This window comes from Apium graveolens, chromosome 4 (genome assembly GCF_009905375.1).
Source record: "Apium graveolens cultivar Ventura chromosome 4, ASM990537v1, whole genome shotgun sequence".
Taxonomy (NCBI): domain Eukaryota; kingdom Viridiplantae; phylum Streptophyta; class Magnoliopsida; order Apiales; family Apiaceae; genus Apium; species Apium graveolens.
The window spans coordinates 18,474,163-18,618,341 of NC_133650.1; positions in this window are offsets into that span (position 1 = coordinate 18,474,163).

Below are 144,179 nucleotides of genomic sequence, written 5' to 3' on the forward strand. Positions count from 1 at the left end.
TATTCTGGTCCTTACACTGAGAGAGACTCTGAATCTTCAGATGATGAAGTGGCCCCAAGAAGGAGGCGTCCTGGCAAAGAGCCAATGGCCGATGGAAGGCAACGCCCTCAAAGCACCCAATGGGCAAATCCCCAAGAAGTGCAGGAAAGGATCAGGGCTCATGAGGCTGAGATCCAAAGGCTGAGGCGTGATTTGGAGGCTCACCAGGCCACCAGACCCCAGATACCTCCTAGGGGGAGAAATCCTCCTCCTGTCATAGACCTGGTAGGTCCGGTACGAAGAAGGGCTGTCGTCCCAAGAACTGATCCAAGCAATCTCCTTCCCCTTGGAGATCCTGATGATCCAACTCCACCCTTCACAGAAGAGATAATGAATGCCCATATCTCAAGGAAATTCAAGATGCCCACTATCAAAGCCTATGATGGCATGGGAGACCCCGCTAATCATGTTAGGACATTCTCTAATGCACTGCTGCTACAACCCGTGAATGATGCTATAAAGTGTCGGGCCTTCCCTCAAACCCTGTCGGGTATGGCTCAAAGATGGTACAGTCGCTTGCCCCCAAACTCTATTGGATCGTTCAGAGAATTAAGTCAGGCTTTTATTAAGCAGTTCATCAGTAGGAGAGTCCATGAGAAAAGTTCAGCATCTCTTATGAGTATTGTGCAGGGAGCTAAGGAGTCTTTGAGAGATTACCTGAATCGTTTTACAAAGGAGGCTTTAAAAGTCCCAGACCTTGATGATAAGGTAGCCATGATAGCACTGCAACAAGGAACTAGGGATGAGATTTTCAAGATGTCCTTGGCCAAACGTCCCCCTGAAAGCATGTTGCAGCTCTAAGAGAGGGCAGGGAAGTATATCAAGGTTGAAGAAAGCATGAAGAAGACCGTAGTAAGTAATGAGTCCACTGGAGGCAAGAAGCGAAAAACTGATCTGGAGTATATCGCCAAGGACAAGTATCCTAGAACCGAACAAAACCCTGATTCAACCCCCAAGAAGGGAGGACCTGGGCAAAAGTTCACCGAATACGCTAAGGTGAATGCTCCTAGAAGCCAGATCTTGATGGAAATCGAGAAAGATCGAGATATTCGTTGGCCTAAGCCCTTGAAGGCTGATCCCGCCAAGCTAGATAAAAGCAAGTATTGCAGATTCCACAAAGATGTTGGCCATGACACCGATGAGTGTAGGCAATTGAAAGACGAAATTGAGTTTTTGATTCGAAAAGGAAGATTGAACAAGTATACTGGAGAAGGAGGGGACATGAATAATAATGGAAGGAAGAACTTTGAAGATCGTAGGAGGGACCAAGACGATCAGGGGCGGAATCCCCAACCTAGAAGGCCGGTTATAAATGCAATTTTTGGAGGGCCGCGACCTTGAGGACCTGTGATAAACACGATCTTTGGAGGTCCAACTGCTGCTGGATTGTCCAAAAATTCCAGAAAGGCATATACTAGAGAGGTTATGCATATTGTTGGAGAAGCCCCGAAGAGGGCCAGGACAGAAGTAACATTGGCTTTTGATGATTCTGACCTAGAGGGTGTAAAGTTTCCTCATGACGACCCGCTGGTCATAACACCAATAATAGGAAATAGCCCGGTTAAGAGGGTTCTTGTGGATAATGGTGCTTCTATGGATATATTGCTCTACGACGCCTTTCTAAGGATGGGGTATAACGATTCCCAGTTGACACCAACCGACATGCCGATATATGGATTTGCTGGAGTAGAATGTCATGTGGAAGGGATAATCAAATTGCCAACCACCATAGGTACGGAACCAAGACAAGCAACGTAGATGTTGGATTTCGTGGTAGTAAAGGCTAGTTCAACTTATAATGCTATCATGGGGAGAACAGGGATACATGCCTTTAAGGCAGTCCCCTCTTCCTACCATTCAGTTATGAAGTTTCCCACCCGAAACGGGATTGGAGAAGAGAGAGGAGATCAAAAAATGGCTAGAAGCTGTTATGTGGCCTCTTTGAGGGCAGACGGAGTCGGGGGGCAGGTTCTTCCTATTGAAGATATGGATGTCCGAGAAAATGACGAGAAGAGAGGAAATCCAGTAGAAGACTTGGTTTCGGTTCCTTTAGACCCCGAGAATCCTGAGAGGATGACTTTCATTGGAGCCACACTTGAGAAGCCCCTTAGAGGGAAGTTGGTGAAATTTTTGCAAGAAAATAGTGATGTATTTGCATGGTCAGCAGCTGATATGCCAGGCATAGACCCGGAGCTGATTACTCACAAGCTAAACGTGGATCCAAGCCGGAAGACAGTGAAACAAAAGAAAAGAAATTTTGCCCCGGAAAGACAAGAGACTATAAAATAGGAAGTAGAAAAGCTCTTAGAGGCTGGTTTCATTGAGGATATTCAATTTCCGGAGTGGTTAGCAAACCCTGTAATGGTGAAGAAGGCTAATAGAAAGTGGAGGATGTGTATAGACTTCACTGATCTGAATGATGCATGCCCTAAAGACTATTTTCCATTGCCAAGGATTGATACTTTGATTGATGCCACTGTTGGGCATGAGATGCTGAGTTTCATGGATGGATTTAGCGGATATAATCAGATTAAGATGCACAAGGATGACATTCCAAAGGTATCATTTATCACTGACTTTGGTGTTTATTGTTATCTTGTTATGGCGTTTGGTCTTAAGAATGCGGGAGCCACCTATCAAAGGTTGGTAAATAAAATTTTTAAGGATCTTATTGGTAAGACTATGGAAGTCTATGTTGATGACATGCTAGTCAAGAGTCTAGTAAAGACTGATTATATAACCCATTTGAGGGAAACTTTTGAGGTCTTGAGGTACCGCAAGATGATGTTGAATCCTACGAAGTGTGCTTTCAGAGTAGGATCTGGAAAATTCTTGGGATTGATGGTCTCAAAGAGAGGAATTGAGGCTAACCCCGATAAAATAAAGGCAATCCTGGACATGGAACCACCAAAAACTATCAAGGATGTTCTGAAGCTCACAGGAAGGGTCGCTGCGCTAGGACGATTCGTCTCCAAGTCAGGAGACAAGTGTTTGTCATTCTTCAAGTCACTAAAGAACATCAAAGACTTTGTATGGAATGAGGAAAACCAGAAGGCATTCGAAGAGTTAAAGAAGTATATGGCTCAGGCCCCGTTGTTGGCCAAACCATCTTTGAATGAAGTTTTATTCTTGTACTTGGCTGTTTCAGAGAGCGCCTTGAGCGCGGTGTTGGTTAAGGAGGAACTGAAAGTCCAGAAACTCGTATACTATGTCAGCAAAATTTTGCATGGTGCTGAGTTGAATTATTCAACTATTGAGAAATTCGCTTTAGCCTTGGTAATGGCTTCGAGAAAGCTGCGTCCTTATTTTCAGGCTCACCAGATTGAGGTGCTAACAAATCAGCCCCTGAGAAATATCATTCACAGTCCCAAGGCAAGTGGGAGATTGATTAAGTGGGCAATAGAGCTGGGAGAGTTTGATCTCAAGTATAAGCCACGTACGGCAATAAAAGCCCAGGCACTAGCTGACTTCATGGTGGAATGTACCATACCCAACCAAGAAGTCGGGGGGCAGGAAGATGCCATACCTCAAGACAAGGGAGTCAATAATGGGGGCAAAGAGAAGGATGATAAAGAATATTGGGTTCTCTATTTTGATGGAGCATCAAAAACAAACTCCAGTGGAGCAGGATTGGTTTTGCAAAGCCCTGATGGGTTCTTAATTGAGTATGCTATGAAGCTAGACTTCCCAGCTAGACCAAGGCCAGCTATCAGGGCTTCATATTTTGCCTCATTGTTTGTGGTTGGGAAGTCTAGCTTCATAGCATACTCAATTAAGAACCCATTAGGGCTTTGCAAAACCAATCCTGCTCCACTGGAGTTTGTTTTTGATGCTCCATCAAAATAGAGAACCCAATATTCTTTATCATCCTTCTCTTTGCCCCCATTATCGACTCCCTTGTCTTGAGGTATGGCATCTTCCTGCCCCCCGACTTCTTGGTTGGGTATGGTACATTCCACCACGAAGTCAGCTAGTGCCTGGGCTTTTATTGCCGTACGTGGCTTATACTTGAGATCAAACTCTCCCAGCTCTATTGCCCACTTAATCAATCTCCCACTTGCCTTGGGACTGTGAATGATATTTCTCAGGGGTTGATTTGTTAGCACCTCAATCTGGTGAGCCTGAAAATAAGGACGCAGCTTTCTCGAAGCCATTACCAAGGCTAAAGCGAATTTCTCAATAGTTGAATAATTCAACTCAGCACCATGCAAAATTTTGCTGACATAGTATACGGGTTTCTGGACTTTTAGTTCCTCCTTAACCAACACCGCGCTCAAGGCGCTCTCTGAAACAACCAAGTACAAGAATAAAACTTCATTCAAAGATGGTTTGGCCAACAACGGGGCCTGAGCCATATACTTCTTTAACTCTTCAAATGCCTTCTGGTTTTCCTCATTCCATACAAAGTCTTTGATGTTCTTTAGTGACTTGAAGAATGACAAGCACTTGTCTCCTGACTTGGAGATGAATCGACCTAGCGCAGCGACCCTTCCTGTGAGCTTTTGAACATACTTGATAGTTTTTGGTGGTTCCATGTCCAGGATTGCCTTTATTTTATCGGGGTTAGCCTCAATTCCTCTCTTTGAGACCATCAATCCCAAGAATTTTCCAGATCCTACTCCGAAAGCACACTTCGTAAGATTCAACATCATCTTGTGGTACCTCAAGACCTCAAAAGTTTCCCTCAAATGGGTTATATGATCAGTCTTTACTAGACTCTTGACTACCATGTCATCAACATAGACTTCCATAGTCTTACCAATAAGATTCATAAAAATTTTATTTACCAACCTTTGATAGGTGGCTCCCGCATTCTTAAGACCAAACGCCATAAGAAGATAACAATAAATACCAAAGTCAGTGATAAATGATACCTTTGGAATGTCATCCTTGTACATCTTAATCTGATTATATCCGCTAAATCCATCCATGAAACTCAGCATCTCATGCCCAGCAGTGGCATCAATCAAAGTATCAATCCTTGGCAATGGAAAACAGTCTTTAGGGCATGCATCATTCAGATCAGTGAAGTCTATACACATCCTCCACTTTCCATTAGCCTTCTTCACCATTACAGGGTTTGCTAACCACTCCGGAAATTGAATCTCCTCAATGAAACCAGCCTCTAAGAGCTTTTCTACTTCCTGTTTTATAGCCTCTTGTCTTTCCGGGGCAAAATTTCTTTTCTTTTGTTTCACTGTCTTCCGGCTTGGATCCACGTTTAGCTTGTGAGTAATCAGCTCCGGGTCTATGCCTGGCATATCAGCTGCTGACCATGCAAATACATCACTATTTTCTTGCAAAAATTTCACCAACTTCCCTCTAAGGGGCTCCTCTAGTGTGGCTCAAATGAAAGTCATCCTCTCAGGATTCTCGGGGTCTAAAGGAACCGAAACCAAGTCTTCTGCTGGCTTTCCTCTCTTCTCGTCATTTTCTCGGACATCCATATCTTCAATAGGAAGAACCTGCCCCCTGACTCCATCTGCCCTCAAAGAGGCCACGTAACAGCTTCTAGCCATTTTTTGATCTCCTCTCTCTTCTCCAATCCCGTTTCGGGTGGGAAACTTCATAACTGAATGGTAGGAAGAGGGGACTGCCTTAAAGGCATGTATCCCTGTTCTCCCCATGATAGCATTATAAGTTGAACTAGCCTTTACTACCACGAAATCCAATATCTGCGTTTCTTGTCTTGGTTCCGTACCTATGGTGGTTGGCAATTTGATTATCCCTTCCACAGGACATTCTACTCCAGCAAATCCATATATCAAAAACAAACTCCAGTGGAGCAGGATTGGTTTTGCAAAGCCCTGATGGGTTCTTAATTGAGTATGCTATGAAGCTAGACTTCCCAACCACAAAAAATGAGGCAGAATATGAAGCCCTGATAGCTGGCCTTGGTCTAGCTGGGACACTTAGAGTCAAAAAATTAAAGGTCCGTGGAGACTCGAAGCTGATCATATCCCAGGTAAAGGGAGAATTTGAGGCAAGGGATGATACGATGGCTAAGTATGTCCGCCTAGTAAGGGTTGTGATGACCCAATTTAATGAATGCCATGTTAAACACATTCCAAGGGAAGAAAATGCTAAGGCAGATGCGCTATCAAAGTTTGCTTCATCTGAGATAGAAGAAAGTTCGGGAAGTGTGTACTTCCGTGTTTTGAAGACACGAAGCATAGATGTTAAGCTTGTGGCTCCCATAGGCCTGGGGACGTCATGGATTGATCCTATCAAGGCTCACATTCAAACCGGTTGGTTGCCAAGTGATGCAACTGAAGCACGGAAGTTAACTGTTCGAGCACTAAGGTACTCTTTGATAGATGGGATTCTTTACAAAAGATCTTTCATGGTTCCCTACTTGAGGTGTCTCAGGCCCGATGAGGCACGCTTGGCTCTTGAAGAAGTGCATGAAGGTATTTGTGGACAACACTTGGGGGGAAGGGCCTTGGCTTATAAGATAACTCGTCTAGGCTTTTATTGGCCAGAAATGATGGCTGATGCCAAAGAATATGTGAAGAAGTGTGATCGCTGTCAGAAGCATGCACCTGTTGTTAGACAACCTCCTGAGATGCTGACATCTATCAACTCGCCCATTCCCTTTGCTATGTGGGGGATGGATATTTTGGGGCCTTTCCCTATGTCCACGGCACAAAGGAAGTTTCTGATTGTAGGCATTGATTATTTCACCAAGTGGATTGAAGCCAAACCCTTGGCCAGAATCACAACTAAGCAGGTTGCACAATTCCTGGGGGAAAATATTATGTGCCGATATGGAATTCCCCGTATCCTCGTCACTGACAATGGAACACAATTCAACAACGAGGAATTCAAGAAGTATTGTGAGGAAAATGAAATTGAGTTACGGTTCACCTCTGTGGCTCACCCACAAGCCAATGGCAAGCGGAAGTAGCAAATCGAATAATCCTGGATGGACTAAAGAAGAGGATCGAGAAGTCAAGAAATAATTGGGTGGATGAGATACTTCCCTTATTATGGGCCTATAGGACTACTTGTAGAGTCACGACAGGAGCAACTCCCTTCATGTTGGCATATGGGGCAGAAGCAGTAGTTCCAGTGGAGATATCACATTCCTCTCTAAGGATTCAGGCTTTCAATGCAGAAGAAAATGAAGAAGGGCAGAGGTTAGCCCTGGATCTAATTGATGAAGTGCGAGATAAGGCACATGCAAAGATAGTAGAATATCAGAAGAAGGCCTCATTCTACTACAACCTAAGGGTTAAAGAAAGATTTTTCAAACAAGGTGACCTAGTCTTGAGGAAGACGAAAGCTTCTGGTGTAGGACAGAAAGGGAAGCTTGCCCCGAATTGGGAAGGGCCGTACAGAGTCAAGAGTGTTCAAGGTAGAGGAACCTGCAAGCTAGAGACTATGGATGGTTTTGAAGTCCCGAGAACTTGGCATGCACAAAACCTGAAGGTTTACTATGTGTAGGGCAGCTGGATACGATTCTCACTCATCAGGATGGCGAGTAGGTTGAAAAGCACCTTGAAGCTTTGCTTGCTTAGGATTTATATGTTTTAGTTTTATTACGAAGTTTATTAAGACTTGTGTAAGGGACGAATCCCAGACAATTTTATAAAATTCATTAGCTCTTCAAAGAATGTTTATGGCCTAACAAGTAAAAACCAAATACATGGATGCAAGCATAAAAGGTGATAAATAAAATAGATCTAATAAATATTACAAGAAGTTCGATAAATAAAGTCTAAAAAATAAGACAAGCCACGCAGGGCTGAAAAAGCTCTAAGGAGTTGAGGTGCCCTCGGCATCCATATCATCATCCTCTCCGCTCTCGCTGGATGTCTCTGTCGTCTCGGAGGAGGAGGAAGAGCTATCGTCCTCAGCAGGTCTGGAAGAAGACTCTGGAGGAGGAAGGAGTGGATCCTGAGGAACATGATCCGAGACAACTACTCGGGTATGAAACCTCTGTAGTAAAGCCTCGTCATCAGGGCAGACATAGTCCGCCGGGTTAATATCAGGACAAGCCTCGTTCACGGTCCCAAGGGCCGTGTCCCAACCAGTCCTAAAAAACCCGGGAAAGACTGAATCATCCCTAATCCTCATGGATTTGGCAAACTCCTCCGAGTCCAGATAGTTGTCTATAGCTTTATCCTTCTCCGCCCGAAGTACCACTAGCTCGGCATTGGACTCTCCGATTTCTTCCTCCTTGCACTTGAGCTTCTTCTCCAGGGTAGCATACTTCTTCTGTTGCCTCCTAAGGGCATTATCGGCCTTATCAGAAGCCCGCTTCCATGACTCGGCTTGCCTCATAGCGCCTTGGAAATAGGCGTTAGACTGAAATAAATCAATCAACAAAGTATAAGGCAAGAAAATGCTACAAGAATGAAAGATAAGTTCAAAAGAGAGAAGGCATACCGAAGCTAGAGATTGGGCTCCCATGAGCTTAATCCTCTCAAGGTCAGGGGTGGCCACCACGTCAGTAAAGTCCTTGGGAGTCACGCTATGGTAGGACCAATCCCAAGCATGTTTCGTGGAACCAACCACGATATTCCCTCGGCGGAATCCCCAGAGAGGCTGGAAGGCGCCTGTGGCAGCAGCAGCAGGGGCAGCAGCAGTAATAGGAGCACTATGGCCCTCAACTCCTTCAGTTGAAGCCTCCCACATAGGCTCTTTGTGCTTTCTCAAGAAGATAGGCTCTGTCGCCTTTCCCCGGGTGTCTAGGCCTGCGAGCCGAGCTTTCTTCATCCTAGCAGTCTCTTCAACCAGAGGAACATTGTCCTCGTTAATCTCCTTAGCAGCTGCGAAACAAAGCAAAAGACAAAATAAGTGATGTTAATAATGCATGAAATGAAATAAAGTTGAGAAGGAAAGAAAAATACCCTGTTGAGAAACAGAGGATAGTCCCACGTGAATGAGGGAGAACTCCTCTAAGAGAGTCCAGCTGGTAGTAGTGCCATCGTCCCGAGTAAGCCCATTATAAATAATAGTTTCCTCAGGAGTTAAGTGAATGGATTTGAGGCTACCATCACTGACCTTCCCGAAGGAAGATCGGAAAGTGTGCCCCAGTCACCATTCTCCCAACGTAACCCAACAAAACTATTCCTCCAATTTTGGTTGTTATCAGGAATGGAGGCGCTGTTAAAGATATGTTTACTTTTGGGCCTTTGCTTAATATAGACCCAACCACAAATACTGGAAGAGCTATTATAGCACTGAAAGACCTTCCTAAAAACAGCTACGGAAAGGGGAAAACCCTCCCTAAGGCAGCAGACCATAAAACATAAAATATTCCTCCAAGCGTTTGGAGGAAGCTGACACAGGTTGATTTGTAAATCAGCTAAAAGATGAGGAATAAAAGGGTGGAAAGGAAACCTAAGCCCAGCATTAAGGGCATCTGTGTAAATGAAGAGAGTGTCGGGTCTCCAATGGCAAGTACAGTCACTACCAGAGACTGGAACTAATCTAAGAGGAGGAAGGACATTATAACGTGTATTTAGTTTATCGAAATCTATATTGTGCCAAGTATTACAATGATTAAAAGAATCGAGATGTGCAGTAGATGGATATTCATCCCCCCTAGTGTTAATCATATCGATTAGAGACATATACGAAGAACGGATCTCGATATCCTTACCTCGTTTTGAAGCCGAGGCTATCTTGGCCGCCCTCTAGGAACTCTTGTCAACCATTAGTAAAGCTGGAAAAGCCTGGAAACTTTGAAGGAAAGAGGGCTGGAAGCTAAGGGAGGAAAGTTGAGAGAGGAGAAAGCTGGAGAATTTGAGAAGTGTATGAAATAAGGAGTGAAGAGTGTGAGTGATACATTCCCCCCCCACCTTTATATAGGAGGAAAAGAGGGGAAAATGGGCCTAGGAAAGCCCATTTGGGCCCAGGTTCAGGAACCTTCTGGAATGACCTACAGAATATTGAAAGAATTTAGAAGATTTTCTAGAAAAATCCAGAGAATTCTAGTAAAAATCAAAAGAAAAACTTGAGTTTTTCAAGATTCTGGAAGAATCCAGAAAGATATTAGAAGAGTTTGGAATTTGGGCTTAGAAATGAGGCCCAATTCTAGAAAAACCTTGAAAAAATCAAGCCCAGTTAAGGGCCCAAGTGTTTAAAAAGCCCAGGTAAAAAGGCCTTTGTATTAGGCCCAAATGATTTTAGGGGTGAAAAAAAACCCAGTTAAAAACAAAAGTTAGCCCAATAAGGGAGGGGCCCAATTAGCTAAAAACCCATTGAAGGGTTGGTCCCAGAAAATTCAGCCCAAATTAAGGGCCCAGGTCAAATGGATCAAGGTCAAAATAAATATATTCTGAACTCTTGACCCCATTTGATCAGGACTTGCACCAAGATCCTAGCCGAATGCATTGAGGTCGAATTTCCTTCGACCAAGGCTGAAAAAAGGGGCTAATTCGGTCAAGAAAAGAATTCTGACCAAAATTCTTGGTCGAAAATACCGGAATAGTTTTTAACCCTGCTTCCTGACCTAGCTCGACCAGAAAATCATAAGAATTCCTGATCGAAATGCTTGAGGTCGAATAGAATTCGATCAAGGCTCAAAACCAGACTTAATTCGATTAGGATTTAAATCCATTCGACCAAGAAACACGAAGGAATCCTGGCCAAACCAATCCTGCTCGAAATAGCTTCGACCAAGGCAAGAAAGATGGTTAGTTCGGTCAGAAACACAAGAATCCTGACCGAAAGAGACGAAAATTCCTAGTCGACAAAAAAAAAAGAAAAAAAAAAGAAAAGGGGTGAAAATCCTGGCCGAAATTCGACCAGGAATTGAGGTCGAAAGCATCCTGCTCGAAACCCTGTCGACCAGGGCAATCTGAAGGTTAATTCGACCAGGATCCTGGTCGAATGGATTCCTGGTCGAAATCTGTATAAAAAAAAGAGAGAGAGAGAAGAAAAAAAGGAAAAAGAAAGAAGAAAAAGAAGAAAAAAGAAGGAAAAATTCCTGGAAAATTACAGAAAAATAAGGAAATTACTTAAAATATTTTCTGAAAAATACTAATATTTTCAGAAATAAGGAATAAATCCAGGAAATTAAGGATAATTCCCAGAAATTAAGGGAAAAATCCAGGAAATTAAGGATAAATCCCAGAAATTAAGGGAAATATCCTGAAAATTAAGGATAAATCCCAGAAATTAAGGGAAAAATCCAGGAAAATAATGATAAATCCCAAAAATTAAGGGAAAATCCAGATAAATAAGGATAAATCCCATAAATTAAGGGAAAAATCCATAAAAATAAGGATAACTCCTAGAAATTAAGGGAAAAATCCAGAAAGTTAGAGAAAAATCCCGGAATTAAGGGAAAAGTTCCTGGGAACTAAGATAATTCCTGAACAAAAGGAACAATCATTGTAAACGTGTAGGTCGCTCCACACTTTACGCAAAAACGAATCCCTGTAAGGGAATGAATAGACTTAACTTCTGCGAAACCTAATCAATGTTTCCCAAAAGTTGGGGGGCAAATGATAGGGATAAATAAATCCTGATTACATAATAGTTTGGGCTGCAAGGCCCAATAAGAAGATGTATGACATTCAAGACCAGAAAGGTTAACATGTCGATCAGGCCTGATGGACCAGATCAGGCCTGATGGAACAAAGAAGGCCCAAAAACCCTGATTATTTATTAATTTCGTAATTAATAAATAAGGGAGAAAAACAGCTATTAAGATAAGTCCTAGTGAAGATATAAATCCTTGTAGATTGGCCTCCAAGGAACCTCATGGGATAAGGAATCAGCTTCCTACTCCCTAGGACTCCTAAGTCTATCCTAATTCAGAGACTTGACCACCAAGTCTCCTATACCAAGTCCAATTCAAGGACTCCCAACATCTATATAAGGGGCCTCACCCCACAGATCAGAACTACGTTTTTTGACTTGATCATTGGCAATCAGCAAGGTACGTAGGCATCTAGTTAAGGCAGATTGAGTCACGAAACACAAGAGCAGTCAAAATCGAGCCTTGAAGCTCACGTTCCTTATTATTAGATATAGCAATTATATATATTAGTTTTAATCCATAACACCATGTAATCACAAAGACCACTATTGATTAGTTTTAAGGACCCAGACTTGCTTGGATCCTTTGGCCTTGTTAAGTTTGTTAGCATTTGCAGCGGATTTAGTTTCAGAGTTTATGCTAACATGCTTTTTATCAGACTTTATATCAGACTTTGCATTGGAATTTATACTAGAAGAAATTACACTAACTTTCTTTAAAGAAGGTTTTATTTCATAATAATCATAGTACAAATTATGATATTCCTTATAAGTATAAATAGAATGCCATAAAATACCACAATGAAAACAAGGATTTTGTGGTTTAAACCTAACAGACTGGCTCTTAACTTCTGATCTAGGAGGTAAAGAGTTTATATTTTTATTTTTCCTGTAAAAAGAAGCAAGATGGTTAGAGTTTCCATAATTATAGCATTTCTTTCTAGGAGCATTAAGAACATATAACGACTCGTGTATTTTTGAATAATTTAAATATGTGATTATGGAAATTATTAAATAAATAAAATATGTGTATTGGTTTTGACCGCTATGTATTGTTTGATTATTATCTAGGTGTGATTTATGGTGTACCGGGTTGTCCGCGGGATTAATTATGGAGTCGTATTAATTATTTCTAATTTCAAAAGTGGATTTAGTGCAAATTTATTTGCATAAATACTTGGAATGTCTCTAAAATTGTTTTTATGAGTTTATAATTACAATAATTATTTTTAGGATTTTATAAAATTGAGAAATTAATATTTTATTAATTATTTATCTTTAAATGATTTTCTGATTACTTTTATTTGTAAAATCCATATCTAATCATAGAATTCTTCAAAAAGTATGAAACTCATATTTATTTAAGTTTAAAATATTCCGAGAATTTTAAAATTATTTTAGAAATTTTCGGGATTAATTTCACCCGCGCGTTATTTCGTTTAATTGATAAAAGCGGGTACAAATTGTGTTTCAGGAATTATCTTAAAATTTCAAAATTTATGTTTTTATAAACTTCGGGATATTCGTAACATTTCAAGACTATTTTCATAATTTTCGGAATTTGTTTTAAGTGCAGCTCGGCTCATTAATTGTGAAATGCGGGTACGAGTTACATTTCGAAAATACTTTAAAAATTATGAAAAAAAATATATTTTAACAACTTAGAATTATTCGTGACATTTTAAAAATTCATTTGGAATTTTTGGGATAATTTTTATTCGCGCGATGTTCGTTAAATTTATAAAACCGGGCTTGTGAAACAGTTGGGGGACATGTGGCTTGAATTTGAGCTGCGTGGCACCTATTTCCGTACACATGTTGTATGCAGGATTATAACACAGTTCTTTTATTTTTTTTAAATGTATAAAAAAAAGAAGAAACAAACATCACTCTCCTCTTCTCTATCTCAGTTTACTCGGCTATTCCCATTTCTTGTTATGTTCCCTGTTCCTTCTTTTTCCGTCCGTGTCGCCGCTGTGCTCCGGTATTTTGCCGCCGCCATGTTCTGCTGTTGTCGCCTGGTAGTTTCCGCTGCCTGCGGCTCTCGGTCGACTCCGGTGACTGCTCCATTTTGTCTTTACTCGATTAGTGTATATATATACGTATGTATATATGTATACGCGATTGAGTTATGTGTATTTGTTGTATTCCATGTTCCTTTCTTTTCACCTCCTATATCCTCTACTGTTGGTTGCCGCCGCCGCCGGCTTTTTCCAGCACGGCGACCCCTGTGCGGTCGTTCCTAGTTATGCGTGTGCGTTCCATTGATGTCCTGTGCTATGGTTCAATTGCTATGTGGAAATTATTGTTTTATTAATTTATTTCATTTATTTTCTGTAGAATTAATTGACTTTAATTCATGAAATAAAAATGATTTCGGTGCGGGAAATTATAAAAGCTAATCGGTGGAATTTACTTGGAAACCCGACATGTATCGGGCACCGATAAATTTTACCGCCGTCGACGGTTAACTTCGGTGAGTCGACGGTGGACGGTGATGATTTAATTCTGAGTCCTAATATCTTAAGATAATTAAATAAATAAAATACGATTAATAATTATATTTAATTGGTATTGGTGAATTTGTGAATTAACATTGTTAACTAAAATTGGTGGTTGGGAATTGGATTGTAGTTGGTTTGGATTTGGATTGTGATTGTGTTATTGACGTCGATGTTGTTCCGACGGGTAGTCCGATAAACAAAGGGGACGCTGTCCGATTTTCGGGAAATCGAACTACGGAAATACGGGAGCATATCCGAGGATTATCGGACGTCGAGCGAGTATAAGTAAATACATATACGTATGTTTTATGCAAAACCTGATTGTAGGTTGTAGTAAAACATTTTGCCAAAACCAATAACCCTAATTTTATACAATGACGAGTATATGAATTTTCTGAAAACGAACACTGAACCGATTTCGAGAACGTGAACCCTAATTGTTGCTAGCGTTATTATAATATAAATGATTACGAATCAGAATATACTATCGTATAGGTAGGTGGTTAGCGAGGATATGTCAAGCATAACTGAGTGTCTAACATAGGGTATTTCGCCCCTGTAGGTTCTAGTCGGGAAACCGAAAGTGGACGTTGGACTAAAGATGACCTAGTAGTCAGCCAAAGAGCTCAGTAGAGTTTCAAAAAAAAAAAACTGAGTGTCGAAGTCGAATGCGAATGCAATGGGATCTAGTGGATATACAATAAAGCCTGAGCGGCAGACTCGGCTCAAAGTCGATCAGTAATAGTTGTAAAGCCCTGTAAGGCAAGTACTTCTAAACTTTTTTCTGATATACAATGCAAATATTTTTAGTTCTCTCATGACATATTGTTAAGTATTCAAAATAGTTCTGTTTTATATTAAAAGTACCTTGAACCATACAATCTTGAACCCGAATCACATCATTTGAACTTTGGGCCATAAGCCTTATTCTTTGTAAACCATCCTTTGTTGATTTTCAGATACCAAACCTCCCAAATATGATACTACTCCCCAAATGTATAACTACCAAACACCAAACACTGGAAGAGAATTGTTTGAAAACACAGAAACTTTTATACTCCAACCATTCTTTATAACCTCAAAGCACTATACCTTGAAAAATCATTACTGGTCTAATACCTGATCCTTTTACAAACTGAAAACCGTTTCTTATACTATCCTGATATACCCTTGTGATACTCATGAATCGCATTACGCTTTTATACCAATGCTTTATCGCTGTTAATTATGATCTTGCATATTGAATTACATTGTTTATTACACTAAATTGTTTTGAAATTGGATAATTTTCTTTATGTGGACCAGATTCATGGTCAGACCAGATTCGTGGTTGAATTAGGCCAATATGTGCCTTGGATCCAGTTCGTAGAGAAGAGCTGTGTGCTTCGCTCGGGGTTAGTGCATGACTGATCAGCAGCCTAACCTTGGTTTTTAAAACTTAAAATGAATATCCAATTCTAATGATTAGTTAAAAAGAAATTTGATTCCTCTGAATTATCTCATTTGATCATTGTTTAACCTCAGTTATCGTTATTATGACTTGCTGAGCTAGTTAGCTCACTCTTGCGAATCTTTTTATATATGTTACAGTTGAAAAGGATATGGATGATAGTGAAGTTCCTCAGTCCCAAGTGCGAGCTAGGATTCCAGTTTGAGTTGGATCGAGCTAGCAGAAGCTTCATATGGTAGTGAGATAATAAGATTGTAAGAATAATTTCATTATCAGTTGTAAGTTAAATTAGTTGGGATTTGGTACGTTGTAATAAAAGTTAAGGTTGTGGCTTGTTTTCATACTTTAACCTGTTGCGATCCGTGATTATGTAAAACAGGGTCATTGGGGAGAATATTTAGTATACAGGTTTATATATTGTGTATGTGTTGTGGACCCTAAACTTCTGACCCGGGTTTGGAGGGCGCCACAGGTTGGTATCAGAGCTACAGGTTATAAGTCACTGAAACAAGCCTAGATTGTAGGGATTGGGTAGAGGGTTAGGATTAGGAATAGAAAGTGGAAAGATAAGGCATCGTGAGGTTGAGTGCGACTGTATAGTAGGTCTCCGGCACGGTTCGTGCGCAACTCGGGATTCTTAGCTTGTGACTTGATTTCCAGACAACGGCAATGGCATATCTTGTTTTCCCTGTATCATCTGATCATTTGGAGCTTTCCGTTCGAGGATCGTCATCTTCTCACAGATTTGGTTTGCACCTTGTTCCTCCATCAGTATTAATGGCACTACCTTCCGTTATGACAGTTGCCCCTCTTCAAGCTATTCTACGCTATTTTACCACCTCTTGTTATGAGACGACCTATTTAAGAACCTCCATTTGTTTATTCTTGTTTTACTGGACATTCGGTTGTGAGTGTCTCTTTAGTTTACCCTACATCATGTTTTATACCCTCGGTTTAAAACTTGTCCTATGAAGCAATTGTACCTATGAGGATGGATGCGGGAGTTGCAGTAAATGGTGAGTATTGAGATACAAATAAAGGTGATAAGAAGTTTAGAAAAAAGATTTAAGTGTTCCGGAGGATAGATGTTACCAGGTTACAAGAAACTATTAGTGATTAGGCCACCCATGACTAGCTTGTGGAATGGAGTAGATAACTGTTAAAGAGAGAGAGTTAGAGGAGATTATGGATCTGGAGATTTCTTGAAGTTAGATAATGGTGTTATGATGATGTGATATATATTTTAACAAGATGGTGTGACATTAGCCGACTTGTTGACTATTGGATAGTTTGTTCCACTTAACGATTGTATAGTTGATAACGGAAGCATTACAAGTATGAAAGCTTGATGTGAAGCTACGAATAAGATAGCATGCAATGACAACTGAAGTCTTCGTTGATTAAGGAAGGCAAATGGACCCAATAAAGGAGAGAGGGTATATTGAAGTAAGTGGACCTTTATGTGATCATTTCTTTGATTTGGTACCTTGTTATAAGAAGGAAACACAACAACCAACTCATATAGTAAGGACAACCAGATTTGTGATTCTCAAAATTTTTAAACAAGTTTTCGGAAAAGATTTTTCCTTACAAAATTCCTAAAAGCCTTTTTGAATAAATGAGTTTTAAATATTGGTTGTCAAGTTACTACTTGAGTTTCTTGTTTGTTAAAAGACCCGGATTACCTGAAAGGATACTTGTTTCAGACTTAGTATTTTTAATTCAGAAAACAAAGTAACCCGCGATTATGAAAAAGTTGATTATTCCTAATGGTAAAGTGCAAATATTGTTTGACAAGGTTAATAACGGAATCCGCGTACGGAGTAATTGTTCATCCAGTTGCAGAAATCATTAAAGTTTAAAAAATTCATTGATTTAAAAGGAGCCTGGGTGTGATCGAAGAAGATTGGGAAGATTTCCAGACTTTTCTAAAAGAAGAATATTATTAACAAAAGGATCGTTATGTTGAATGATTCGTGGTTATTTTAACTTAAAAAGAGGAAACTCAAAGTTATTTGGTAAGAACGCCATTATGATCGAATTGTTAAAGTATTATACGTGTAGGTGCAATGTTAAAGATGCAAGACTTAACAAGTAAGAATCTACCATAATGCTTAGTTTGCGAAGGCATTTCAGTGTACTTTTTAAAGTGGTTAAATGACACAATTGGGATATGATCGAACAAGCTCGAAAGATGAACACAAGTGGAATGTGGATGGTGACCAATGGTATCATTCTTGTCTTCAATATTACAGCATATATTCCTATTTAATTCCTAAAAATGTATGAACTTCTTTTCTTAATAAACTCCTTGTGATGATATCAAAAAGGAGGACATTGCATTCCTTTCAAATTTAATTGTTTCCCTCAAGTTTTGCTTTCTGATTGGGATAAACAGTGTTATGATGAGACGCTTTTTCGGGATGACGAAGAGTCGGGTGGGACGCCATCTAATTATGTGCTATATGCCATATGGTACGAAAGATAAGTACCAATGTGGTTGTTTCATTCATATTCAAATCCTTACTTCTTCTTTCTTTTCAACTCTAATATTTGTTGAATTTTGAATCCTTCTAGTCGTTTCGTTGTACTGTCGTTCTTTGCAAGAGGTTTTCAAACAGAAATCAACGTATCCTGAATCAAGCAGACGGAGTTCCATCTACATCTTATGCATGGGAAGGAAATAAGGGCACCTGGCGAGGATTGCAAATCACTAGCCCCGGTGAAGGATCCACTAAGAGTCAAGGGAATCTACTCCAATAAGGAATATGTTTTTGAGAACGAGAATATGCGATTTTCCTGTGAAATATGTTATTCAGAATACGGACGTCATGACATGGATGATTATGGTGAATACCTTATGCGTTAAAGTATTAAAAGATATGAGAGAAACTTAATTGTTTATCTCTCAAGGTTTTGTTGATAAGATAAATTACCCTGTTGAATTGATAAGATTAGGATCAAAGGACTAACAAGTCAAGAACGTGAAATTATTGAACAAGTGAGTACCAATGGTGGAATTGAGATTCCTGGCAATAAGTTGTGAAAAATTAATATTATGGAAGATAAGAGGATTTGACATTATTCTAAGGAATGGATTAACTATTAAAGCATGATGTACAGACAAACCGTCGCGAAGAAAAGATAATTCTGAGGACGTCAAATGAGAAGGTGATGAGGTTCAGAAGATGAAAGAAAGTAAATAATTTGTTAATGATGATTACGGTGATCGAGATATGATCATTATGGTGATTATGGGATACATAAAAGTCATAAGCAAACAAAAATTTAAAGATTTTATAGCGATTAAGGAGTTTTAAGATATATTCCAGAAGGGTTATCCACATTTCCTCCATATAGGAAAATGAGGTTCGCGATTGACTTAGCACCTGAGACGAAGCCAGTGACCAAGGCTTTATACAAAATAGCACCAGTTAAAATGAGGAAGTTAGCAAAGCAGATGCAAGAAATGCTAGAAGAAGAAGTGATTAGACCCAGTGTATCCCATAAGGTGCACCGATACTAACTAAAAAAAAAGATGGGAGTATGGGATTATGTGTCGACTAGCAAAAGCTCAACAAGCTTACTATCAAGAGCAAGTATATGTTACCTCGACCCAATGATTTGTTTGATCAAACGAAAGAAGCAAAGTAATTTTATAAGATTGATTTAAGACTTGGTATTTCACAAATTGAAGATTAAACCTATGGACATATCAAAGATAATTTTCAGAACTAAGTACTGTGGTTATAAAATTCTAGTATTGTTATTTGGATTAACCAATATACTAGTAATATTTAAACTTGATGAACAGAATCGTGAAGATCCGAATAAGTTATATTTATGTTACTTAAAGTCCAAGGAGGACCATGCAAGGTATTTAATGATAACTGGGAAGTCGAAGAAGAAAGAAATTGTATGTAAAGTTTACAAGGTGAAAGCTTTGATGGTAGGAAGCATAATTCTTAGCATAAACAGTCAGTGAGGAGGAGGCAAAAAGGGGATCCAACAGGGATTAAAGTTACTATAAATGAAGAAAGACCAAAAGCTCCAACAAAAGTAAGAAATTTTACCATAGGATGGTTATTATTGAAAATTTGTGCAAAATTTGTGCAAAATTTCTTGAAAGTTGCAATACCTTTGATGAAGCTAATCAGGAAAAACAAGGAGATTTTGTGAAGTGGGGAAGGGTGAAGGAAAGTTTTGCGGAGTTAAATGAAAGAATGGTTACAACACCTGTTTTATCAATTTGAAAATGTCAAGGAGATTTGGTAGTTTATAGTGATGCTTCTCATAAGGAAGTAGGAAGTGTGTTGATGCAGCACAATAAAATTATTGTATATGCACCCAGACAACCGAAACCTTATGAGCAGAAGTATCGTACTCGTAATTGGGACTAACAGTAATAATATTTGTTTTGAAAGATGGGGAAACATGATATGTATGGAGAAAGGTGTAAAATCTATACGGACCATAAGAGTTTGAAGTATATATTTACAAGGAAAAGCAAATGTAGTGGCAAATGATAAGTAAAAAGAAGAAAGTAAACATAGAAACTGTACCAGAAGAATTATCTATGGAATTTCAAAAGTTGGAATTGGAAGTCAGAGTTTATAATCCAAAAGGAATAAGGATAGATAGTATGACCTTTCAGTTAAAGTTGTTAAGGGAAAGATAAGGAGATGTTAAGAGAAGATAATGGATCACGATGTTAGCAGTTAGTAAGATAAAATTTATGCGCCCAGGAGAACGATCATGATATCCTCAGGTTTTCTTCCAGCACCTGGATGCTATAAGTAGAAGGATTAAGAAATGAGATCCCACAGGGAATTCATAATGTAAAGTATTTAATTTACCGAAGAAATGTCAAGATATATGGAAATATAAAGAAAATAGTGATAACCAGGTATAAGAAGGAAATTTCAAGATGGATTAGGAAGTGTGGACATGTCAAAGGATTAAAGCGAAATATTGAAGGCCTAGTAGATAAGGCAGACCCATGAAGTGGTTTTACAAGAAGCGAATCGTGAAGTGTACTAGTGATGTTAAGGGGGAAAAAGGAATGAAAGTACAAAAGTATGTACTGATTATCGGAAGTTTAACAAAACAACGAATAAGAAGAAGTGAGACCCTATAAGGAATTGACTACTTATGAGACCTAATTCAAGAAGTATGTTATATCTCGGGGATTAACTTAAGATCTGACCTGAGAACATATCAGACATTACGATTAAAGTGAGTTAAGAGCATTGCAAGCTCTGGTGATATTATGTGAAATAACAAGTATATCAGGTGATTATAAGGAATTAAGGATCATGGTGTATAAGGAGTACTTAGATAAGCAAACTGTATTTATTGATAACATCCTCAGCCACTCAAAGAATAAGAAAGCCTGCGTGGAATGCCCAAGGATTTTTCTCTAAAGATCAGAAGGAAATCAACTATACGTTGAGTCTTCAAGAATGAAATTTTGACTAAGGTTAACAAAAGATCCTGAATTGATCCATTTACAACTACCTAAGCAAAGCCGTATGGTAATAAATGACTTATGCCGACAGAAAGGATTGGATGTAATTAAGACCACCGAGGAATTAATAAACAAATTGGAAAGAGTGGAATCTGAAGTTCAAATACTTAAAGATGATAATACGTGAATATATGAGATTACTTTTCAGCCTTAACTGATGGAAAAGAGTAAGAAATGTTTAAATGTTTGGAAACCAAGTTGAAAACGAGTACCGCCTATCATCCTTAAACGGAGAGTCAAAGTACGGAAGTGATTCAGGAAATGTAAGATATGTTGAGAGGTTGAGTTTTAAGGAAACACTAGAATGATCATTTATCAGCGATGTCAGCTTTGGAATACCGCTTTACCAAGCTTCACATGAACGCAAGTGTAGGTCCCCATTTTTATTGAGATAAAGTGGGAGAAAGAAACTTGTCAAATTCTAAGTTAATTCAGCACACCAAGAGCATAGTAATATTGATTGAAGCAGCTCGGAGTAGACAAAGAAAGAAGGCGAGATTGTATCGAGAGAGAATATGAGTATAGAAATAGGACCAGTAGTGTTAGTAAAAGTGTCATCTTGAAAGAGACCGGATAAGTCTAAGTAGAAGGGACATGTCAAGTCCTAAAATTAGTGAACCATTCGAGGTATTGATAAATATAGATAAAGTTGTTCATGAGTTGATGTTACCGTCATGACAGTGTGTACATATAATGTGTTCTACGTGTCAATATTAAGGCGATAAGTATTTGATTTGAATCGAGTGATTGATTAGGAGCCAAGGGGCTCTTGTCCAAGTTTGTAAAGCATATAGTGATCGATCCAAATTCTTGATCGTTAAAGGCAAGTCCTTAGAAATGAGGATATATCTATAATAAGTACGTTTGAAATCCTCGAGTAGAAGAGTCTACCTGGAAACTAAAATCAGATATGCTTGAAAAATATCCTCACTTATTTAGTTAGACCAGATTCTGAGGACATAATCTTTTTAAGGGGGAAGGATATAACGACTCGTGTATTTTTGAATAATTTAAATATGTGATTATGGAAATTATTAAATAAATAAAATATGTGTATTGGTTTTGACCGCTATGTGTTGTTTGATTATTATCTAGGTATGATTTATGGTGTACCGGGTTGTCCGCGGGATTAATTATGGAGTCGTATTGAATTATTTCTAATTTCAAAAGTGGATTTAGTGCAAATTTATTTGCATAAATACTTGGAATGTCTCTAAAATTGTTTTTATGAGTTTAAAATTACAATAATTATTTTTAGGATTTTATAAAATTGAGAAATTAATATTTTATTAATTATTTATCTTTAAATGATTTTCTGATTACTTTTATTTGTAAAATCCATATTTAATCATAGAATTCTTCAAAAATTATGAAACTCGTATTTATTTAAGTTTAGAATATTCCGAGAATTTTAAAATTATTTTGGAAATTTTCGGGATTAATTTCACTCGCGCGTTGTTTCGTTTAATTGATAAAAGCAGGTACAAATTGTGTTTCAAAAATTATCTTAAAATTTCAAAATTTATGTTTTTATAAACTTCGGGATATTCTTAACATTTTAAGACTATTTTCGTAATTTTTTGAATTTGTTTTAAGTGCAGCTCGGCTCTTTAATTGTGAAATGCGGGTACGAGTTACATTTTGAAAATACTTTAAGAATTATGAAAAAAATATATTTTAACAACTTTGAATTATTCGTGACATTTTAAAAATTTATTTGGAATTTTTGGGATCATTTTTATTCACGCGATGTTCGTTAAATTTATAAAACCGGGCCTGTGAAACAGTTGGGGGACACGTGGCTTGAATTAGAGCTGCGTGGCACCTATTTCTGTACACGTGTTGTATGCAGGATTAGAGCACAGTTCTTTTATTTTCTTTACATGTATAAAAAAAAGAAGAAACAAACATCACTCTCCTCTTCTCTATCTCAGTTTACTCGGCTATTCCCATTTTCTGTTCTATTCCCTGTTCCTTCTTTTTCCGTCCGTGTCGCCGTTGTGCTCCGGTATTTTGCCGCCACCCTGTTCTGCTGTTGTCGCCTGGTAGTTTCCGCTGCCTGCGGCTCTCGGTCGACTCCGGTGACTGCTCCGTTTTGTCTTTACTCGATTAGTGTATATATATACGTATGTATATGTGTATACGCGATTGAGTTATGTGTATTTGCTGTATTCCCTATTCCTTTTTTTCACTGCCTGTATCCTCTGCTGTTGGTTGCCGCCGGCTTTTTCCGGCACGGCGACCCCTGTGCGGTCGTTCCTGGTTATGCGTGTGCTTTCCATTGATGTCCTGTGCTATGGTTCAATTGCTATGTGGAAATTATTATTTTATTAATTTATTTCATTTATTTTATGCAGAATTAATTGACTTTAATTCGTGAAATAAAAATGATTTCGGTGCGGGAAATTATTAAAGCTAATCGGTGGAATTTATTTGGAAACCCAACATGTATCGGGCACCGATAAATTTTACCGCCGTCGACGGTGAACTTCGGTGAATCGACGGTGGACGGTGATGATTTAATTCTGAGTCCTAATATCTTAAGATAATTAAATGAATAAAATACAATTAATAATTATATTTAATTGGTATTGGTGAATTTGTGAATTAACATTGTTAACTAAAATTGGTGGTTGGGAATTGGATTGTAGTTGGTTTGGATTTGGATTGTGATTGTGTTATTGACGTCGATGATGTTCCGACGGGTAGTCCGATAAACAAAGGGGACGCTGTCCGATTTTCGGGAAATCGAACTACGGAAATACGGGAGCGTATCCGAGGATTATCGGACGTCGAGCGAGTATAAGTAAATACATATACATTTGTTTTATGCAAAACCTGATTGTAGGTTGTAGTAAAACATTTTGCCAAAACCAATAACCCTAATTTCATACAATGACGAGTATACGTATTTTCTGAAAACGAACACTGAACCGATTTCGAGAACGTGAACCCTAATTGTTGCTTGTGTTATTATAATATAAATGATTACAAGTCAGAATATACTATCGTATGGGTAGGTGGTTAGCGAGGATATGTCAAGCATAACTGAGTGTCTAACATAGAGTATTTTGCCCCTGTAGGTTCTAGTCGGGAAACCGAAAGTGGACGTTGGACTAAAGATGACCTAGTAAACAGCCAACGAGCTCAGTAGAGTTTCAACAGAAAAAAAAACTGAGTATCGAAGTTGAATCCAATGGGATCTAGTGGATAGACAATAAAGCCTGAGCGGCAGAGTCAGCTCAAAGTCGATCAGTAATAGTTGTAAAGCCCTGTAAGGCAAGTACTTCTAAACTTTTTTTTGATATACAATGCAAATATTTTTAATTCTCTCATGACATATTGTTAAGTATTCAAAATAGTTATGTTTTATATTAAAAGTACCTTGAACCATACAACCTTGAACCCGAATCACATCATTTGAACTTTGGGCCATAAGCCTTATTCTTTGTAAACCATCGTTTGTTAATTTTCAGATACCAAACCTCCCAAATATGATACTACTCCCCAAATGTATAACTACCAAACACCAAACATTGGAAGAGAATTGTTTGAAAACGCAGAAACTTTTATACTCCAACCATTCTTTATAACCTCAAAGCACTATACCTTGAAAAATCATTACTGGTCTAATACCTGATCCTTTTACAAACTGAAAACCGTTTCTTATACTAACCTGATATACCCTTGTGATACTCATAAATCGCATTACGCTTTTATACCAATGCTTTATCGCTGTTAATTATGATCTTGCTTATTGAATTACATTGTTTATTACACCAAATTGTTTTAGAATTGGATAGTTTTCTTTATATGGACCAGATTCATGGTCAGACCAGATTCGTGGTCGAATTAGGCCAATGTGTGCCTTGGATCCAGTTCGTAGAGCAGAGCTGTGTGCTTCGCTCGAGGTTAGTGCGTGACTGATCAGCAGCCTGACCTTGGTTTTTAAAACTTAAAATGAATATCCAATTCTAATGATTAGTTAAAAAGAAACTTGATTCCTCTGAATTATCTCATTTGATCATTGTTTAACCTCAGTTATCGTTATTATGACTTGCTGAGCTAGTTAGCTCACCCTTGCGAATCTTTTTATATATGTTACAGTTGAAAAGGATATGGATGATAGTGAAGTTCCTCAGTCCAAAGTGCGAGCTAGGATTCCAGTTTGAGTTGGATCGAGCTAGCAGAAGCTTCATATGGTAGTGAGATAATAAGATTGTAAGAATAATTTCATTATCAGTTGTAAGTTAAATTAGTTGGCATTTGGTACGTTGTAATAAAAGTTAAGGTTGTGGCTTTTTTTCATACTTTAACCTATTGCGATCCGTGATTATGTAAAACAGGGTCATTGCGAAGAATATTTAGTATACAGGTTTATATATTGTGTATGTGTTGTGGACCCTAAACTTCTGACCCGGATTTGGAGGGCGCCACAGAACAGGCATATAATTATTACTTTTATTCACACCTTCCTTTCCATTCCTATTTTTCCTAGCTTCCTTTACCTTGTTCACATTTTTAATCTCTTTCAGCTTATACTTAAGCTGCTTCTTTGTCATTAAGCCAATGTTTACCATTGTTGGTTTATCCTGGTTTGATTTGTCAGATGTTGACTTTTCTTTGACTTCTGTTTTAGAGTCTTTCATCTCTTCAGAATCAGACATAACAGTTTTTGCAACAAATTTAACAGGATTTACCTTTGGCTTAATTGGCAAAATCCTTTTCTCACTTTTACCATCTTTATAACCTAGCCCCTCTTTCCAGTTTCCACTACTTAGAATATTCTGAGTTGTTTTGCCTGAGTTAGTCCAAGTCCTGATGATTTCTCTTTCTTTTTCTAATTCATTTTTTAAATAATCATTATGTTTAAGCAATTCATTCTTAACATACACATCATTATCTTTCTCTGTCTGAATAGTGTTCTGGTGGACTAACTCTTCTTCAAGATAACTATTTATGTTTTTGTACTTTTAGATTTTCAGATTTTAATCTTTCATTCTCTAAAGTCTGATCTCTATAGCTAATATAAATGTTTTTCAGAAATAATCTCAACTCAGTAATATCATCTGTATCAAAAGCAAGGGTTGATAGAGGTACCTTTAGTTTAGCAGCATCATAAATACTATCAACATTTGCCATTAAGGCATAGTTCACCTGTTCTTCAGATTCTGAAGTGTCTGCCCAGTTTTTCTTCTTTGTGATAAGTGCCTGGCCTTTATCACCTTTTCTTTTCTTGCAATCAGGAGAGATGTGGCCTCTTTCACCACAATTGTAGCATTTGACATTTGAGTTGTCTCCTTTGTCAGACTTTCATCCTTTGCCTTCAGACTTTCTGAACCCTTTCTTGTCAAAACTTCCACCTTTCTTGGAAAACTTCTTACCCTTTCTGAATTTCTTGTAGGCTATCTTTGTGATACCCTTCACCATAAGAGCACTCAGTTGCATCATCTCTACATCAACATCCACTTCAGATAAATTTTCAGGTTCTGAATCATCATCATCAGAATCTGTTGACTCTGAATCAGACTTTATGATGAGAGCCTTTCCTTTTGCCTTCATAGAGACAATTAGCTTTTCTTCAGCCTTTAAAGCAACTGTCTTAGACTTCCCTTCATGCCTCTTCTTTCTTTGCTCCGTCTCAAGTTCATGAGTCTTGAGCATCCCATAGATTTCATCAAGAGACATATCAGCAAGTTCATAGTTGTCTCTTATTGTAGTAGCGTTTAAATCCCCCTTTTCAGGAAGAGCTAGTAGGAATTTCAGATTTGAATCTTCTATATTATATTCCTTATCCACTAGTGACAGATCATTCAACAGATTTGTGAATCTGTCATATGTCTCAGCTAGTGACTCATCAGATTTTGAGTCAAAGTGCTCATACTCCTGTGTGAGTATTGTCTTCCTGTTCTTTTTGATGGAATTGGTTCCTTGACATCTCACTTCCAATGCATCCCATATTTATTTTGCAGTCTTGTATGCAATCACCTTGTTTGACATGACATTGTCAAGTGCACTATGAAGCAAGTGTCTTACTTTTGCATCCTTGCCTAGTGAAGAGATGTCTTCAGTGGTGTATTCTCTCTTTTCTTTGGGAATCATCCTCTGTGGCTCATTCCCAACTGCAACAAAAAGCTTTGTGGCCTTGTGTGGACCATCATAAATTCTATCTAAATATTCTGGATCTGTAGCTTCCAGAAACATGAACATCTTCACACTCCATACATGGTACTCAGACACCCTGAGCAAAGGAACCCTGATGATTTCATATCTACTGGTATTTTGAATGGGTTGAACCTTTGTAGGTTCTTGAGGGTCTGGTATTTTTGCTTGTTCAGACATGATTGATTGTTTGTTTGGATCTTAACTGTTTATAAGCTTAACATATTGGCCCTGATACCACTTGTTAGGCCTCAATGATACTATAGAAGGGGGTTGAATATAATATCTACAATCAATTCGATTCTGAACACAAGTATGTAACAAAAAACAAGTTTATTCAATATATCAAACTCTTTTACAGTAGGTTAATCTACTCTCTCAGTGATGTATGATATCACTAAGAGCTGCTAGGGTTACAAAGAATAATCTTTCTCGTGAATGATAACACATATAGTGTAAACCCTAAGCTGTGTTTATATAGTACACAGTTACAAGATATCTTCTAATTGATATGAAATATATCTCTTCCTAAAATATATCAATCAAATATTATCTTCTCTAGTCCTTTAGCTGTCTAACTCTCCATGCATATCTTTATTTGTTTAATCCAGACCCTCTCCTGTAAATCAGCCGCTTTTCATCCCTGAAGTGTATCCGCACTTAAGTTCTGATATAAGTTCTGACAACTTCCTGTCTTCAGTAAGTTCTGATTTCTAGTTAAGTTCTGATATTATGATAATAAGTTCTGAAACTAAACAAATTAGATTAGACATGACATCACAAATATATCTAACATCCTAAAAACTTATGAGCTTGAAATTGAGCAAGATGAGAGGATGGAGAAAGGAAGGAAGAAAGGAGGGTCCATAGCACTGGTTGCTGAGTTAGAAAAAGAGAAAGAGATAAAGGTAGAAGCTGTTGAGTCTACATCAAAGGTTTTTGAAAGCAAGGGTAAAGGGCTGGTAGCTGAAAATGAAGATCAGTTGAGCCAAGATGATATGAATAATATTGATGAGCATTTAGCATTCCTATCCAGAAGATTTTCCAAGCTCAAGTTCAAAAAGAGTTTTGGAGCAGCCAAGCCAAGTAGAAACATGGTGGATAAATCCAAATTTAAATGTTTTAAATGTGGCTTGGCAGGGCATTTTACCAGTGAGTGTAGAAAGTCATATTCTAGCAAGAAGAAGTTTGAGCCTGTTGATTATAAAGAAAAATATTTTGAGTTGCTTAAGCAAAAGGAAAGGGCTTTCATTACACAAGAAAATGACTGGGCAACTGATGGATTGGATGAAGATGAAGAAACAAGCTATGTCAACCTAGCTCTGATGGCCAAGTCTGATGAAACAGAAACAAGTTCTTCAAGTAATAAGGTAATCACCACTAACCTAGCACATTTATTTAAAGCTGAGTGTAATGATGCAATCAATGACATGTCCACAGAATTATATCACTTGCGTGTTATACTTAAGTCCCTCACTAAGGAAAATGCTAAAATTAAAGAAAACAATTTGTTTTTAAGTGAGAGGAATAATGTGCTAGAGTCTCAGTTTATTAAATTTGGAAAATTGAGAATTGAGTGCAAGATTGCTAAGGATGAATTAACTGAGTCCTTGAAGAAAGAAGAGATTTTAAAGAAGCAGCTTGATCAAGAACAGGAAGTGATTAAAGTATGGAAATCATCCAGAGATGTCCATGCTTAAATCACTAAAGTTCAAGGTATTGAGTCCTTTTGTGATGCAGCCTGGAAGAAGAGTAAGGAGAAGATGGAATCCAATTTGGTTGAAGGATTATTGACAGATGTGGACTTGACGGATGATGAAAATCATCCGTCGGATAATCAAAAGGATTATCTGTCGAGTGACAAAGAGCCACATCCGTCGGCTGTGAGTAAACCTGTGAGCAAAGCTAAGCTAGCCAAGTTAAATGAGAAATATGGCTCAGTTTCTAAGAACTTTATTTCAGGAGAATCAAGTCAAGTCAGGAAGGAAAAGAAAGTTAATGTTGGTCATCTGTCCATCAAGCAATTGAATGACAGATTAAAAAAGATTGAGGTTAAAACAGAAGCTAAAAAGAAAAACAATAAAAATGGCAAAGTATGAATTAACAAACATAACAACTACACACCTGATAAATATGCTCCAAGAAAAATCTGTGCTAAGTGTGGTAGTGTTAATCATTTGTCTGTTAATTGCAAACTTGCCATGCCTACTCTTATGTCTTCACCCTCTTCTTTTCCCAACATGACTGCCATGCCTACCATGCCTATAAATGCTATGTCTGCTCAGAATATGAATGCACAATATGCTAATATGCCATTTACAGCTAATCCTTATTATGTTGCATTTAGTATGCCTCTAATGCCATTTAGCATGCCTTACTGGAATAACATGTTTGCAAATAGCATGCCTTTTTCCTGTTAATCAAAATATGCATGACAATTTTTTTTTAATGACTGGTTTCAAAGGTCCAACTCAGATGACTAAGGATAAATCAGAAATTCCCAATTCAAATGAGATCAAACCTAAGAAACTAAAGAAGAAAGCTAACAAGGTAGGACCCAAGGAAACTTGGGTACCAAAATCAACTTGATTTGATTTTGATGTGTGTAGGGAAACATAAAAAATCTTTGGTATCTGGATAATGATGCTCAAGGCACATGAATGGAGATTCTACCCTGTGCACTGAGTTCAAGGAGAGAGTTGGAACCAAGTATAACTTTTGGAGATGACAGCAAGGTTTATATTGTGGGATATGGCTTGATTTCAAAAGACAATATCATCATTGAAGAGGTTGCCCTAGTGGATGGACTCAAGCATAATTTGTTGAGTATCATCCAGCTTTGTGATAAGGGAAATTCAGTAACCTTCAATTCAGAATCCTGTGTTGTGACAAACAAAAAGAGCAACAAAGTGGTTCTCACTGGAGTGAGAAAAGAGAATGTGTATCTAGCTGACTTTAACTCATCAAATACAGAATCTGTCACTTGTCTTCTCAGTAAAGCAAGTCAAGATGAAAGTTGGCTATGGCACAAGATACTGTCCCATATAAACTTCAAAATCATGAATGAACTTGTCAAGAAAGAACTGGTTATAGGTATTCCTCAAGTGGATTACTAAGGATGGATTGTGTGATGCCTGCCAAAAGGGAAAGCAGATCAAAGCATCATTCAAGAAGAAGCTTGATTCAACAATTGAAGAACCCTTGCAATTGCTACACATGGATTTGTTTGGACCAGTCAATGTGTTGTCCATCTCAAGGAAAAGATTTTGCCTAGTAATTGTGGATGATTTCTCAAAGTTCTCTTGGACATATTTCCTAAAGTCTAAAGATTAAGCTAGTGAAATCATCATCAATCACATAAGGCAAGTCAACAATCATCCTGATTTTAAAGTAAGAAGAATCAGGAGTGATAATGGAACTGAGTTCAAGAATTCTATGATGAGATCATTTTATGAAGAGAATGGGATTATGCATGATTTTTCTGTGGCAAGAACTGCACAACAAAATGGAGTAGTGGAAAGAAAGAACAGATCTCTTATTGAAGTTGCAAGGACAATGCGTGAAGAATCAAAGTTACCAACATATTTTTGGGCTGAAGTTTTGAATACTACCTGCTACACTCAGAATATTTCTTTGGTTAATCAAGCAAAGTGCATGACACCCTACCAATTGTTCAAGAATAGGAAGCCATCTCTAAATTTCCTTCATGTCTTTGGCTGCAAATTTTATATCTCAAGGAATCAAACTGACCAATATGGGAAGTTTGATGCTAAAGCAGAAGAAGGAATTTTTGTTGGTTATGTTGTGGGAAAGGCATATAGAGTCTACAATCTTAGAACCAACATTGTTATGGAATAAGTACATGTTGTGTTTGATGATAAAAAGATTGAAGGACTGCAAGATGGAGATTTCCATGAAAGCCTCAAGTTTGATAATATGGAGATGGTTAGTGATGACAGTGATGATGAAAGTGATCAAGAAACAGTGACTAAGGATAATGCAGAAAAATCTACAACTAATGAAGCACATAATTTAACATCTGTCGAGTTACAAAATGCTTCATCCTTCGGGAGACAATCTGCCTTATCCGTCGGGAGACAATCAGCTTCATCCGTCGGGATACTGAGTGCATCATCCGTCGGAACATTGAGAGAAGCTGAAAGTCAGACTAGATCACCTATAGAAAGTTTCCCTTTCTCAAATCAAAGATTCACAAACTCAGGGGGAGTTTCTTATAATCAAAACTCAGTCACACATCAAGATAACAATGAGGCCTCTTCATCTAGAGCTAATCTACCTCAATAAAGAAAATGGACTAAAGATCACCCTTTTGAGCTCATCATTGGTGATGCATCTTCTAGAGTTCAAACAAGGAGAGAAACTCAAGAAGAATGACTATATAGCATCTTCCTATCTAAGGAAGAACCAAAAAAGGTAGAAGAAGCTTTGTTGGATCCTGATTGGATTTTAACTATGTAGGAGGAGCTAAACCAATTTGAAAGGAACAAGGTATGGAAGCTGATACCTAAACCTAAAGGAAAGAATCCAATTGACACCAAGTGGGTATTCAGAAATAAGATGGATGAAAATGGCATAGTGGTCAGGAACAAAGCTAGATTGGTTGCTAAGGGCTATTGCCAATAAGAAGGAATAGATTTTGATGAAACCTTTGCTCCTGTTGCAAGACTTGAAGCCATCAGAATTTTCTTAGCCTATGCAGCCCTTGCCAATTTCAAGGTCTATCAAATAGATGTAAAAATTGCCTTTCTGAATGAAGATTTGGAGAAGGAAGTCTATGTCAGTCAACCTCCTGGTTTTGAAGATCCAAATTTTCCAGGATATGTCTACTATCTTTTGAAAGCACTTTATGGATTGAAGCAAGCACCTAGAGCCTGGTATGATACTTTATCAAAGTTTCTTTTGGAAAATCACTTCACAAGAGGTACTGTTGATATAACTTTGTTCTTTAAAAATGTTAATGGCTCTAGTATACTTGTTCAAACTTATGTAGATGATATTATATTTGGCTGTACAGATGAAAAACTTTGCAAAAAGTTTGCCAAATTGATGCAAAGTAAGTATGAAATGAGCATGATAGGAGAACTAACTTACTTTCTTGGATTACAAGTTAAGCAACTTAGTGATGGAATATTCATTAGTCAAACTAAATATATTCATGATCTTTCAAAGAAGTTTGAATTAATGGATTGCACATCTGCAAAAACTCCCATGGCCATTGTAACTAAGCTTGAATTAAATAATACTGAAAAGTCTGTGGATATTTCAAGCTATAGAGGCATGGCTGGCTCACTTCTGTACTTAACAGCTACTAGGCCAGATATAATATTTGCTACTTGTCTTTGTGCTAGATTTCAGGCTGATCCTAGAGAATCTCACTTAGTAGCTATTAAAAGAATTTTCAGATATCTCAATGGAACACCAAAACTTGGCATTTGGTACCCTAGAGATTCTGGTTTTGATCTAACCGGTTATTCAGATGCAGATTATGCAAGTTGTAAAATAGACAGAAAAAGTACAACAGGAACCTGTCAATTTCTAAGGAACAAGCTTGTGTCCTGGTTCAGTTAAAAGCAAAATTCAGTTTCTACTTCTATAGCTAAAGCTGAATATATTGCTGTTTGAAGTTGTTGTGCACATATTTTGTTGATGAAAACCAATTGTTGGACTATGGTCTATAAGTGGGTAAAATTCGCATTTTCAGTGATAACACAAGTGCAATTGCCATCACTAAAAATCCAGTATAACATTCAAGAACAAAGCACATAGACATCAAGTACCACTTCATTAGGGAACATGTGATGAATTGTACTATGGAACTTCATTTTGTTCCAAGTGAAAAGCAGCTTGCAGATATCTTTACCAAGCCACTTGATGAATCCACCTTTTCAAGGTTGGTAAGTGAGTTAGGTATGCTTAATTATTCTTGAATTATTTCAGATATTTTTGCAAGTTATAATGCAGCCAGAAACTTAATTGATTTTTCTATTTTAGATGAAATTTTGGCAAAGTCAAAATTTACATCTCGACGGATGCTTATTATCCATCGAGTTTGATCATCCGTCGGAATATTATTTGTTAATAAAATTCAATTACTTTTCTGGATTATTTAATGACCCGACGGATAATTGATTTATTCTCATCCGTCGAATTGTCCCAATCTTAGCCGTTAAAATTCTGAACGTTATCCATCGGGTATACTTACAGTTTGTAAGTATAACACGACGGATAAGTGACAGAATATTTACAGTTTATTTATTTTTAAACGGCTATTTTGGGCTATTTTGATTGGTTACTTTACTTCACTTTATTATTTTTGACAGTTTATTTCTGAGATAGTATAAAAGCATAATTCATTTTTATTCTACTCTTTTATCATTCTCAAATCAATTGCTCTAACTTCCTTTCTTCTCCAAAGAAAATATTCTCTCTGCAAATTTCTCATTCTCTAACAATGGCACCAGTAGTCAAAATCATGTCTCAATCTGGATATATCTATGAAAAGAACAACTTTGTAGCTCTTGTGAATAAGGAGATTCCACTGTCTGGAGACTTTCACAGGATGATAGAATTTGTGAAGAGTTGTAAACTCAGTTATGCTATGCTGGAATCACCCACAATCTACTGTGAAGTTGTGGAGGAGATTTCGACAACTGCCATGTACAACTTATCTGACAAAACCATAACTTTTACACTTAAAGGTAAGCAGTTTTGCATCAATAGTGACATTGTCAAAGCATGCTTTAGAATTCCAGATAAAACTGCTTCTGTTCCACACACATATACTGATATAGTTAACATGCTAAATTCTATGGGCTATGCACTTTCTACTTCTAAGTTAAATGAAATTAGGAGGCTAGGTCTTAGAAAGGAATGGAGCTATCTGTGTGATGTGGTAACTAAAGTATTTTCTTGTAAAATTAGCAATTTTGATTCTTTCAACATTTCCATGCTTAACATGCTATATATGCTAGTTACAGATAAGTACTTTAATTTCAGTGACTTGATAATATTTGAGTTAGGTTATAAGTTAGGAGAACTTAATAAGAGAGGTAAAAGTGTCTATTATGATAGATTCTTTATGATGCTTGCTAACCATCTTATTGAGAATATTGTTGTTGAGAACCCAACCAACAAACTGAATTGTTGGGTTCAAGAAAAGAGAGTCATTGCTGATCTCAACAGGGCAATTCACCACAAAGAGGTGCCCCCCCTTTACTTTCCAATCATGGAGGGACCTCAGGTAAGTGAGGTAAGCACCACTGTCTCCACTCTTCCAATCTCACACATTTCTTTTCCTTCAAGTGTAGCTATGGCATCTGTGTTATTGACCCAACAGATGCCTACCCAAGCTACCAAAACAACAATTTCAAAGTCCAATGCTAAGAAAGCCCCCTCTGGTTTCTCTCAAAAGAAACCAGTTACAAAATCTACTAAACACAAAGAGGGGAGTGTGAAGGTGGGTGATCAAGGTGAGGGACATGGTGAAAATCAAAGAAACCCTAAGGATAAGGCTGGTGAGATGAGTGTACCTAAGCCTAGCCACACCACAGTTTCCTAAAAACTTGTGGATTTTAATAAGAAAATAAGCTCACTTCTAGTTTCATCCTCCCAAAAGGATGTTATTATTGAAACAAGCTCCCAACCAGGAGCACATGTTAAGAGGGTTAGGGACACATGTTAACCATAGACTTATGCTAGAAAGAAAAGATCTAAAACCCTTGGGGATGTACAGGGAACACACATAGTGCAAACTGAAGCAATAGACTCAGTCACTAGCAAATTCAGGTTAATGTGGCTCCAGTAAATGTGGAGTCACAGCCAAAATCTTTAGTGATAGAAGCACCTGAAACACCAAATTCACGCACACACTCATTGGATGTAGACATTATTAATACATCACTCCCAAATTCTCCATCTTTAACTTTGTTGGAGAAGCCAAAAATCCAAGCAAGTGAGCATCATCTTTTAGATGATTTGTTGGCTCACTTGCCAATTCTTTCTGAGTCTATTGAGACATCTGTGCCCACATTTTCATCAATCTGCACAGAGTCTACAATAGTCTCCACTCCAAACTCATTCATTTCTTCTATCCCGGTGGATATCATTCATCTGTCGAGTAGTGATTGTATCCCGAAGAATGTGCCTAACTGCAGTTATCCGTCGGCTAGCCAAACTACTACCCCGATGGATATTCCTCATCCGTCGGGAGTCTCTGCACAACTTCAAATTTCTTCAATAATTACAAGTGCAGAGGACTTAGTAGTAGTACAATCACTCTTAGGACTGAGGGAAGGGAGTGAACCGAGTGAGAGGCTGGGTTGCTCCCAGGCAAAAGGAGAGAAAATGAGGGAACAAATGCAGACCATTTCTTCAGGTCTGGCTAAAGTGAGTGAGAGGAGTCCCACCTTAGATGGTGAAGGTGAGGGTGTAAGGGTGGGAAGCCAAGGGTAGCCCTTGGTAGAAAAGCAGAGAGAACATGAGAGAAATGTAGGTACCGGGGAGATAAGGATGGACACCATTTCTAGTGAGTCAATGAATGTCAGTGATACATAAAGGAAAAGACTATTTTAGCAAGAATATTAAGCTGTCATAGATTCTATTTCCCTAGATGCTGAGATATTTACTCATCCTGTTACATCTTATCAAAATCTAGCTGTACAGGGCAATGAGGAGGCTGAAAAGATGCTCAACTTAGTGCACCCTACTCAATCTCTACAAGGAGCAAATAATGCAATCACTGTTATGCCTTCATCTACTGGCAGTTATTTTGAACTGGCTGAAGACTCATTTGGGGATGCTGGTGGGGATGATGAGGAAGACAACATGAGCATAGGGGGAGATGCAGATATTCCTGCCTGTATGCTAACTAAAGAATGTTCCTACTCACATCTCCAATCCACACTATTCAAGCTCATTCATGACACCCAAACAGCCATTCAAGCATCTATAAATGCCAACACAAAGAGACTACTTACAACACATCTTGAAGCTCTTCAGCTGCATAAGATTCAAGCTTTCCAACACAGTCAAAGTGTGGATTAAATCAAGCAAGAAGTTTCTGAGGTAAAACAGGATTTCATAGCAAGGTTGGATGCTAGACTTCCTGGAACCACCATGACTGAGATAGCTCAGAAACTGAGGAAGAAAGCTGATTTTAATAGAAAGGTTGAGGCCATGGACTCTAGATTATCTGATGTGGAGAAGTCAATGGCCAAAATACTTGCTAACCAAGAAACTCAGTCTGCCTTGCTCCAACAGTTGCTTGCTGCTCAACTCCCTTCCACTCAACAACTTGATGCTAACAAAAAGGGGGAGAAAGGATCATCAAGTGAGGGGGAGAAACAGCTCAACATTCAATTCGGCAAAGTAATTGTGCCAACAATTGCTTTCACTAAGCCACCAACCATGGACAACATTGACATCATAAATCTGGCAGCAACAATACTGGAATCAAATGACAAACTGCTAAAGATTGATGTAGCAGCAGCTGAGAAGGAACTAAAAGAAAAATGGAGAAGAATAGATGAAGAAATTCAACAGAAATTTGGACCAATTCAGAAATTAGACAAAATCTTTAATCATCACTCTAAAGTCAATCAGATTTTTGTGAATGGGATGAGTTTGAATTATCTGGAAAAGGGTCAAACTTCTTGCATCAAATCTCCAAAGGCAAATCTGGTCCTGAAGCCTAAACGAAACTACTCAAAGTTTTCAGACAAAAATCCTATGGATACTGTGTTTAAAACACCTAGGCCAGATGAGAAGAAGCTGTTGACTAGGTCTACTGCATTTTTCAAAGATCCTACTGATTCAGCACTTAAAAGAAGAATTGCCAAAATCTACAGAAATGGTAAAGAAATTTGTGTGGTGGCTGGACACCCTCTGTTTGTAGAAGCTAAGAAAGAAGAGAAAGAAAGAATCAGGCAAGAAAAGAAGCAGGCTACCTTAGATGCTAAGAAGCTCAAATAAAAGAAGGAGCAAGCTGCTATCTTGGCCAAACTTCAAGCTGTGAAGACTATAACTGAGACTTCTGCACAACCATCTGTGATTACTGAACCTCAAGATCTGAAAATGCAACAGGGATCCCAACAGATAAAGAAACCAAGGTACAAGAAAAGAATCAAGAGAAAATTGGACTTCAGTGATGAGGAAATGGAAGACTATATTCCCAAAAAGTCTACAACTTCAACTCAGACATCAAAACCCTCAGTGGTATTTGAAGAATTCAAGGTGGTGGATCCAACTAGGAATATTCATGGTGAGCCCATAATTCCAAAGGATGAGCCAGTAGACTGGGATAATTTGCCAATTCTTGAGCTGAATTTTCCTATCTTCAACAAGCCAAAGAAGACAAAGACTAGAGCAATAAAGAAAGTGAAGCATGTGACTCTTAGTTCCAAGACCCTAACCAAATCTCAATCTACAGTCAACAAGGGAGATCTGTTATACATCTGTGATATCAAGGAGTTCTCTGACATAAACCTCTACTTAGATGAATTGGAAGAAGTAAGAGGGATTGATGCTCATAAACATCTTCCTGAAAGGCTGGTATTCAAATACAAGGGCGGGAAAGAGATCACATGGCCACTTCACAGGATTCTTCAAGAAAGCCAATATGTTCTGATAAAAGTCTTTTCATCCTTCAAGAAGAACTTTAGGTTCAATGTAACTGCAAGGAAACTAGTTTTAAAAAGGATAGAAGAGCTAAGGAGTAATAAAGCCAAAGATGCACTTCCAAAAACTCTATCAATTCCCTTCACAGGAAAGAGAGTGCATTTGAGGCCTTATTGGTTGATGGAATTCAGGGATGATAAAGATTCTTCAGATTGGAGGACCAGTTGAGTATCTCTAGCAATGAGACTCTACTGGAAATGCAAGAAATGTTGGATTTATCTGAAGCTGATGAACTTGAATTCCACAGACAACTCCAAAATCAGATAGAAGAGAACAACAGGAGGGTTGGGAAGAAATCTAGATAATCAAGGAAATAGATTTATTTGCTCAGAGTAGAGGAGCACCTTGAAAATTGATTATGACAATTCTTTGTATACTTTGCTTTGTTTAATTTTCAGTAAATATTATAGCACTTATCAGTTTTATCTACTACCTTTCAATCTGTATCTATAGAATGTTTTGTTATCATCAAGTTTCTCTTAATTTATGGCTACAATTCCAGTAGAAATAAATTAGGGGAGATTGTTAGGAATATGTTGTGAACTTGATGATAAATTAAATAAAACACCTTAGTATATTTAACTTAGTGAATTTTGTAGCACTCGACGGATGATCAATTATAGTCCCGACGGATAAACTTTATAGTCCCGACGGATGACAGATTAACATCCATCGAGTAAGTAGCTTATGTAATAATAAAAATTGTAGCACATTTCTGCAAACAACTTTGTGTAGATTCTGTAGGAGTATATGAGTCATATGGACTACTAGTGGATATGCAGAATAGGTTGATTAATGTAAATATGAGATGTCTTGTAATTTTGTATAAGTGAAATGGAGTCAATTGACAAATAGCTACCTGACGGATGATCAACAAAGCTACCCGACGGATGATCAACAAAGCTTCCCGATGGATGACAAACATGTACCCGACGGATGATTAAATTTAAATATATGTTGACAGTGACAACACAGTCACATGCGTTGGGTTTTGCAAAAGGAATATGGCATCCTGTTAAGCAGGAATTTGAGAACAAAGAAGCATTACCATTCCATGTAATTGTGAAGATATTCAAAGATGCTGGAATAGAGTAGTAAAGGAGCATGAAGTTAGACTAGATAGGTTTTGTTTTATTATCTTGTCTTATTGTCATGTAAACACGGTGATATATAAACCAAGTGTAGCTAGTAGAACATTCAACAAAGCAAACACATTTTAAAGAGAGATAGAAAAAGCTGTACTTGTCAAGAATTTCTCTATAGTTTGTTTATTCTACTTGTAAAGCAGTTGTGAGCCATTTTAAGCTACACAGAGTTCTCAAACTGATATATATATATATATATATATATATATATATATCTTTGGTGGATACATTCAAATCCACCAAAAAGTTTTAAAAGCTTGTGTTCTTATTACTTTGTGTTTTGATTTATATAATTCTTTCATTCCGCACTCTGCAAATCAAACACTTATATATATTCAGTTAGAACAGTTTTTAAAATCTTGAAAAAGTAGCCAGAATTATATTTAACGCCCTTTTGTAATTCTTGTTGTATTGTTAGGGAATAATAATATGTTTCCTTGAAAATAAGCTTGCTTAGTTAATTGTTCTACTTGCTACACTTGGTTTATATATCACCAAGTTTACATGACAACAAGACAAGATAATAAAATAAAACATATATAGTCTAACTCCATACTACTTCACTACTCTATTCCAGCATCTTTGAATATCTTCACAATTGCATGGAAATGGTAATGCTTCATTGTTCTCAAATTCCTGCTTAACAGGCTGCCACATTTCTTTTGCAAACACCCAACGCATGTGACTGTATTGTCACTGTCAACAGCTATTTGAATTTGATCATCCGTCGGGACTATGTTTGTCATCCGTCGAGAGCTTTGTTGATCATCCGTCGGGAGTCTTGTAGATCATCCGTCGGTGTCTATTTTCCACTTGATTCTATTTCACTTATGCAGAATTACAAGACATCTCATATTTAAAATTAATCAACCTATAATGCATATCAATCTAGTAGTCAACATGACTTGTAGAACCCTAAGCAATCTACTTGACTAATACATATTATTTGCAGAAATGTGCTACAGTTCTTATTTGTTACATAAGCTACTCACTCGATGGATGTCAATTTGTCATCCGTCGTGACTATAAAGTTCATCCGTTGGGACTATATTTGATCATCCGCCGAGTGCTATAAAATTCACTAAGTTAAATCTACTAAGGTGTTTTGTTTAACTCATCATCAAGTTCACAACATATTCCTAACAATCTCCCCCAAATTTATGTCTACTGGAATTGTAGCCATAAATTAAGAGGAACTTGATGATAACAAAACACCCTAAAAATATAGATTAAAAGGTAGTAGATAAAACTGATAAGTGCTACAAGATTTATTGAAAATTGAACAAATCAAAGTGTACAAAGAGTTCTCACAATTATTATCAAGGTGCTCCTCTAGTCTGAGCAGATATTTATATTTCTTGATTGTCTGAATTTCTTCATAAGCTCCTGTTGTTTTCCTCTATTTGATTCTCGAGTTGTCTGTGGAATTCAAGTTCATCAGCTTCAGATAGATCCAGCATTTCTTGCATTTCCAATAGAGTCTCATTTCTAGAGATACTCAATTGGTCATCCATTTTGAAGAATCTTTTAACTCCCTTATCATCCATAAATTCCATCAGCCAATAAGGCCTCAAATGCACTCTCTTCCCTGCGAAGGGAATCGATAGAGTTTTTGGAAGTGCATCTTTGGCTTTATTACTCCTTAGCTCTTCAATCTTCTTTAAAATCAATCTCCTTGCAGTCATATTAAAACCAAAGTTCTTTTTGAAAGATGAATAGACCTTTATCAGTACAGATTGGCTTTCTTCTAGAATCTTGTGAAGAGGCCATGCGATTTCTTTCCCTGCCTTGTACTTAAACACCAATCTTTCAGGAAGATGTCTATGAGCATCAATTCCTCTTACTTCTACCAGTTCATCCAAGTAGAGGTTTAAATCTGAAAACTCCTTGATATCACATATATATAAAAGATCTTCCTTGTTGACTGTAGATTTAGATTTTGTTAAGGTCTTGGTTCTAAGAGTTACATGCTTGCTTTTCTTGGTTGCTCTTATCTTTGTCTTCTTTGGCTTGTTGAAGATAGTTAAGTTGAATTCAGGAATTGGCAGACTTTCCCAGTCTAATGGCTCATCCTTGGGAATGATAGGCTCACCATGAAATTTTTTAGTTGAATCCACCTTGAATTCTTCATGTACCACTGAGGGCTTGGATGTCTGAGTTGAAGTTATAGACTGCTTGGGAATGTAGTCTTCCATTTCCTCATCACTAAGTCCAATTTTCTTTAGAATGAAGCTTATATCTGAATCTTCTTTTCTGTTATGGTTCCTGATGTATTTTCTGATCTTGGGGTTGAGCAATCACAGATGGTTGTGCAGAAATCTCAGTTGTAGTCTTCACAGCTTGAAGTTTGGCCAAGATAGCAGCTTGCTCCTTCTTTTGTTTGAGCTTCTTAGCCTCTAAGGCAGCCTGCTTCTTTTCTTACCTGATTCTTTCCTTCTCTTCCTTCTTAGCTTCTACAAACTAAGGGTGTCCAGCCACCACATAGATTTCCTTACCATTTATGTATATTTTGGCGATCCTTCTTTTAAGTGCTGAATCAGTTGGATCTTTGAAAAATGTAATTGACCTAGCCAACAGCTTCTTATCATCTGGCCTAGGTATCTCAAACACAAGATCTATAGGATTTTTATCTGAGAACATTGAGTAGTTTCTTTTAGGCTTCAAGACCAGATTTGCCTTTGGAGATTTGATGCAAGAACTTTGGCCTTTTTCCAAGTTGCCTAGACTCATTTCATGCACTGAGATGTGTTTGACTTGAGAATGGTGATGAAAGGTCTTGTCTGGTTTCTGTAGCTGACCAAATTTCTCCTGAATAGCTGCATCAATCTTCTTCCATTTCTCATCTAGTTCCTTCTCAACAGCTGCAACATCAAGCATCTTGGGATTTGTCTTTGACTCAAGTTTAGCAGCTGCTATTTGGATCATATCACTGTTTTCCAATATTGGTGGGTTTGGTAGAGTAATTTCTGGAACAATTACTTGACTGATTAAAATATTTACCACATGCTCCCCCTCACTGGTTGGCTCTGCTTGATTGACTTGGATCATTGATTCTTTCTCCCCCTTTTTTTATCATCAAGTATAGTGGAGGTAGAAGATTGTGCAGCCACCAGCTTTTATAGCAACTGAGTCTGATGTGCTTGATATAGCTGGATACCTATGAGAGATGCTTCTATTGCAGTTATCCTTGCATCCAGGGAGTCCACTTTAGTGACAAGATCAGAATTCTTCCTTAGCTGTCTTTTAATGTTAAGCATTATTGCATCTGGAAGTTTAGCATCCAATCTTTCAGAGACATCCTTCTTTACTTGGTCAATCTCAGTTTTGATAGAAGTGACATCCTGATTGTGTTGAAGACCTTGGATTTGATATAATTATAGAGAGTTGAGATGTGCCTGTAAGAGCTTCCTGGTGCTATCATTTGTAGTGGATTGAAGAGCATTATGTGTCTCTTGAATTTGATGGATGAGAGTGGTCTTGAAGTGTTGAACATCACATTCCTTGGAAAATGCCCAAGAAGGCAGGCCAGATCTAGATCTGGGGCCTTCTTCTCCCCCTATGTCCATGAACTCCCCACTATCATCACCATCACCTCCAAAGAAATTTGCAGATTCACCAGTACCATAGTCAACATCATCATCAGCTCTAGGTGGCATGGATGTGATGACATCCTTTGCTCTTTGCATTGATTGAGTAGTATGTATCAAGTTCAGCATCTTTTCTGCATTTTCATTGCCCTGTCCAGCCAAAAGTTGATATGCTGGAACAGGATGAGTAAATGCCTCAGCATCCAAAGAGATGGAATCTATGACAGCTTGATCATGCTGAGATAGTTTCTCTCTGTTTGCATCATTGGCATTCATTAACTCACTAACAATGATGTCCATCCTTATTTCTCATGTACATGTATTTCTCTCATTTTCTCTCTGTTTTTACATCAAGGCTCCCCTTGGCTTTCCACCCCCACACCCTCACCTTCACCATCAAAGGTAGGACTCCCCTCACTCACTTTTTCCAGATCTGAAGAAATGGTTTGCATTGCTTCACTCCTTTCGTCTCCTTTTGCCTGGGAGTAACCCAGCCTCTCACTCAATTCACTCCATGCCCTCAGTCCTAAGAGTGATTGTACTACTACTAGGTCATCTGTACTTGTGACAATTTTTGGGATTCGAAGTTGTGAAGAGAGTACCGACGGATGAGGAACATCCATCGGGATAGTAGTTTGGCTAGCCGACGGATGACTGCTGTTAGGCCCATTCGTCGGGATACAATCACTACTCGACGGATGAATAATATCCTCCGGGATAGAAGAAATGAATGAGTTTGGAGTGGAGACTATTGTAGACTCTGTGCAGATTGATGAAAATTTGGGCACTGATGTCTCAACAGACTCAGAAAGAATTGGCAAGTGAGCCAACAAATCATCTAAAAGATGATGCTCACTTGCTTGGAATTTTGGCTTCTCCAATAGAGTTAAAGATGGAGAATTTGGAAGTGATGTATGAATCATGTCTACATCCAGTGAGTGTGTGGGTGAATTTGGTGTTTCAGGTGCTTCAATTATCAATGATTTTGGCTGTGACTCCACATTTATTGGAGCCACATCAAGCTGACTTTGAGATGGTGCAGTGACTGAGTCTTTAGCTCCAGTTTGCACTGTGTGTGTTCCCTGTGCATCCCCAAGGGTTTTAGATCTTTTCTTTCTGGCATAATTCTGTGGTGAACTTGTGTCCATAGCCCTCTTGGCCTGTGCTCCTGGTTGGGAGCTTGTTTCAATAATAACATCCTTTTGGGAGGATGAAACTAGAATTGAGCTGATTTCCTTATTAACAACCACAGTTTGTTAGGAAACTGTGATGTGGCTAGGCTTGGGTACACTAATCTCACCAGCCTTATCCTTAAGGTTTCTTTGATTTTCACCCTGTCCCTCACCTAACTCACTCTCCTTCACACTCCCCTCTTTGTGTTTGGTAGTTTTTCCAACTGGTTTCTTTTGAAAGAAACCAAAGGGGCCTTTCTTTGCTTTGGATTTTGAAATTATTATTTTGGTAGCTTGGAAACCAGTTGGAATTAATAACTTGTGGAAAGTGACTTACATGGTTAATTAGAACCAAAATGTGGAACCAAATTGACTTGTATGAAAGTGGAACTAAGAGGTCGTAAAAGGATGTCAAATTGGATGTATATGATGTTAACATGTTAATTGTACAAATATATGGTGGAAAGTGACTCTTTTAGAATGCAAAGTGACTCTAATATGGTGAAAAGTGACTTACATGGTTGATTAGATCCAAAATGTGGAACAAAATTGACTTGTATAAAAGTGGAACTAAGAGGTGGTAAAATGATGTCAAATTGAATGTATATGATGTTAACATGTTAATTGTACAAATATATAGTGGAAAGTGACTCTTTTAGGGTGCAAAGTGACTCTAATATGGTGAAAAGTGACTTACATGGTTGATTAGAGACAAAATGTGAAACAAAATTGACTTGTATGAAAGTGGAACTAAGAGGTGATAAAAGAATGTCAAATTGGATGAATATGATGTTAACATGTTAATTGTACAAATAACGGGTGGAAAGTGACTCTTATAGGGTGCAAAGTGATTCTATTGAGACTCTTACTGGTGGAAAGTGACTCTTACTGGTGGCTTTGGAAGAGTAGAGACAGTGGTGCTTACCTCACTTACCTGAGGGCCCTCCATGATTGGAAAGTAGAAGAGGGGCGCCTCTTTGTGGTGACATGCTCTGTTGAGATCTGTAATGATTCTTCATAGATTAATCCAGACTGGGACATGATTTTGACTACTGGTGCCATTGTTAGAGTATGGAAATTTGCAGAGAGAGTATTTTCTTTGGAGAAGAAAGGAGTTAGAGCAATTGATTTGAGAATGATAAAAGAATAGAATAAAAATAAATTCTGCTTTTATACTATCTCAGAAATAAACTGTCAAAAATAATAAAGTGAAATAAAGTAACCAATCAAAATAGCCCAAAATAGCTGTTTAAAATAAATAAACTATCAAAATTATGTCAATTATCCATCGTGTTATACTTACAAACTGTAAGTATACCCGATGGATAATGTTCAGAGTTTTAACGGCTAAGATTGAGACAATTCGACAGATGAGAGTAAAACAATTATCCGTCGGGTTATGAAATAATCCATAAAAGTAATTGATTTTTAATAATAAATGGTATTCCGATGAATGATCAAACTCGATGGATAATGAGCATCCTTCGGGATGTAAATTTTGACTTAGCCAAAATTTCATCCAAAATAGAAAAATCAATTAAGTTTCTGGCTGCATTATAACTTGCAAAAATATCTAAAATGATTCAAGAATAATTAAGCATACCTAACTCACTTACCAACCTTGAAAATCTGGATTCATCAAGTGGCTTGGTAAAGATATCTGCAAGCTTCTTTTCACTTGGAACAAAATGAAGTTCCACAGTACCATTCATCACATGTTCCCTAATGAAGTGGTACTTGATGTCTATGTGCTTTGTTCTTGAATGCTGTACTGGATTTCCAATGGTGGCAATTGCACTTGTGTTATCACAAAAAATGGAAATTCTATCCACTTATAGACCATAGTCCAACAATTGGTTTCTCATCCACTAAATATGTGCACATCAACTACCAGCAGCAATATTCAGCTTCAGGTGTAGAAGTAGAAACTGAATTTTACTTTTTACTGAACCAGGACACAAGCATGTTGTTCCCTAGAATATAACAGGTTCCTGTTGTACTTTTTCTGTTTATTTTATAACCTGCATAATCTGCATCTGAATAACCAGTTAGATCAAAACCAGAATCTCTAGGGTACTAAATGCCAAGTTTTGGTGTTCCCTTGAGATATCCGAAAATACTCTTTATAGCTACTAAGTGAGATTCTCTAGGATCAGCTTGAAATCTAGCACAAAGACAAGTAGCAAATATTATATCTGGCTTACCAGATATTAAGTATAGAAGTGAGCCAACCATGCCCCTATAGCTTGAAATATCAACAGACTTTTAAGTAGGTTTAATTTAAGTTTAGTTGCAGTGGCCATGGGAGTTTTTGCAGATGTGCAATTTTATTAGATCAAACTTCTTTAAAAGATCATGAATATATTTAGTTTGACTAATGAATATTCAATCATTAACTTGCTTAACTGTAAACCAAGAAAGTAAGTTATGTTAGGAATATATGTGTACTAGTTTGATGATAAGCTAAACAAAACACTTAAGTAGAAAACTAGTGTTTGTAGCCTCAACGGATATGACCACTTTGGCTATCCGTTGATGGAGTAGCTTTACTTAGAAATAAGTTTAGTATTGTAACACATTTCAGTCTTTGTAAATGAGTTATAATTCTTAGAAGTTGTAGGAAATTATAAGTCATGTTGACTACTAGTGGATATGCAAATAGGAGGGCTAATTGTAAATATTTCATGCCTTATAATTTTGTATAAATGAAGTAGTATCAACTGGTAAATTAAAGACCTTCAACGGATGAGAGACAAAGCCTCAATGGATGTCTCTAAAGCTTCAACGGATAACATCCATCAACGGATGAGTGCATCAACGGATAAGAGCATCAACGGATAAAGCCACCAACGGATGAAAGCTTCAATGGATGATCAGTTCCATAGCAGTTGATAGTGACAATTCATAATCTGACAGAGGCACATGGGTTGACAGAGACAATTGGAATGTGGTAGCCTCTTGGAGGAATCAAGAAAAAGCAGCATTTCCATTCTGGTGCAAACAAGGAAGTATTCAAAGATTGACATATTATCTTAGATTGCATTGGATTGAGAAATGAAGAAGAAACATGTGAAGGACTATTTTATATTGTATTTTATCTTTGTCTTCACTTGAAAAACTTGGTGATATATAAACCAAGTTGCAGTTAATAATTAGGTATGAATTTTAAAGAGCTGTTTAGAAAAATTCAGAGAGAAAATCATCTAGTTTGTATTAGGAAGCAGCTGTGAACAATTCTTTGTATCACAGATTTTCTGAAATACACATCTCTGGTGGAACAACAAATCCACCAGAAAAGTTTTTAAAGCCTCTGTGTTCTTTACATTTATGTTTTGAATATACATCTATCTACACTTGCTTAAAGCAATTCACACACATCTGTTCATCATACACTTAGCTTTTGAAACTGCTCAAAACTTGAAAAAGTTTTGAGATTTACATTCAACCCCCCTTCTATAAATCTCATTGTTAGTTCCTTGGGAATAACAATTGGTATCAGAGCAAGCTTTTGATATACAAAGAGTTTAAAGATCTATTCTACTAACATCATGAGTAAGAAGGATATTGGAGTGAAGATTCCAATCCTGGAAAAAGATAATTATCATCACTGGAAAGTGAAGATGCATCTACATCTTCTCTCTCAAGATGAAAGCTACATAAACTGCATTGAGAATGGTCCTCACATCCCTCATAAAGTGGCCACAGCTGTTACTGCCACAGTTGCTGATGGACAGTCTATTCCCAAGCCAAGAGCAGAATGGACTCCTGAAGATATTGAAGAGGTTCACAAGGACAAGAAGGCCATGAACATTCTGTTTAATGGCCTAGACAAAGATATGTTTGATAATATCATTAACAACCTCTCTGCTAATGAAATTTGAGATACTGTACAACTTATCTGTGAAGGTACTGAGCAAGTTAGAGAAAACAAAATGCAGCTTCTCATTCAACAATATGAATATTTTCATTCTGAAGAAGGAGAATCATTGAATGATACTTTCAATAGATTTCAGAAAATGTTGAATGGATTGAAGCTGTATGGAAGAGTGTACGAAGTCAAGGATTCCAACTTAAAATTTCTAAGGTCTCTACCAAAGGAATGGAAGCCTATGACTGTTTCACTAAGGAATTCTCAATATTATAAGGACTTCACACTTGAAAGATTATATGGAATTTTGAAGACCTATGAACTTGAGATGAAGTAAGATGAGCTGTTGGAGAAGGGAAAGAGAAAAGGTGGATCAGTTGCACTTGTAGCTGAAAATGAGAGAATTGAAGCCAGGAATGAAGAAAAGACAATGCCAAGTCTCAAAATTGGCACAAGTAAATCAGAATCAAGCAAGGGAAAGGGGAAAGTGGCTGAGGTTGAAGACAATTCCAGTCAAGATGACTCTGATGATGTTGATGAACATCTGGCCTTTATGTCCAAAAGATTTGCAAAGATGAAATTCAAGAAAAACACTAGAGCCACTAAGCCAAACAAGAACATGGTGGACAAGTCTAAGTTCAAGTGTTATAACTGTGGCACAAGTGGACACTTTGCAAGTGAGTGCAGAAAGCTAACTTCTGAAAAGAAGAAATTTGAGCAAGTGGATTACAAAAAGAAATATTTCGAATTGCTCAAACAAAAGGAAAGGTCTTTTCTGACTCAGGAAAATGACTGGGCAGCTGATTGAGCCAATGAAGATGATGATATGGAGTATGTCAACTTAGCCCTGATGGCTAATTCTGATGAGAATGAAACTAGTTCATCAAGCAACCAGGTAATCACTACTGACCTCTCTCAGCTTTCTAAAGATGAATGAAATGAAGCTATAAATGACATGTCTACTGAATTATATCATTTACGTGTTTCCCTTAAATCACTGACTAAAGAGAACATGAGAATTAAAGAGAACAATCTATTTTTAAGTGATAGGAATGCTATGTTAGAGGGTAAGGTAATTAAGCTTAAAAAGATTAAAATCAAATGCTTATATGTTGAGAGTGAACTAGAAGAGTCTGTTAAGAAAGTAGAAATTCTTTCTAAACAACTAGAATGTGAGCAAGAGGTAATCAAGGCCTGGAAAACATCTAGGGATGTTAGTGCTCAAATTGCCAAAGTTCAAGGAATTGAATCTTTCTGTGAGAATGCCTGGAAGAAAAACAAAAAGGAAATGGAATTGATTGATGGACTGTCAACGGATGTGGAATCAACGGATGATGAAAGTCATCCGTTGAAGGAAGAAAAGGAGCATACGTTGAAGGCTGATCAATTGAAACTGTTATTCCTAATGAACTAACAATGAGATTTACAGAAGGGGGGTTGAATGTAAATCTCAAAACTTTTTCAAGTTTTGAGCAGTTTCAAAGGCTATGTGTTTAAGATAAACAAGTGTATGAATTGCTTTAAGCTAATACTGACAGATATATATTCAAACACTAATGTAAAGAACACAACAGACCTTAAAAACTTTTCTGGTGGATTGTTGTTCCACCAGAGATGGTATTTCAGAAAATCTGTGATTCAAGAAGTTGATCACAGCTGCGTCCTAGTACAAACTAGATAATTTTTCTCTCAAGATTTTTCTAAACAGCTCTGGAAAAATTCTTATCTAATTACTAGCTGCTACTTGGTTTATATATCACCAAGTTTACAAGTGAAGACAAAGATAAAAAGTACAATAATAAAATAAGTTCTCCACTTGTTTCTTCTCCATTTTACTCCAGTGCATTGTTGACTATTGCCTCTTTATACTAGAGTAGAACGGCTGCTTTTTCTGATGTTCCTGAAATAGGCTACCACATCTCAGTTGTCTCTGTCAACCCATGTGCCTCTGTTTGTAGGTACAACTACCACTTGTCAACTGCTATTTAACAGAACATCCGTTGAAGCCTTCATCCGTTGATGGCTTTATCCGTTGATGTGTTAGCAGTTGAAGCTCTATCCGTTGATGCACTCATCCGTTGAAGGATGTTATCCGTTGAAGCTTTAGAGACATCCGTTGAAGCTTTTTTTCTCATCCGTTGAAGGTCTTTAAGTTATCCGTTGACACCATTTCATTTATACAAAATTACAAGGCATGAAATACTTATGATTGGCCTTCCTATATGCATATCCTCTAGTAGTCAACATGACTTACAATTTCCCTCAACATTTAAGAATTTATATCTCAAATTCAGAGACTGAAATGTGCTACAACACTAGACTCATTTCTAAGTAAAGCTACACCATCAACGGATAGCCAAAATGGTCTTATCCGTTGAGGCTACAAACACTAGATTTCTACTTAAGTGTTTTGTTAAACATATCATCAAACTAATGCACATATATTCCTAACAATCTCCCCCTATTTATGTCTATAAGAATTGTAGACATAAATTCAAGGTTAACTTGATGATAACAAAACACTTAACAAATATATGAACTGAAACTAAGTAGAAATTCAAAAGTGCTGCAAAAGTGTATGTACTAGAAGGTAATTGAAGATTTACAGTATTTCCAAGGATGCTCCTCTAGCCTGAGCAAATCATCTTTTTTTTCTTTGATCCCTGGTTTTCTTTCCTAGCCCTTTGTCATTTTCCTCAATTTGGAGTTGGAGTTGTCTGAAGAATTCAGCTTCATCTTCATCACTGATATCCAACTTAGATTGCATTTCTTTGAGAGTTTCATTGCTGGCAATCTTGAGTTGGTCTTCAAGTCTGAAAAATCTTCTGACTCCTTTATCATCTCTGAATTCCATCAACCAATGAGGTGATTTGTGAATTGTAGTTCCCCTTTCTTGAATGAGTAAGGTTCTGGGCAAGGCATTGGGCTCCCTCCAAGTTTTCCTTATGTTGGCAATCTTGTTGAGAATTTCAGTCTTGGCAGTCCTGGTAAAGCCAGAATCCTTTTGTATGGCTGAAAAGACTCTGATCAAGGTAGAGTAGCCTTCATTCAGAATCCTGTAGAGAGGCCATGTTCTTTCCCCAGCTCCTTTGTATCTGAACACCAATCTCTCTGGTAGCTGTCTGTAAGCAGCAATTCCCCTTACATCCTCCAGCTCATCCAGATAGAGTTCAATGTCTGAAATTTCTTTTATGTCATAGATGTGAACATAATCATCTTTAGAAATGGGTGGCTTAGGGTTAGGTTTATGTTTTTGAGTGAATTTCTTAGAGTTTAGGGGAGGTGTAGATTTGGATTTTCTTTTCTGTTTCTTTGGTAGTGGAAGAGTGGTTAAAAAGGTAGGCAAATTGATGGTGTCCCAATCAATAGGTTCCTCTTTTGGGATGATTGGTTCACCATGGATGTTTATAGTGGGATCAGCAACAAAGGGTTCAGGTATGGAAGGTAGAGATTTAGTTTCTTCAGTGTTGCCTTCACTCCTTCTATGTGCCTTGGCCTTTCTTCTGATTCCCTTCTGCCATTCCTCTTTTTCCTCCATACTTTCACCAAATATACTCCCAAAAACCTCATCTAAGTTTGCAATCTTGTCTTCACCCCTGACTTCAATTCCTTTCTCATTTTCAACTAGACTTGACTTTAGCTTTTGTTCAAGCTTTGCTTGTGCTCTTTTTTCAGCTTCTTTCTTTAACCTTTTGGTTTCTTCCCTCTTGGCTATTGAGAATTTGGGATGTCCTTGCATCACACATATGTTCTTTCCCTCTCTAAAGATAATAGCCATGTTTCTCCTTACTGCCTCATCCATGGTCTCCTTGTGTTTTATGATGCTAGTACCCAAAACTTTGTCTTCATCAGGCTTTGGAAGAGGAAAGTCCACTTCTTTCATCTGAGCAAAGTCTAGAGGGTTCTTTGTGGAGTCCTTGCTGGATCTAGTGTTGGGCTTGAGAACCATAGGTTTTGGATTCTTGAAAGAAGTCTCTCCAACCTTATTTCTCCTTTCTGGCTTGTGCTCCATATTGATTGGTTCAACCTTTGTGCTATATTTCATAGATATTGATTTATCTTGTGTTGAGCCAAACAGCTGTTGCATCCTTTCATCAATTTTCCTCCTTTGCTCTTTCACTTGAATTTCAGCTGCTGCTAGCTGGATTAAATCAATTCCATCAGGCTTTCCTTTGATTTGAGTGATTGGAGAAGTAGTGATGGCAGGAACTAGCACTTTAGATATTTGGATTTTTGTAGATGGCTCTCCTTCCCCTTCCCTTTTACTCTCCCCCTTTTTGTTATCATCAAGGAGAGGGGTCAAGCCCTGTGCTTTTGCCAGCTGCATAAGTAGATTTGTTTGAGATTGTTGGTTGTGAAGAATGGTGGCCAAAGAATCTTCAATAACTTGAACTCTGTCTTCCAATTTGGCCAGCCTCTTTTTAGTATGTGATTCCTTTTTCAATCTCAACAAAATGTCCTGCATTGTACCATAGGGCATGACTGAATCCAATTTTTCAGAATTGTAGGATTTCAAGTCAGCAACATCCTTTCTGAGTTCATCCACACTCAGATTCTGTCTTACTTGCTGCAACTTCATGAGATGCAGTGAGTCCAAGTGAGCTGTAAGGATAGCCTTTGTACCAGCATGAGAAGTTTTCTGAATGGCCTGTTTGATAGTACTGATTTGTTTGACTAAGGAGACATTGAATTGCCCTGTTGTAGACTCCTTTGTGAAGGCCCATTCAGGTAGATTTGGAATAGAACTAGGGCCTTCATCTCCCCCTAAGTTCATGCTTCCATCAGAAGAAACAAAGTCATCATCATCAGAATTTACTCCAAATTCTTCAAATGACTCACCAGCTGTTGAAGGCATCTTGTTAATAGCAGCTTTGTCCCTTTGAAGAGATGCTGTTGTATGTACTAGATGTAGCGTCTTTTCTGCCTCCACATTGCCCTGTGCAGCCAATAATTGATAGGCTGAAACAGGATGAGTAAAAGTGTCAGCATCCAAGGAAATGTTATCAATAACAGCTTTGTAATGTTGCTGAAATTTTCTTTCCTTTTCAGCATCATTCACAATCATTGACTCACTAGCAATGGCTGGATCCATCCTTATTTCTGCTGTACCTGCCTTTCTCTCATTTGCTCTATGTTCTTGCATCAGGGGCTCCCCCTGGCTCACACAACTCACTCCCTCACCTTCACCTACTAAGGTGGTACTCCTCTCACTTACTTTTGCCATGCTGGAAAAAATAGCATGCATGTTTGAGCTCTCAATCTCTCCTTTTGCCTGGGAGCAACCCAGCCTCTCACTCAAATTGTTACTCCCTTCCCTCAGTCCTAGAAGTGATTGTACAGTAATCAAGTCTTCTACACTTGGAATTGTTTCAGTTGTGTGTGTAGAGACTATCAACGGATGAGGAATAGCCGTTGAAGGTGAAACTGATGGTATCAACGGATAACTGCTGTTAAGCTTATCCGTTGAAGAACAACCACTTATCAACAGATGAGTGATATCCGTTGAAGAAGGAAAAGAAGTAGAAATTGAAAGTGATATAACTGTTGAATCTATGTAGATTGATATGAGTTTTGGTGACACAGATCCTTCAATTACATCTGAAAGAATTTGCGGGTGATCCAACAAATCATCTAAAAGATGATGATCACCTGTATTTGAGTGGGGTTCCTCCCTGAGTTGTAAAGAGGGAGAATCAGGAATTGATGGCAATAACATATCCACATCTAGAGATGGTGAAGAAGTGTGTGGTGATTGATGTGTGTTAATTATGAGAGAATGGGGCTGTGACTCCACATTTGTTGGAGCCACATCAAACTGAGTTTGAGAAGGCATAGATACAGATGGATGTATCTGTGCAGTGTGTGCACCCTGTGTAGAAGATTGGGTTATAGCCCTCTTTCTTCTAATAAAAGCTTTTGTTGGTGAGTGTTTGGCTTCTGTGTCCCTCCCTCGTTTGATCTGTGTTCCTGGTTGGGAACTATTTTCAATAGTTACATCCTTTTGGGAGAATGCAGTTAGGGATGTGCTAGTAACCTTTTCAACCACCACAGCTTTTTGAGAAACTGTGGTTTGGCTAGCTTGGGAAACACTTATCTCTCCTTCCTTATCCTGGGGGTTTCTTTGATGTTCACCCCTCCCCTCACCACTCACACCCTGTTCACTCCCCTCAGGGTTAAGGGTAGGTATTACAACTATTGTCTTTTGAGAAATAACAGAGGTGGTTTTCTTTGTCTTTGATTTTGAAAGTTTAGTTTTGGTGACCTTGGTAGGAATCTGTTGGGGCATTGTCACAGATTCCATGGCCACACTAGAAGATAAAGAAATAGAGGGGTTGGAAGAAGTAGGAGTTGTAGAAGCAATTACCTCACTTACCTGAGGTGCATTCATGATTGGTAAATATACCAATGGCACACTGCTGTTGAGATCCATTCTCAATAAATCTGCAAGAACTCTTTTCTCTTGTGCCCAGCACTTGAGTTTATTATTCTCATTGGTTATGACCAAACCTTCAGCAACATGGTTAGCCAATAACATAAAGAATCTAGCATAATATATGTTATTAGATCTATTAGCTTTGTTACCTAATCTAGTACCCAATTCTAGCATAACATAGTTGCTAAAATTAAAATACCTATCAGAAACAAGCATATAGAGCATATTAACAAGAGATGAAGTTATGGCATCAAAATTGCTAATTTTCCCAGAGAAAACCTTGATAAAGGCATCCCCAAGAAAACTCCATTCTTTCCTAAGGCCTTTTCTTTTAATACTCCCTAAACTAGCAGAGTTAAGAGAATAACCTATGGAATCTAACATGCTGGATACATCATTATCAGTGTGTGGTGTCATGGCATTGTTCTCAGGTAATTTAAAACATGCTAGTAAATCATCACAGTTAACACAGTAATTTTTACCTTTGAGAGTGAAGGAGATAGTCATATCTATCGAGTTGAACTCAGCAGTTGTCCAAATCTCCTCAACTACTTCACAGTAAATCGTTGGGGCTTCCAGCATTGCATAGCTAAGTTTACAGTTTTTGATGAAGTCCATCATTTTGTGATAATCGGAGTGGGCTTCATTCTTTTCTACCAAAGCTATGAAATTGTTCTTCTCATAGATGAATCCGGATTGAGACATAATCTTTACTACTGGTGCCATTGTTGTGAGTAGAATTTGCAGAGAATAACTTGAAGGTTTTGCAGAGAGAAAATGGTAAAAGCTTTGAAATTTCAAGAAAGCGTAAAGTGAAAAATGAAAAATCAGAAGAGCTTATATACTTTCTCAAATTAAAAAGCATAAATAAGAGATTAAACAATAAATATATGTAAGTGAATTTCAGCCGTTTAAGAATAAACTGTAAGTATTCTAAAAACTACCTTTAAAACAAATACATACAGCTGTGTGTATGAGTATCAATGGTTAAGACAATAGAATCAACGGCTGTGAAACACTTGAATCGAATGATGTGATATTTCAACGGATAAGGTAAACTGTCATCCGTTGAAGAGCACTTCAGTTTTATCCGTTGACGGATAAAAATTCCAGAAATATATACGACTTTCAACGGATAATGAACATCCGTTGACAGAACAATTTTGACTTTCAACGGATAGGGAATATCCGTTGATGGAATAATCTGTGTTAAAAATCAAATTTGTTCTTGCAGCTAATACATTTCAGGCTTCAATTCAAATTGCAATAAGGACATGAATTTTAAGAGTAATTAAGCATACCTAGCTCACTTACCAATCTTGTGAATGTTGATTCATCAAGTGGCTTGGTAAATATGTCTGCAATTTGTTGTTCACTTGGAACAAAATGAAGTTCCACTGTACCTTTCATCACATGTTCCCTAATGAAGTGGTACTTGATATCAATGTGCTTGGTTCTTGAGTGATGCACTGGATTTTCAGTAATGGCAATGGCACTTGTGTTGTCACAAAATATTGGAATTTTGTCAACAGTCATACCATAGTCAAATAACTGGTTCCTCATCCATAGTATTTGTGCACAGCAACTACCAGCTGCAATGTACTCAGCTTCAGCTGTTGATGTGGAAACAGAATTCTGCTTCTTGCTGAACCATGATACAAGCTTGTTCCCTAGAAATTGACAGGTGCCTGTTGTGCTTTTCCTGTCTATTTTGCAACCTGCATAATCTGCATCTGAGTAGCCAATTAGATCAAAACCAGACTCTCTAGGGTACCAAATTCCTAGATTTGGAGTCCCCTTGAGATATCTGAAAATTCTTTTAATGGCCACTAAGTGAGATTCTTTAGGGTCAGCTTGAAATCTAGCACAGAGATATGTAGAAAATATTATATCAGGTCTACTAGCAGTTAAATATAAAAGTGAGCCAACCATGCCTCTATAACTTGTAATATCCACAGACTTTTCAGCCTTGTTTAATTCAAGCTTAGTGGCAGTGGCCATGGGAGTTTTTGCAGGTGAACAATCCATTAAGTCAAACTTCTTTAAAAGATCATAAATATATTTAGTTTGACTAATGAAAATTCCACTACTAACTTGTTTTACTTGTAACCCAAGAAAGTAAGTTAGCTCTCCCATCATGCTCATTTCATATTTACTTTGCATTAATTTAGCAAACTTTTTACAAAGCTTATCATCTGTAGATCCAAATATAATATCATCTACATAAATTTGTACAAGTATCTTAGAGCCATTAACATTTCTAAAGAAGAGAGTTTTGTCAACAGTACCTCTTGTGAAATGATTATCTAGAAGGAACTTTGACAAAGTCTCATACCAGGCTCTAGGTGCTTGCTTTAGTCCATAGAGTGCTTTCAACAGATAATACACATGGTCTGGAAAATTTTGATCTTCAAAACCTGGAGGTTGGCTTACATAAACTTCTTCCTCTAATTCCCCATTTAGAAATGTACTCTTGACATCCATCTGATAGACTTTGAAATTGGCATTAGCTGCATAGGCTAGAAAGATTCTGATGGCTTCAAGTCTTGCAACTGGAGCAAATGTTTCATCAAAATCTATTCCCTCTTGTTGAGAATAGCCTTTAGCAACCAATCTGGCTTTATTCCTTATGACAATGCCATTTTCATCCATCTTGTTTCTGAATACCCATTTTGTGTCAACGGAACTCTTGTTCTTTGGCTTGGGTACCAGCTTCCAAACTTTGTTTCTCTCAAATTGGTTCAGCTCTTCCTGCATAGCTAATATCCAATCTGGATCCATTAAGGCTTCTTCCACTTTCTTAGGTTCCCCCTGAGATAGAAAACTACTATACAGACATTCATTTTGAGTAACTTTTCTTGTTTGTACTTTAGATGATGCATCACCAATGATCAGTTCAAAGGGATGATTCTTGGTCCATTTCCTTTGAGGTGGAAGATGTGCTCTAGATGAGGTGGCCTCAGTATTGTCGTGATGTGAGACAGAGTGTTGATCAGTTGAAACTCCCCCTGAGTTGTTGGTCCTTTGCAGGAAACTTGGAGTTCTATCAACTGATGATGTAAATCGATTATCCGTTGATGAACTATGATCAACGGATGCTTCATTATGTACTTCAACGGATGATGCACTATGTCTTTCAACGGATACTGCATTGCCTCTTTCAACGGATGCAGAATTCTGTGCATTATCCAAGGGCATATCTTGAATCCCTTTTGAAGTGTCATCTCCATCAATCTCCTCTTCACTATCATCACAATATATCTCAATGTTGTCAAATTTGAGTCTTTCATGGTGTCCCTCATCTGTTAGTCCATCAATCTTTTTATCATCAAACACAACATGCACAGATTCCATAACAATGTTGGTTCTTAGATTGTAGACCCTATAAGATTTTCCAGCTGAGTAACCAACAAATATCCCTTCATCAGCCTTTGCATCAAACTTCCCTTTATGGTCAGATTGATTTCTCAGTATAAAGCATTTACATCCAAAGACATGAAGAAAGTTTAGAGTTGGTTTTCTTCTCTTGAACAACTGATAAGGAGTCATGCCTTTAGCTTGATTGATCAAAGAAATATTCTGAGTGTAGCAGGCACAATTAACAGCTTCAGCCCAGAAATATGTTGGTAACTTTGATTCTTCAAGCATTGTTCTAGCAGCCTCAATTAAAGATCTGTTCTTTCTTTCAACTACCCCATTTTGCTGAGGTGTTCTTGGAGCTGAGAACTCATGCATGATTCCATTATCTTCACAGAACAGCCTCATTGTCAAATTCTTGAACTCAGTTCCATTGTCACTCCTGATATTCCTAACCTTCAAGTCAGGATGATTATTGACTTGCCTGATGTGATTGATAATGATTTCACTTGCTTCATCCTTTGATCCAAGAAAATAGACCCATGAAAACTTTGAGAAATCATCTACAATCACCAAGCATTATCTTTTTCTTGCAATTGACAATACATTGACTGGTCCAAACAAATCCATATGTAGCAGCTGTAATGGTTCATCAATTGTTGTTTCAAGCTTCTTTTTGAATGATGCTTTCCTTTGTTTGCCTTTCTGACAAGCATCACACAAACCATCCCTTGAGAATTCAACAAGAGGAATTCCTCTAACTAAGTCCTTTTTGACTAGATCATTCATTGTCTTGAAATTCAAATGGGATAGCTTCTTGTGCCATAGCCAACTTTCAGCTGAACTTGCTTTGCTGAAGAGACAAGTAATAGATTCTGCATCTGTAGAGTTGAAGTCAGCTAAGTACACATTTCCTTTTCTAACTCCAGTTAGAACCACTTTGTTGTCTTTCTTACTGGTGACAACACAGGCTTCTGAATTGAAGGAAATTGTATTCCCTCTATCACATAGTTGACTGATGCTCAGTAAGTTGTGCTTGAGACCATCAACTAATGCAACTTCATCAATTATGAAATTCCTTGTTGAAATCAAGCCATATCCCATAGTAAACCCTTTGCTGTCATCTCCAAAGGTTATGCTAGGGCCAGCTCTCTCCTTAAACTCTGTGAGCAGGGAGAAATCTCCTGTCATGTGTCTTGAACAGCCACTGTCCAAGTACCATAGATTTCTTCTTTTTCCCTGCACACCATAAAATCAATCAAGTTGATTTTGGTACCCAAGTTTCCTTGGGTCCATTCTTGTTAGCCTTTCTCCTAGACTTCATTCCTCCTGCATCTTTAGACTTAGGTAACTTTGAGTCAACCTTGATCTTAGATGTAGTTGGTTGAGGTGTAGGGTTAGTCACAGAATCATTTAGCACATTTGGAATTTGATAAGGCATGGATTGTGCAAGCATGTTATTCCATATTGGCATATTGTATGGCATTTAAGGCATACTAAATGCAGCAAGATAAGGATTGTTAAAATATGGCATGTTTGCAAAATGTGCATAAGGATTCTGTTGAGACATAACAGGCATAGCATGCAGAGGTGATGCAGATATATTAGGCATGGAAGAGGGCACAGGTATGGGAGTTTTCTTAATAGATTTGCAATTAGCAGATAGATGATTAACACTACTACAATGCACACAGCTTTTTCTAGGAGCATACTTATCAGGTGTGTAATTGTTATGTTTGTTAACCCCTACCTTCCCATTTCTATTAGATTTCCTTTTAGTTTCCTTTTTATCCTCAACCACTTTGAGCCTATTCTTTAACTGTTCTAAGGTCATGTGTCCTATATTCACCTTACTGAAATCTTTGGATGTGCTTGCTTCTTCTTTGACAAAGTTCTTGGAAGTTGAACCAAACTTTTTGTTGAGTTTCTTTAGATTTTCACTTTTAGAAACATCTGCCTGTTTTAATTGAGGAACCTTCAACGGATGCTCCTTTTCTTCCTTCAACGGATAATTTTCATCATCCGTTGATTCCACATCCGTTGACAGCCCATCAATTAATTGCATTTTCTTTTTGTTTTTATCCCAGGCAGTCTCAAAAAATGATTCAATTCTTTGGACCTTGACAATTTGAGCACTAACATCCCTAGATGTCTTCCAGGCTTTAATCACCTCTTGCTCTCTCTCTAATTGATTAGAAAGTATTTCTACTTTCTTAACAGATTCAACTAGTTCATTTTCAACAGATATACAATGTAGCTTAGTTTTCTCTAGGTCAATCAACTTATCTTCTAACACAGCATTTCTATTACTTAAAAACAAATTGTTCTCTTTAATCCTACTATTTTCTTTAGCAAGAGATTTAAGAGACACACGCAAATGATACAGTTCAGTAGACATGTCATTAAAAGCATCATTGCACTCTTCTTTAGTAAGTTGTGTTAAATCAGTAGTGATTACCTAGTTGCTTGATGAACTAACTTCATTTTCCTCAGAATCAGCCATGAGAGCCAAGTTGACATATTCCACATCTTCATCCTCTTCTTCTCCATCAGCTACCCAGTCTTTTTCTTGAGTAATGAAAGCCCTCTCCTTTTGCTTGAGCAGATCAAAATATTTCTTTTTGTAATCTACTTGGTCAAATTTCTTCTTTTCAGAAGTTGGCTTTCTGCACTCACTTGCAAAGTGTCCACTTATACCACAATTGAAACACTTGAACTTGGATTTGTCCACCATGTTCTTATGAGGTTTAGTGGCTCTAGTGTTTTTCCTAAATTTCATCTTTGCAAATCTTCTGGACAGAAATGCAAGATGCTCATCAATACCATCAGAGTCATCTTGGCTGGAGTTGTCTTCATTCTCAGCAACTTGCTCCTTACCCTTGCTTGATTCTGATTTGCTTGTGCCATCTTTGGAGTTTAATGTTGATCTCACAGTTTCTTGTCTGCATTCTTTCTCATTTTCAGCTACCAAGGCAACTGAACCTCCTTTCTTTCTTCCCTTCTCCAATACCTCATCCTGTTCCAGCTCTAGTTCATAAGTCTTCAAGATTCCATATAATCTTTCAAGAGTGAAGTCCTTATAATATTGAGAGTTTCTCAAGGAGACAGTCATGGGTTTCCATTCCTTTGGCAAGGATCTTAAAAATTTAAGATTTGAATCCTTCACCTGGTACACTCTACCATACAGCTTCAGTCCATTCAACAGCTTTTGGAATCTATTGAATGTGTCATTTAAAGATTCATTTTCTTCAAAATGAAAATACTCATACTGTTGAATGAGAAGCTGCATTTTATTTTCTTTTACTTGTTCTGTACCTTCACACAGTAGCTGAATTGTGTCCCAAACCTCTTTGGCAGTTGTGCAATTTATCACATTATCAAACATATCCTTGTCAAGACCATTAAACAAAATGTTCATAGCCTTCTTATCCTTGTGGACTTCTTCTGTGTCTTCCATTGTCCATTCTGCTCTAGGTTTTGGAATGGATTGACCAACAGCAATTGTGGCTGTAGCAACTGTGGCTACTTTGTGGGGAATGTGAGGACCATTCTCAATGCAGTTTACATAACCTTCATCTTGGGAGAGTAGATGAAGGTGCATTTTCACCTTCCAATGGTGATAACTGTCTTTGTCAAGAACTGGGATTTTTACTCCAATATCCTTCTTACTCATCTTTGTTAGTTTCCAAGATCTTTAAACTCTTTGTGTGTCAAGAGCCTGCTCTGATACCAATTGTTATTCCTAATGAACTAACAATGAGATTTACAGAAGGGGGGTTGAATGTAAATCTCAAAACTTTTTCAAGTTTTGAGCAGTTTCAAAGGCTATGTGTTTAAGATAAACAAGTGTATGAATTGCTTTAAGCTAATACTGACAGATATATATTCAAACACTAATGTAAAGAACACAACAGACCTTAAAAACTTTTCTGGTGGATTGTTGTTCCACCAGAGATGGTATTTCAGAAAATCTGTGATTCAAGAAGTTGATCACAGCTGCGTCCTAGTACAAACTAGATAATTTTTCTCTCAAGATTTTTCTAAACAGCTCTGGAAAAATTCTTATCTAATTACTAGCTACTACTTGGTTTATATATCACCAAGTTTACAAGTGAAGACAAAGATAAAAAGTACAATAATAAAATAAGTTCTCCACTTATTTCTTCTCCATTTTACTCCAGTGCATTGTTGACTATTGCCTCTTTATACTAGAGTAGAACGGCTGCTTTTTCTGATGTTCCTGAAATAGGCTACCACATCTCAGTTGTCTCTGTCAACCCATGTGCCTCTGTTTGTAGGTACAACTACCACTTATCAACTGCTATTTAACAGAACATCCGTTGAAGCCTTCATCCGTTGATGGCTTTATCCGTTGATGTGTTAGCAGTTGAAGCTCTATCCGTTGATGCACTCATCCGTTGAAGGATGTTATCCGTTGAAGCTTTAGAGACATCCGTTGAAGCTTTTTTTCTCATCCGTTGAAGGTCTTTAAGTTATCCGTTGACACCATTTCATTTATACAAAATTACAAGGCATGAAATACTTACGATTGGCCTTCCTATCTGCATATCCTCTAGTAGTCAACATGACTTACAATTTCCCTCAGCATTTAAGAATTTATATCTCAAATTCAGAGACTGAAATGTGCTACAACACTAGACTCATTTCTAAGTAAAGCTACACCATCAACGGATAGCCAAAATGGTCTTATCCGTTGAGGCTACAAACACTAGATTTCTACTTAAGTGTTTTGTTAAACATATCATCAAACTAATGCACATATATTCCTAACAATCTCCACCTATTTATGTCTATAAGAATTGTAGACATAAATTCAAGGTTAACTTGATGATAACAAAACACTTAACAAATATATGAACTGAAACTAAGTAGAAATTCAAAAGTGCTGCAAAAGTGTATGTACTAGAAGGTAATTGAAGATTTACAGTATTTCCAAGGATGCTCCTCTAGCCTGAGCAAATCATCTTTTTCTTCTTTGATCCCTGGTTTTCTTTCCTAGCCCTTTGTCATTTTCCTCAATTTGGAGTTGGAGTTGTCTGAAGAATTCAGCTTCATCTTCATCACTGATATCCAACTTAGATTGCATTTCTTTGAGAGTTTCATTGCTGGCAATCTTGAGTTGGTCTTCAAGTCTGAAAAATCTTCTGACTCCTTTATCATCTCTGAATTCCATCAACCAATGAGGTGATTTGTGAATTGTAGTTCCCCTTTCTTGAATGAGTAAGGTTCTGGGCAAGGCATTGGGCTCCCTCCAAGTTTTCCTTATGTTGGCAAATCTGTTAAGAATGCTTTCATGCCTTTAACTCCTTCCATGTCTAACATGTCTATGTCACCATTGCATGCCATGCCTGTTCTGTCTCAACAGAATCCTCATGCACATTTTGCAAACATGCCATATGTTAATAATCTTTATTTTGCTGCATTTAGTATGCCTCAAATGCCATACAACATGCCTATGTGGAATAACATGTTTGCACAATCTATGCCTTATAAAATTCAACCAAATGTGCTAAATGATTCTATGACTAACCCTACACTTCAACCAACTACATCTGAGACCAAGGTTGACTCAAAGTTACCTAAGTCAAAAGGTGCAGGAAGTGTGAAGTCTAGGAAAAAGACTAACAAGGTTGGACCCAAGGAAACTTGGGTACCAAAATCAACTTGATTTGATTTTGTTGTGTGCATGGAAAAAGAAGGAATCTATGGTACTTGGACAGTGGTTGTTCAAGGCACATGACAGGAGATTTCACCCTGCTCACAGAGTTCAAGGAGAGAGCTGGCCCTAGCATAACCTTTGGAGATGACAGAAAAGGGTTCACTATGGGATATGGCTTGATTTCAAAGGAAAATGTCATCATTGATGAAGTTGCACTAGTTGATGGTCTCAAACATAATCTATTGAGCATCATTCAACTATGTGATAAAGGGAATACTGTTTCCTTCAATTCTGAAGCCTGTGTTGTTACCAGTAAGAAGGACAATAAAGTGGTTCTAACCTGAGTTAGAAAAGGGAATGTGTACTTGGTTGACTTCAACTCTACAGATGCAGAATCATTCACTTGTCTTTTCAGCAAAGCAAGTCAAGATGAAAGTTAGCTATGGCACAAGAAGCTGTCTCATTTGAATTTCAAGACAATGAATGATCTAGTCAAAAAGGACTTAGTTAGAGGAATGCCTCTAGTGGAATTCTCAAGGGATGGACCGTGTGATGCTTTTCAGAAAGGAACGCAAAAGAGAGCATCATTTAGTAAGAAGCTTGAATCAGCAATTGATGAACCATTACAACTGCTACACATGGATCTTTTTGGACCAGTCAATGTATTGTCAATTTCAAGGAAAAGATATTGCCAAGCGATTGTAGATGATTTCTCAAAGTTTTCATGGACCTATTTTCTTGGTTCAAAGGATGAAGCTAGTGAAATCATTATCAATCATATCAAGCAAGTCAACAATCATCCAGATTTCAAAGTAAAGAATATCAGGAGTGATAATGGAACTGAGTTCAGGAATTCTACCATGAGGTTGTTCTGTGAAGAAAATGGGATCATGCATGAGTTCTCAGCTCCAAGGACTCCACAACAAAATGGTGTGGTGGAAAGGAAGAACAGATCACTAATTGAAGCTGCAAGAACAATGCTTGAAGAGTCAAAACTCCCAACATATTTTTGGGTTGAGGCTGTTAACTGTGCATGTTACACTCAGAATATTTCTCTAATTAATCAGGCAAAAGGCATGACTCCCTATCAATTGTTCAAGAGAAGAAAACTGTTAGTCCCTTGACAATATAGCAAGAATTACAGAAGGGGGGTTGAATGGAATTCTTGAACCTTTATAAAAATGTTCAAACTCGAATATAAATATAAGTGTATTGATTAGCACAATGCGGAATAAAAACTTAAGTGAACCAAAACACAAGTAATTAAAAACAAGAGTCTTTAAAAACTTTTTGGTGGATTTAAAAAATTCCACCAGTGATATATATTATATCGAGAGAACTCTGTGTGCAAGAATGCTCACAGCTGCTTACAAATATGAACTACTAAGAATACAGAGAAATGCTAATAATTCTGCTTACAAATGTTTCTCACTTTTTGTATCTCAGATCTATGTTTCTATTTGCTACTTCTTGGTTTATATATTACCAAGATTACAAAGTCAAAAGACAGGATCATCATAAAAACTATCGGGTCTAATGCTTTGCTACTTTGTTCTCTATTACCCAGTTAATAGGCTTCCTCATTCCATTTGCATACACTTCGACGCATGTGATCAGTTGTCACTGTCAACTGATATTTGAATTCTTTATCCGTTGAGTACATGATCATCCGTCGACTTTATGATCATCCATTGATGGCTTCATTGATCATCCGTCGACTGCTATATTGAACATCCGTTGATAGCTATTTGGTCATCCGTCGATGGCTTTGTTAATCATCTGTCGGTAGCTATTTTGGCACTTGACTTCAATTCATTTATGCAGAATTACAAGACATCATCTATGTACAATTAATCAACCTATTCTTCATATCTAGTTAAAGTCAACATGACTTATATGCTACTACAGAATTTATACAAAGGTGTATGCATAAATGTGCTACAGACTCATTATTACATAAGCTACTCACTCGATGGATAATAAGTCATCATCCGTCGGGACTATAATGAGTTATCCGTCGGGACTATAATTCTTATCCGCCGAGTGCTACATTATTTCACTAAGTAAAATCTACTTGGGTGTTTTGTTTATGTCATCATCAAGTACACAACATATGCACAACAATCTCCCCCAATTTATGTCTACTGGAATTGTAGCCATAAATTAAGAGATACTTGATGATAACAAAACACCCTAAATATACAGCTTTAAAGAAAAGTAGATAATACTGAAAAGTGCTTCAATTAATCAAAATGTACAAAGTTTGGCTCACAGTCATTTTCCAAGATGCTCCTCTAGTCTGAGCAGATTTATCTAGTTCCTTGAAGGTCTAGATCTTCTTCCAAGCTTTCTGTTATTTTCATCAATCTGATTTTGGAGCTGTCCGTGGAATTCCAGTTCATCAGATTCTAAGAGATTTAGCTTTCCTTGCATTTCCAAGAGAGTCTCATTGCTAGAGATGCTCAATTGGTCTTCTAATCTGAAGAATCTTGTCACACCTTTGTCATCCATGAACTCCATTAGCCAGTAGGGCCTTAGATGCACTCTTCTCCCTGTGTATGGGATGATTAGAGTCTTTGGGAGTGCATCTTTAGCTCTAACACTCCTTAGCTCTTCAATCTTCTTTAATACTAGTCTTCTTGCAGTAATATTGAACCTAAAGTTCTTCTTGAAGGATGAATAGACTTTAATCAGTACAGCTTGGCTCTCTTGAAGAATCTTGTGAAGTGGCCACTGAATCTTTATTACTCCTTTGTACTTGAACACTAACCTTTCAGGTAGGTTCCTGTATGCATCAATACCTCTTACTTCATCTAGTTCATCCAGATAGAGATTTAGATCAGAAAATTCTTTGATGTCACACAAGTACAAGTAGTCTCCCCTATTGACTTTGGGCTGAGCTTTGACTATAGATTTGGATTTGAGAGGAGACAGCTTCACTTTCTTGACTACTCTTGACTTTATTCTTTTTGGCTTGCTAAGGATTGGTAGATTGAAGTCAAGAATTGGCATGTTATCCCAATCTATTGGCTCATCCTTGGGCACAATAGGTTCACCATGAATATTCCTGTAGGCATCCACCACCCTTATATCTTCAAATACCACAGAGGGCTTTGATGCTTGAGTTGTGGCTGGTGTGGATTCCTTAGGAAATTGATCTTCCAATTCCTTGTCAACAATATCCAGTTTCCTTTTAGTTCTTTTAGCCAATTCTTTCTTTCTTGGAGATTTCTTCTGTTCTTCAACTTGTTTCCTTGATTCAGTAGCTTCAGATGGTTGAGAGGGAATTTGTTGAAATGAATTCACAGCCTGTAGCTTGGGCAAGATAGCAATCTGCTCTTTCTTTTGTTTAGTCTTCTTTGCATCTAGAGCAGCTTGCTTCTTATCCTGCTTTAATCTGGCTTTTTCTTCTCTCTTTGCTTGAGCAAATTGAGGATGTCCAGCTACCACACAAATTTCCTTCCCATTTCTGAATATCTTAGCAATCCTCCTTTTAGAAGCTGAATCAGTTGGATCTTTATAGAAAACAATTGAACTTGACAGAAACTTCTTATCATCAGGCTTGGGTGTCTCATACACAGTGTCCAAGGGGTTTTTCAAGGATGATTTTGAGTAGTTTACCCTTGGTTTAAAAATCATTTCAGCCTTTGGAGACTTTGTAACACCCCCAAATCCGGGGTCGGGGATCCGGGTTGTCACGAGTTCCATTTCCCTTAATAACACCCAATATTAATAATTAATCAACTACTCTGTACTGTGACCCCACAATAAACACACACACCACACGTTATAGTCTCAGAGATGAACATCCAAAAATAATCACAAGTCATTTTATTCCACAATTATCTGCCAATACACCTTAAAAGGTTTTCTGAATAAATTTACATTTTCTTTGCCATTATTACAATTCATAAGTATACATAAATCTGGTACATCAAAAGTTGAAGCCTAGTCTATTGGTAGTTCCCACCTTAGCTACAGCGACTTCAATGCCTATAGGAAGCTGCAGAACGTTTCCTATCCGCTCGCGAATTGGGAGCTTGGTCCTGTTCATCTTGTCTATCTGATGTTGTGTGATGAAAGAAGAAAGCAAGGGTGAGCAGCAAGCCCACCAAAATAATATGTATAATAATTTACAATATATGAGCCTTCTCATATTACTCATGAAAGTCTTGGTCAAAAGAAATGAACCAAGTTTGATATCTTAATGCGATGAAGTCGCAAAATATTCAGTATATATACATATATACTTTTCAAAATCTTGGAAGTCCTCTTCCATGCATAATATACACAGAGTTCCAGTGTATAACTGTATAAAAATATCGTTGCAAGGTGATCTCATATATCTAACCTTGTCTCAACGTTTTTCTGAAAATCTTTGTCATGCATAAGATAATCATTTACTAGATATGAGTTTAAAAGATGAAGTTACAAGATACTCCAATATACTTATATCTTTTCAAAATACTACTTGAACTACCACCGTTCAAGTTATAATTAGTTTCAAAAGTTCATCACGTAGATGAGACTACAAGACCAGATTTGAATAGATTAAATCTTTAAAATACCATCAAAATAAAATGAAGTTACGAGATACTTCATTTGATGCAAACATCATTTTGAAAACTTGACCCTGCCAACACTCAACAATCGCCCAACCGTAGCCTTTCTATCGAAGTGCTCTGGGTAGTGTTGCAGAAATATCCAATTGGATGATGAACTCATTACGGGAGTTTGCCGCGCCAGGAAGACCACTTACGATGATCAGTTGTAGTAGTGCAATCCCACCATTTTCTACATGTAGAGGAGAACCTGTCGGATTTACTTGTCAACCGAACACTGAACTCCTAAGGAATGGACCGCCTTAGCGGAACTTCCAGGCCATTTGGGCCAATATAATAAGGCTGGGCCGGCGCCACTCGACCACTTACGCCACTCCTAGTTCAGATGAAATCCATGACTCTGAAACGTAAAGCTCGTTCCCCCTTTCCCCAAGTAGAAACTTGTTGATACGGCTCCACCAAGAAGTCGTATCCAGTTGGAAAGGAGAACTCACCGATATTTCCCAGGCGATGCCTGTTAATGGATTAACTTGTTCCAAGAATTTTACTTCCCAAGTGTTGGGTAAGTAATCGATTCATTTAACAAAACAGCAACCTTGTTGCGAATATAAAACACACCACAGAGCCGGATCCCTTTTGAGCGAGTATTTAAATCCCCTTCGAAAGGAGGATCTTAAATATAAAAATGAGTTTTGGGATTCGCTCTAACTTTTAAAAATCATTTTGAAGACTCGCAAAACATTTTTAAGAATGTTTGGAGTGATGTTGATTTAACAAAATAAATCAGTCCCAATATATTAGAAAATATCTTAATATTATTATTTAAATAATATTTCCATAAAGAATAATCTTTATAAAAATAATTGAAGTAGAAGTTTTGAAACTTATACTTGAAATGAATATTAAATATCCAAAGATATACCTATACGAAAGTACTATCTTTATTTGAATAATCAAAAGTGAGTTTGATTATCGACACCTTATTCTTTAATAAAATAAAGAATATATCTCAGCAAATAATCGGAGTCATAGATCCTCAAATGAATATTCAAATAATATTCAATAAATAAAATAAGCTGAGTCATAAGCCCTCGAATGAATATTCGAAATAATATTCAATAAATAAATAAGCTGAGTCATAAGCCCTCGAATGAATATTCGAAATAATATTCATTAAATAATAAGCTGAGTCATAATACCTCGAATGAATATTATAAATAATATTCATTAAATAAAATAAAGGAGTCATACATCCTCAAATGAATATCCAAGTAATATTCAATAAATAATATAAAGGAGTCATAAGTCCTCGAATGAATATTCAAGATAATATTCATTAATAAAATAAAGTTATCGAATAAACCTTATTCGATTAATAGTTTTGAAAACTATAACCATATATATATATATAAATATATATATATATATAAAATCTACTCGGGATCCTCGACTCCCGGTTTTAGAAAATGTTTTCACCTTTGGGTCCCTATACTAAGGGTATATGCAAATTACCGCTATTCTCTAACATAGGTATTATCAACTGAACCAACAGATATATATGGCAAGAATACGAAACAGGCATGCATATATATACCATATCAGCATGCTTCAATATATCACAAAATTTGCTAATTAACCAACATGCATCTATCACAAGATAATGCATATACATATATACATCACAACAACAGTATAACGGGTAGAAAACTTGCTTGAGTGACTGGGGGTGATAAAAGGCTCGGGACGAGTCTGGTAACCTATAAACAACAAGTAAGTTGGAATTAAACCAAAGTCATTTGTAAATCTATACTCTAACTACCTTAGACTATAACGCTCGCTTTGCGCTTACTGATTCTCTTAAGTCACTCGAGTACCCTCGGCTCCACCATTTTTTATAATTTAACCATTACAAGTTTTAAGGCTATTCCTTCGCGAGTGTCTTACCAACTGCCTAACACTCTTACCATAATTGTTTCATACACTAATTAACCCTTTTTGGTCTTTAACCTATGTTTCAAAGTAAGGCGAGGGGAAAAGTTTCATTCGCGAAACGCCGTTACTTAAAACGGTCGTTTCTCCTAAACCGTACATCGGAATCAAACGAACTACATATCAAAACGAAGCTCGTAACATGAACTATCTAAAAATGGAAATGGTCATAATCTAGCAGGGAATTCTCGGGTCCAAATGTTATGAACAAAAGCAGTCTAAAGTAAATCGGACATTACGACGGCTATGTTTACGCGATTACCAATGTTTAAACTACTCCAATTAACCACCAACCAACTCATAACCATCAATACAACAAAACTTCACCTAAACCATACCACATCAGTCCATAATCTCCAAGTTTTTCAACTCAAACAACCACAATCAAGACCTATGAACTATAATCAAGCTTCAATTACCAAAACACTTCCAAATCAAACCAAACTACTAATAATCACAATCCATGCTTCTCATTTCACAAAACCAACCATTAAACTTACTAACAAATAAAGTAAAGGCTAGGGTTTGAAGTTTATACCTTCCTTGGGAGGTGTTAAGTTGCTAGGAAGCCTTAGGGAGCCTCCTACAAGCTTGATCTTTCCAAAGAAATCAAGAACACAAAGTTAGGCTTTGAAGTTTCTAAAAGTCCGATTTAAAGAACTGTAAAAATTAGGATCTTAACATGATTATTTGGACGAGACTTGTGAACAAGAGTTGTAGTCCATCTCAATACCTTTCCAATGAGCTATAGAACACAATATTTGAGTGAGAAATGAAGGAGATACAGCAGTTTTAGTGTGCTGGTTCTGTTTTGGCCGAGAGCAATGGAAATGGGGGAGGAAATGCTTTTGCTTTCTTGTGTTGGTGGAATAATGTGGTGGATAATGATGGGTTGTCTTGATATTTTGCTAGGTTAATAATAAACAAATGAGTTAGTGGAAGATGATCTCACCATTTGCCATGTGTTGGTGATTTGTGGTGAGATGAGATCATCCCTAGTTAACTATATAATTAACTAGCCATTCCTTCCTAACTATCACTTGGTTTCTTGTTTGATCAACCATCCACTTGCCTTGCCACTTGCAAAGGTATTTACAAGAGTCGTTATTCATTTCTTTGTCCGGTTATCACTCAATCTCGTTGATCGTTTGGTTAAATACCTTAATGGTTTTATTGATAAAATCTTCTTGGTATTTTTAATACCTAAATTAATTCTCCTTTATAATCCTTGAATTTAAAATCCTTCATCTTAATATTAATTCCTTAAATCCCTTAATGTCTGGTGGAAATCTCGGGGAAAAATAAAAGTGCTCGTTTTCAAAATCCGACAGCTTTTACATACACTTATTTTCTTTATGGAATACTAATACGATCTTAGAATTTCCATAACAGTACTCCTATATATCGTGGTCTGATAATTTTTCTTAATCAGCATTGTCAGCAAAAGTTACTATTCATCCGGGTTTCAAAAATCTCCAAAAATTAAGGTTATTACAGACTTGATGCAGGAAGATTGTCCTATTTCCATATAGTTTATGCTCATCTCATTCACACTTATTTGCCTGACTTGAGAGTGATGTATGGCTGACTTAACTGGCTCCTTGACAAGTTCAAACTTTTTCTGTATCTCCTCATCAATCTTATCCCAGTTGACCAAACTCAACTTTTCCTTCTCAGCAACTTTCAAGTTAGCTGCTGCTGCTTGAATCAGATCTATACCAGCTACAACTGGTGGCTTTGAGACAGTAATTGAAGGCACAATTACTTTACTGATTTGTGTCTGCAGCTTCTCCCCCTCACTTGGTCCTTTCTCCCCCTTTTTGTTATCATCAAGTTGAGGGGTCAAGCCTTGTGCTTTAGCCAATTACATTAGAAGACTGGTCTGAGACTGTTGATTTTGAAGAATGGTGACCACAAAGTTTTCAATAACTTGAACTCTGTCCTCCAATTTGGCCAGCTTCTTTTCAGCATCTGATTCTCTTCTCAGTCTCAGTAGCAGATCACGCATGGTACCATAGGGCATGATTGAATCCAGCTTCTCAGAATTGTAGGTCTTCAAGTCAGCTATATCCTTTTTAAGTTCATCCACACTTAGATTCTGTCTTAATTGTTGTAGCTTCATGAGATGTAGAGAATCTAGGTGGGCTTGAAGAATAGCCTTGGTACCAGTATTTGAGGTGTTCCGAATGGCCTTTTGGATAGACATAATTTGTTTGACTAAGGATACATTGAATTGTCCTGGTGTAGACTCCTTTGTCAATGCCCATTCAGGTAGATCTGGAATAGAACTTGGTCCTTCATCTCCCCCTAAGTTCATGCTTCCATAAAATGAAACAGAGTCATCATCATTAGAATTTACTCCACATTCTTCAGATGGCTCACCAGCTGTAGGAGGCATCAAATTGACAGCAGCTTTACCCCTTTGTAGAGATTCTGAAGTATGTACTAGATCTAAAGTCTTCTCTGCCTCCTCATTGCCCTGAGCAGCCAATAGTTGATAGGCTGACACAGGATGAGTAAAAGTGTCAGCGTCCAAGGAAATGTTATCAATTACAGCTTTGTAATGTTGCTGAAATTTTCTTTCCTTTTCAGCATCATCCACAATCATTGACTCATGAGCAATGGCTGGATTCACCCTTATACCCTCTGTACCTGCTTTTCTCTCATGTTCTCTCTTTTATTGCATCAGAGTCTCACCCTGGCTCCCCACCCTCACACCCTCACCTTCACCTACTAAGGTGGGACTTCTCTCACTCCCTTTTGCCAATCTTGAAGAAATGGATTGCAGATTTTCACTCATTTCCTCTCCTTTTGCCTGGGAGCAACCCAGCCTCTCACTCAAAACACTTTGCTCTCTCAATCCTAAGAGTGACTGTACAACCACTAAATCTTCTGCACTTGAAATAATTGAAGTTTGAAGTTGTGCAGAGATACTCGACGGATGAGTGATATCCATCGAGTGAGTGGTTTTGCTATCCGATGGATAACTGCTGTTAGGCTTATCCGTCGGGATACAATCACTACTCGATGGATGAGCAATATCCGTCGAGAGAGTAGAAATGAATGAGGTGGGAATAGAAACTATTGTTGACTCTGTGCTGATTGAAGATATTTTAGGCACAGATGACACAACAGTTCCTGAAAGAATTGGCAAGTGAGCCAACAAATCATCTAAAAGATGATGCTCACTTGCACTAGATTTTGGCTTCCTCAACAGAGGTAAAGGAGGGGAATCAGGAATTGATGTGTTTATCACATCCACATCCAGAGAATTTGTTGGTGAGTATGGTGTTTGAGGTGCTTCTATACCTAAAGATTTTGGCTGTGACTCCACATTTATTGGAGCCACATCAAGCTGAATTTGTGAAGGTGCAGTGAATGTGTCTTTAGCACCAGTTTGCACTGTGTGTGTACCCTGTGCATCCCCAGAGGTTTTTGATTTCTTCTTTCTGGCATAAGTTTGGGGTGAGCTTGTGTCCCTAACCCTCTTGGCCTGTGCTCTTGGTTGAGAGCTTTGTTCAATAGCTACATCCTTTTGGGAGGATGCAGCTAGAAGTGAGCTTTTGTCCTTTTTAAGCACTGCAGTTTGTTGGGAAACTGCAGTGTGGCTAGGCTGGGATTAACTCAACTCTCCAACCTTATTCTTGGGGTTTCTTTTATGTTCACCCCTTCCCTCACCTGACTTACCCTCCTTCACACTCCCCTCTTTGGCTTTTGTGGATTTTTCAACTGGCATCTTTTGAGAGATACCAGGGGGGGTTTTCTTTGATTTGGATTTGGAAATAGCAGTAGGTCTGGCAGCTGTAATAACCCCAATTTTTGGAATTTTTGAAACCATTATGAATAGTGTTTTGCTGATTATGTTGATTAAGAAAACTTTTCATGCCACACTATGAAGGGGTTCTTTTATTGATCTTCTGGGATATTATTAGTACTCTATGTGGTATATAAGTGTATGTAAAGATCGTCAGAATCCAAATTTGAACTTTTGATTTTTCCCGAAAATCCACCAGATATCGAAAGAATTGAGTATAAGGTAACAGGATAAAAAGGATTTAAATTCAAGGATTTTAATAGAGGATCATAAAAAGAAATATAATGTATTGAGAAAGGTTAAGGGAACCTAAGTAATAAGATCCCGGGTATGATCCCTCAAACGATAAACGAAAACGAAAGTTAAGCGAACCGTATAACAGATCAGCGGTCATTAGCCAAATAATTAAAAGCTAATCAAAGAGATTAGTGGGGATGATGTCATCAAACCAATGAGAAGAGGACAAAGGAAGGAGGGTGACCACATAAGCATGACCAAGCAAGTGTGTTGTTGGTTGAATTAGAACCACACAAAAATTACCATGGTAAAAAGGTAACAAAACAAATCAAAATATCAACCAACCAAGCCAACAATTCATTTTCACCAAAAACACAAAATTTTCTCCCTATTCTTCATCAAGCTCTCGGCTTTTCTTCTTTTCCAAAGAAAGAAAAATCAAAAACCTAGTTCCAAGCTTTGTTAAATTGCAAGGTAATTATCTAAGACTCCTTATGCATAGTTATGGATATCCTATAAGTTTGAGCTCCTAAATCATTCACAATCTCTTCCTAAAAATCATGGAAGAAGATGGTGAATAGTGTTTTTCAAGAACTAAATTTTTTGTTCTTGAAGTTTTGTTTAGATTAAGCTTGGATAAGGACTTTAAGGGTGATTCCAAGCTATTCACTTGATTCTCCACTCTCCAAGAAAGGTATAACCCCTCCAAACCCTAACTTTATTTGAGTAATTAGGTTTAGTTTTGTTGTTATAATTCATGAGAGGCTTGCTAGTTGTAAATGTAGAGATTAGTTGATTTTGTGAAGTTTTTGGAGTGGTAGTTCTTGGATTGTTGATTAATGAACTTAAGTGTAGTTTAAATTCAAGTTTAAGAATAGGATAAATTGATAATATGGAGTTGTTGGGGCTGTTATGGTGAGTTATGGATGGAATTTTGATTGGGTTGTGATTGTGGATTGATTGTGGTTTGATTTGGAGTGGTTTAAATTTGGGTAATCGCGTAAACATAGCCGTCGTAATGTCCGATTTACTTTAGGCTGTTTTTGTTCTTAACATTAGGACCCGTGACCTCACTGATAGGTTTTGACCATTGCCATGATTAGATAGTTCATGTTACGAGCTTCGTTTTGATATGTAGTTTGTTTGAATCCGATGAACGGTTTAGGAGAAACGATCGTTTTAAGTAACGACATTTCGCGACCGAACCATTACCCCTTGCCTTACTTTGAAACCTTGGTTAAGGATCTTAAATGAGTAATTGGGATATGAAACAATTATGTTAAGTGTATTAGGCAGTTGGTAAGGTACTCGCGAAAGAATCGCCTTAAAACTCTTAATGGTTAATTTATTAAAAATGGTGGAGCCGAGGGTACTTGAGCGACTTAAGAGAATCAGTAAGCGCAAAGCGAGCGTTAGAGTCTAAATTGGTTAAAGTATAGGTTTATAAGTGACTTTGGTTTAATTCCAACTTATATGTTGTTTATAGGTTACCAGACTCGTCCCAAGCCATTTGTAACCCCCAGTCGCTCAGGCAAGTTTTATACCCGTTATACTGTTGTGGTGATGTATACTTTTGTATATGCATTATCTTGTGATAGATGCATGATTGTTATTAGAAAATTCTTGCGATATATTGTAGCATGTGATATGTTATATATGCATGCCTGTTTCGTATTCTTGATACATATATCTGTTGATTCAGTTGATAATACCTATGCTAGAGATAAGCGGTAATTTGCATATACCCTTAGTATAGGGGACCCAAAGGTGAACTTTTTTCTAAAATCGGGAGTCGATGCTCCCGAGTATAATATATATATATTTATATATATATATATGAATATTTTTTACAACTATGAATCAAATAAGGTTTATTCAATAACTTTATATTATTATTGAATATTATTTTGAATATTCATTCGAGAACATATGACTCCGTTTATTTTATTAATGAATATTAATTTGAATATTCATTCGAGGGCTTATGATCCCGTTTATTTTATTATTGAATATTATTTTGAATATTCATTCGAGGGCTTATGATCCCGTTTATTTTATTATTGAATATTATTTTGAATATTCATTCGAGGACATATGACTCCTCTTAATTTATTAATGAAAATTATTTTGAATATTCATTCGAGGACTTATGACTCCGATTATTTACTATTTATTATTCTTAATTTTATTAAAGAATAATGTGTCGATAATCAAACTCACTTTTGATTATTCAAATAAAGATATTACTTTCGTATAAGTATATCTTTGGTTATTTAATATTCATTGCAAGTATAAGTTTTAAAACTTCTACTTCAATTATTTTTATAAAGATTATTCTTTATGGGAATATTATTTAAATAATAATATTCAGATATTTTCTAATATATTGGGACTGATTTATTTGATTAAATCAGCATTACACCAAACACTCTTTAAAGTGTTTTCGAGTCTTCAAAATGATTTTTAAAGGTTAGGGCGGATCCCAAAACTCATTTTTATATTTAAGATCTTCCTTTTAAAGGGGATTTAAATATTCGCTCAAAACCTGAGGGATCCGACTCTGTGGTATGTTTTATATTCACAACAAGGTTGCTATTTTGATAAAAGAGTTTTGATTACTTACCCAATACTCGGGAAATAGAATTCTTGGAACAAGTTAATCCATTAACAGGCATCGCCTGGGAAATATCGGTGAGTTTTCCTTTCCAACTAGATACGACTTCTTGGTGGAGCCGTATCAACAAGTTTCTACTTGGGGAAAGTGGGGACGAGCTTTACGTTTCAGAGTCATGGATTTCATCTGAACTAGGAGTGGCGTAAGTGGTCGAGTGGCGCCGGCCCAGCCTAATTATATTGGCCCAAATGGCCTGGAAGTTCCGCTAAGACGGTCTATTCCTTAGGAGTCCAGTATTCGGTTGACAAGTAAATCCGACAGGTTCTCCTCTACATGTAGAAAATGGTGGGGTTGTACTACTGCGACTGATCATCGTAAGTGGTCTTCCTGGCGCGACAAACTCCCGTAATGAGTTCATCATCCAGTTGGATAATTCTGCAACACTACCCGTAGCTTTTCGATCGAAAGGCTACGAATGGGTGGTTGCCGAAGCATTGACAGGATCAAATAGTTATAATGGTGTTTCCACTGAATGAAGTATCTCGTAACTTCATTTCCTTTAAAAATATTTCAAAGATTGAATCTATTCAAGTTTTGTCTTGTAGCTTAATCTATGGGATGAACTAATTATAACTTGAACGCTGGTAGTTCAAGTAGTATTTGTAAAAGATATAAGTATATTGGAGTATCTTGTAACTTCATCTTTTAAACTTATATCTAGTAAATGATTATCTTATGCATGACAAAGATTTTCAGAAAAAAACGTTGAGTCAAGGTTAGATATATGAGATCACCTTGCAACGATATTTTTATACAGTTATAAACTGGAACTCTGTGTATATTATGCATGGAAGAGGACTTCCAAGATTTTGAAAAGTATATATACATATATACTGAATATTTTGCGACTTGGTCGCGGTAAGATATCAAACTTGGTTCATTTCTTCTTGACCAAGACTTTCATGAGTACTATGAGAATGCTCATATATTATAAATCATTATACATATTATTTTGGTGGGCTTGTTGCTCACCCTTGCTTTCTTCTTTCATCACACAACATCAGATAGACAAGATGAACAGGACCAAGCTTCCAATTCGCAAGCGGTTAAAAAAATGTTCCGCAGTTTTCTGGAAGCGTTGATGTCGCCGTAGCTGAGGTAGGAGCTACCAATAGACTAGGTTTTCAACTATTGATAAACCAGACTTATGTATAATATGAATTGTAATAATGGCAAAGAAATGTAAATTTATTCAGAACCTTCTTGAGGTGTAATGGCTTATTATGTGAAATAAAATGACTTGTGTTATTTTTTTGGGTATTCATCTCTGAGACTATAACTTGCGATGTATGTGTGTATATTGTGGGGTCACAGTACGCAGTAATTGGTTGATTGTTAAGATTAAATGTTGTTAAGGGATATGGAACTCGTGACAACCCGAATCCCCGACCCCGGATTTGGGGATGTTACAGAAATGGTATCAGAGCTAAGCGTTATAAACCTCAGAGATGATGTGACGTTAAGATAATAAGTTCACTCAGATAATAAGAACTCTTGCCAAGTTCATAGTCGGGCTACCTAACGTAGTACTGACAGTTAAAACCCTTACGGGAACCCTTATAAATATTATGATAGTAACATAGTTCGTTCTCGTATAGGGCAGTGGGGCACCGAACCCTGAGGTTCAGGAGCATCAGTATGAGGATGTTTTATTACATGTTGGAGATCAAATTATGAATCCGATAGAGTACCCTAACGAGGGACCGGATGAGATTCATATTGAGAATGTTACGGTTGAGGATGTTATCCCAGAAGGGATTGTTGCTGAGGAGGATCCCGTGGGGGATCCTGAAAAGAATGAATAAAGGACCACTGAGGAATTGATAACCATGGTTAGGGCAACTACCAGAGGTAGGATTGGCCGGTCACTACCGGAGGTTCGTTCAAATTTGTAAAGATAATAGCCCCTTTAACGCGGCTTACTCGTAACACTGAGAAGGTTGAATGGACAGAGAAATGCGAGAACAGCTTTCAAGAACTGAAGCAAAGGTTGGTGACGGCTCCTATGTTGGCGTTGCCGGATGGAAAGGGAGATTTTGTGATTTGTAGTGACGCTTCATATAAGGAATTAGGGTGCTTCTTATAGAGCACAACAAGGTCATCGCGTACGCGTCAAGACATCTAAGGGAATATAAAATTCGATATCCCCACCCATGAGCTTGGGCTCGTGGCAATAGTTTTGCCCTAAAGATTGGAGGTACTACTTGTATGGAGAGAAGTGCGAGATTTACACAAGCCATAAGTGCTCTAGTACATTTTCACACAGAAAGAGCTCAACATGTGCCAGAGGAGGTGGTTAGAGCTAATCAAGGATTACGATTATGAGATTCTTTATCATCCAGGGAAAGCCAAAATGGTGGCTAATACCCTTAGTATAAAGGAGAGACTCAAGATGAAAATGTCTTTGGGAGAGTTGATAAGAGATTTTGAGAAAATGGAAATATAAGTGAAGGTAACCGGAGCCGGTACCGAAACGCTGTTTGAGATTGCAATACAGCCCGAATTATCAAAAAAGAACATATTGTGCCAAGAAAAAATGATGAATGAAGGCAGAGAGTCAATGACTGGAGAAGAGATTAATACCAAGAAAGATGATAAGGGAATAACGAGGTATTCCTACAGAATTTGGGTTCCAAACATTTAAGAGCGTAAGGACTGGATCTTAGATGAAATCCATAGCTCGAGAATAAGATTTAGGGCAAACCCCGAATGTGATAGTCAGGGAGGTTGCCATTAAGAAAGAAGGAGCCCATAACATAATGAAGTGGAAAATAAGAATTTTTAACGTATAAGATAACCCCAAGTATGGGAGAAGGATGAAACATTTCATACTAAGGTAACAGAAAGTCGAGTAAGGAAAGGAGACCCGATACGGTACTCCTGTACGGAAATTTATGGACCTTTCTAAAAAGAACTTAGACTATTATCCCCAACCACCACCCTGAGGAGACAGTACGGTGGGAAATTCTTTCAGGACCTTTAAGTTGCTAAGCTCTCAGAGTTCCAAGGAACAAGCGAACCCAGTAGAGGCGAGAGCCTGGCTAAAGGAAATATAGGAATCATTGAGATTGTAAATGATGGACGAATCACAAAAGACTATTTTTGTCACTTACCCTCCTAAGAGAGAGGCCACCCGCTGGTGAAAGACCAAGAAAGGCACGGAGCCAGATGTTATAATAAACTGATTAAAGTTCAGTCAATTATTTCGGGAAAGTACTTCCCAAGGTTATGGAAATAGTGTAGAAGCTTTAGAGCCGAAACAAAGGTGGACGAGTATGATAAATTATGAATTTAAGATTGTAAAAGTTGTCAAGATTTGTTCTGAGGACTAGAATCCCAGAACGACGTGATGTTTGAAGTCAATGATTAGTGGGTTCGTGAAATGATTGCAAGAGAGAGGTAGAAAAAAAAAGAAACTGAAGTGGAAAGGAATATAAAGGCAATAGAGTTGGAGGAATGATAAGGGAGTTAAATACGAGGAAACCCTAAAGACTCGTAGCAATAGAAATAGAAAAGTATGTAATCGTCAGGATGAGAGTGATTCACCATAAGTTAAAGCTGATGGATGAAGGCATGAAAGATACATATATTTTATCCCCTTTAAGTTGGGAGGATTCGAGGAAACCTTGAGATAGTCCGAAGGATAAACAAGGAGACACGGATAGACTGAGGAGACAAAAAAGTAAGAAATTAGGAAAATTTGATGAAGGAAGTGACCTTCAAAAATGTGAAGTGAAAGACCGGTGGCTTGATACCCATAAAGGGAGACGCCAGGTATGAAAGATATCCTAACATTGAGATGACTGTTGAGATAAACAACAAAAGTAAATAAGGAATTATTAAGAAGAAGTTCACATTGAACACGACCAATATCTTCCAGAACATCCTTGTTATCGTTACCAAATTAGGCAAGAAAAGCGGATAACTGTTGTTATCTTTTGGAGGCCATATTGATTGACCTCATTTTGAATACAGATGTTATTGTGAAATTAGGCATATACTATCGAGGTGGGAATGATTGAATAAAACACCCTTATCAGGGATATATGACTTGATTTATCCATGGAAGGATGCATGTACCTTTTTAAAGGTGGCATTAAAGATAGAACATCGGTAACTTAAAATGAATCCTAGGGGAATGCATAAAGGTTGGCATTTCACCCTTAATAGGGATAGTATGAGTTTTGACAGTATGAATTGGAAAGGATTAAGGTAATAACAACCTTTAAGTATCAGTGGGGAAATTTTTCAGAAACATATAGACAATGGTTCTAGTATTAGTAAAGGGTATTTCGATATGCCCTGTATCTAGGGAATACAGGAGGAACGATTCAAGGATAACCTTAGAGGTTTTACAAGGAGAAAGGTAATATTCAAAATTCTCAAGAGTAAAAATGTTGATAAAGGAAATATGACGTAATTATAATGATGCCAAGTGGGGCACGTGTTAAACCACGAGAAAGTATGGATCGAACCAGTAAAGGTTGAAATTGTTCAGGGTAATTAGGGCCTAAGACAAAAGATGTTATAAGTATGATTGAGAGTCAGTCGTGACAGTGATTAACCTCTAAAGACTGAGGCAATAACTTATGGAAAAATGGTGATATTTTTTTTTACTCATCTGATTTTAAGGAAAACATCTTCACTCAAGCAGTGATTGGAAATGAGGTAGAAAATTTAGTGAAGGTGGTTAAAATGACATTGATTGTAAGGAAATATTACTATCAGGAAGGGCCAAGGAGGTGGCCGACACTTTAAGTGTAAGAAGATAATTATAGGCGCTTGTGCCAAAAGAATACAGTGATGATGGTTAAAGCTGTGAAGGTTGTATTATGGTTTGGAAGATTGACATTCCTTCTGATGACTGTGCAATACCCAACCGTAATAGTAGTTTGGTAAAGGTTTAATTCGTGTAATCGGCATGAGCGGGCTATCTATCCTAGAAGTAACTATATTGAGAATAAGCCAGGACCATGTTTCAAAAAGGACTAAACAAACCTTTGAGTTAAGTCTTCTATTGAAGGCATATGATTAAGAATGGTATTAACCTGCTATCGTTGCTTTGATTAAAATTCTTCTGCAATTTTATCTGCTTAATGTCATGTATGTATGTCAGGATCAGGAGTGTTCTTCATGAATTATGAATGGTGATTATGTTATCTCCTTAGAAGAATTTTATACTACATATATGGACTCCGTATGGTTAGATATTAAGATTTCATTGAAAGTGAATGACGACAGTAGGTCAGTGGTGGACCATAGTAAGGCAGCAATGATTCTGCGAGTAATGAGCTGATTACAACCGTGAGAGTTATATTGGAATGGATGTTGAGATTGAGTACCACTAATCGTGTCATGTTGACGTATAAGTTATCTTTGATAGAAAAACTAGGTCGATTATTTACCTATTGAATATTTATTCCTTCTATCAATAGAGAGTCGTATTACTATACGAGGAAGGTTGCAGTGCAAGCATAAAATTCTAGTAACGATGATGTCTAGAATGAGGTCCCAGATTCGAGTTTCGATATCGAGGGAGTTTCAAAGGTGATTGTGTATAAGCTCGAGGAAGAGCATGGGTCCATAGAATGATGGACGGAATAGCGAATACCTGATGTTGATATATATACGTATATGTTTTGTTCTCCTATGACAAACCTCTATAGTTCAGAGGTAAATTCCAAGCCAGATATTTTGTGGTAGCATAATTTATATATATACAATTCTCTTTAATTCATTCTTTTCTCTCCTTTTCATTTTGTATAAGCTGAGAAGAACAACCCTTCCAGAAGGGGAGGTATTGTCGAATGACTATCTATCTGTGTGATAGAAGCCTAGTAGGATACCACATGTTGTTTAATTGCTTGTCAAGTACTAAAGGCTGGCCACCTTCTGTACTAACTATGCAATGTAACAAGTGTTCATGATCATAGTGATCTCTCAATAAATTCTTTTACTTCTATATGAAGGACCAAGCTTTCGAAGATGGAGGCAGCTAGAGAGGAAGTGGTACCAAGTACGGTGGTATTTCGATTCTAACGCGTTAGTGATACTAAGGTTGACGCGATTATTAAAAGGTTATAGAATGCTAACGAGCAAAAGTATAACCACTATAATATTAGGAACGGAAGGTAGTAGCGATTACGAACTGGAAAAGAATGGGTATTGAGAAGCAAAAGCTCTAATGCTAAAAACTATAATGAGAGTCTGTGCAATAGACTTGAAAGAAGTTGGAATGATCACTTAACGCGGATTGAGTTTTCTCACGATAATAGATCGTATGTCAAGTATCGAGATGTCGTCTTATGAGATCTTTGAGGGAAGATAAAGTCGATCTCCCTTATGTAAGGATGAAGTAGTAGAGCGCAAGATGCTCGGACCAGTAGTGATTTAAAGGACCAAGGATATAATAGATTTAATCAGAGGATGGCTGGTAGTAGCCCAAGATGGACATAAAAAGTATGTTGATTCGACACAAAAGGACAAAGAATAGGAAATTGGGGACCTAGTAATGTTAAAGGTATCCCTTGGAAAGGATTGATGAGGTTCAAAAAGAAAGGAAAGCTAAGCCTACGAATTGTTGGACCCTTTGTGGTATTAAGACGTATTGGGAAGTTAGCATATGAGCTAGCCCTACCCCCGAACATGTAGCAAGTTCATAACGTATTCCATGTATCAATGTTAAGGAAGTGTAATTCAGATGCCAGATAAATAGGGGCATATGAGCGCATAGACATGCAACCAGACGTAACCTACATGGAGCAACCAGGAAGGGTTATAGATCAAAAATGGACAAATACTTAGGAGAAGAGTTATCAAACTAGTCAGAGTTTGATGGTAGAACCACAATATGGGAAAATTACGTAAGAGTTAGAAAGTGCAATGTTAAGAAAGTATCACTACTCATTTTCTATCTGATTCCGGGACGGAATCCTTTTAAGGATGGGAGACTCTAATAACCCCAATTTTTGGAATTTTTGAAACCATTATGAATAGTGTTTTGCTGATTATGCTGATTAAGAAAACTTTTCATGCCACACTATGAAGGGGTTCTTTTATTGATCTTTTGGGATATTATTAGTACTCTATGTGGTATATAAGTGTATGTAAAGATCGTCAGAATCCAAATTTGAACCTTTTAATTTTTCCCGAAAATCCACCAGATATCGAAAGAATTGAGTATAATGTAACAAGATAAAAAGGATTTAAATTCAAGGATTTTAATAGAGGATCATAAAAAGGAATATAATGTATTGAGAAAGGTTAAGGGAACCTAAGTAATAAGATCACGGGTATGATCCCTCAAATGATAAACGAAAACGAAAGTTAAGCGAACCGTATAACAGATCAGCGGTCATTAGCCAAATAATTAAAAGCTAATCAAAGAGATTAGTGGGGATGATGTCATCAAACCAATGAGAAGAGGACAAAGGAGGGAGGGTGACATCACATGGTGACATAAGCATGACCAAGCAAGTGTGTTGTTGGTTGAATTAGAACCACACAAAAATTACCATGGTAAAAAGGTAATAAAACAAATCAAAATGTCAACCAACCAAACCAACAATTCATTTTCACCAAAAACACAAAATTTTCTCCCCATTCTTCATCAAGCTCTCGGCTTTTCTTCTTTTCCAAAGAAAGAAAAATCAAAAACCTAGTTCCAAGCTTTGTTAAATTGCAAGGTAATTATCTAAGACTCCTTATGCATAGTTATGGATATCCTATAAGTTTGAGCTCCTAAGTCATTCACAATCTCTTCCTAAAAATCATGGAAGAAGATGGTGAATAGTGTTTTTCAAGAACTAAATTTTTTGTTCTTGAAGTTTTGTTTAGATTAAGCTTGGATAAGGACTTTAAGGGTGATTCCAAGCTATTCACTTGATTCTCCACTCTCCAAGGAAGGTATAACCCCTCCAAACCCTAACTTTATTTGAGTAATTAGGTTTAGTTTTGTTGTTATAATTCATGAGAGGCTTGCTAGTTGTAAATGTAGAGATTAGTTGATTTTGTGAAGTTTTTGGAGTGGTAGTTCTTGGATTGTTGATTAATGAACTTAAGTGTAGTTTAAATTCAAGTTTAAGAATATCATAAATTGATAATATGGAGTTTTTGGGGCTGTTATGGTGAGTTATGGATGGAATTTTGATTGGGTTGTGATTGTGGATTGATTGTGGGTTGATTTGGAGTGGTTTAAATTTGGATAATCGCATAAACATAGCCGTCGTAATGTCCGATTTATTTTAGGCTGTTTTTGTTCTTAACATTAGGACCCGTGAACTCACTGCTAGTTTTTGACCATTGCCATGATTAGATAGTTCATGTTACGTGCTTCGTTTTGATATGTAGTTCGTTTGAATCCGATGAACGGTTTAGGAGAAACGACCGTTTTAAGTAACGGCGTTTCGCGACCGAACCATTACCCCTCGCCTTACTTTGAAACCTTGGTTAAAGACCTTAAGTGACTAATTGGGATATGAAACAATTATGTTAAGTGTATTAGGCAGTTGGTAAGGTACTCGCGAAAGAATCTCCTTAAAACTCTTAATGGTTAATTTAATAAAAATGGTGGAGCCGAGGGTACTCGAGCGACTTAAGAGAATCAGTAAGCGCAAAGCGAGCGTTAGAGTCTAAATTGGTTAAAGTATAGGTTTATAAGTGACTTTGGTTTAATTCCAACTTATATGTTGTTTATAGGTTACCAGACTCGTCCCAAGCCATTTGTAACCCCCAGTCGCTCAGACAAGTTTTCTACCCATTATACTGTTGTGGTGATGTGTACTTTTGTATATGCATTATCTTGTGATAGATGCATGATTGTTATTAGCAAATTCTTGTGATATATTGTAGCATGTGATATGGTATATATGCATTTCTCTTTCGTATTCTTGATACATATATCTGTTGATTCAGTTGATAATACCTATGCTAGAGATAAGCGGTAATTTGCATATACCCTTAGTATAGAGGACCCAAAGGTGAACATTTTTCTAAAACCGGGAGTCGATGCTCCCGAGTATAATATATATATATATATTTATATTTATATATATATATATATGAATAGTTTTTAAAACTATGAATCAAATAAGGTTTATTCGATAACTTTATATTATTATTGAATATTATTTTGAATATTCATTCGAGGACATATGACTCCGTTTATTTTATTAATGAATATTAATTTGAATATTCATTCGAGGCTTATGATCCCGTTTATTTTATTATTGAATATTATTTTGAATATTCATTTGAGGGCTTATGATCCCGTTTATTTTATTATTGAATATTATTTTGAATATTCATTCGAGGACATATGACTCCTCTTAATTTATTAATGAATATTATTTTGAATATTCATTCGAGGACTTATGACTCCGATTATTTACTATTTATTATTCTTAATTTTATTAAAGAATAATGTGTTGATAATCAAACTCACTTTTGATTATTCAAATAAAGATAGTACTTTCGTATAAGTATATCTTTGGTTATTTAATATTCATTGCAAGTATAAGTTTTAAAACTTCTACTTCAATTATTTTTATAAAGATTATTCTTTATGAGAATATTATTTAAATAATAATATTCAGATATTTTCTCATATATTGGGACTGATTTATTTCATTAAATCAGCATTACTCCAAACACTCTTTAAAGTGTTTTCGAGTCTTCAAAATGATTTTTAAAGGTTAGGGCGGATCCCAAAACTCTTTTTTATATTTAAGATCTTCCTTTTAAAGGGGATTTAAATATTCGCTCAAAACCTGAGGGATCCGGCTCTGTGGTATGTTTTATATTCGCAACAAGGTTGTTATTTTGATAAAAGAGTTTTGATTACTTACCCAATACTCGGGAAGTAGAATTCTTGAAACAAGTTAATCCATTAACAGGCATCGCCTGGGAAATATCGGTGAGTTTTACTTTCCAACAAGATACGACTTCTTAGTGGAGCCGTATCAACAAGTTTCTACTTGGGAAAAGTGGGGACGAGCTTTACGTTTCAGAGTCATGGATTTCATCTGAACTAGGAGTGGCGTAAGTGGTCGAGTGGCGCCGGCCCAGCCTAATTATATTGGCCCAAATGGCCTGGAAGTTCCGCTAAGACGGTCCATTCCTTAGGAGTCCAGTGTTCGGTTGACAAGTAAATCCGACAGGTTCTCCTCTACATGTAGAAAATGGTGGGGTTGTACTACTGCGACTGATCATCGTAAGTGGTCTTCCTGGCGCGACAAACTCCCGTAATGAGTTCATCATCCAGTTGGATAATTCTGCAACATTACCCGTAGCTTTTCGATCGAAAGGCTATGAATGGGTGGTTGCCGAAGCATTGACATGGTCAAACAGTTATAATGGTGTTCCCATTGAATGAAGTATCTCGTAACTTCATTTCCTTTAAAAATATTTTAAAAATTGAATCTATTCAAGTTTTGTCTTGTAGCTTAATCTATGGGATGAACTAATTATAACTTGAGTAGTGGTAGTTCAAGTAGTATTCGGAAAAGATATAAGTATATTGGAGTATCTTGTAATTTCATCTTTTAAACTTATATCTAGTAAATGATTATCTTATGCATGACAAAGATTTTCAGAAAAAAACGTTGAGACAAGGTTAAATATATGAGATCACCTTGCAACGATATTTTTATACAGTTATAAACTGGAACTCTGTGTATATTATGCATGGAAGAGGACTTCCAAGATTTTGAAAAGTATATATACATATATACTGAATATTTTGCGACTTGGTCGCGGTAAGATATCAAACTTGGTTCATTTCTTCTTGACCAAGACTTTCATGAGTACTATGAGAATGCTCATATATTGTAAATCATTATACATATTATTTTGGTGGGCTTGTTGCTCACCCTTGCTTTCTTCTTTCATCACATAACATCAGATAGACAAGATGAACAGGACCAAGCTTCCAATTCGCAAGCGGTTAAAAAAAAGTTCCGCAGTTTTCCGGAAGCGTTGATGCCGCCGTAGCTGAGGTAGGAGCTACCAATAGGCTAGGTTTTCAACTATTGATAAACCAGACTTATGTATAATATGAATTGTAATAATGGCAAATAAATGTAAATTTATTCAGAACCTTCTTGAGGTGTAATGGCTTATTATGTGGAATAAAATGACTTGTGTTATTTTTTTGGGTATTCATCTTTGAGACTATAACTTGCGATGTGTGTGTGTATATTGTGGGGTCACAGTATGCAGTAATTGGTTGATTATTAAGATTAAGTGTTGTTAAGGGATATGGAACTCGTGACAACCCGAATCCCCGACCCCGGATTTGGGGGTGTTACAGCAGCTTTGGTAGGCAACTGTTTGGTCATTGGCACAGTTGCCATAGCTACTCCTGAACTCAAAGAAATTGAGGAGGTTGGAATAGTTGTAGGGATGGATGAACTTACCTCACTTACCTGAGGTGCTTGCATTACAGGAAAGTAGAACATTGGCATATCCTTGTGATGATTGGCCCTATTCAAATCTGCAATGAGCCTTCTCTCTTGAACCCAACAATCCAGTTTGTTGTTAGGGTTCTCAAGCACAATCTCTTCACAGAGGTGGTTAGCCAATAACATAAGAAATCTAGCATAATACACATTCTTACCTCTTTTAGCTAACTCACGTAATTTAAAACCTAACTCAAACAAAACAAGGTCACTGAAGTTATAAAATTTATCTGTAACTAGCATGTATAGCATGTTAAGCATGGAAATATTCACTGAATCAAAATTACTGATCTTTCCTGAGAAAACCTTTGTAATTACATCATACAAGAAACTCCACTCCTCCCTAAGACCCATTCTCCTAATATCACTCAGTTTAGAAGTTGGAAGTGCATAGTGCATGGAATTAAGCATATTGATAATATCAGTGTCATTGTGTGGTGAAGTCACAATGTTATCACGAATTTTAAAACATGCTTTTATCACATCACTATTGATACATAATTCTTTACCTTTGATGGTTAGAGTGATGGTCTTATCTGTAGAGTTGTAGGTAGCAGTGGTCCACATCTCTTCAATAACTTCACAGAAGATTGTGGGTGATTCCATCATGGCGTAATTGAGCTTGCAATTCTTCACAAATTCCATCATCTTGTGATAGTCATCCGATTGCTGAATACCCTTGTTAACTAATACAGTGAAATTGTTCTTCTCATAAATGAACCCAGTTTGAGACATGATCTTTACTACAGGTGCCATTGTTAGAGAATAAGAACTTGAAGAAAAGGAGAGTAAGTGCTTGAGAGAGAATAAAATTAGAGCAGTTGAATTTGAGAATGATAAAAGAAAAGCAATTGCAATGAAATAAGCTTTTATACAATCTCAAAAATAACTGATAAAAATGATAAAGTAAAATAAAGTAACCAATAGTAATTTCCTAAAATAGCCGTTTAAAAATAAACTGTAAAAATTCCACCCATTATCCGTCGTGTAATGTTTACAAACTGTAAATATACTCGATGGATAATGTACAGGGAATTAACGGCTGAGATTAAGACAATTCGACGGATGAGGATAAACTGTTATCCGTCGAGACATAAAATATTCCAGAAAAGTAATTGATTTTTATTAGCAAATTGTATATCGACGGATGACCAAACTCGATGGATAAGGGTCATCCGTCGAGATGTAAATTTTGACTTTAGCCAAAATTTCATCTAAGACTGAAAAATCAATTAAATTTTTGGCTGCATATCAACTTGCAAAATAACTCAGATAGATTTAAGAGTAATTAAGCATACCTAACTCACTTACCAACCTTGAAAAGGTGGATTCATCCAGTGGCTTGGTAAAGATATCTGTAAGTTGCTTCTCACTTGGAACAAAATGTAGCTCCACAGTACCATTCATTACATGTTCCCTTATGAAATGGTACTTGATATCTATGTGCTTTGTCCTTGAATGTTGTACTGGATTTTCAGTGATGGCAATTGCACTTGTGTTATCACAGAAAATAGGAATCCTCTCAACTTGCAAACCATAGTCTAGCAATTGATTTCTCATCCATCAAATCTATGCACAACAACTGCCATCAACAATATATTCAGCTTCAGCTGTGGAAGTAGAGACTGAATTTTGCTTTTTACTGAACCAGGACATAAGCTTGTTTCCTAGAAATTGACAGGTTCCTGTTGTACTCTTTCTATCAATTCTACAACCTGCATAATCTGCATCTGATTAACCAGTTAGATCAAAACTAGAATCTCTAGGGTACCAAATGCCAAGGTTTGGTGTTCCCTTGAGATATCTGAAAATTCTCTTAATAGCTATTAAGTGAGATTCTCTAGGATCAGCCTGAAATCTAGCACATAAACATGTAGCAAACATTATATCTGGCCTACTAGCTGTTAAGTACAGAAGTGAGCCAACCATGCCTCTATAACTTGAAATATCCACAGACTTTTCAGTAGTGTTTAATTCAAGCTTAGTTGATGTGGCCATGGGATTTTTGCAGATGTGCAATCCATTAGATCAAACTTCCTTAAAAGATCAAAGATATATTTAGTTTGACTAATAAATATTCCATCACTAACTTGCTTAACTTGTAAACCAAGAAAGTAAGTTAGTTCTCCTATCATACTCATTTCATACTTACTTTGCATCAATTTAGCAAACTTTTTGCAAAGTTTCTCATCTGTAGAGCCAAAAATAATATCATCTACATAAATTTGAATAAGTATACTAGAGCTATTAACATTTCTGGAAAATAAAGTTTTATCTACAATACCTCTTGTGAAGTGATTTTCCAAAAGGAACTTTGATAAAGTGTCATACCAGGCTCTAGGTGCTTGCTTCAGTCCATAAAGTGCTTTCAAAAGATAATAGACATATTCTAGAAAATTTGGATCTTCAAAACCAGGAGGTTGACTGACATAAACTTCTTCCTCCAAATCTCCATTCAGAAAGGCACTTTTGACATCCATTTGATAGACCTTGAAATTGGCATGGGCTACATAGGCTAAGAAGATTCTGATGGCTTCAAGTCTTGTAACAGGAGCAAATGTTTCATCAAAATCTATTCCTTCTTATTGACAGTAGCCTTTGGCAACCAATACAGCTTTATTCCTGACAACTATGCCATTTTCATCCATCTTGTTTCTGAATACCCACTTGGTGTCTATTGGATTCTTTCCTTTAGGCTTGGGTACCAGCTTCCACACATTATTCCTTTCAAATTGGTTTAGCTCCTCCTGCATAGCTAATATCCAATCAGGATCCAACAAAGCTTCTTCTACCTTCTTTGGTTCTTCCTTGGAAAGAAAGCTGCTGGATAGACATTCTTTCTGAGATGCTCTTCTTGTTTGAACTCTAGAGGAAACATCACCAATGATAAGCTCAAAGGGGTGATCTTTTGTCCATTTCCTTTGTTGAGGTAGATTAGCTCTAGATGAAGAAACCTCATTGTTGTCTTGATGTGTAATTGAGTTTTTATTGCTAGAAACTCCCCCTGAGTTTGTGGATCTTTGATTTGAGAAAGGGGAACTTTTTATAGGTGATCTATCTTGACTTCCTGCTCCTTTTGATAACCCGACGGATGGTGAATTTTGAGTACCGATGGATGAAGCAGGTTGTCTCCCGATGGATAACGCAGATTGCCTTCCGACGGATGAGGAAGCATTATGCAACTCGACAGATGTTGAGTTTTATGCTTCATTGGTGGTAGATTTATCTGCATTATCCTTAGATACATTCTCTTGATCACTTTCATCATCACTGTCATCACTAACCATCTCCACATTGTCAAATTTGAGGCTCTCATGGTAATCTCCATCTTTCAGTCCTTCAATCTTTTTATCATCAAACACAACATGTATTGATTCAACAACAATGTTGGTTCTTAGATTGTAGACTCTATATGCTTTACCAACAGCATATCCAACAAAAATTCCTTCATCTGATTTAGCATCAAACTTCCCATTTTGGTCAGTTTGATTTCTCAGAATATAGCATTGACAACCAAAGACATGAAGAAAGTTTAGAGTTGGCTTCTTGTTCTTCAACAATTGATAGGGAGTCTTGCATTTTGCTTGATTAACCAGAGAAATATTCTGAGTGTAACATGCAGTATTCACGGCTTCAGCCCAGAAATATGTTGGCAATTTTGATTCTTCAAGCATTGTCCTTGCAGCTTCAATGAGTGATCTGTTCTTCCTTTCCACTACTCCATTCTGTTGTGGAGTCCTTGCTGCTGAAAACTCATGCAGAATCCCATTTTCCTCACAAAATGCTCTCATGACAGAATTCTTGAACTCAGTTCCATTGTCACTCCTGATTCTTCTAACCTTGAAATCAGGATGATTATTGACTTGCCTTATGTGATTGATGATGATTTCACTAGTCTCATCTTTAGACTTTAGGAAATATGTCTAAGAAAACTTTGAGAAATCATCTACAATTACTAGGCAAAATCTTTTCATTGAGATGGACAATACATTGACTGGTCCAAACAAATCCATGTGAAGCAGTTGCAAAGGTTCTTCAATTGTTGAATCAAGTTTCTTCCTGAATGATGCTTTAATCTGCTTCCCTTTTTGGCAGGCATCACACAGTCCATCCTTTGAAAACTCCACTAGAGGAATGCCTCTGACCAGTTCTTTCTTTACCAGCTCATTCATGGTCTTGAAGTTTAAATGGGATAGCTTCTTGTGCCATAGCCAACTTTTATCCTGACTTGCTTTACTGAGAAGACAAGTTACAGACTCTGCATTGGATGAGTTAAAATCAGCTAGGTACACATTTCCTTTTCTCACACCAGTGAGAACCACTTTGTTGCTTCTTTTATTAGTCACAACACAGGCTTCTGAATTGAAGGTTACTGAATTGCCTTTGTCACAAAGCTGGCTGATACTCAACAGATTGTGTTTGAGACCATCCACCAAGGCAACCTCCTCAATGATGACATTGTCCTTTGAAATTAAGCCATATCCCACAGTATAACCCTTGTTGTCATCTCCAAAAGTAATACTTGGGCCAGCTTTCTCCTTAAACTCTGTGAACAGGGTAGAATCACCAGTCATGTGTCTTGAACAACCACTATCCAAGTACCAAAGATTCTTTATGTTTCCCTGCACACATCAAAATCAAATCAAGTTGATTTTGGTACCCAAGTTTCCTTGGGTCCTGCCTTGTTAGCTTTCTTTTTCTGTTTCTTAGGCTTTATCTCATTTGACTTGGGAATTTCAGATTCATCCTTAGTCATTTGAGTTGGGCCTTTGAAACCATTCATTGCAACAGAATTATCATGTATATTATGACTAACAGGAAATGGCATGCTATGGGTAAACATGTTATTCCAGTAAGGCATGCTAAATGGCATTTGTGGAATACTATATGCAGCATAATAAGGATTAGGTGCAAATGGCATATTAGCAAACTGTGCATTCATGTTCTGTGTAGACATAGCATTAACAGGCATGGGAGGCATGGCATTCATGATAGGAAATTGAGGTTGCACAGACATGGAAGTAGGCATGGCAGATTTGCAATTAATAGACAGATGATTTACACTACCACACTTGACACGGATTTTTCTAGGAGCATATTTATCAGGTGTGTAGTTATTGTGTTTGTTAATCCCTACTTTACCATTCCTATTGTTTTTCCTTTTAGTCTCTGTTTTTACCTCAATCTTTTCAAGTCTATCACTTAACTGTTTGACAGTCATGTGACCAACATTAGATTTTTTCCCTTTCTTAACTTGACTCGACTCTCCTAAAACAAAGTTTTTGGAAACAGACCCACACTTCTCATTCAGCTTAACTAGTTTGGCTTTACTAATGGGCTTGCTCACAGCCGACGGATGAGGATTTTCATCATTCGACGGATAACACTTTTTGTTATCTGACGGATAGTCATCATCATCCGTCGAGTCTACATCTGTTAGCAGTCCATCAACCAAATTAGGTTCTAGTTTCTCTTTGTTCTTTTTCCAGGCTTCATCACAGAAGGACTCGATTCCTTGAACTTTGGTGATTTGAGCATGGACATCTCTGGATGTTTTCCATGCTTTAATCACCTCTTGTTCACGAGAGCTGCTTCTTTAAAATTTCTTCCTTTTTCAAGGACTCGGTTAATTTCTCCTTGGCAATCTTACACTCAATTCTTAATTTCTCAAAATCAATAAACTGAGACTCAAGCACATTATTCCTCTCACTTAAAAACAGATTATTTTCTTTGATTTTAGCATTTTCTTTAGTAAGAGACTTAAGTGTAACACGCAAATGATATAATTCTGTAGACATGTCATTTATGGCATAATTACACTCAGCTTTAGATAAATATGCAAGGTTTGTAGTAATTACCTGATTGCTTGAGGAACTTGTCTCTGTCTCATCAGATTTGGCCAATACGGCTAGATTGACATAGCTGACATCTTCATCTTCATCCAAACCATCTGCTGCCCAATCATTTTCTTGTGTAATAAAAGCCCTTTCCTTTTGCTTGAGTAAATCAAATTATTTTTGCTTATAATCCACAGACTCAAACTTTTTCTTACTGGAATCTGACTTCCTACACTCACTGGCAAAATGCCCTGCCAAGCCACATTTGAAACATTTGAATTTTGACTTATCCATCATGTTTCTATTTGGCTTGGCTGCTCCAAAGTTCTTCATGAACTTATGCTTGGCAAATCTCCTGGAAAGAAATGCTAGGTGCTCATCAATGTCCTCCATGTCATCTTGGCTCAATGAATCTTCACGTTCTACTGCAAGCCCCTTGCCCTTGTTCTCACAGACCTTTGAAGTTGATTCAACAGCTTACATCTTCACTTCCTTCTCCTTTTCCAACTCAGCAACTAGTGCAATGGATCCTCCTTTCTTCTTTCCTCTCTCCATCCTTTCATCCTGCTCTATTTCAAGCTCATAGGTTTTTAGGATGCCATACAGTCTCTCCAAAGTAAACTCCTTATAATCTTGTGAGTTTCTTAATGAGAGTGTCATTGGTTTCCATTCCTTTGGAAGAGATCTAAGGAATTTTAGATTAGAGTCTTTAGTCTGATAGACCCTTCCATGCAACTTGAGAGCATTTAGTAGTTTTTGAAACCTACTAAAAATGTCAGTGAGAGACTCACTTTCCTCATTGTGAAAATGCTCATATTGTTGAATCAGGAGCTGCATCTTATTTTCTTTAACTTGCTCAGTGCCATCACAAATTATCTGTATAGTATCCCAAACTTCCTTGGCAGTTTTGCAGTTGATAATGTTGTCAAACATGTCTGCATCAACTCATTAAACAGAATATTCATGGCCTTTTTATCCTTCCTGACTTGTTCAATGTCAGGATCAGACCATTCATGCCTTGGCTTGGGGACTGATGGCTTGTTTCCTGTTGCAGCTCTCATTGGAATATAAGGGCCTCTTTCTATGCAGTCCACATAGGCCTCATCTTGAGAAAGCATATGAAGATGCATCGTTTCCTTCCAATGATGGTAATTATCTTTATCTAGAAAAGGAATCTTGACTCCAACATCCTTCTTGTTCATCTTACTGAATTGTTTTGATCTTTAAACTCTTTATAAGTTAAGAGCTTGTTCTGATACCAATTGTTAGTCCCTTGACAATATAGCAAGAATTACAGAAGGGGGGTTGAATGGAATTATTGAACCATTTTCTTAAAATAAAAATGTTCAAACTCGAATATAAATATAAGTCTATTGATTAGCACAATGCGGAATAAAAACTTAAGTGAACCAAAACACAAGTAATTAAAAACAAGAGTCTTTAAAAACTTTCTGGTGGATTTAAACAATTCCACCAGTGATATATATTATATCGAGAGAACTCTGTGTGCAAGAATGCTCACAGCTGCTTACAAATATGAACTACTGAGAATACAGAGAATGCTAATAATTCTGCTTACAAATGTTTCTCACTTTTTGTATCTCATATCTATGTTTCTATTTGCTACTTCTTGGTTTATATATTACCAAGATTACAAAGTCAAAAGACAGGATCATCATAAAAACTATCGGGTCTAATGCTTTGCTACTTTGTTCTCTATTACCCTGTTAATAGGCTTCCTCATTCCATTTGCATACACTTCGACGCATGTGACCAGTTGTCACTGTCAGCTGATATTTGAATTCTTTATCCGTTGAGTACATGATCATCCGTCGACTTTACGATCATCTGTTGATGGCTTCATTGATCATCCGTCGACTGCTATATTGAAAATCCGTTGATAGCTATTTGATCATCCGTCGATGGCTTTGTTAATCATCCGTCGGTAGCTATTTTGGCACTTGACTTCAATTCATTTATGCATAATTACAAGACATCATCTATGTACAATTAATTAACCTATTCTGCATATCTAGTTAAAGTCAACATGACTTATATGCTACTACAGAATTTATACAAAGGTGTATGCAGAAATGTGCTACAGACTCATTATTACATAAGCTACTCACTCGATGGATAATAAGTCATCATCCGTCGGGACTATAATGAGTTATCCTTCGGGACTATAATTCTTATCCGTCGAGTGCTACATTATTTCACTAAGTAAAATCTACTTGGGTGTTTTGTTTATGTCATCATCAAGTACACAACATATGCACAACAAAAACCTACCTTAAACTTCCTTCATGTCTTTGGTTGCAAATGCTACATTCTAAGGAACCAACCTGATCACAAAGGCAAGTTTGATGCAAAGGCTGATGAAGGGATGGGTATTCTGCTGGAAAATCAAATCGGGTCTACAATCTAAGAACCAACATTGTTATGGAATCTGTGCATGTTGTGTTTGATGATAAAAAGATTGATGGACTAACAGATGAGGGACACCATAAAGGACTCAAATTTGACAATATTGAGATATATTGTGATGATAGTGAAGATGAGAATGATGGAGAAGACACTTCAAAAAGGATTCAAAATTTGCCTTTGGATAATGCACAAAATACTGCATCAGTTGAAAGTTATAACTCAGCATCCGTTGACAGAAGTAATGCAGCATTCGTTGAAAAACAAAGTGCATCATCCGTTGAAGTACATAATGGAGCAACCGTTGATCATAGTTCATCAACGGATAATCAAATTACATCATCAGTTGATAGAACTTCCAGTTCCTTGCAAAGGACCAATAACTCAGGGGGAGTTTCAACTAATCAACACTCTATCTCACATCATGACAACACTGAGGCCACCTCATCTAGAGCTAATCTACAACCTCAAAGGAAATGAACCAAGAATCATCCATTTGAACTAATCATTGGTGATGCAACATCTAAGGTGTAAACTAAAAGGGCTACTCAAGATGAATGTCTATACAGTAGTTTTCTATCACAGGAGGAACCTAAGAGAGTGGAAGAAGCTCTATTGGATCCAGATTGGATTGTAGCTATGCACGAGGAGCTAAACCAATTTGAGAGGAACAAAGTATGGAAGATGGTACCCAAGCCAAAGAACAAGAGTTCTATTTACACAAAATGGGTATTCAGAAACAAGATGGATGAAAATGGCATTGTCATAAGGAATAAAGCTAGATTGGGCTACTCTCAATAAGAGGGAATAGATTTTGATGAGACATTTACTCCTGTTGCAAGACTTGAAGCCATCAGAATTTTTCTAGCCTATGCAGCCCATGCCAATTTCAAAGTCTATCAAATGGATGTCAAGAGTGCATTTCTGAATGGAGAATTGGAGAAAGAAGTCTATGTGAGTCAACCTCCAGGGTTTGAAGATCCAAATTTTCCAGACCATGTGTATTATCTGTTGAAAGCACTCTATAAACTAAAGCAAGGACCTAGAGCCCGGTATGAGACTTTGTCAAAATTTCTTCTAGATAATCACTTCACTAGAGGTACTGTTGACAAAACTCTTTTCTTTAGAAATGTTAATGGCTCTACAATACTTGTTCAAATTTATGTAGATGATATTATATTTGGTTCTACAGATGATAAATTTTGTAAAAAGTTTGCTAATTTAATGCAAAGTAAATATGAAATGAGCGTGATGGGAGAGCTAACTTATTTTCTTGGTTTACAAGTTAAACAAGTTAGTGGTGGAATTTTCATTAGTCAAACTAAATATATTTATGATCTTTTAAATAAGTTTGACTTAATGGAATGTTCATCTGCAAAAACTCTCATGGCTACTGCCACTAAGCTTGAATTAAACAAGGCTGAAAAGTCTGTGGACATTACAAGCTATAGAGGCATGGTTGGTTCACTTCTATATTTAACTGCTAGTAGACCTGATATAATATTTTCTACATGTCTTTGTGCTAGATTCCAAGCTGATCCTAGAGCATCTCACTTAGTTGCTATTAAAAGAATTTTCAGATATCTCAAAGGGACTCCAAATCTAGGAATTTTGTACCCTAGAGAGTCTGGTTTTGATCTAATTGGCTACTCAGATGCAGATTATACAGGTTGTAAAATAGACAGGAAAAGTACAACTGGAACCTGTCAATTTCTGGGGAATAAGCTTGTGTCATGGTTCAGTAAGAAGCAAAATTCTATTTCTACATCAACAACTGAGGTTGAGTACATTGTTGCTGGTAGTTATTGTGCACAAATATTATGGACGAGGAATCAACTATTTGACAATGGGCTAAATATTGACAAAATTCCAATATTCTGTGACAACATAAGTGCCATTGCCATTACTGAAAATCCAGTGCAGCATTCAAGAACCAAGCACATTGACATCAAGTACCACTTCATAAGGGAACATGTGATGAATGGTACAGTGGAACTTTATTTTGTTCCAAGTGAAAAACAAATTGCAGACATCTTTACCAAGCCACTTTATGAATCAACATTCACAAATTTGGTAAGTGAGTTAGGTATGCTTAATTTTTCTTAAATTCATGTCCAAATTGTAATTTGTAATGCAGCCTGAAATGAATTTGTTGCAAGAGCAAAGTTGGCTTTAAGTAAAGTTTATTCTATCAATGGATATTTTCTATCCGTTGAAATCCAAAGTTGTTCCATCAACGGATGTTCATTATCCGTTGAAAGACAAATACATTTCTGGAAATTTTATCCTTCAACGGATAAAACTGTGTTAATCTTCAACGGATGACTGTTTACCTCATCCGTTGAACTGTCACATCAGTCGATTCGAGTGGATCACAGCCGTTGATTGTATTTTCTTAACCGTTGATACATATATATACAGTTGTATGTATTTGTATTAAAGGCAGTGTTTAGAATACATACAGTTTTTCTTTTATTCTTAAACGGCGGAAATTTACTTAAAAATATTGTTTAATCATTCTCTTTATGTTTTAATTTGAGAAAGTATAAAAGTCACTTTGAATTCTTATTTTCACTTTAAGCTTTCTTGAAACTTCAAAAGCTTTTACTCTCTTTCTCTCCCAAAACTCTCAACTTTTCTCTGCAACTTCTACCCACAACAATGGCACCAGTAGTAAAGATAATGTCCCAATCTGGGTTTGTCTATGAGAAAAACAATTTCGTAGCTTTGGTGGAAAAGAATGAAGCCCACTCAGATTATCATAAGATGATGGATTTCATCAAGAACTGCAAACTGAACTATGCAATGCTGGAGGCCCCAATGATTTACTGTGAGGTAGTTGAGGAGATTTGGACAACTGCTGAGTTCAACTCCACTGATATGACCATCTCCTTCTCTCTCAAAGGTAAGGATTACTGTATTAACTCTGATGATATACAGTCCTGTTTTAAATTACCTGAAAACAATGCCATGACACCACACACTGATAATGATGTATCTAGCATGTTAGATTCCATAGGATATTCCCTTGATTCTACTAATTTATGCAGTATTAAGAGAAAAGGCCTTAGGAAAGAATGGAGTTTTCTCAGTGATGCCTTTATCAAGGTTTTCTCTGGGAAAATTAGTAATTTTGATGCAATAACTTCAGCTCTTGTTAATATGCTCTATATGCTGGTTTCTGATAGGTATTATAATTTTAGCAACTATGTTATGCTAGAATTGGGTACTAGGTTAGGTAACAAGGCTAATAGAAATCATAACATCTATTATGCTAGATTCTTTATGTTATTGGCTAACCATGTTGCTGAAGGTTTGGTCATAAATAATGAGAGTAATAAGCTCAAGTGATGGGTACAAGAGAAGAGGGTCCTTGTAGAACTTTTAAGGATTGACCTCAATAGTAAGGTGTCATTGGTATACTTACCAATAATGGATGCACCTCAGGTAAGTAAGGTAAACACTTCTTCAACTCCTACTACTTCCAACCCCAACATTTCTTTGCCTTCAAGTGTGGCCATGGGATCTGTGTCAATGCCCCAACAGATTCCTACCAAGGCCACCAAACCTAAAATTTCAAAACCCAAGTCAAAGAAAGCCACATCCGTTATCTATCAAAAGACAACAGTTGTAACAACTACCATAAACCCTGAGGGGAGTGAACAGGGTGTTAGTGGTGAGGGGAGGGGTGAACATAAAGAAAACCCATAGAATAAGGTAGGAGAGGTGAGTGGTACCCAAGCTAGCCAAGCCACAGTTTCTCAAAAGACTGTGGTGGTTGAAAAGGATTCAAACTCATCCCTAGTTGCACCCTCCCAAAAGGGTGTAGCTATTGAAAATAGTCCCCAACCAGGGACACAGAACAAAAGAGGGAGGGACACTGAAGCCACACACTCACCTGTAAAAGCCTTCACCAGAAGAAAGAAGGTCAAAACCCTAGTTTCAACACTGGGTGCACACATTGCACAGATACAATCACTTGTATCTATGCCTTCACAAATTCAGCTTGATGTGACTCCAACAAATGTAGAGTCACAGCCCCATTCTCTCAAAATTGACATACACCAACCACCAAATTCTCCATCACCATCTTTGGATGTGGACATGATTTTCACATCAATTCCTGATTCTCCCTCTTTCAACTCAGGGAGGAGCCCCACTCAAGTTCTGGTGATCATCATCTTTTAGATGATTTGTTGGATCATCAGCCAATTCTTTCAGACCTAGTTAAAGAATCTGTGTCACTTAATTTAAAATCAATCCACACAGATTCAACAATTATGTCACTTTCAATTTCTACTTCTTTTCCTTCTTCAATGGATATCCCTCATCCGTTGATAAGTGGTTGTTCTTCAATGGATAAGCTTAACAGCAGTTATCCGTTGATACCATCAGTTTCAACTTCAACGGATATTCTTTATCCGTTGATGGTCTCTACACAAACAACTGAATTAACTCCAAGTGTAGAAGACATGGTTATTGTACAATCACTTCTAGGGCTGAGGTAAGGGAGTGAAAACTTGAGAGAGAGACTAGGTTGCTACCAGGCAAAAAGAGAGCATGAGAGAATAAATATGCATGCTATTTCTTCCAGCATGGCAAAAGAAAGTGAGAGGAGTACCACCTTAGTAGGTGAAGGTGAGGGTGTAAGGAGTGTGAGCCAGGGGGAGCCCCTGATGCAAGAAAAGAGAGAAATTGAGAGAAAAGCAGGTACAGGAGATATAAGGGTGGATCCAGCCATTGCTAGTGAGTCAATGATTGTAAATGATGCTGACAAGGAAAGACAATTTCGGCAACATTACAGAGCTGAAATTGATAACATTTCCTTGGATGCTGACACTTTTACTCATCCTGTGTCAGCCTATCAACTGTTGGCTACTCAGGGCAATGAGGAGGCAGAAAAGACTTTAAACCCAGTACATACTTCAGAATCTCTACAAAGGGATAAAGATGCTATCAATATGATGCCTTCTACAGCTGGAGAGCCATCTGAAGAATTTGGAGTAATTTCTAATGATGATGACTCTGGTTCTTTTGATGGAAGCATGAGCTTAGGGGGAGATGAAGGCCCAAGCTCTATTCCTGAGTTACCTGAATGGGCATTGACAAAGGAGTCTACACCAGGGCAATTCAATGTATCCTTAGTCAAACAAGTCATGGCTATCCAAAAGGCAATTCAGGAAACTTCCAATGCTGGTACCAAGGCCATTCTCCAAGCACACTTAAATTATTTACACCTCATGAAGCTCTAACAATTAAGACAAAATCTAAGTATGGATGAACTCAAAAAGGATATATCTGACTTAAATCTTACACTACTGAGAAACTGGATGCAGTTATGCCTTTTGGTACTATACAGGAACTGTTACTGAGACTGAGAAGAGAATCAGATGCTGAAAAGAAGATGGCCAAATTGGAGGAAAGAGTTCAAATTATTGAGAACTCTATGGTGACCATTCTTCAAAATCAACAGTCTCAGACAAGTCTTCTAATACAACTGGCTAAAGCACAGGGCTTGACCCCTCTCCTTGTTGATAACAAAAAGGGGGAGACTAAAGGGGAAGGGGAGCCATCTATACAAATTCAAATATCCAAAGTGCTAGTTCCTGCCATCACTACTTCTCCAACACTTCAAATCAAAGGAAAGCTTGATGGAATTGATCTAATCCAGCTAGTAGCAGCTGAGATGAAGGTGAAAGAGCAAAGGAGGAAAATTGATGAAAGGATGCAACAAGTGTTTGGCTCTACAACTGCAAAATCTCTATATGTGAAACATAACACAAAAGTTGAGCCAATCATTATGGAGCACAAGCCAGTAAGGAGGAATAAGGTTGGAGAAACCTCTTCAAGGAACCTGAAGCCCATGGTACTCAGGCCAACCACTAGATTCAACAAGGCCTCTACAAAGAACCCTCTAACTCCTGCTCAACTAAAAGAAGTGGATTTTCCTCTTTCAAAGCCTGATGAAGACAAAGTTTTGGGTGGTAATATCATAAAGCACAAAGAGACCAAGGATGTAGTGGAAAGAATGAATATGGCTATCATCTATAGAGAGGGAAAGAGTATCTGTGTGATTCAAGGACATCCCAAATTCTCAATAGCCAAGAGGGAAGAGACCATGAGGTTAAAGGAAGAAGCTAAAAAGTTGGAAGCTGACAAAAGAGCATATGCAAAGGCTGAAAAATAGCTAAAGTCAAGTCAACTTGAAGATAAGAAGAAGATTGAAGACAAGAGTGAAGGAAACAAGACTGAAAACATAAATGTGGATATGGGGAATATGGTTGGTGAAAGTGTGGAAGAAGAAAGTGAGGAAAGAAAGAAATGGTAGAAGGGTAACAGAATGAAGGTTAGGGCAAAAAGGAAGAGTGAAGATGACACTGAAGTAATTCAATCAAAATCCAAACCACAACCTTCTATTCCTGAACCTTTTGTTGCTGATCCCAGTATAAATATCCATGGTGAACCAATCATCCCTAAAGAGGAACCTATTGATTGGGACACCATCAAATTGCCTACCTTCTTAACTACTTCTCCACCACCAAAGGAACTGAAAAGAAAATCCAAATCCACACCTCCCCCAACCTCCAGTAAATTCACTCGGAAATATAAATCTAAGCCTAAGCCACAAGCCTCAAAGGATGATTATGTTCATATTTGTGACATAAAAGAATATACAGATATTGAACTCTACCTGGATGAGCTGGAGGAAGTAAGGGGAATAAATGCCTATGGACAGCTACCAGAAAGGCTAGTGTTCAAGTATAAAGGAAGCGTGGAAAGGACTTGGCCTCTTCAAAGAATTCTAAATGAGGGCTATTCTACCTTGATTAGAGTCTACTCAGCTATAAAAAGGGACACTGGTTTTACCAGGACTGCCAAGACTGAGATTCTCAACAAGATTGCCAGCATAAGGAAGACTTGGTGGGAGTCAAATTCCTTGCCTAGAACATTACTCATCCCAGAGCATGGAACTACAATTCATAAATCACCTCATTGGTTGATGGAGTTCAGAGACAATAAAGGAGTCAGGAGATTTTTCAGACTTGAAGACCAGCTTAAGATTGCCAGTAATGAAACTCTCAAGAACATGCAATCTAAGTTGGATATCAGTGATGAAGATGAAGCTGAATTCTACAGACAACTCCAACTCCAAGTAGAGGAAAATGACAGGAGGCTAGGGAAGAAAATAAGGGAACAAAGGAAAAGAAAATGATTTGCTCAGGCTAAAGGAGCACCCTTAGAAACACTGTAAATCTTCAACTCTATCTCAATGCATACACTTTTGCAGCACTTTTGAATTTCTACTTAGTTTCAACTCATATATTTGTTAAGTGTTTTGTTATCATCAAGTTAACCTTGAATTTATGCCTATAATTCTAGTAGACATAAATAGGGGGAGATTGTTAGGAATATATGTGTACTAGTTTGATGATAAGCTAAACAAAACACTTAAGTAGAAAACTAGTGTTTGTAGCCTCAACAGATAAGATCGCTTTGGCTATCCGTTGATGGAGTAGCTTTACTTAGAAATAAGTTTAGTATTGTAGCACATTTCAGTTTTTGTAAATGAGTTATAATTCTTAGAAGTTGTAGGAAATTATAAGTCATGTTGACTACTAGTGGATATGCAAATAGGAGGGCTAATTGTAAATATGTCATGCCTTGTAATTTTGTATAAATGAAGTAGTATCAACTAGTAAATTAAAGACCTTCAACGGATGAGAAAAAAAGCCTCAACGGATGTCTCCAAAGCTTCAACGGATAACATCCATCAACGGATGAGTGCATCAACGGATAAAGCTTCAACTGCTAAAGCATCAACGGATAAGAGCATCAACGGATAAAGCCACCAACGGATGAAAGCTTCAATGGATGATCAATTCCATAGAAGTTGATAGTGATAATTCATAAGCTGACAGAGGCACATGGGTTGACAGAGATAATTGGAATGTGGTAGCCTCTTGGAGGAATCAAGAAAAAGCAGCATTTCCATTCTGGTGCAAACAAGGAAGTATTCAAAGATTCACAGATTATCTTAAATTGCATTGGATAGAGAAATGAAGAAGAAACATGTGAAGGACTATTTTATATTGTATTTTATCTTTGTCTTCACTTGAAAAACTTGGTGATATATAAACCAAGTTGCAACTAGTAATTAGGTGTGAATTTTCAAGAGCTGTTTAGAAAAATTCAGAGAGAAAATCATCTAGTTTGTACTAGGAAGCAGCTGTGAACAATTCTTTGTATCACAGATTTTCTGAAATACACATCTCTGGTGGAACAAGAAATCCACCAGAAAAGTTTTTAAAACCTCTGTGTTCTTTATATTTGTGTTTTGAATATACATCTGTCTACACTTGCTTAAAGCAATTTATACACATCTGTTCATCATACACTTAGCTTTTGAAATTGCTCAAAACTTGAAATTTTTTTGAGATTTACATTCAACCACCCTTCTTTAAATCTCATTGTTAGTTCCTTGGGAATAACAATTGGTATCAGAGCAAGCTCTTGACATACAAAGAGTTTAAAGATCTATTCTACTAACATAATGAGTAAGAAGGATATTGGAGTGAAGATTCCAATCCTGGAAAGAGATAATTATCATCACTGGAAAGTGAAGATGCATCTACATCTTCTCTCTCAAGATGAAAGCTACATAAACTGTATTGACAATGGTCATCACATCCCTCATACTATTGTTAGACTTCAAAACCAGGAGGTTGACTGACATAGACTTCCTCCTCCAAATCTCCATTCAGAAAGGCACTTTTGACATTCATTTGAGAGACCTTGAAATTGGCATGAGGTACATAGGCTGATAAAATTCTGATGGCTTCAAGTCTTGCAACAAGAGCAAAAGTTTCATCAAAATCTATTCCTTCTTGTTGACAATAACCCTTAGCAACCAATCTAACTTTATTCCTGACCACTATGCCATTTTCATCCATCTTGTTTCTAAATACCACTTTGTGTCAATTGGATTCTTTTCTTTAGGTTTGGGTACCAGCTTCCATACCTTGTTCCTTTTAAATTGGTTTAGCTCCTCATGCATAGCTAAAATCCAATCAGGATCCAACAAAGCTTCTTCTACCTTTCAAAGCGTAACATGCAGGTGATATAATTCTGTGGACATGTCATTTATTGCATCATTACACTCAGCTTTAGATAAATGTGCTAGGTTAGTGGTGATTACATGATTGCTTGAAGAACTTGTTTCTGTTTCATCAGATTTGGCCATTAGGGCTAGATTAACATAACTTGTTTCTTCATCTTCATCCAATCCATCTACAGCCCAGTCATTCTCCTGTGTGATGAAAGCCCTTTCCTTTTGTTGGAGCAACTCAAAGTATTTCTGCTTATAATCAATAGGTTCAAACTTCTTTTTGCTGGAATCAGACTTTCTACATTCACTAGCAAAATGACCCGCCAAGCCACATTTGAAACACTTGAATTTTGACTTATCAACCATGTTTCTGTTTGGCTTAGCTGCTCCAAAATTCTTCTTGAATTTGAACTTGGAAAATCTTCTGGATAAGAATGCTAGATGTTCATCAATATCATCCATGTGATCTTGGCTAAATTGATCTTCATTTTCAGCTACCAGCCCTTTACCCTTGCTTTCACAGACCTTTGATGTAGACTCAACAGCTTCTACCTTCATTTCTTTCTCCTTCTCTAACTCAGCAACCAGTGCTATGGACCCTCCTTTCTTTCTTCCTTTCTCCATCCTTTCATCTTGCTCTATTTCAAGCTTATAGGTTTTAGGATGCCATTCAGTCTCTCCAAGGTGAACTCCTTGTAATCCTGTGAATTTCTCAATGAGATTGTCATTGGCTTCCACTCCTTTGGAAGAGATCTAAGGAACTTGAGGTTATAGTCTTTTGTTTGATAGACTCTTCCATGCAACTTCAGAGCATTTAGTAGCATTTGAAATCTACTAAAAATATCAGTGAGAGACTCACTTTCTTCACAGTGAAAATGCTCATATTATTGAATTAGTAGTTGCATCTTGTTCTCCCTTACTTGCTCAGTACTATCACAAATAATATAGATTGTGTCCCAAACCTCTTTGGTTGTTTTACAGTTTATGATGTTATCGAACATATCACCATCAACTCCATTGAACAATATATTCATGGCCTTCTTATCTTTCCTGACTTTCTCAATATCAGGGTCTAACTATTCATGCCTAGGTTTTGGAACATATAGCTCATTGCCAGTTGTAGCTCTCATTGGTACATGAGGTCCTCTCTCTATGCAGTTCACATAGGCCTCGTATTGGGAAAGAAGATGTAGGTGCATCTTCACCTTCCAGTGGTGATAGTTGTCTTTCTCCAGAAATGGAATCTTTACTCTAACATCCTTTTTGTTCATCTTGTTGTTTGTTGTGATCTTTATACTCTTTGTTCTTCAAGAGCTTGCTCTGATACCAATTGTTATTCCCTAATAATATAAAAAAAAATACAGAAGGGGGGGTTGAATGTAATTCTGGCTACTTTTTTAAATTTAAAGAATGTTTTAACTTGATAAATATAATAGTGTTTGATTAGCAATGGTGCGGAATAAAAGAGTGATAAAAATCAAACACTAAGTAATAAAGACATGAGCTTTTAAAACTTTCTGGTGGATTTGAAAGTATCCACCATATATATATATCAAATTGAGAACTTTGTGAATCTTTGAATAGCTCATAGCTGCTTACAAGTTTGAACAACTAAACTACATAGAAATACTTACAGAATACAGCTTGATATGTTTCTCTGAAAATAAGCTTGCTTAATTAATTGTTCTACTTGCTACACTTGGTTTATATATCACCAAGTTTACATGACAATAAGATAATATAATAAAACAAAACATATCTAGTCTAACTCCATGCTACTTCACTACTCTATTACAGCATCTTTGAATATCTTCACAATTGCATGGAAATGGTAATGCTTCTTTGTTCTCAAATTCCTGCTTAACAAGCTGCCACATTCCTTTGGCAAACACCCAACGCATGTGATTGTGTTGTCACTGTCAATAGCTATTTGAATTTGATCATCCGTCAGGACTATGTTTGTCATCCGTCGGGAGCTTTATTGATCATCCGTCGGGAGTCTTGTAGATCATCCGTCGAGAGTCTATTTGACACTTGACTCTATTTCACTTATACAGAATTACAAGACATCTCATATTTATAATTAATCAACATATTCTGCATATCAATCTAGTGGTCAACATGGCTTACAGAACCCTAAGCAATCTACTTGACTAATACATGTTGTTTGCAAAAATGTGCTACAGTTCTTATTTGTTATATAAGCTACTCACTCGATTGATGTCAATTTGTCATCCATCGGGATTATAAAGTTCATCCGTCAGGACTATATTTGATCATCCGTCAAGTGCTACAAAATTCACTAAGTTAAATCTACTAAGGTGTTTTGTTTAACTCATCATCAAGTTCACAACATATTCCTAACACCTTATCACGAGTAAAGTGACAATCTATTTCAATATATTTGGTGTATTCGTGAAGAACCGAATTCTTGGCTATGTGAAGAGAAGACTGATTATTGCAGTGAAGCTTAAGTGTTTGCAGATTTTTAACGCCAAATTCTTCAAGTAATCTAACCATCCAAGTAACCTCTGCAGCTGCAGAAGCCATTATCCTGTATTTGGCTTCTGAGGAGGATCAAGATATTATACTCTATTTCTTTGACTTCCAAGAAACAGGAGAAATTCCAAGTAAAAGATCATATCCAGTCATTGATCTTCTGGTGTTTGGACAGGACGCCCAATCCGAGTCAGAGAGTGCCTGAATGCCTTGACCAATTGTGTGATTTACATAATGAAGCATGTATAATAAAGTTTGATAATGTGGGTCTCTAGGAAGATGCATATTCTGACTTAACATCTGAACAACAAAGGCTAAATCGGGTCTTGTGTTGGTAAGGTAATTTAATTTACCAACTAAAGACCTATATAACTCAGGATGAGAGAAAATGTCACCATATGTATCACAAAGCTTGATGTTGATAGGTAAAGGTGTTACAGCAGCGGATGATAAATCTTTCGGAACTAATTACAACAATTCTTTTGTAAATTTACCTTGACTGAGGACAATTTCAGTAGGAAGATAAGAGATTTCCAAACCAAGGAAGTAGTTAAGAAAACCAGGATCTTTTATACCGAACTTCATATCAAGGTGACGTTTAAGAGCATCAATCCTGGTGATATTAGTCCCAATAAATTATTATATCATCTATGTAGACAGCTAAGATAGTGATATTAAATGTGTCTTTGTGAATGAATAAGATGTAATCATTCTTACTTTGATGAAATCCTTAATTAAGAAGTTCAGCCATCAGTTTTTCATGCCAATTTCTGAAGGCATGCTTAAGACCATCGATAGACCTTTGTAGTTTACAAACTTGATTTAACATATGAGGAATTCCATCAGGTACCTTAATATAGATCTCTTCATGTAGATCATCATGAAGAAACACATTTTTAATATCTAATTGATACAACTTTTACTGATTTGAAGCAGCCAAAGCAATGATACATCTAATCATTTTAATACTGGAGAGAATGTCTCTTTATAATATATTTTGTATTTTTGTGTGAACCATTTTGCCACTAACCGAGCCTTACACCTCTCAAGTGATCCATCAGATTTTAGTTTAACCTTGTACACCCATTTACACCTAATTGTTTTTTTCCAGGAGGAAGGTCAACAAGTGTTCAAGTATTATTGGCTTCTAAGGCTGTGATTTCTTTGTTCATAGCCTCTAGCCATAAAGGATGTGAAACTGCTTCTAAATAACTCTGAGGTTCTGATATAGGAACACTATTGCTAAGAAAAGCATGATGAGTACGTGAAAACACAGAACTAAATACCATATTGCACCGATGTGTTGATTGAGTGAGATTACAACAATAGTCCTTGAGATAAGAAGGTGGTTGTCTCACTCTATCAGATTGTCTCATTGGAAGGGAAACTTGAGAGCTTAAAGCAGTAAGTGATGTAGAGGAAGAAGACATGTCAGAATTGGTGTGAGATTGTGTAGGGGAATAAAATTAGATATAGAATTGGTATGATATTGAGATAAAAATTCAGGAGAAAACTGGGATGAAGAGATGTGAGGATGTGATATTGAATAAAAAGAAACAATATCAGTATTTGTAGGAGCAGTCATAACAGGTCAGAAAATGGATTGTTGAGTGGTTTTACTGATATTAGAAGATATATGAAATGGAAAATGCATTTCATAGAAGGTAATGTCTCTCGAAATAACAATAGTATTAGTGATGAGATCTAAAACCTTATAACCGTTTTGGTTAGGAGGATTCCCTATAAAAGCACTAGGATTGACCCTTTGATCAAATTTGTATCTATGAACTTTACTGATAGCAATATAACATAGGCAACCAAAACACCTTGAATGCTCTAAGGAAGATTCAACTTTATATAATTTGTAGTAAGGAGTCAACATATCAATACTTTTCAAAGGAATTCTATTGATAAGGTAAGTAGCACAAAGAACACACTCACCCTAGAATCTAGAAGGTACTCTAGATTGAATGTATAAAGATATAGCTGTTTCTAAGAGGTGTCTATGTTTCCTCTCCATAACACCATTTTATTGTAGAGAGTAAGCACATGAAGTTTGACTAAGAATGCATTTTTTAGATAGAATTCTTTCAATTTACCACCAACCAATTCTGGTGCATTATCTGATCTCACACATAGCACATTAGATTTGAATTGATTCTCAATATAATTGACAAAATTTTCCATAACAACAACTTCAGAATTGTGCCTTAACAAATGAACCCAAGTGTATGGACTAAAATCATCAACAATTGTCAAAAATTGATTACAACATGATATGGTTTTGACCTTGTAAGGTCCCCAAACATCAATATGAAGTAACTGAAAAATATAAGTAGTTTTTATACTATTGGAAGGGAAAGCAGACCTAGTTTTCTTTGCCAAGGGAAAAACTTGACAAATATGAGTATTTAAAAATGATTGGATATCATTAAAGGGAAATAAGAATTTAATTTGAGAAAAAGGTAAATGCCCAAGTCTTATATTCCACAGCTGACTTTTGATAAAAGTAGACATTGAAGCTTGACTGTGTGAAGAAGACAATCCCAATTTCTGTATCTTTGTTACATCAAGACTATACAAACCATTTTTCATATTACCAAGAAGAATCTGTGGACCTTTCAGTGAATGGTCCTGGAGAAAACATTTGCCAATAGTAAAGATCAACTGAGGTTGAAGATTCTTATATAATCTATGAGCAGAAATCAATTTGAATTGAAAAGCAGAAACATGGAGAACATTGGATAAAGTAATTCCATCAGGGAGAATAACAGTGCCAATGTGTAAAACTTGGATTTTAGTGCCATTAGGAATAGTGATGGTGTTATCAGTTTCAGTTACAGAACAATAAGTTTGAAAATCAGTTAATGTGGGGCAAATGTGATCAGTGGACCCACTGTCAATAATCAAGCCACCAGTTGAACATGAAAGAAGACATAACTTACCTGCTAAAAATGTTGTATGATGAAAAGAACTAGCAGTATTAGTACCATTTGATCCTTATTCATGTAAGCTCTATTTGTTCAGCAGTTCCATCAACTGTCTATATTGTTGGAGAGAAATGTTGGAGTCGAGATCATGTGTAGTATCCTCAGTGATAGTCTGATATGGATAATCCTCAGAAGTAGCATGGGTAACATTAGCAGCAACTCTCTTGTCTCTATTTTCTTTGAAATTAGGAGGATATCCATGGATTTTAAAACACCTATCAATGTTATTACCAGGTACTTTGCAGTGAGTACAATAATAATGAGAACAAGGATATCCCCTCCTTTCTTAATTCCAGCATTGAAATTTTATTTAACAAGGATATCCCCTCCTTTCTTAATTCCTTTAGTGTAACCAGTAGAAGGCCTGAATCCATGAGATGATCTAAAATTCGTCCCAGTGTTCTTTCTGAATGTAAAAGCAGGGGACTTAGGTGAAGACTGTGAAATTTCTCTGTGTCTTTCTTCTTGAGCAAATAGTCTGTAGGCTTGTGATACATTTGGTAAAGGTTGCATCATCAGCAAATTTGTTCTTACTAAGGCAAAACTGTCATTCAGCTTCATCATAAATTACAGTAACTTCTGAGTCTGCTCTCTCTGTTGAATTCTCTGTGTGAGATTACAAGTGCACTTATTACAGGTGCAGTGAGGTAAGGGATTTGCATCTGACACACCATCCTAAAGAGTCTTCATATTAGTAAAAAAATTCAGAAATACTTTGAGATCCTTGTGTTGCTTCTAAAATTTTATGTTCAAGTGTATACATTTGTGTTATGGAAGCATATCCAAAATGATCTTCAAAATTAGTCCATATTTCTTTAGAAGTAGGCAGAAACAACACACTCGTAGCAATTGTCTCTTCCCGATTGAAAATCAGCCAGGAAATAACCAAACCATTATATCTAGACCAGGCATTGTATTCTGGAGAAGTAGCTACAGGAGCTTCAATTGTGCCATTTACGAAACCAGGCTTATTTATAGCCTATAGAGTCAACATCATAGACCTTTTCCTATTTTTAAAACCAGTACCATCAAACTTAACCGATACAAGCTGAGTAGAAGATGCATCTGATGGATGAATGTAAAAAATGCTAGATGCACCTTGATTGTTTGCACTAGATGCTTCTTGATTATCTTGTGTCGCCATACAATTTTCAAGAGATATCACTCAGAAAAAAGAATGTCACTCAGGAATGTTATCAAATGATCAACAGTGTTTCAAGAAATCGATCAGAAGAAAAAAAGACACTCGGAAGTTTTGTCAAATAGTTGGTGTGCAAGATATAAACTGTTCTAAATCAATTGATTAGCATAAAATTTTCAGAACTGAATAAAATAGAGTTACAAAATCTGTTATATTTCAAATCAGATTGAACCAATTTTCAGATAAATTTTGAAGCAGTCATAACCGATTATCTATCTATATTCGAAGATAATCGAAAGAGTAATCACAACGATGATAAAAGATTGAAAGAAAATCATAACAGACAATATTAGAAATGAATAAGATCAGAGGAAACATAACCTAAAGTTTGAAATCAACATCATGAACACATCAATGGAGTCTCTGCACGATTCTGTAACTTCAAATCATCGGAGAAAAAGAAGATGAAAATAATTTTGCAAGCTCTGATACCATGTTAATTTATCTGAAAGTAAGTTTCTTATTGAACAAAAAATGAATATTTACATTACTGCTTCTCAAATGAGCAGTACGAAAGCTTACATACAAAGTATAGAATAGAAAAAGATCTAACTAACTATTTGGCGGGAGAGTTTCTAACTAACTTTGTCTATACAAAAATGTATATACTATTAACAAATAATTAGCTTTGACTTTGATTAGTTTGAGCGGACTTTGACTTCTGTGTTGACTGGATATCACCAATAAATCGGTTAGAACAGAGAGAAAACCTGGTGACAAGGTTTTCCCGAATTTGTTATTTGCTTTTTCATTTTATTCTGTGATTTTTTATGTCTAGAGCTCGAACTTGGAGCCATTTAATTAGCGAAGATCTTTTTCCACAGTGATAATGTTGGCATTTCTTGGTTAAAAGTTCTTTCTATGTATCTTTTCTTGTGCAAGTGTTAGTCTGTGTTTTAGACCATCTCCAATCCAAACTCTAAATATTCACTTTTACACCATTTTATGTAAAACCCCTCTTCAACTCAACTCTAAAAATTACACTATTTTGGTGTGAAACCAAAAGTTACACCAAATTTGGTGTCACGCTAAATTTTTAGAGTTTTTATAAATTCCCATATTGCCCTTAAAATCCTTTAATAAAATAAATTTGTTTCATTTGTATCCCACTAGTTTATTACTTTTAACCTTACTTTTATATTGTAGTAATAAAATAATTCATATAGTACAAGAATGGCAAAATTTAGTATTGGTGGGTTGGAATTTAATTTGAGAATAGTGTAATTTTTACATTATTTTGATATAAATATTACACCAAAATAATGTAATGGGTCGGAGATGCTCTTATAATAACACTATTTATAATCACGCCAAACAAAGTTCTAGAATCAAGTTGGAATCAATACAAGTACATACAAATGTCCCAAAAATTATCTCAAAATGTCTATATTTGTGGGACATGGGGTCCATATCATTAAAGAGATGATGGTCAATAATATACTCACAACTAAATATTTTACAATCTTTTTTGGACTTAACATTTCTCATTTAATATTACCAACCAACGATAACACCAAAAAAATAATATCTCTCAAAATTTCACATATATGAGCATTTAAGTATACTTTTAAGTGTATGTCATAATATTTGGATTCATTAGCATAGTCGTGTATAATATAATTCTTAAGATTTTAAGTATACCTGATTATTAATAAAATTTTTATGATATTATAATATTCTTAAAAAATTTAAAGTGTATTGTAAAGTATATATTATAAGTATTCTCATATCCACCTTTTAATATTAAAGATCAGTTATGTGGCGCCCCAAAACCTGGGGTCAGGAATCTCGGAGGCCACGCCATCTAACTATTACAACCACACAACTCACACTACAATATGTACGACCCCACACTTATCACACACACGTACACACTTACAGGTTATTGTCTTGGAAATGAACCATCATATCTAGAGTACTTTCAACCATCAAGTGATAATTATTACAACCCAAAAGTAATTTAGTCTTACCGGGGAGTAACCTTTAAGTAAAGCTAGTCCTCCGGCCAAATATACGTTTCTTGTTTATTATCTTATATAAGTCATACTTATAAATAAGCCGAACTAAAATAACTGAAAACTAATCCAGCTTATTCGGACTACCTGTGGTACATCACCAAACAATCTACAGAACAGCTGGCCATTTCCTACCCGTTTCCTGGCTGTGGTTCTCATGGCAGGCATCTTGATTCATTGTTGTGTTGTGTCAATTTAAGAAAATAAGTGTGAGCTATAATGCCCATCATAATAATGTAAAGTATGAAAATGACTGTATGATAACATCATATACGATAATTATGTTTTATTCAAAAATAGTTTTCCTTGGTGATACACACTTTCTTATGAAAACAATTCTTTAAGGGATTTTATTATCCTGCGACTACCTTAATAGTAATCCCAGCACCTAGGCTTGGGTTACGGTATTGCATCACAATTCCAATTGGAAGAATTTGGACATTCGTTGGAGCCACCGCATACGATGATCAGTCATACTGCGATAAAAGTAACATTTTCTACTAGTAGAGGGACGACACCTTCACATACATCTCGGTTATCACCCTTGCCACATACGGGCTATGTGTCCTCATTTCGGGTATACACACACTTTGCAGATCCATAGGTACATATTGTACCGTCTCCTACGGTACCAGTAGTCTATCCAATACATGGAGTACTTGGATCCTACCCCTCCCTTGTCCTTTACGAAATCCTATCATATCTCGAGAACTCGAACCACATCGAAGTTCCTCTAAGCGTTTTGCTTGTTGATAGGCATAGATTTACTGTATACATATATATATATATATATATGTATTTCTGAAAATTTCGGAGGAAGTACTAAGGATGTGAGTTGACCGTTATCAACAGATAATTAAATAAGAGGAAAAAAGTCTCTCCTTGAAACTATATTCAAAATATTAAATAAGTCGGAGTAACATTCTCCGACGATCTGAAATTACTCGAATGATTTTCCGAAATCAGAAAGTATGTTTTAAATCGGATCTATGATTTATAAATCAAAAATAAACCCTTTAATAAATAATAACTAATTAAATAATAATCGATAAATAATTAAACCTCGAATGAGTTTACTCTTGAAAGAGTATTTAAAATAATATTCCTCAACTAATTAATGTCTACGCAATTAATGATCTTTAATGATTAATCTGGTTTGAAATAAATAATTTTTGGGGTATACTACTCCCATGATAAAAGAATAAGTATATTATATTTATTATTCGAATAATAAAATATAGTTGAGGGGATATGATCGTTGGGAAATCGTTTTAATAAAAGTTCGAGGTATTTTAATGCTTCGTAAGTGGATGTTGAGTCCCTTTTAAAATGTACTACTATGGACTTATAACCGTCCTATAATATCACCGGAATGATTCCCGGGTTTTATCTTAAATCCCGACCGACTCTCGGTCTTATATAATATGTCACGCTTATAGCGGAATAAACATTTCACGATATATACTTATCGTACAACATCGCTACATTATGCGAAAATTCAACAACTACGTATTATGGAAAACATGGTATTTATGCAATGATAATAAAACAATCCTTTCACAATACAACAGTAAATGGAGTTGGGTTCGTAAACTTGCCTTGGTATCTCGAGGTGGAGGATGCTCTAGGTTCTGCTCGGAAATCTATAACCATAAACACAATTTACTTCGTTAGGTCCCGTTCTAATTTACGGCGACTCGCACTCGTGTGCTACTTATTATGCACCCTCTCAACTTATACTACCCTTATTATTCCTTTAAGTCATTATTCACATTATGGCCGCTTTATTGTTCTAAGTATCTTAGGTTTATTCTCATTATTGTCGTCGGCTCCGCTTATGGATTCTTACGGTTTCTACTCGCGCGGTCTCGGCTCCAATATTTTATAAAATTGAGAAATCATTATTTTTACTTGAAATTTTTATGACAGTTAGGAAACTCAATATTTTACTCTCTGTAAAAATTTCATGATTTATGAACACTTTTAAGTCGATCCTTTATATTTTCAAAGTTCATAATTCGTAGCAGTTTTTGTCGCGTAAATCACTTTTAGTAAAACGGTCATAACTTTTGATCCGTAAATCAGAATCAAGCAATTCAAGCGCCTAAACGATCCTTATAACATTTTCTATCATAATCAAGGGTTATTTTTAAGAAACTACAGTTTACAACTTCGGGAATTTCTGCAGAAACTTAATATTACGATTTGTTGGTTTTAACGGAGTTACGTTTACGATCGGGGTTTCATTTACGCCCTAACTCTTAACACAACCACCAACAATCATCATTTTGTCATCAACACACAACCTCCTCTCAAGAACATCATGTTCTTGAGGCAAGAACAATCAATCTTAAATCTACTTAACTTAAACACCAAGATTTCATCAATACCACTCATTAAACTAGGTTTACTACCATATACTAAATGGATCTTAAAATGAATCTTAAATAAAGTTGGGCCAAATATTTGAAAGCTTGATATGTGTTCTTGAGGATGGTGGAGGCTTGGAAGTGCTTGGTATGATTTTTTGAACCTAAAACCACCATTGAAATCAAGAAACCAAAGAGAGGTTACTATTCATACTATTCACTAGTGACTTTCTTGATTTTATTCCACCCATCAAACCTTGATAAAAAGAGATGAAAGAATTTTCTTACCTTAGTTTAATTGCTAGGAAGCTTGAGAATTAATGGGTGATTTTACCATGGCTAGATTTTTAGTTTTGATTTTGAATTCCTCCCCCTTTTCTTGAATAGCCGAATGGAAATAATGAGGGGTGGGGGGGGGTATTTATGCTTGCTTATCTTGGTTGCTTCTCTTGTTTGCTTCTTTAGGTTGCTTCTAGAAAATGGGGTGTGATATATTCCACTTGATTTTTATTCTCCTAGGTTGAATCCTAGGTTTATTCTTGTTGCAAATCTTGGGGACAAAATCTAAGTAGCTTGCTAGCTTACAAGCTAACTACATGTGTTAGCTTCCTTAGCACACTATTTTGCTAGCTAGCTTGATCATCCTATGGTTAGCTCACTATTTGATGAAGTAACCATGGTTAGTTTCTTATCATGGTTTAGTTAGTGTGTTACATTTATTTAATTGTTTACGCGTGCGCTCGGTCGCTTAAACGTATTCGTAATACTTATTCGTAATGGTTCGCGACGTAATTCCTTTAGTATTTATTCCTTATAATTTTAATTATCATACTTGAATATAAATCCGTAGGATTTTAATCTCGTAATTATATTATGATCCCCGTAATCCTCGATGGGTCGTAAATACGGTCGTTTTTCAAAGTTCGTTTTCTTCAAAAATTAATAGCGTTTACATACACTCATTTGGTACGTATAATCGTAATATCAACTCCGAAACTCATCTTCTCATGTACTACATAGTTTGGGCTCAAAAGTTTTTTCCCGTCCGTCAGGGTTACTATTCATTAAACGTTTTACAAGGTCTCAAAATTTCGAGTTATTACAGTCTTCCCCTCTAACAAGGATTCCGTCCCGGAATCAATTAGAAAATAAGTGGGTGTTATGGATTAAAACTACTATATATAATTGCTGTATTTAATACTAAGGAACGTGAGCTTCGAGGCTCGGTTTGACTGCTCTTGTGTTTCGTGACTCAATCTGCCTTAACAAGATGCCTACGTACCTTGCTGATTGCCAAGGATCAAGTCAAAAAACGTAGTTCTGATTGGTGGGGGTGAGACCCCTTATATAGATGTGGGAGTCCTTGAATTGGACTTGGTATAGGAGACTTGGTGGATAAGCCTCTGAATTAGGATAGACTTAGGAGTCCTAGGAAGTAGGAAGCTGATTCCTTATCCTTTTAGGTCCCCTTGAGGCTAATCTCTAAGGACTTATATCCTTATCGGGACTCTTTTCAACATCTGATTTCTCCCTTATTAATTAATTACGAAATTAATTAATAATCAGGGCTTTTTGGGCCTTTTTTTATTCCACCAGGCCTGATCTGGTCCGTCAGGCTTAACCTTTCTGGTCTGAATATTATACATCTTATTATTGGGTCCAGCAGCCCATTATTAATAAAATCAGGATTTATTTATCCCTATCATTTGCCCCCCAACTTTTGGGAAACATTGATTAGGTTTCACAGAAGTTAAGTCTATTCGTTCCCTTACAGGGTTTCGTTCTTGCGTAAAGTGTGGAGCGACCTACACGTTTACAACGAGTTTTTCCTTTTATTCAGGAATTATTTTGATTTCCAGGAATTTTTCCCTTATTTCCGGGATTTTTTCCCTAATTTCTGGATTTTTCCCTAATTTTTCTGGGATTTTTCCTCATTTTCTGGAATTTTCCCTAATTTTTCTGGGATTTTTCCTTATTTTCTGGAATTTTCCCTAATTTTTCTGGGATTTTTCCTCATTTTCTGGAATTTTCCCTAATTTTTCTGGGATTTTTCCTTATTTTCTGGAATTTTCCCTAATTTTTCTGGGATTTTTCCTTATTTTCTGGAATTTTCCCTAATTTTTCTGGGATTTTTCCTTATTTCCAGCCCTTTTTTCGACCAGGATCCTAGTCGAAATTTCGACCTGGATCCTAGTCGAAAATAGGGGTCAGCCTTATCATCCTGGTCGAAGGATTTCGACTAGGATCCACGACCTGGATTTCGACCAGGATCCTAGTCGAAATTTCGACCTGGATCTAGGTCGTCAATTCCCCACTTTTAGTTTCTGATTTTGAGCCCTTCGACTAGGATTTCGACCAGGATCCTAGTCGAAATTTCGACCTGGATCCTGGTCGAAAATTCTTTGGTTTTCTTGATTCCTGGTCGAAGAATTTCGACTAGGATTCACGACCTGGATTTCGACCAGGATCCTAGTCGAAATTCGACCTGGATTTTTAATCCTTATTTCTGTAAAATGCTTGTCTAATTCGACCTCATTCCTAGTCGAAGTTTCGACCTCAATTCAGTTCTATTTTTTCCGCTTTTTTCGTGAATCTAGTCGAAAAATTTCGAGCAGGGATCACGACCTGGATTTCGACCTGAATCCTGGTCTTTTTTCTCCGTTATTTTCGGGTGTCTGCTCGAAAGTTTTTGAGCAGGATTCACGACCTGGATTTCGACCTGAATCCTGGTCTTTTTTCTCCGTTATTTTCGGGTGTCTGCTCGAAAGTTTTTGAGCAAGATTCACGACCTGGATTTCGACCTGAATCCTGGTCTTACATCTTTTTATTTGGGCCTTACATTTTTTAAGGCTAAAACTGTATTTTCCAAATCCTAATTGGATTTGGGCCTGGATTTCTCTATTGGGCTTTATCAAATATTACTGGGCCTCTTTATTGGGCTTTATCAAATATTACTGGGCCTCTTTATTGGGCTTTATCAAATATTACTGGGCCTCTTTACTGGGCTTTATCACACCCTGTTTAGAATGCCCTAGAATTCCTAGGAATATTCTGGAAGATGCTTTTTCCTGGGCTTTTTCTCATGGGCCTTTGTTCTTAATGGGCTTTTTGTCCCTTCAACTTCTTTTTCCTCCTATATAAAGGAATGAGGAAAGGTCACTACTCCTCACTTCCTCATTTCTTTGTTTTCTTCTTCATTCTCCTGCTAAGATTCTCAGAGCAATAACAGCAAGTCGGAGCTCAAAGCCTTTCTCAGGAGTGCTTTTTCAGGTAAGATTTCTCCCTTTGTTTTTTGTGTTCATTTTTCCATTGTGTGCCATTTTAAGACAGCCTATTTACGTGCCTCATACCTTTTTCAGATGGCTGACAAAAGAATGACTCGTTTGGCCAAGATGAACGTGGCTAGAAAGTCCAATGATTTTCCTATTCGATCGAGGTATACTTCCTTAATCGACATGATCAACACTCGAGGGGACGAGTATCCGTCTGATGCGCATCTGGACGCACACGATCATATCAGCGCCTTACGGGATCCCAAGGAGCTGGAAAAGTTGAGCGGCTGCTTCAAAATCAAAGAACCTTTTAAGCTGGTTCTTGCAGGTCCGGCCGACAGGGCCTGTCAGTGGAAGAAGGACGCGCTATGCGTCTATAGGGATACTCTAAGGGCAGGTATTAGACTCCCTTTTCATCCATTCATTCCTTTACTTTTGGCTGATGTAGGCATCAGCCCTTGCCAGCTTCCCCCCAATTCCTGGAGGTTGATCCTATGCTATCTGTCGCAATGCGCCAAGCACAGCATCCCCACATCTGTTGCTGTTTTCAGGAAGATTTTCCAGTTCAAGAACAGCCCCGATAAAAGTCCGGGTTGGGTTTCTATCAACCAACGCCCCACTATCCCCCATATTGTGAATGGGAAATCCATCCCTGACAACAATTTGGGGTGGAAGAAGGATTTTTTGTTTATAGTTTGGGAGGGTGGAGACTGGGGTTCCCTATTTCGATCTTCTTTTGGGATTGCCGTGGATGGGAGCCCAAATGACATAGCTTTGTCTGAGGAGGAGGCTAGAGGTTTCAACCTCCTGACGCAAGACAACGGCACCTCCCATTCTTGGGATCTTATCCGGGAGACTGTCCTGGTAGAACGCGGCCTCTCGCCCGTTCATAAGAAAAGTAAGTTCCTACCTTCATCTACTTTATTTCCTGCATTTTTATTCCATTAGTTTTCAACTGACTTTGCTTGCCGCAGTGGCTGAGAAGATTGAGGAGGCTACGAAGCCAAAGGACCTGGAAACGACCAGGATGAAGAGGGCTGGGAAGATTTTCAAAGATCCTAGGCTTGGTGATCGCTTCCCTGAGTTCCTCCTTCAGGCTATGGAGCCAAATGAGGAAGGTCCCAGCCAGGTTTTGCGCACCAAGCAGAGGCCAGGGGCCTATTTTCAACCTGCCTGGGGGATCCGGGGCAAGGACTCAATATTGGGCAGCACAGCCCTGTCCAAGGAATGGTCCAAACATTCCATCTCTCCGGTGGACTATCAAGACTTTGTCCTCCAACAGGACTTAGAGGGGAACGAGCTTTTTGGAGCCCAAGCCCTGGCGACAGTACGCATTTTACTTATGCCTTTTACACTTTTCTTTTCATGCTTCTTTTCTAAAGTTTTGCTATTTCTCTTGCAGGCTAACGCCCATTTTCAAGGGGCAATTCACCAAGCTAAGGCTTGGAAGGTTGGCCTGGAAGATGCCAACAAGAAGTTGGAGGAGGCCAACCAAAAAATTGAGGCCCTTGAAGCTCAATTGGCTTCTTCCACTTCTGACCTGGAGACGGCCCGGGCTGAAAACGTAATCTTGAAGGCGCAGAAGGACAAAGCCTTTGACGGCTGGATGGATACCCAAGAATTCAAAGACCTGATGGTGGAGCATGACGCCCTTCTTCACCCAGTCAGCTACAAGGAGGGTTGGGACGCTGCTGTGGAGGCTATCCAGGATGAGTTTCCCGAGATCCTTGAGCAGTCGCCCTTTCCCTGCCCTGTGCGGGTTCCAGAGCTTGGAGGCGTTACTGAGAAGCTTGCTGGCATGATCAGGGATGGAGAAGAGGAAGATTCTTCTGAGGAGGAACTCGAGCCTGCTACTAAGAAGGCAAGGGTGGAAGAACCTTCAAAAGTAGTGCCTCAACAGCCATCATCTCCTGCAGAGGGAACTTCCACAGGGACTTCGGAGGGTTCGACTGAGACTTCTGAAGAGACGACTGAAACTTCCGAGGAGTCGTCGGATAGTGGTTCTGAAGAATCTTAACCTTCCAAGGCCTAATTTTTTTGTATATCTTCTTTATGAACTTTATTTTTATCAGAAGTTGTTACCCTTTGGGGTTAAATTTTGTATGTTGCTCCTTCGGCCTCTTATCATTATAGTCTTAATGTGTGTTTAAACATCCTTTAGATAGAAATAACTTAAAACTCTTTAACATGAAGTCTGGTTTTTCAAAACCTTACATAGCATGGGTTCGACCCTAATCAACAATAACTTGACAATGTAAATTCTACTGGAATATAAAATCCTACGCAAGCAAAGCTTCCAGGTGCTTTTAAACCTACTTGCCATAATGACAAGTGAGAATCGTACTTCGCCTATCCTACACGTAGTAAACCTTCAGGTTTTGTGCGTGCCAGGTCCTCGGGACTTCAAAACCATCCACAGTCTCGAGCTTGTAGGTTCCTCTACCTTGAACACTCTTGACTCTGTACGGCCCTTCCCAATTTGGGGCAAGCTTCCCTTTTTGTCCTACACCAGATGCTTCTATCTTCCTCAAGACTAGATCGCCTTGTTTAAAAAACCTTTCTTTAACCCTTAGGTTGTAGTAGAATGAAGCTTTTTTCTGATATTCTACTATCTTTGCATGTGCTTTATCTCGCACTTCATCGATTAAATCCAGGGCTAGCTTCTGCCCTTCCTCATTTTCTTTCTCATCAAAAGCCTGAATCCTTGGAGAAGAATGTGATATCTCCACGGGAACTACTGCTTCTGCCCCATATGCCAACATGAAAGGGGTCGCACCTGTCGTGACTCTACAGGTAGTCCTATATGCCCATAATATGGGAAGTATCTCATCCACCCAATTATTTCTTGACTTCTCGATCCTCTTCTTTAATCCGTCCAGAATTATTCGATTTGCAACTTCTGCTTGCCCATTAGCTTGTGGGTGAGCGACAGAGGTGAACCGTAACTCAATTTCATTTTCTTCACAGTACTTCTTGAATTCCTCATTATTGAATTGCGTTCCATTGTCAGTGACGAGGATACGGGGAATTCCATATCGGCACATAATATTTTCCCACAGGAATTGTGCAACCTGCTTAGTTGTGATTTTGGCCAAAGGTTTGGCTTCGATCCACTTGGTGAAATAATCAATGGCTACAATCAGAAACTTCCTTTGTGCTGTGGCCATAGGAAAAGGCCCTAGAATATCCATCCCCCACATAGCAAAGGGAATAGGTGAGTTGATAGAGGTCAGCATCTCGGGGGGTTGTCTGGCGACTGGTGCATGCTTCTGACAACGATCACACTTCTTTACATATTCTTTGGCATCAGCCATCATTTCTGGCCAATAGAAGCCTAAACGAGTTATCTTATGAGCCAAGGCCCTGCCCCCCAAGTGTTGCCCACAAATGCCTTCATGCACTTCCTCGAGAGCCAAGCGTGCCTCATCGGGCCTAAGACACCTCAAGTAAGGAACCACGAAAGATCTTTTATATAGAATCCCATCTATCAAAGAGTACCTTAGTGCTCGAACAGTTAACTTCCGTGCCTCAATTGTATCGCTTGGCAACCAACCGGTCTGAATGTGAGCCTTGATGGGATCAATCCATGACGTCCCCAAGCCTACGGGAGCTACAAGTTTAACATCTATGCTTCGTGTCTTCAAAACACGGAAGTACACACTTCCTGAACTTTTTTCAATCTCAGATGAAGCAAACTTTGATAGCGCATCTGCTTTAGCATTTTCTTCCCTTGGAATGTGTTCAACATGGCATTCATTAAATTGGGTCATCACAGCCCTTACTAGGCGAACATACTTTGCCATCGTATCATCCTTTGCTTCAAATTCTCCCTTTACCTGGGATATGATCAACTTCGAGTCTCCACGGACCTTTAAGTTTTCGACTCTAAGTGTCCCAGCTAGACCAAGGCCAGCAATCAGGGCTTCATACTCTGCCTCATTGTTTGTGGTTGGGAAGTCTAGCTTCATGGCATACTCAATTAAGAATCCATCAGGGCTTTGCAAAACCAACCCTGCTCCACTGGAATTTGTTTTTGATGCTCCATCAAAATAGAGAACCCAATATTCTTTCTCCTTGTCCCCATTGTCGACTCTCTTTTCTTGAGGTGTGGTATCTTCCTGCCCCCCGACTTCTTGGTTGGGTATGGTACATTCCACCACGAAGTCAGCTAGTGCCTGGGCTTTTATGGCCATACGTGGCTTATACTTGAGATCGAACTCTCCCAACTCTATTGCCCACTTAATTAGTCTCCCACTTGCCTTGGGACTGTGAATGATATTTCTCAGTGGCTGATTTGTTAGCACTTCAATTTGGTGAGCTTGAAAATAAGGACGCAGCTTTCTTGAAGCCATCACCAAGGCTAAAGCGAATTTCTCAATGGCTGAATAATTCAACTCAGCACCATGCAAAATTTTGCTGACATAGTATACGGGTTTCTGGACTTTCAGTTCCTCCTTAACCAACACCGCGCTCAAGGCGCTTTCTGAAACAGCCAAGTACAAGAATAAAACTTCACCCAAAACTGGCTTGGCCAACAACGGGGCCTGGCCCATATACTTCTTTAACTCTTCAAATGCCTTCTGATTTTCCTCACTCCATACAAAGTTTTTAATGTTCTTTAATGACTTGAAGAATGACAAACACTTGTCTCCTGACTTGGAGATGAATCGCCCTAGCGCAGCAACCCTTCCTGTGAGTTTCTGAACATCCTTGACAGTTTTTGGGGGTTCCATGTCCAGGATTGCCTTTATTTTATCGGGGTTAGCCTCAATTCCCCTCTTTGAGACCATCAATCCCAAGAATTTTCCAGATCCTACTCCGAAGGCACACTTCGTGGGATTCAACATCATCTTGTGGTACCTCAGGACCTCAAAAGCTTCCCTCAAATGGGTTATATGATCAATCTTTACTAGACTCTTGACTAGCATGTCATCAACATAGACTTCCATAGTCTTCCCAATAAGATCCTTAAAAATTTTATTCACCAACCTTTGATAGGTGGCTCCTGCATTCTTGAGACCAAACGCCATAACAAGATAACAATAAACACCAAAGTCAGTGATAAATGATACCTTTGGAATGTCATCCTTATGCATTTTGATCTGGTTGTATCCGCTAAATCCATCCATGAAACTCAACATCTCATGTCCAGCGGTGGCATCAATCAAAGTATCAATTCTAGGCAGCGGAAAACAGTCTTTGGGGCATGCATCATTCAGATCGGTGAAGTCTATACACATCCTCCACTTTCCATTAGCCTTCTTCACCATTACAGGGTTTGCTAACCACTCCGGAAATTGAATCTCCTCAATGAAACCAGCCTCTAAGAGCTTTTCCACTTCCTGCTTTATAGCCTCTTGTCTTTCCGGGGCAAAATTTCTTTTCTTTTGTTTCACTGTCTTCCGGCTTGGATCCACGTTTAACTTGTGGGTAATTAACCCCGGGTCTATGCCTGGCATATCAGCTGCTGACCATGCAAACACATCACTATTTTCTTGCAAAAATTTCACTAACTTCCCTCTAAGGGGCTCCTCTAATGTAGCTCCAATGAAAGTCATCCTCTCAGGATTCTTGGGATCTAAAGGAACCGAAACCAATTCTTCTGCTGGCCTTCCTCTATTCTCATCATTTTCTCGAACATCCATATCTTCAATAGGAAGAACCTGCCCCCCGACTCCATCTGCCCTCAAAGAGGCCACATAACAGCTTCTAGCCATTTTTTGATCTCCCCTCTCTTCTCCAATCCCATTTCGGGTGGGAAACTTCATGACTGAATGGTAGGAAGAGGGGACTGCCTTGAAGGCATGTATCCCTGTTCTCCCCATGATAGCATTATAAGTTGAACTAGCCTTTACCACCACAAAATCCAGCATCTGCGTTGCTTGCCTTGGCTCCGTACCTATGGTGGTTGGTAATTTAATTATCCCTTCCACAGGACATTCTACTCCAGCAAATCCATATATCGGCATGTCGGTTGGTGTCAACTGGGAGTCGTTATACCCCATCCTTAGAAAGGTGTCGTGGAGCAAGATATCCACAGAAGCACCATTATCCACAAGGACCCTCTTAACCGGGCTATTTCCTATTATCGGCGTTATGACCAGTGGGTCGTCATGGGGAAACTTCACACCCTCTAGGTCGGAATCATCAAAAGCCAATGTTACTTCTGTCCTGGCCCTCTTCGGGGCTTCTCCAACAATATGCATAACCTCTCTAGTATATGCCTTTCTGGAATTTTTGGACAATCCAGCAGCAGTTGGACCTCCAAAGATCGTGTTTATTACAGGCCCTCGAGGTCTCGGCCCTCCATAAATGGTGTTTATAACTGGTCCTCTAGGTTGGGGATTCCGCCCCTGATCATCTTGGTCCCTCCTACGATCTTCAAAGTTCTTCCTTCCATTATTGTTTCTGTCTCCTCCATCTCCAGTATACTTGTTCAGCCTTCCTTTTCGAATCAAAAACTCAATTTCATCTTTCAACTGCCTACACTCATCGGTGTCATGGCCAACATCTTTGTGAAACCTGCAATACTTGCCCTTATCTAGCTTGGCGGGATCAGCCTTCAAGGGCTTAGGCCAGCGAATATCTCTGTCTTTCTCAATCTCCATCAAAATCTGACTTCTGGGGGCATTCAGCTTAGCGTATTCAGTGAACTTTTGCCCAGGTCCTCCCTTCTTGGGGGTTGAATCAGGGTTTTGTTCAGTTCTAGGATACTTATCCTTAGCGATGTACTCCAAATCAGTTTTTCGTTTCTTGCCTCCAGTGGGCTCATTACTTACTACGGTCTTCCTCATACTCTCTTCAACCTTGATATACTTCCCTGCCCTCTCTTGGAGCTGCAACATGCTCTCAGGGGGTCGTTTGGCCAAAGACATCTTGAAAAACTCATCCCTAGTTCCTTGTTGCAGCGCTATCATGGCTACCTTATCATCAAGGTCTGGGACTTTTAAAGCCTCCTTTGTAAAACGATTTAGGTAATCTCTTAAGGATTCTTTAGCTCCCTGCACAAGACTCATAAGAGATGCTGAACTTTTCTCATGGACTCTTCCACTGATGAATTGCTTAATAAAAGCCTGACTTAATTCTCTGAATGATCCAATAGAATTTGGGGGTAGGCGACTGTACCATCTTTGAGCCATACCCGACAGGGTTTGAGGGAAGGCCCGACATTTTATAGCATCATTCACGGGTTGCAGCAGCAGTGCATTAGAGAATGTCCTAACATGATTAGCGGGGTCTCCCGTGCCATCATAGGCTTTGATAGTGGGCATCTTAAATTTTCTTGAGATATGGGCATTCATTATCTCTTCTGTGAAGGGTGGAGTTGGATCATCAGGATCTCCAAGGGGAAGGAGATTGCTTGGATCAGTTCTTGGGACAGCAGCCCTTCTTCTTACCGGACCATCCAGGTCTATGATAGGAGGAGGATTTCTCCCCCTAGGAGGTATGTGGGGTCTGGTGGCTTGGTAAGCCTCCAAATCACGCCTCAGCCTTTGGATTTCAGCCTCATGAGCCCTGATCTTTTCCTGCACTTCTTGGGGATTCGCCCCTGGGGTGCTTTGGGGGCGTTGCCTTCCATCGGGCATTGGCTCTTTTCCAGGACGCCTCCTTCTCGGGGCCACTTCATCATCCGAAGATTCGGAGTCTCTCTCAGTGTATGGACCAGAAAATTCCCGATCCTCAGGGATAGGATCCAAACCTCGTATATAGGGGGGCGACCGCCCTCGTGCTTCGCTTCGCCCAGCATATCCACTTCCTCCAACCTCAGGGTGAAGGGGCATCCCATAAGGGGGGTTAGTAGTAACAATAGTTGAGTATTCATACCCGACGGGTCGAGAATTCACAGGTATATGTATTTGTTGAACTTGAGGATTCGTACCTTGAACAGTCGGGGGAGTTGTCCCTTGTGGCTGAGGATGAGTTGCCCCTGTCTGGGCTTCCTCCTGAGTAGATGCATAAGTTGAATGGGGAGGAACCTCCACGGTTGATGAAATCACCTGGGTTGTCCCTGATGGTGTTCCCTCCTCCAAAGTGCTGGTTGTTCTCCGTGTTCTCGCCATGGTTGTTGTTGCGTATTCCCACAGACGGCGCCAAATGTTATGGATTAAAACTACTATATATAATTGCTGTATTTAATACTAAGGAACGTGAGCTTCGAGGCTCGGTTTGACTGCTCTTGTGTTTCGTGACTCAATCTGCCTTAACAAGATGCCTACGTACCTTGCTGATTGCCAAGGATCAAGTCAAAAAACGTAGTTCTGATTGGTGGGGGTGAGACCCCTTATATAGATGTGGGAGTCCTTGAATTGGACTTGGTATAGGAGACTTGGTGGATAAGCCTCTGAATTAGGATAGACTTAGGAGTCCTAGGAAGTAGGAAGCTGATTCCTTATCCTTTTAGGTCCCCTTGAGGCTAATCTCTAAGGACTTATATCCTTATCGGGACTCTTTTCAACATCTGATTTCTCCCTTATTAATTAATTACGAAATTAATTAATAATCAGGGCTTTTTGGGCCTTTTTTTATTCCACCAGGCCTGATCTGGTCCGTCAGGCTTAACCTTTCTGGTCTGAATATTATACATCTTATTATTGGGTCCAGCAGCCCATTATTAATGAAATCAGGATTTATTTATCCCTATCAGTGGGGATATCTATTCCTCGTTGCGTCTTCAAGTTCCCAAGTTGATTCCTCAACATTTTTATTTCTCCATAAGATCCTAACTAGCTTCACAGTCTTGTTCCTCAGGTTTTGTTCTTTTTGGTCCATTATCCTTACCGGCTGCTCGATGTAGGTCAGGTCTGGTTGTAAATCTACCTGCTCGTATTCTATTACATGTCGTGCATATGCATGGTACTTCCTTAACATTGACATATAGAACACGTTGTGCACTTGTTGTAAATTAGGAGGCAAGGCAAGCTTGTAAGCTAGAGGTCCTATTCTCCTCAAAATTTCAAAGGGTCCTATGAATCTGGGACTCAGCTTCCCTTTTTTCCCAAATCTCATCACTTCTTTCCACGGAGATACCTTCAATAGCACAGAATCTCCTACTTCGTATTCCCTATCCTTCCTGGTCTGGTCGGCGTACTTCTTTTGTCTGTCCTGGGCTGCTACCAGTCTTTTCTTGATGAGTCCTACCATTTCTCTGGTCTGCTGGACTAACTCTGGTCCTAATATCTTGTGTTCTCCGACTTCGCCCCAACACAGGGGAGAGCGACATCTCCTTCCGTAAAGAGCTTCATACGGGGGCATTCCTATGCTGGCGTGATAGCTATTGTTATAAGCAAATTCGATTAGAGGTAAGTGGTCATCCCAATTTCCTTTGAAATCAACGGCACACACTCGTAGCATATCTTCTAGGGTCTAAATAGTCCTTTCGCTTTGTCCATCAGTCTGGGGGTGGTAGGCGGTACTCATGTTTAGTCTGGTGCCTACGCATTCCTGGAAGCTTCTCCAAAATCGGGAATTAAACCTCAGGTCTCTATCTGACACTATGGCTACCGGAACGCCGTGTCTAACTACAATTTCCTTCAAGTAAATGTTAGGTCACACAAACTGTAGAAGGGGGTTGAATACAGTGTTTACTACAATCAAATCGAATTAAGAACACAAGTAACTGATCACAAATTTTATTCAACGCAATAAACTATGTTACAATATGGAATTATCCTCTCTCAGTGATGAACAAATTATCACGAGAGCTGCTAGAGTTACAATGAATAATATTCTCGGTTAAGATAACACATATAGTGTAAACCCTATGTCTGTGTTTATATACTACACAGTTATAAGATAATCTTCTAATTGATATTGAATATAATTTTGCTTTCTAAAATATATCAATCAGTTATCTTTTCTTCCAAATATTCTATTCTTCATAGAATTCCTTCTTCAAGCATATCTCTTCTTGCGTTTGTCTTGATCTTCTTTCCTTTCAATCAGCCGCCTTCCTTATCCGAAAGTCTCCTTAAGTCCTGATATTATCTCCTGATAAATATCTCCTGATAACTTAAATTCTGATAACTTAAGTTCTGATATCTTAAGTTCTGACTTCAGTATAAGTACTGATTTCTAGTTAAGTACTGATTTCTCCTGTTAAGTAAGATCTGAAAACTAAACACAAATCATTATTAGACATGACATCACAAATATATCTAACAATCTCCCCCAACTTTTAAATTAGCATAATATACAAGTTCAACAGATATTTGATGATGTCAAAAACATTAAGTACAAATGCATTAGAATTTGACTAGATAACTACAACTTACAGTCCTTGCAGCTTTACCATCCTTAAAGTCTGATATCTGCTTCAGTCTGTATACACTTCAGAATTTAAGCAGTTGTAGATCTTCGAATTGGTTTCAATTTCTGATCTCTATGATGTCAGGAGTTGTTCAGAGGTAATTCTTCAAAAGATATCTCTCGGCATATTCAAGTTCATTAACCATCCTCCTTTTAGCATTTTTCAATTCAGCTGTATCTTCACCAGTTTGAAAAATAGCAGCCCTGAGATCATTTATTTTAGCTTTCCTTATGTCCTGATCAAGTCTGATTAGATATGCTTTGTCAGACTCTAGATTGAATTCCACAGCCTTATAACCCAGAAAAGTAGTTATGATCTTAGCAGTGTTAGGCTTTATTTCAACAATATCACCTTTGTGATCTCTGTACTTGGAAAAGTATGGGCTGTCAGACTTTACAGAGTAAAACTTCTTCTGTCTTTGAATATTTGATTTTAAATAATCTACAGCACCATTTGTAGATCAATTTTTCACTTGAAGTAAAAATAGAACATGTTCCAGATCTTCAAAATACTTCAGTGGAATAGCATTCTTCCTGATCTGGAATACCCTACCATCTGTCATAAAATATAACATGATGTGTTCTTTCAAAACAGAATGGTAAACCATTTGTACAGATTGAAGTTGATCCAATCTTTCAGGAGTTGCTCCTACTCCTGGTTCACTTAAGGAAGTTGGGTCATTGGTAGTGTTGTGTACTCTTCTTTCATCAGAACTACCCAATCCAGATTTATCTCTTTCTTCCTTTCCTATAACAACTCTTGCTTTAAAACCACTTGTTGCAGTCTTCAAAGGTTGAGTCTGTTTAGCTTAGGTGAATCCTGGTAGGAGTATCTTTGAAGGTTTAACATGAGCAATGTCAGAGGTTTCCTTTTCCTTAACTTCTGATATCAAGTCAACTTGAGTTATGTTAGAGGTTGCTTGCTTCACTGTCATATCAGAACTTACTACATCTTGACTCTGAACAACATGAGCCATGTCAGAGGTTGCTTAAGAAATCTTCTTTTTCATCAGAGTAAGACTAGCATCTTCTTCATCAGTTATTTCTTCATCCATGACTGGCATATAAACCCTTACAAGTTCATCAACTTTTTCTTTGCCCTTGGACCTTGGATCTACTTCCACTTGTGATTTAGCTTTGGTTGCCTCAGAAATTGTTCTTTCCTTTATCACAATACCCTTAAGCTTTGGAAGTTTCTTTTCAACAACAGAAGCTTTAGATTTTGTCTTGACACTTTCTTCTTTGAGTCTAGCTTCTTCTTCCTTTAGACTCTCAAAGTCCATTCTTGGATTTTCTTTAAGAAATAATTTCTTTGAAATTTCTTCATCAAGTTTCAGATGTTCACCAGAACTTATCATTTTACCAGTATCAGAACTTATTCTTCTCCCAGTATCAGAACTTGTTCCTTGACTTGTAATTCTAACTTTACTTGATGAAAATCCTTTGCCTTGATCTTGACCTCTACCCTTATCAGAGTTTCCCTGGTCATCATTTCCATCATCTTTCCCTCAGTGTCTGAATAGATTTGCATTTGGACTTAATCACTTTCTCCCCCTTTTTGGCATCAGCAGGTAAAAGAAGAGAGACAAGAAATTCCACTGAGGATTGGATCTCATTGAGTTGAGTTTGCTGAGAAGCTTGATTCTTGAGAATTTCATCAATCTGGGTTTGTTGCTTCTCCTGAGTTTTCTCAATATAGGCAATTCTATCAAAGGCAGGCTTGAAAAATCTGTTCTTTTCAAGTTTCACATTCATATCTTGCTGGATCAAGGTTTCTTGAATTTTATTCACCTTGGCATGAGTTGTGGAGTGTTGACCTTGAAGGTGCCTAGTACTCAATGCAGTAACTCTCAGTTGTACCTTGAAATCATCATTTATCAACATTTCATCAGCTTCTGTAGATGTTCAGCAAGAATCTTTTCAGTAGGAACAAAACTAACTGTGTTCCATTCCTTAGTCCACTCCTTTCCTCTAGGAGTTTCACTCTAAGGTACTGGTGCATCCCCTCTAACAAACTTCTTGACTAGATCAGCTTTGCATGGAGCTTGTTGAGGTGCATGTTCAGATGGACCAGCTGCATCAGCATCTAAATTTGTATCAGCTTCACTAGTAAGTTCAGCATTATCAGCATCAGAACTTATAGAGCCTGCAGCATCAGCATCCTCTGATAGAATAACAGTACGTGAGGCTATAGAGGCTTCAACATCATCCTCTAAGTTCTGATCTACAGCTAAGTTCTGATCAACATCCACATTTTGATGCTCATCTAAAATCTGATCTTCAGCATCTAGATCCAGAATTGGTGTTTATGGAATATTGGCATTGAAATCAGCATCCAAGTTGTGAATTGGTGTTGTCGGTGGAGTGAGTTGAGTTGGTGGAGCTTCCAAGTACAGAATCTCAGGCAGATTCAAGTTGTGAATGTCAATTTCATCACTTGTACCTGGATCTGTAGTGTGTACTTATTCAATTATAGGTGACACAGGAGGTGTAGGAACTCTGTCTTGAGCAGTTTCTGGTTGTGCAGAAGGAAGTGATTCAATAACAACTGGTTCTGTTGGGATCAGAGATTCCTGACCCCCTTCCTTAGCTGCTTCCTCATCCTCTGAATCTGACTCAACTGTGTCCCTGTGAACTCTTTGCTTTTTCATTTTCTTCAAGGGTGGAGACACTGTAGGAGCTTTATCATCAGGATTTAGCTTTCTAAGCCTTTTCAGAGGCCTAGAACTCCCAGTTACAGTATCTTTCTGAGAAGAGACCTTCTCAGCTTTTACAACAACAGGTTCTGATATGGGAACCGGTTCCTCCGTATCTGATTCATCTCTCAGAATAATTCTCTTTTTCTTCTGTTAAGACTGAGGCACAGTCTTCGTCCTCTTTGGTTTGGAAGATGAAGGCTTCACTGTAGGTGCTGAAGGTTGAGGTTGAGTTGACTGTGTTGGTTTGAAAAATGTCTTGATAGAGGGTTGAGATGGTTGAGGTTGAGAAGTTTGAGATGTTGGTGTAGTTGGGGTAGGTACTGATGGAGTTTGGGTTGGTTGTGATGAGTTGGTGGGTTGGACATCAGGATAGACAGATGTGTATGTATGTGGATCAGCATTTACCAAGACTTGTTTTATAGACTGAGGTATCTGTAAGGGTCTAACCACTTGTTTCTTATTGTCAGCATTTAACAAATCATTAAAAGCCCTTTTTGCAAGCTTAAAGGGTGGAATTAAATCAATGGTAGGTTGGGGTTTATCAGCACAACAAAAAGTATATATAAGCTGACAGAATCTAGCAAAGTATACTACGTTCCTATCATTTGTCATCCTATCCCCTATGAAACCTAGCATAGCACTTACAAAATCAAAGTGAGTTTGATGAATAAGAGCATACCTGATTTGCTGACTCATGATGGGAATAGCATCAAAGTTGGAGCACTTGTTGGCGAATACCTTAGTGATACAATCAAAGAAAAAGCTCGATTCCTTCTTGATATTGGATCTTTTCAGTTGTCCAAGCTTTCCCAAACTTTTCTCATTGCCCAAACTGGCCATGAGCTGCTGTAAGACAGGATCCTCCACTGTTGAGAATGTGCAACCTTCAGGTAAGTGGAGAGCTTTACGAACTGCTCCAAGAGTAACCACATGCTCGACATCTCCTGATGTGAAAACAATGCTTGAAGTACCAGTAGCACCACCATCATCAAAAAGCCCAGTTCTCCAAAATGTCAGCACTTGTTGGCTTGAAATAGTTTGAGGTTGGGTCAAAGCATACCCAATCTAACTATGAGCTAATAAATCTTGCACAAAATGCAAATATGTGGAGCTTCAACCTTATTCAAGATTGCAGCATAGTTATTTGGTATAAATTTGGCTCCATCAACAATTAAATCCTTGGGTGCCATCAGAAATAAGTGAGAAGTTAGAGTGCCTGTAAGGTGTTTGAGAAAATGTCTGTAAAGAAAACCGTCAGAAAATGTGAGAGAGAATAAGAAAAGAAAGAGAGTAAAATAAAAATGAAAATAAAAGATTTGAAATTTTTTTATCTCTTGTACTTAGACACCCCACGTGACACAGTTAATAAGAAGTGGCACAGACCTTTACACCTGTCAGGCATGCAGCAGTTAAGGCAAAAGTTAATGGGCACGGTAAATAAGTAATAATTGCATTGCACGTTCAGTTTTTTTAAAAAAATTGTTCCCACTAAATAAATGATTATGACTGCTTTATCTCACATAAACCAATATTCTGTAAAAATATGACCGTTCAAGTAATGACGAAAAATAAACCAAGTAGATAAATACTGCCACGTCAGTATCAGAACTTGATTATTATCAGGATTTAAAAGTCATCAGAATATAGCTCCTTAACTCGAAAAGTGAATGTTTATTCCTGTAATTTTTCACACAAATACTGATATGATTTCATCAAAACTTCCATCAGAACTTGTCCTCAAAATTTATGCAACTGACACTTATACTGTTCATCTAAAACAACATTTATCACCACAGTAATTTTCATCATTCATATGGAGTGTATGTGTGTGCAATAAGCTAAATATCAGACAAAGAGTAAAGTCTGATTCACTTCAGTACATCTTAGAAGTAAGGCATAACTAAGAACTTTGCTCAAAATCTGTCATTATTCTGAAGTCTACTATAGAATGAGTTCATGCATGAGTCCACCTCAACTGTTTTATGCTCATTTTATGCATCTTTTGAAATTCTTTTTACAGTGGCTTCTCAGTGTAAGTGAGTCACAACTGCTTATCAGAATTTATGCTATTATCAGAATATTTCTCCAGTAATCAGATAATGTGAAAAGTCACCATGAAAATTTTATTTTTGCTTTTCTCATGCATATTACTTAATACCAGCAATGCACTTGGGTCTTCCCTTCCACATTTTTACTCTAGATCTCAAAGGAGTACCTGATATTTATTTCTTTTCTTTTTCTTTTTCTTTTTCTTTTGATAAGTGAGCCTTATCAGCACTTAGTACATCCATCAGATTTACTAACATCAGAACCTAACAGATAAGAAGCACTATTCTAGTTTTTGACTTAGTAATAAGATACACAAAGTAAACTTCAATTAAGCTCAGTATCAGAATTTGCTAGTGTAAAAAAAATTTCCACATAAACAATTACTTTATACATGGGATCTTTAGTATATTAAAGACTACTAGGTCAGCATCTAGCACAGTTATCCTCATTGGTTTGAATAGTCACAGAAACATTCATATCACTATCAGAGTTTAGAAATTCACATCAGACAACAATCAGCACTTAGAAAATTTTCAACTAAACACAGAATACATAAAGATAGTAATATTTGTAAATACAGATCATGAAGTCTGATGTATCAGAACATAAACTAAGCAGATTTAGAGAAAGAACCTGAAACCATTCCAAGTTCATTTACCAATCTTGTAAAAGTAGCTTCACACAGTGGTTTTTTGAAGATATCTGCTAGTTGTTGATCTGTTGGAACAAAATACAATTCCACTATACATTCATCCACATATTCCCTTATGAAGTGGTACCTAATGCTGATGTGCTTTGTCATTGAGTGTTGAACTGGATTACCTGTCATAGCAATAGCACTTTGATTATCACAGTAAATAGGGATTTTAGAATATGTTAACCCATAATCCAGTAACTGATTCTTCATCCAAAGAATCTGTGCACAACAGCTTCCTGCAGCAATGTACTCTGCTTCTGCAGTTGATATGGAAATTGACTTCTGTTTCTTGTTAAACCAAGAAACCAATCTGCCTCCAAGGCATAGGCATAAGTAGTTTGAGGTACCTTTAACTCAGCAGCATCAGAACTGCTATCAGCATTTGCCATTAAGGCATAGTTCACCTCACTTTCAGAATCTGAAGTGTCTGTCCAGCTTTTCTTCTTTGTGACAAGTGCCTTGCCTCTGTCACTCTTCACTTTCTTGCAATCAGGAGATATATGACCTTTCTCACCACAGTTATAGCATTTGACATTTGAGTAATCTCCTATGTCAGACTTTCCTCCTTTACCTTCATATTATCTGAAACCCTTCTTATCAGAACTTGCACCTTTCCTGGAAAATTTCTTTCCCTTTCTGAATTTCCTGTATGCAATCCTTGTGATTCCTTTCACCATAAGACCACACAGCTTCATCATCTCTTCATCGGGATCCATCTCAGGTAAGCTTTCAGTTTCTGAGTCATCATCACTATCAGAGCTTGATGACTCAGTATCAGACTTTGTGATGAGAGCTTTTCCCTTGCCTTTTCTTGAGGCAGCTACTTTGGGGATATCCTCCTCAGCCTTAAGAGCAACTGTCCTTGACTTTCTTCCATTCCTCTTGCTTCTTTGTTCCATCTCAAGTTCATGAATCTCGAGCATCCCATAAATTTCATCAAGAGTTGTTTCATCAAGAACATAGTTGTCTCTTATAGTGGTGACCTTCAAATCCCAACTTTCAAGAAGAGCTAACAGGAATTTAAGATTTGAATCTTCAAGTTCATATTCCTTGTCCACCAGTGACAGATCATTCAAGAGTTTGACAAATCTGTCATATAATCCAGTTAATGACTCATCAAGTTTTGAGTCAAAATGCTCATACTCTTGAGTGAGTATAGTCCTCATGTTCTTCTTAATTGAATAAGTTCCCTGACATCTTGTTTCCAAGGCATCCCATATCTCCTTTGCAGTCTTGCAGTTGATTACCCAGTTTGACATGACATTATCAATGGCACTATGCAGCAAATATCGTACCTCTGCATCCTTAGCAATAGATGAGATATCGTCAGCTGTATATTCACTTTTCTCCTTTGGTACTGTCTGTGATGGCTGATCTGCAACTACAACAGAGAGCTTGGTTGGCTTATGTGGTCCTTCATTGATTCTGTCAAGGTATTCTGGATCTATAACTTCCAGAAACATAGACATCCTCACCTTCCATATGGGATATTCAGATGGTTTCAGTATGGGAACCCTAATAGTCTCATATCGATTAGGGATTTGAGTCTTTGGAGGTTCTTCAGTTTCGGTGGGCTTGGTTGGAGTTTGTGTTTCTTCAGACATGATTGATTTTTGGATCTTAAACTGTTTGTGTGTTAACAGATTGCTCTGATACCACTAGTTAGTTCACACACACTGTAGAAGGGGGTTGAATACAGTGTTTACTACAATCAAATTGAATTAAGAACACAAGTAACTGATCACAAATTTTATTCAACGCAATAAACTCTATTACAATATGGAACTGTCCTCTCTCAGTGATGAACAAATTATCACGAGAGCTGCTAGGGTTACAATGAATAATATTCTCGATTAAGATAACACATATAGTGTAAACCCTATTTCTGTGTTTATATACTACACAGTTACAAGATAATCTTCTAATTGATATTGAATATAATTCTGCTTCCTAAAATATATCAATCAGTTATCTTTTCTTCCAAGTATTCTATTCTTCATAGAATTCCTTCTTCATGCATATCTCTTCTTGCGTTTATCTTGATCTTCTTTTCTTTCAATCAGCCGCCTTCCTTATCTGAAAGTCTCCTTAAGTCCTGATATTATCTCCTGATAAATGTCTCAAGATAACTTAAGTTCTGATATCTTAAGTTCTGACTTCAGTATAAGTACTGATTTCCAGTTAAGTACTGATTTCTCCTGTTAAGTAAGATCTGAAAACTAAACACAAATCATCATTAGACATGACATCACAAATATATCTAACAGTAAATATCCACCAACTTGTCTACGGTGTATCTTTCGTTGATTGGTAGGAAGTGTGCGGACTTGGTCAATGTATCTATAACAACCCATATGGCATCGTGATTGGTCTTTGTTCTTGGTAAGCCTGTCACAAAATCCATGGCTATATGCTCCCATTTCCATTCCAGGATTTGCAGGGGCCGTAACAGTCCACTAGGTCGCTGGTGTTCAGCCTTCACTCTCTGGAATGTCAAGCACTTGCTGACCCACTCCGCTACTTCTCTTTTCATGTTAGGCCACCAATAATATTCCTTAAGGTCACGGTACATCTTCGTACTTCCTGGGTGGATTGAATATCTGGAGATGTGCCCTTCGTGCAGCAGCTCATCCTTTAACTCTTGCACATTTGGAATCCAAATTCGGGACGCATACCTCATGATCCCTTTCTCATCCTTCTCGCATCTCACTTCTTCACCGGTCAATGTTCCTCTTTCTTCACTCATCTTCTTTTCCTGACATACTCGTATCTTTTCAGTCAGCTCTGGCACTAGCTTAATCTCAAATAATCCTTATGTTCCCTTACCGGTCATTCTCATGTCAATTTCCATCTTTTCAAATTCTTTAATCAACTCCTCCGATGTTATTATCATCTTGAGTCTTTCCTTCCTACTAAGGGCGTCAGCCACCATATTGGCTTTACCCAGGTGATTCAAAATTTCGGAGTCGTAGTCTTTTATCAACTCTAACCATCTCCTCTGTCTTATGTTCAGCTCCTTCTGAGTGAAAATATATTTGAGGCTTTTATCATCAGTGTAGATCTCACATTTCTCACCGTACAGGTAGTGTCTCCAAATTTTTAGGGCAAACACTATAGCTGCTAATTCTAGATCATGTGTAGGGTATAACTTTGTCGTGCTGCATCAGTACACATCCTAATCCTTTAAGTGATGCGTCGCTGTATATCACAAACTCTCCCTTTCCATCAGGAAGAGCGAGCACTGGTGCTGACACCAGCCTCCTTTTCAGCTCTTGAAAACTCTTCTCACATTTCTCTGTCCATACAAACTTTTCTATTTTCCGGGTAAGTCTAGTTAGTGGACCGGCTATCTTAGCAAAATCTTACACGAACCTTCGGTAATATCCTGCTGAACCCACAAAACTCTTAACCTCCGTTGGGGTAGTTGGTCTTTCCTAATTGGATACCGCCTCTATTTTGGCAGGTTCAACTAAAACTCCTTTGCTACTCACTACATGTCCTAAAAACTGAACTTCTCTCAACCAAAACTCACACTTCGAGAACTTGGCATACAATTTCTCCTTCCTCAAGATTTCTAAGACTATCCTCAAATGTTCTGCATGTTCTTGCTCTGTCTATGAGTAGATCAGAATATCATCTATAAAAACTATCACACATATATCCAGGTACTTTTTAAAGACTCTGTTCATCAAATCCATAAAGGATGCGGGTGCATTGGTTAACCCAAACGACATGACTAAGAACTTATAGTGTCCATACCTAGTGCAAAAAGCAGTCTTCAGTATATCTTCCGGTTTGATCTTCAACTGGTGATATCCTGTTCTCAAATCTATCTTGGAAAAATGTACAGCTCCCTTCAGTTGGTCGAATAGGTCATCAATCCTGGGGAGAGGGTACATATTCTTAATAATTAGCTTATTCAGCTCTCGATAGTCTATTCATAATCTCATACTGCCATCCTTTTTCTTTATGAACAGTACTGGCGCTCCCCATAGCGACACACTGGGTCTTATCATTCCATTATCTAATAACTCTTGTAGTTGAGAAGCTAGTTCCTTCATCTCAACTGGAGCTAGCCTATATGGGGCCTTGGATACTGGTGTCGTTCCTGGTGCTAATTCTATAGCGAACTCTATTTCCCGGTCAGGTGGTAATCCTGGTAAATTCTCTGGAAATACATCCTCGAATTCGTTTACTACGGGTATGTCCTGTATATTAGGGACTTCCTTTTTAGTATCTATCACATAAGCCAAATAGGCCTCATTACCTTTCCTTAACAATCTTTTTGCTTGTAGCATGGTTAGAAATGTATGGTTCTGTCGTTGACCTTTAAACACTACTTCTTTTTCATTATGCACTCTTATCTTTACTCTCTTTTGTTCACAATCTATTTGCGCTCCGTTACTGGATAACCAATCCATTCCTAAGATTACATCAAATTCTCCTAATGTGAATGGGATTAGGTCAACCTCGAAGACCTTCCCTTCTAAGTTCAACTTGCACTTAGGGTGTACTTGATTTACAGGAATTATTTCTTTGTTTGCTATTTCCACTTGTACTATCTCACGTATGGGTATGGCATTAAGTTTTAACTTTTTAGCAAAATCTTGAGATATAAAAGATTTGGTTGCTCCAGAGTCAAATAGGACATTTGCATGTTCGGAATTTAACAAAAGGGTGCATGCTATTACATCAGTGTTTCGAACAGCATCCTGAACAGTCATGTTGAAGGTCCTAGCAGCTGGGGGTCGGTTGGATATAGCTCTGCTCATACCTGAGACCGGGGACTTCATTATCGGGCAATCCTTCCACATATATCCTACTTTCCCACATTGGAAACATATCTTGCTATATTGGGGATAGTTGTTGGCAAGGTGTCCGGGTTGGTCGCACCTGTAACATTTCAGAGGGGCTCTCTCCTGGTTGTATAACCCAAGGTGTCTTCTCTTACAGGTCTGGCACTCTGGTATTGGGGCGTAGGGTTGGCTATGAAATGTGGCACTAGATTATCCGCCGCCCTGGCCAACACTCTCACTCGGGGCCTTTCTGAATCTGGGGCCTCACGCAGGTTGGGACACTGCTCCCCTAACGAACCTACTTGGAAGGCTACCGTTCTCGGTTCCTATTCCTTGGCTTCCTATCTTTCTTTTCCTATTTTCCTTCTCCTTCACACTCTGCTCACTGCCAGCTTTAACAATCGAGGCTTTCTGCACTAAGGTGGCATAGTCTGTCAGCTCTAACACTGCCACTCGGTTTTGGATCCATTGTTTCAGACCAAGCTGAAACCTTCGCGCTTTCTTCTCTTCGGTATTCACAAATTCAGGCACAAATCTCGATAACTCAGTAAATTTGGCCTCATATTCTACTATAGTCATCTTATCATATTTCAACTCCAGAAACTTAATCTCCATCTAGGTCTCCATAAACCTAGGGAAATACTTGTCCAAGAACAGTCGGGTAAATCTATACCATGGAATCACAGCATCAGTCTCTAGGTTTCGTTTGGACTCCCACCAGTAGTTAGCTTCTCCTTTCAGTATGTAAGACGCGAAAATGGTCTTGTGTCGTTCCTCAACAATTAGTATCTTGAAGGACTTTTCTATTTCTTTAAGCCAGGCTCGTGCTTCAACGGGGTCGGCCGATCCTAGAAACTCTGGGGGTTTGAGAGATTTGAAGGCCCTAAAGGCAGTAGCTGCAGTCTGTTGGGCAGCATGTGGCTGTGGTGGAATAGGCTGTTGGTTCAGATTTGCTCTTAGCAGTTCCATAAATTCATTCATGGGGTTTCCTCCCTGATGGGTATCCTCAGCCTCTTCTTCTACATATTCTTCCTCATCATATTCATTATAGTCTAAGTCCTTTTCACTTTCCTCATTCACTACAGGGTCAGGTTCACTCCGTTGTTGGTTAACAGATTCTGCGGGCTGTGCCCTGGTTCCTCTACTACGGGGTGGCATTGTTCTGATAATGAAAATTGGTCAACATAGTTGTATTTATAACAGTTGGATTATTTTATTCATATGTAAGCATGTCATTTATTATCTAACATGTTTTTTTTATGAAGCGCATTAATATGGACGTCAATTTCTTGATAACTGCTTAGATATATATATATTTCATAAGATCTCCCACTTATATCTTGGGAAATAAAACAACTAGCTGAGTTCATACATGCATAATTATAATACATGACTACTAGTCCTGAATACTGAAATGAAAATACATAATCTGTGTACCCTGAAGGGCTAGGAACGCTATCTACTACTAGCTATCCTATCAAAATTGGTGACAAGTCACCCAGCCTTCTTCAAGGTCCATATCTAGTCATTATCACTGCGAGTGAGGTCACGCATCCTCCTCATCGCTCCTGCCAATATCAGCTCTGCATCAACTACCAGGATGTATCCTCCAACCGCTGTCTTCCTCATCGGAACCCTGGTACGGAGCTCGATCCCATCGATCTCTCTGCGGGCTATGGCTGGAGAAGCAGCTCTGAAATCCCCTGGGTATCCTAGTCGGGTGGCTCTCTCAGCTGTTAGTGCCTGGCGTAACTCCACAATGCGAGTAGATGCTGCAGTGATCTCAGCGTTAAGCTGACCCACTATCCAGTCGTGTACGGCTACATGCATGGTTGTCGATGGTGGTAGAGGTGAATCTGGGTCGCTAGAGGATATGGTAGAGGTGAGTCGGGTGGCTCTCTCAGCTGTTAGTGCCTCCTCCTCATCATCATCAGTATAGGGCATAGGGCTCTAAATCCCTGGGGGTGGTGTAGGAGAACGAAGGGGTGAGGGTACATCTCTACATGCCTCCAGACTACGCCATTAGCTATGGGGACAGGAAGGTTAGTCTCCTCCTCTAGGACATCCTCAGTAGGGTCATCCTCCCAATCATCAATGGGTGGGCTCTCTGGCTCGGGATTAGAGTCACGCTCAGGGACCATGACATCATCAACAGGAACAATCTCCCTCCTAGGCTCCACTGGTACCTGACACAATAGGCAAGGTGTTACTAACTTAGAGTCGAAAATCCCTTGAGGGTAAAACTGTCAAGACTACCCGTGTAGCCCGACGACGAACTCGACTTGAGCTCTAATTGATTATTTTATTTTTTTTCCTATGTCTATGTATTTTATATCCAATCGTTTACAAGATTTGATAACCTAAGGCTCTGATACCATTTCTGTGGCGCCCCAAAACCCGGGGTCAGAAATCTCGGAGGCCACGCCATCTAACTATTACAACCACGCAACTCACACTACAATATGTAAATACTCACGCTTCACGACCCCACACTTATCACACACACACACACACTTACAGGTTATTGTCTTGGAAATGAACCATCATATCTAGAGTACTTTCAACCATCAAGTGATAATTATTACAACCCAAAAGTAATTTAGTCTTACCGGGGAGTAACTTTTAAGTAAAGCTAGTCCTCCGGCCAAATATACGTTTCTTGTTTATTATCTTACATAAGTCATACTTATAAATAAGCCGAACTAAAAATAACTGAAAACTAATCCAGCTTATTCCGACTACCTGTGGTACAGCACCAAACAATCTACGGAACAACTGGCCATTTCCTACCCGTTTCCTGGATGTGGTTCTCATGGCAGGCATCTTGATTCACTGTTGTGTTGTGTCAATTTAAGAAAACAAGTGTGAGCTATAATGCCCAGCATAATAATGTACAGTATGAAAATGACTGTATGATAATATCTGATAGGGATAAATAAGTCCTGATTTTATAATTAATGGGCTGATAGGCCCAATAAGAAGATGTATGATATTCAGACCAGAAAGGTTAAGCCTGATGGACCAGATCAGGTCTGATGGAATAAAAGAGGCCCAAAAGCCCTGATTATTAATTAATTTCGTAATTAATTAATAAGGGAAAAATCAGCTATTGAGAAGAGTCCTGATAAGGATATAAATCCTTATAGATTATCCTCAAGGGGACCTAAAAGGATAAGGAATCAGTTTCCTACTATCTAGGACTCCAAAGTCCATTCTAATTATGAGACTTGCCCACCAAGTCTCCTATACCAAGTCCAATTCAAGGACCACCAACATCTATATAAGGGGCCTCACCCCACAAATCAGAACTACGTTTTTTGGCTTGATTCTCTAATTCACAGAGATACGTAGGCATCTCGTAAAGGCAGATTGAGTCACGAAGCACGAGAGCAGCCATTAAAGGCCTTGAGCTCCCGAATCTTAGTAATAAATACAGCAAATAATAACCTTAGCTTTTTATCCATAACATTTGGCGCCGTCTGTGGGAAAAACAACAACCATGGCGAGAACACGGAGAACAATTAGAGCTCTAGAGGAAGGAACACCATCAGAGACAACCCAGGTGATTTCATCAATCGTGGAGGTTCCTCCCCATTCAAATTATGCATCTACTCAGGGGGAAGCCCAGACAGGGGCAACTCAACCTCAGCCACAAGGGACAACTCCCCCGACTATTCAAGGTACGAATCCTCAAGTTCAACAAGTACATATACCTGTGAATTCTCGACCCGTCGGGTATGAATATTCAACTGTTGTTACTACTAACCCCCCTTATGGGATGTCCCTTCACCCTGAGGTTGGAGGAAGCGGATATGCTGGGCGAAGTGAAGCACGAGGGCGGTCGCCCCCCTATATACGAGGTTTGGATCCTATCCCTGAGGATCGGGAATTTTCTGGTCCATACACTGAGAGAGACTCCGAATCTTCGGATGATGAAGTGGCCCCGAGAAGGAGGCGTCCTGGAAAAGAGCCAATGGCCGATGGAAGGCAACGCCCCCAAAGCACCCCAGGGGTGAATCCCCAAGAAGTGCAGGAAAAGATCAGGGCTCATGAGGCTGAAATCCAAAGGCTGA